This window comes from Rutilus rutilus, assembly GCF_951802725.1.
Source record: "Rutilus rutilus genome assembly, chromosome: 23".
NCBI classification, from domain to species: Eukaryota; Metazoa; Chordata; class Actinopteri; order Cypriniformes; family Leuciscidae; genus Rutilus; species Rutilus rutilus.
In genome coordinates, this window is record NC_140233.1 from 18,259,693 (window position 1) to 18,403,871 (window position 144,179).

Here is a 144,179-nt window from a genome sequence, read left to right on the forward strand (position 1 = left end):
TATCCTGTCGCCCTGTGGTGTTTCTTTAGTACTCTCATGTATGATTGTGTTTTAAACTGACCTGGCTGAGACCTGTGTTGCTCAGAAACACTCTTGAGGTCCGTTTCAGTGGTTTTGACACCCGTCTTGCAGTCCTACGGCCACCTTTTGAAAACGCGAGATGTTCTCTGCATCTCCTTTTGAAGGTGCAGAACAATTCGCCGCTGTTATGAGCTGGCGAGTCGAGCATGTTAGATTTGTCTGGAAACTGTTACAGTGAAACGAGAGATGTGACATTCTTAGTGTCTTTTTTAAACACATGTACATGAACAGTTGAAAATGTTAACAGTTGTTAACTCAAAACAGTGTTCTGCCCTAAATAATACAAAAAAGAAATCCCTTAACATTTAATATGTGTGAAAATACCAATTCCCATACCTCATAAATCACAGAGTTGCATTCTAAGTTGTATTCTGTTAGACATTTGACCCTTAAACTCCTTAATATGTTGACCAGCTGGATACAATGAGCACTTTCGAGGATGAATAATCAGTGGATTTGCCACATAATTGGCATCAAATATTTTTCATTTCTCATTTCATTTGAAAGACATGGTGCCATGTAAACTATATCTGTGTTTAGAATATTTTTATATCTGGAAAATACTCCACAATTATTTTTAAATGGTTACAGTTTCTACACAAGATTTTGAGCTTGTTTGTTTGCTGAGGTTTTTGAGGTATTTACATTTTGTTTGCGAAGGTTTGAGGTATTGAGTCATTTTTATGAGGTATTTGAGTTTTGTTTGCTGAGGTTTTTGAGGTATTTGAGTGGAGATGCACCGATCGACAGGCCAGGGACCGGAATGGCCCGATTTTCTGCATGATTGGCCCAGACCGGTGACCGGCTGGTCAGACTCTTTCCGATTGTTTCCGATAGAAACCGAGCCGGTCGGCCGGTTTCTTACCTGAGTATACTGTTAGATCCACCTGAAAAACTTAAAGCCATGTTTATTTCATATTTCTCTTTATTCTATTGCATTTATTTGTTTATTTGTTCTTATTTTATTACTGACTTTTTAATTTGTTTTTATTATGAAAATAAAATTTTGCCTTGAAGAAAAGTAGATTTTTGTTTGAATATGCTATGCTGTCAATTACAGTTCTTAAAAGGAAAATCGGAATCAGCAAAAATCGGTATCGGCAGGTCACAAAAAATGTGAGTTTCATTTGTTGCGGTTTTTGAGGTATTTGAGTTTTGTTTACTGAGGTTTTTGAGTTCTTTTTATGAGGTTTGTGAGATACTTGCGTTTTGTTTGAGGTTTTTGAGATACTTGGTTTGTTTGCTGATATGTTTTAGGTATTTGCTGAGGTTTTTGAGTTACTTGAGTTTTGTTTGGGGGTTTTGAGGTATTTGATTTCTCTTTTTTGATGAGGATTTGTTTGATCAGGTTTTGAGTTATCTTTTTGCTGAATTTTTAAAACATGCAACATTGTTGTAGCCATTCAAATCATTCATACAGTTGCCAACTCATTATGTGGCCACAGCTGGAAAAGAAACTTGAATTTTGATACTTTCGCATTGAGGTCAGACACAACTGTCATGTCTAAGTGGGCGGTTATTAGCTAGAATATGCTTGAGTAAGTGAACCAGAACTTATGGTGATAGTCACAAGTCTGGCTACGTACAGTAAGACTAGGTTATTCACTTCAGCACAAGTTGACCACTCTCAACAAGCTTTCCCTTTAATACTGTAGTCACTGTACGCTTGCTTTCCATTGACATTTGCAGTTACTTTACAGTCTCAGGCACGTTTACGTTTGTGATAGTGTATCTAAACGGTCGGGTCTAGAGGGAAAGGAGTGAGCAAGGGAGGGAAAGAGAGGGGCGGAGCTTTGGTAATTGAGTCTTTTGTTTTTTTTTTCTTCGTGAGTGAGAGTTTGAAAGAGGGAGGTCAGAAATAGCTTGGAACAACAGGCCAGTGTTTCTGCCTGATTTGATTACATTCCTGGCAGTGTGTTTTTATGTTTCGCTCTTGAGGGAGCCGCTGGAAGGTTACTGGAGATCAGCAAACCTGCTACCCCTCCTCTCTCCATCTTCCTGCTGACTGACATTCCCTCCGACAGCGGCCTGACGAGAAGTCTTCAGTTGTAGAAAAGCTTCCTGTGAGGTTAATTGATAATGCCAGCTGCCCATTCCACATCACAGAATGCAGTTCTCCACCACTGAGACTGGAGGTCTGGCTGTCTCCTTCACCACAAACCCTCAGTTTGGGTGGATTCAATCTAAATTCAAAAAAGTTGAATATAAGTTGAGTAATTTTGCCTCAAATCATTTAATGATGTTTCTAAAACCTCTGGATTCAAAATAATTATCAGAGTTGATGAAAAGTAAAAATTAACATTTCAACTTAAAATCTCAGGGGGTACTTCAAGTACATATTTTACATCTAAGTTGTTCAGCCTGACAAAAGTTTGGGAACCCCTGCCCTGCTTTAGATACATTGTCATCCAATGAGCAGAAGCGATCATATCCAATCCCTCAATTCTCTTTGTATTCACAGACAGGTCTGAGACAGGTCACCCACCACAGCGTCCGGTAGATAAGGCTCACCACTGTACAAAAACACCTTTATTTTTGCAAGTCACAAAAATAAGCATGTTCGCAACATACACTGTTTGTCAAGAATTAACAGCAGTTAAGTAGCGATTGTTACGAATTAAAGGGGTGGTTGAATATGATTTCACTTTTCTAACTTTAGTTAGTGTGTAATGTTGCTGTTTGAGCATAAACAACATCTGCAAAGTTACAACGCTCAAAGTTCAAAGCAAAGGGAGATATGTTCTTTTAAATGCTTTTTAAGGACTACAACAAACGGCTGGCAAGAATTACACGACATTCCTCCCGGGTTAGTGACATCACCAACCCCCGAATTTACATAAACCCCGCCCCCTGAACACGATTTATAGATTATCAAGACAGAATATGCTAATCAACGACTAGAAGATAACTACACATAAGCTACATAAATTCACCAACTAACCAATCAGAAATGTTGTACATGTTGTCACTTCTTCTTGAGTCTCTCCATCTCTCTGACTTCAGTTTGAACATAAAAGGCTAAAAGTTTTTGAAATTTCCAGTGCATGTCTGTGTGAGGTAAAAGGACACAAGCTCTTGAAGCCCCGCCCACTGTGCCGGGAGCAGTAGCTCATTTACATTTAAAGGAACAGACACAAAAACGTTGTGTTTTTGCTAGTGCTGCACGATTAATCATATCGCAATCGCAATTATATGACGCAAAATGCTGCGATTTTATATTAAATAAACAAATTAGCGCTGTTAACGCAATTAACGCAGCATCTGTTAATTTTTGGCATCCTTTGGCTAGTGTTACATGATCCCGCTCTTATTCATGCAAATGCTTTTAAACCATTCATGCGCGATAAGACAAAAAAGAACGCGCTGCCTGTGAATGTCCTGACTGACAAAAAGACTTGCGCTAATATCGTGCGTGCGCACAAAACAGAATACACTTCTCTTTCGAGCTTGAACGAACAATAACACACACAATTATGCCAACATGTCTTTTTGTCGAGTATCTTCATGACATAAGAGTAGTCTTATGATGAACGTGAAGAGTTGTGACTCGTGAGAGAATGAGGCGCGTGTGAGATCCGCGTCTCTGACAGCAGCGGCTGGTCTTAAAGGGACAGTACACAGTAGCCACTAATTATATCTGTCGCTAAAGTTAATCAAAGAACAAAGGGAACTGAGAAAAACACTCACTGCTCTTGACTTAAGAACTTTTTTCTTCAGGCAGACTATCACTAATCTGTGTGTGCATTTATTTTCCTTGAGAACCAAGCAAGTTGACTCATGAAACCATTTGTTTATTATATCGCATATCGCAATATTGACCTCAATTATCGCAATATGACATTTTCCCCAAATCGTGCAGCCCTAGTTTTTGCTCACCCTCAAAAAGTGACAACTTCAACATGCTATATAAAAATATCTGTGGGGTATTTTGAGCTAAAACTTCACATACACTCTCTGGGGACATCAAAGGCTTATTTTTACATCATGTGAAAAGGGCATTATGATTATACTGTAGGCTACCACCCCTTTAAGTAGGGATGCACCGATGTGAAAATTGTGGCCGATACCGATAACCGATATTAATATTGCTGTTATGGCCGATACCGATATTTACCGATGTCGATATCTCTGTATAGAAAACAAATTTTAATGATTATCAAATAAAGAGCTATTTTCCAAAACACATTTTTTTTACTTTAGAAATGACTGATATTGGGCACCTTTACCTGTGTGCAAAATATGTCACACATACACACATTGCATTGCATATAATGTGTGCTGGTCAACTTGTCTAAAATTAAGAAACCCTTAGAAAACAGTAAAAAAAAAAAAAAAAAAACAGGAACATGTGTACAATTAAGATAGGCTACTTCATTTATTATTCCAATATCCAAATATTATTCTAAAAAATACCACAGGGAAAAGGGCTTCTTGTGACTGTCTTTGCGTTTGAACATTGCACATTTTAAACAGGACACGCAGCTGAATAAATGTTAGCCAATACAAACATATTTATAGAAAACAGTTGACAATGAATAGACAGGAGTCCAATAATAGCATAACGAATCACTTATTCTAAAAATAATAACAAGTATAGGCTATAAGACGAATCCGACATATGGGCTGTGTTAACAGTAAAACGTCCGTCATTTAACGAATTTTAAAAACACGGATGGATAATACAAAATGCTTTCTGACATTTTGACAGAAAAAAACAAACAAGCAAGAACAAAATTTAAACTTAGCCCGTTTTCATTTTACAATTATCTTCTCTCTCTATGTGCGCGCGTCCGTGTTTGTGAGAGAGAGCTCGCGCAGCACCGGTAGCCTACTTTTTTAATCCATAAGTAACGAACGCGATAGTTTTCATACAAACTAAATATGTAACATAATTATGTAGGCTACTTTAGTTATTATTAACACAATAACACATGAAAAATAGTGCTTTCTGCTTAGCCCGTTTTCATTTTACAATTATCTTCTCTCTCTATGTGCGCGCGTCCGTGTTTGTGAGAGAGAGCTCGCGCAGCACCGGTAGCCTACTTTTTTAATCCATAAGTAACGAACGCGATAGTTTTCATACAAACTAAATATGTAACATAATTAGGTAGGCTACTTTAGTTATTATTAACACAATAACACATGAAGGCTACGTTTCTCAACACTGAGAATGAATAAATAAACGCCTGTTTCTCCACTCGCGCTTATCAGAATCCACAAATCACACGCGCTGTCACTTTTGAGAAAAATCAAATTCGAATGGGTATCATATATCAAGCAATATATTCAAATATCTACGAGTCAAAAAACGATCAGTCAAAAATGTGTCATGAGGAGGAAAAAACATAAGTCGCACTGGACTGCATTAACAATGTTACGGACGTGAGCGCTCTCGGCACTTAAAAACTGCTTTAAAACTTTCACAGAGACCTCAAGCAGAAAGCACAAAGCCTGTCTTTAAATTTAATTTCGTTTTATATTAATTGTATCTTAATTTTGATCAATGTTTCATCAACGAATTGCATTGGATTTAATAAATAAAAAGTATATATACTAGAAAATATTTAATCAGGACAGAGGCGACGGCGCGTGAACCTGGAGCGCGTCTCATAAATGAACCGAAACCTAATTGTATCTTAATTTTGATCAATGTTTCATCAACGAATTGAATTGGATTTAATAAATAAAAAGTAAATATACTAGAAAATATTTAATCAGGACAGAGGCGACGGCGCGTGAACCTGGAGCGCGTCTCATAAATGAACCGAAACCTACCTGCCTCACAGACCTGAGACATATATAGAAAGCTTGAAACTTCTATTTTTAAACAGAACAATTCAAAATGAAAGAAAACAGACTGTTCTCTGCTTATGTCATCTGTATGAAATGTGTATTTCTCTCACATCAACCTCTTCAGCTTCACACATTAAATATCGGCCTGTTCACATCGGCCATATTTTGACATCGGAACGATACCGATGTGTAAAAAAATGACCATATCGGCCGATATTATATCGGCGGCCGATATATCGTGCACCACTACCTTTAAGTAAACAACACATAGCCAGCCCAGTCTCACAATGGAAACATCAGAGAATTGTTGGTTAATGTTTTATTTTATTTTTGTAGCCACTGAATCAGAATTGCTTTTTGTGTACTTTTAAACCATAGAGAGCAGTTTGACTACTGAATCCTGACTGTCAGGGAGTACTATTGGGGAGCTGATGTTTTTTTTTTTGTTTTTTTTTTAAGTAGGACTCCTACCATGTGAGGTGTGGTTTAGCACTACAGACACTGTGGCCATGACAACCCAAGCGGGTGGGTGGGTGTATGAGTATATGCAGCTGTTAGGGTGGAGATGAGATATTCTCTTCCTCTCTCACACTCATTCTCTCTGAGTCTCGTTCCTGTCTCTGTAATAAGATAAGGAGGGATTCTGAATGTATTATGTATTATTATTCTAAATGAATCCTCTCATGGGCTCTCACTCAGTCTTCTCCCACAATATGTCCTGGGATCACAACCTAACGCTAATTAACTGGAAGTTTTACTTTGAAGGGCAGGAAGCTGCTTTTGGCATAAATGACATTTTAAAAAGTGCTGCGAAGTGGACAAGTTTATTTTTTATAAATTAAAACATTATTTTACTGTTTTGACAGATAGATATTCTATGTGATGTATTCATATTTTGAAAAATGTATCAATGTTGTAAATGATGACTCTTTATGCAAGAACAATGAGACCATGTGCTTGTAGTGCACTATAATTCATTGATTAAAAGTGTCTTCTAAATGATAAACGTGTGTGTGTGCGCTTCTGTTTGTGCTGCAGATGAGAAGAGCTCTTGAAAATGTTGAAGACACATGATATTAACACATTAGATTAGTATGTGAGATCCAATGAGTTTAAAAGAGGCCAAATTGCCATATGGTTGAGGGTGAATTTCGGTGGGAATTGGAAAAAAGAGAGAGAGAGAGAGCTGATGGTGGATGTTCTACATTGTGGGGTATTTTTAGTGTCTGAAGAGCCTCTTTTTTGCTTTTTCCCAGAGACAAGGATTCATCATTTCTGTCAGCTAGCATGGCAGTAGTTTAGCAGGTATATATCTGCTCAACTCAGAGTGGTTCTTTATAACAGCAATGCCATTAACACTCTCTAATAATCTTTTCCTGTTTTTTTTCTCTCTCACTCGTTTTCTTTGATATTCAGCTTTAATTAGCACTTTTAGCAACAGCACTGTAAACTATTATGCCTTACTCTGGAAATGGCAGCTTCCGATACAATAGTGACTTTTTTTTCTTTATGTATCTAGATTTTTAAAATATATTTTTATACAGTAGCAGTGGTGCTGCAATTAGACAACCTGATGCATTTAGAGAGACAAATTTTGTGGTTTGTAACCTCTTTATGAACTTAAGAATGCCTTTTATGCAAATTACTTGCACATTTGATTAGGATCAGGTAAACCTGAAACCAGCATAACTATATGGGGAGTCCAGTTAAGACCAGTAGTTCTGTAGTTTAAGCATGTTTGGCACATCTCTGGCTATTACAGCAACAACAGTACATTTTATAGATGGTTCAAGTTTCATGATTTATGATAATTGATTGGAAAAAGTTGGTCCAAGCTGGTTTGGATGATTGGCTTTAAACCGGTGGTGCATAGACCTGATAGACCATCTTCCCTGCATTTCCATTCTGGTCAATGTTGGTTTTGTGCTGATTTAGGTGTTAACAGCTTAGCAGTGATGCTATGTAGTTGAGCTGGAATGATGCTTTGATGTAATCGATTACGTCGACGATTATGCACTGTTTATGTTCATCCCTAATCCCCTGTCATGTTTTACACAAAGCAAAACTCTAGAACTGATGCTAAAGGCTAGTATGGCAGCATTTTTTTTTTGACAAGCGTGACAACCCCGTTGTATAACCAAACTGACACCTGCACATTTTCAGGACTCACAACCACATTCTCGACAAACCCGCGCTGAATGAACGGAACCGCACTGGACAACTTGTTGTCTGCTACGTCATATAATGTGAGAGCCACAGTGAACTGCATAATCATGATGGAGTTTGAGGAGATTTAGTTTACTCACGGAGATTGAGAAATTATTTGATCCACCGGATCCACCGGAGCTGCAGTGGGTGTGAGCTGCGCCCTTTATGGGGAAGCTTGTTCACCAAGGAAGTCTTGCTGTTTCAACTAGCTATAAGGAGCCTCATAGTGATACAAGCACACCAGCATTCAAAATACTCCTATTTTTCATCAAAGTAGGTCAACCTGTTAAGGGCACCTTGGCTAAAATGAGCTTCACTTTCAATCAGCTGCCATGTTTATTGATCACCTCAGTCTAGTCTGACCACGTATTTTTAGCCAGGTTGTAAAGTGATCTGAGACAATTTGCTGATAGGCAGCAGGACACCACAGAGAGTCGAATTAATGAGAATCTCATCTTGTGTCGACTTCACGTGCTTCGTCTGCGATATTCTTTGAACATCCGACAAGGCCGCCAACCTCTCCTAAAATACGGCTGACCCAATTACAGCACAACGGTGTCTGCCGTTTTATCAGACGACCGAAAAATCCGCTCAGGGTCCCAGTGCACTCTGATGTAACTAAGAAGCCAATGTCTTGAACAGATTTGACAATTATCTTCGTCTCCGGGTCAACGTGCCATTGTCATTTGCATTCAGAACTAGAGCAGGGATTTTCCACACTATCTACTCAGCCATATGTCCTTTCCATACAAATTAAAGGGTTAGTTCACCCCAAAATGAAAAGTAATTGTAAATGAAAAGTCAGTAATTGCTCACTCTCATGTTGTTCGAACCCCGTAAGACTTTCGTTCATCTTCGGAACACAAATTAAGATAATTTGCATGATCACAAATTAAGATAATTTGCATCATTTGCACTCATCGCATGATAAACTTAAGGTTGAGCCACTGTAGTCACTTGGACTATTTTAACGATGTCTTTACTAACTTTTCTGGGATGGCAGATATTGATTACCTAGCAGCCTATGAAGGAGTGAGCCAGCTCTCAGATTTCATCAAAAATATCTTAATTTGTGTTCCGAAGATGAACGAAAGTCTTGGGGAACATGAGGGTAATTACTGACAGAATTTTCATTTTTGGGTGAACTAACCCTTTAATGGCTTCAAAACTAAATAAATGTGTTTTTAAAATAAAAAAGCCTGACTGATTGATCAAACAATCAATCATGTTTGGGATCATCAGGCTTTGCCACTCTGTCCTGGTTTAGCTGGAGCGTGTATTAATTTGGTACATCTGTAGAAGTCCTTGAGGACTCCGTGCTGTAGGGAGAGGCCAGATGTGGCGAAATATCTTAAAATAACCTGACTAACCTTCCTCTTCTACTACTGAAAGACTACAGTTACCAGGCAAGAAGTCTGGCTGTTTATTGATGATGAAGTTGGTTATTTTTTGTGTCAAAAAGATTAAGGTTAGGGTTAATGTAGCCAAGTTGGACATGGACTCTATCAACCCTATCCCACATTAACCTTAACCTCAATATCAACCTACCATTGCCCTCTGATTTTAGGTGTAGGTTGGACGGAAATGGTAGGTTGATGAGAATGGAGATTGCTAGTCATTGTGAGGGGGAAAAAAGGGTGTGAAGATGCTTAAATCTTTATTGCAGTGTAGCAGTGAAGACCCAAGCTAGACTAAAGACCCACACTTAATTCAAAACAAATGCAGTTTGTAAATTTGTTTTTGGTGTAAATTAAGAAATACAAAAATTGCTGTTTCTTTGGAAATAAAGCTCAGGCCTTACACTGTACACTGATGGTTCTTGATGCCCTGCTCCCGTTTTTTTGACAGTTGTCCATCGCTGTGATACCTTTTGGGGTGATGCTGTTATTCTACATACGGTTGAGTGGGATTCATATCGAGTCAGCCTGTCATTTCTTACAGCATGTTGTTCCTGTACCAGCAATGTCCTAGGGTAAACTGCATTATGCATGATACACTTGTGAATATATTATATGATGGTACTCATTCACAAGTCATTCTACTCATTGTTGGATTTTGCACATTAGAATTTATTTTTATTTATTTTTTGCTTTATAGATTACGAACAGGAATCATATACAGATACCTTGATAATATCGATCCACAAAAGAAGCTCTTTGTTTTCCAGTCCCTGGAAGGCAGAGGATTGTGTGCATGTGGTACATCCTGTCTCATATTTCTGCTCTAATCACAATGCACTTAAATTCCATGCTTAATGCATACAAAACATGCACCCTTAAGATAGATTGGACTCCCTTCCGTCCCTGCAGCAACCCACAATACAGGAATCGCAATGAAGCAATGGCAATGATTCAGACAAGCCTCTTTATGGCTCCTGTATTTATGAAGGCTGATTAATGTGTGTATGGAGAGGCAAGCTGTTTTTAAAGCTATCTGATTTATGTTTTTTTCAATTACTCCCAGTCTTATGACTCTGAGATTGTTAATATGGATGTCATCATTTGCAGTTGTGGGTGGCTGTGGATCTAAATGCACCGTTAACATCAGGAATCGCTTACCATAAGAATGCTAAACAGCGGTAGTGTCCAATGAGTTCAATTTTGAGTGGTTGCCAGAGACATTGTTTTGCAGTTAGGTGGTTGCCAGGGTGTTCTGGATGGATGCTGACCTATTGCTGTGATGTTCTTTAAGACATTGCTATTCGTTTATTTTAGCATACTATATTATAACGTATTGTTTTAGCATGACAGTCCATTACTAGAGTGTTCTGGATATTGCTAAGGAGTCGCTACTGTACGTGGCTGCTAGGGGGTTACTTAAAGGAGCTGTATGTAAGAAATGTATTTCAATTAATCATAAAATGGCCCTGACATGTCACTAGACATTAAGAAATCATGTTCATTTCAAATACTTATATCACTGACAACAGTAGTCCGGCCAGGATATTGTCATTTAAAAAGTGAAGTTGCAGCCCTCAACTGATGTTGATGTTGTCATGTTGTGTTTTGGCCTGATGCCCCACCCTCCACCTATCTACCAATCACGAAGTCAGTAGTGTTTCGGCATCGGGGTTGCCAGCTCTGCTCTAGTTACCACAGCTACGTAGCAGCCTACGTTCCTGCTGGATCCTGCAGCCTATCTGGCAACCTCGAGTCAGGGGGGAGGAGGAGGGGATACACCGCTCTACAGTAATTTTAAAGTGATTGCAGTACCAGTTTTGGCCACAATCTTACATACGGCTCCTTTAAGTGTTATGGGTGGTTGCTAGAGTGTTTTTAGCCAGTTGCTAAGATGTGATTGGTGTTTACTAGGCAGTTTGCTAGGGTGTTTTCTAGGGCCTTTGCTAAGCAGTTGTGAGGGTATTATAGGTGGTGGTTACTGTGTTGCTTGGCATTTGCTTGAATGTTGTGGGTGGTATTTCAAGGCAATTACTAGGGGATTGATTGGTTGTTGCTAGGGTGTTATGGGTAGTTGCTTACTTGGCCCAGGTCTAAATAACCCAGCCCTTAGATTTCTATGAAATTACAGTATCTGACATGTTAAACTATGATTGCTGGTGTCTGGTGTAAGTTTGAGTATGGCTTCCACGATCCCACGGTACATATCTTCCGATCATTTTCCTGCTATTTCTTTCCAATCACTGTAAATAGAAATGGAGGGAAAAAAGGCTACAACATGAAGCAAATCACAAGCATGCACTGATATGTCTTGATCGAAAAAAGGTATGTAAGTGAACCAAGACAGCAGGTGAAAAAATAAGCGAAGAGAGATAGAGCAGGAAATTACAGGGATACAGTCCAATAATGAGCCGCTTTGGTTCGGTTTCTTCAGATGATCCCAGTGATCTGAATGCCGGGGAGTGAGAAGTTGAATTGGGTTTGTGGAGATTTAAAGTTAAGTTCTCCTGTGAGGGGAAAAATCTGTTTCTTCTCAAACGTCTCATTTATTTTGTGTGTTTAGGTTGGGCAGAAAGGGTACCTAAGGAATAGTTCACTAAAACATGAAAGTTCTGTCGTCATTTACTCACCTTCATTTCATTCCAAACCTGTATCTGTATGACTTTCTTTCTTCTGTTGCTCACACAAAAAATATATTTTGGAAAATGCCTCAATGTGCTCAACGGTCAAAAACAGTTCTTAAACATCTCTTATGTGTTGGAACAACATCAGGGTGAGTTAATGACATAATTTTGTTGGATTAACTTTCCCTTTAATCGTAGAGTATTTATTTACATGCTTAATGCCTCATCAGATTGTAAAACTGGACATGAGCTCATAATGAAACTTTCAGTCAGAAATTCACGTGTGATCTAGTGATGTCTAGTGCATACCAGAGCAGCTAGGTAAAGCAGATGATCGCCATGATACGGGGCTCTTTTGTTTGTGTCTGTTTGAGAGGGAGTGTGCTGTTGATCGCCCTCATGTCTCTCCATATCTCAATCTCCCTCAAAATATCCTGTTTGTCTTTCCAGACTAAAGTTCACTCAGACCAACCCTAAATGGATGGAGTGTTTTCATTTGACCAAAATATGATGTAAAGAAGAGCAAGACCCATGATCATCCCTCCATTTATTAAACCTTCGTCAATATTACCTTTGAGATCGCCCTTCCTTTGTTGTGGAGCCAATGTTTATAATAAAAGTAAGTCTCACAAAGATAGGCCTTGTTTAACGCAACCAATCCCGGTCTCTCATTGCTAGCAGCTGGCTGGTGATGTTTACAAATCACAGCTGGAGGTTCTTGGGTCCGTCTCCCAAAGCCGTTCGGGATTCTTGCTCCGGTTCCGAGTACAAACGCTTCCAGATTGTTTCTCTATGGGGCCTGACTCTCATACCAACTGGGGCATGAGAAAATGGTTTGGGAGTGCACATAGACGCACATTCGCACAGTGTGGTCATTAGCGTAAGAATTTGTGACTCACTGCTTTTAGATGTTCAGAGAGGGAGGGTTATTTGAACATCTGGCAATACTGCCATTAAACGTATTAGGGAAGTTCTTAACAATTAAAAAACGGTAATGTCTGTCAGTAATGTGCGTAAACAGAATGCTCATAGCAACACATATTGAATGGTTTAGACTTAGCAGAAGACAAATTTGTACGTGCTGACATCACCAAATGGTTCTAGATGAACCGTAGCTTTAGATGTCATATGCCCAGACCAGCCATGGACTAGTCAATCACTTTGATGCATATTGTACACAAAAATGGCGAGAGCTGATTGATTTTGCCAGACACAACCTGGCTTTTAGCAGTTAAAATCTGATTAGCTGCGTCCCTATTCAGAGGCTGCATCCATTAAAGGCTGCATTTGAAGGCCGACAAAGAATAGAACAAGTGGATTCTTTGCAGCATAGATTCATTGTTGCAGCACCTGTGTTGACTGGATTTTTTTTTTTTTTTTTTGAGAGTAAATGCCAAATCACACTTTTAAAGTATTGGGTTTCAACTTACTTGAATATCTAACAATACAAATGCAAAAAAAAAAAAAAAACAGTTCAAAAGTTGGCTTATATCTTGCTAAGATGTGTTTTTTATTTATGGTTTATACTCTTTATTATGTACGTAAATGGACCAAGGTGAACATATTTAGACAGGCTGTGAACAGCTGTCTCAATCATCCGTAGGCTAGACCATCCCATTTAACAACACTCAGTTTGACCTTTGTGGATTTAGAAGGCATGGCCTTTGAAGTCTGCATCCTTCGAAGGATGCAGTCTCTGAATTGGGACACAGCTATTTACTGTCTTTGTGTAATTTCCCGGTGTCGAGGTGAACAAGCAGTTTTTACAAGTTCTCAGGCTGCTACAACAAGGACTTCTGAACAACACTTAAGAAAACTGTATTAACTGTACAAAGTATTATGTATATATGATATTTTAATGCTTGTTTTGTCTTATTTTAAATAATTCATGTCATCTTGAGCTTGGAAGTTTTTTGAGACCCTCTAGTGGGTCCCAGTCCCCTGGTTGAGAACCACTGACATACATTTCTTAACATTTAAAATGTGTATGTTACTGTAAACTAACAATATAAACAACACTTTAAAAAAAAAAAACGTATTAATTGTAAAAAAATTATAAGTTATTCATAAACATTGTAATGTAAAGAAATGTATATGGCACAGTCATGGTGAAAATAAGCTGCTGTGTAAACCAAACTTTATTCTAATGGTCAAAAGTCTAGATGAGCAAAATATGATGCACCTCAATCTAAGACTTATAGTTTGTTTCCTGTTCTGTTATACCTATTCAGGTGTGAAGAACAAGATAAGTCAAAGTAGGGCTGTGCAATATAGACAATAAAAATTTCATACAATTTTTCTTTTTTGCGTTTACGTTTACATTGCGTTTTAAAATAAATTTAGATTTTAATCACGGTTTTGAAACAGTATTTCCCTACACACATACTTTTCCTACTGACGATATTTGCCGGCACCATATCTTTGCATAAATGATACGTGATTGGCGTCGGCTATTTCTTTATGCTTTTTTGAACCTTTTTATATGTTGGGCAATTCACATATTCCCTTTTTTATAAATTTTTGTTCACCTGGGGTCTCATTTATAAAACTGTGCGTAGGAACCTTACTAAAAGTGTACGTGTGCCCGAAAGCCAAAAAAGGCGTTTATAAAACCGTTCGTACGCCAGAACCTGCGCAGAATTCACTTTTAGATCCCAGTCAGTGGAAGATTGTGCGCACATGCATCTCCACCCTGAAATAACCATATATGGAGCTTACACCGCCTAGTTTTACTATGCAGATCCTCATCTGCATATCATTTGCGTATGATTATTCATCCACGTGATAACGTTTAACGGTACAAGACACATTACATTATTAAAAATCATGTAGTTGCCTATCCTTGCCTTGTTTTTGAATACATAAATCAAATAGTGTATAAAATACATTTCAGAGAAAGTTTTTCTCAATCTTTTCCACTGGCCGAATTGTATTTTTAATTGATTTATATTTTTAATGGAAACAGATAGGCCTTGGGCATTATTTGCACGAAACTATTATCTCAGACAATCTGGTATTATCATGATGATCAGCAATTATCTCTGTGGTTAAAACATTAAAACAGCACGCCACAGGAAAAGTGTTCAAAAACATCACATCCACAACAAATATTTCTATTGACTGAATTTGAATATAAAAAATGTTGTAACTTCTCAGTAATGATTTCATGTTTAAGTGTTTAACTCCATTAATTTGAATGGCATATTTAATCTAAATGTTTATATCAAAAGTAAAACATAGTTTAAATCATTTTATTTATTTAAACTGTTATTTGCGTCAGTTTCACTAAACGGCCCTACGCGCTCGCTGGCGCGGACATTTAAGAAGGGATGGATATTTGCTTCAAGTGACAGGCTTGGTGAGTGAAATTATATTTGTATTATCTTTCTGTATATGTTTAATTTTCTTTAGATTTTCTGTCTAAAAGTGACCAAAAAGACACTTAACTCGCCAAACTGCTCCATCTCCAAAACGTTCGTACGCATGGGTCAGAGTTTGCGTGCAGGTGCACAAATTTTCCCGTCAAGTTTGTTTTTATAAATCACAACTTATGCGTCAGAAGTGGCGTACGCCTCCTTCAGGGTTTTGTGCGTACGCAACGGTTATAAATGAGGCCCCTGGTTCGGCATGTGCCATTGTATTTCTAAACATGCCCTAGACGGATGTCTTTAACAATTGTGGTTCCGTCTTTTGCAGCAGCTCGTGCATGCCTCTGCGTTTATATGCAGCACTCAACGTAAAAACTTTTTCAAAATGCATCTATAAATCTGAGTCTTGTGTTTTCAACTGCAAAAACGCGCTCTGTGGGAATGTTTTGCCGCAACGATAGTTTGACATTCTTGAAAACTACCTGGCTCTATGATCCATCATCTCTCCTGTATCCAAAATATTCCCAAACCACAGATGTTTATTTATTTATCCTGTCCTGAATTCACCTTTCCTGTTTCTTTGCCTGCTTACATGTCTTCACGATAAAAATCTTGCATTGCGGAAAAATCGTGCTTTCTGCTTTCGCATGCTCACTTCGCGATTTTATTACGATTTTGATAACACGCACAGCCCTAACTCAGAGTACACTCCACTTCCAATCACACACTCTTTAATGAATTCAGGACTAGTGGCCTCTGGGGCTCTGCTCTTTGCTATTGTTATTACTGCAAATCACCACACCACAATCCCTTCCAGATGGCCCCATCTTCTCCCTCGGCCCAATTGAATTGCCAGTTTTTACGACTGCATCCCAAAGCATGCTTTCGTGCATCTTTTTGTCTACATCCGGAAACTTCTTGCTTTTTTTGTAAATTCAACAGCATAACTTAATATGACCACTGTTGTGGAGAGGCTCTGGCTTTGTTTAGGGAGTATGCCCTTGAGAGGCACTTTAAAGTCCAACGTTAAAAGCAGATGATGCACTGAAATGCATCATGTCAGATTTCATGTCTGTTGCAGAGGCGGGACTGGCTAATTGGCTGATCTTGTTGAACTTTCTGCTAGGGTCACAGACAAGATATGTTTTTGTATATTCACTGAGGCAATAAAACTAGAATAGAAAAGATAAAATCGAAATTAATATCAAGGGAAATTATCAGCAAATAGGATTTGTCATCTTGCAGTCCTTGTAGAAGTTACGTCAAAACTAGAGATTTCCAAATGAAAGATTTGGATGGAACGAGTGTAGTATTAAAGTTATATAAACAGCTGCTTACCTCATCCTTTTTAACAATTCCTCTGGCAAACCTCCACCACCCCAGCTCCACCTTTTAGTCTCTATGATTAAATCAATCCCAGGGGGTGGTGTTTAAGGAAAGAGTTTGGGTTTCTTTTAGATTTTAATTCTTAAAGTTCTGAACATCTACACTTTTTGTTAGACTAAGATATTTATAGAATCTGTGTCCACAGAATTGTACAATGAATTTCGTCTGATAGGGCACTCATGCCATATCTGCGGTCCAGAATATCATAGTGACACGGGGATAGTCCACTAAGTAATCACCTAGATCACACCCTAGAAACCAACTAGCAATAGCTTAGCAGCCAACCGCATAGCATTGCGGTGGTGAGCTTTGGAAAGCCGAACTCTACTGACATTTAGCTTAAAATTACATTTGGTGCGTTCAGGTCCTACTGGGAAGTTCGTATTCCACTTTTGTCAGAGTAAGATGGCGGTGTACCATCTCTTAGCAAACTACACAAAAATACAGCAAGGTTTTTAACTCTTTTACCTTTAAGTATTTTGGTATTCTGACACGTTTCTCACTGACACGCCCCCCAACTTCCAGATTTTCCCACTTGTATTTACGACTTTCTGGTGCCGTTCATGTGCGTTGAACTTGATATGCGATCTTTCACGACATGACTTGAATGCACCAATTTTACCTCATTTAAATCCATTCCCTAAATTTTCCATCACAATCATTCAAAAGTGTGAAAAAGTGCATAGAGTTTTGGTTAATTTTTATATTACTGTTGTGATTCCTGCTTTTCCGGTGTCCCCCAGGAGTCAATTATAAGTGCATGTAGAGAGTCACATGCTGTTGAGCAGTGTGAGAGGTGGAATGCTTTGAGCCTGGCTGGAGGTTCAGGAAGAAATGAGAGGTATTTTGCAGTGTCTGTCACGCAGGGCTAGAAAGAGAAATGGGAGTGCTCAGTGTGGATTTACTTAAAGGTTGTAGACGAGAGATTAAGGGGGCAGGTGGTACCTTGCTTTGTTTGCCCCCTCTCACAGTCTTTATTATTCTCCATCTCTCGGACTCAGTGTCATATATGAGCTATTGTTGCCGTCATTTGCCATGTGCACACCAATACATCAGGAAAGTTAGACGATTGTTCATACAGTTCAGCTCAAGGTTCAATAATGTATGAGACATGAAAGTGTCTGTGATTTAAAAAAAAGAGGAAAAATCAACTTGGCTCATATGTTTTTTTTTAGGTTTTTGGGGAGTTAAACCATATGACATTGTACAGCCTGAACTAACTATTTTCTATTTTCATAGAAAAGTCAAATGATATGATATTTTAAAAGACTTATTGACCTCACTAAAGCTAATTATTACTCACATGCAGCATTTGGCAAGTTTTAATTCTGTTCTCATGTGTATATGTGTGTGTGGTCTCAGTGGGACTTCTCATCTGGTACACAAAACCTCTGCATGTCCCCTGTGTGCCCTACTAGGAATGAAAGGACTATACAGAGCTATTTTCCCTACTCATTATTGAGTGTGTATGTGTGAGTGTACGCGCATGCAAGCTTGGTGACTGAGTGAGAAGACAATGTGGAGCTCGTTCACAAGTCCATTATCAAAAAAAAAGATTAGTCCTCTCTGTCTTCTGTTGAAGTATTCCTGGCCCTGGTGAGATACTATCAGACACATCTTACTTTATACTCTACTCTCAATCGCTTCAGCTGGACTGTCTGATTGAGATTCCGGGCTGTTCAGAATGGTTGCTTTGATGGTCTTTGTAGTATTTACTTAACATTTACAGTACAATCTAGTTTTATTTGATTCTACCATAATGTTTGATCTTGCTTGCGAGTCTGATCTTTATTATTATCCTAATCTCTTTTGCAAGTCACATCTCTGGAATTAATCTGATCTCAGTTACGTGTCTGATCACTGCTCTGAATCTGGCTTCTCATCTGAGACTGATCTGTTGCGATCTCTAGATTAATCTGATTTCTATTGCGAGTCTGACCACAGTTACAAGTCAAATCTCTGCTCTGTATCTGATCTCTTACAGAGTTGATATTTGCTTTGAGTGTGATCTGTTGCAAGTCAAATCTCTGGTATGAATCTGATCTTTATTGTGATTTCAAATCTCTTGTACAAAGCTGATCTCAGTTATGAGTCGAATCTCTAATCCGATTCTGATCTCAGTAACAGTTTTGATCTCTGTTAGGAAACATTTGTTCTGTGTTATAAATGTGATCTCAGTTAAAAGTCCGATCTTTGCTTTGAATCTGATATCTTGCAGATCTGATATCTGCGCTCAGTCAGATCTGTTACAAGTCAAATCTCTGTTATGAATCTGATCTCTATTGTGAGTCTGATCTCTTTTATGAGTCAAATCTCTTATACAAATCTGATCTCAGTTACAAGTCTGATCTCAGTTACGAATCAAATCTCTGATACAAATCTCCTGTCAGTTGCAAGTCAGACCTCTGTTCTGAATTTGATCTCTGTTGCAGATGTGATCTCTGCCCTAAGTCTGATTTCTTACGAGTCAGATCCCTGGTATGAATCTGATCTTATTTGCGAGTCCGGTTTCTGCTCTGAATCTGATCTCGGTTGCAAATCTGATTTCTGCTCTGAGCCTGATGTTGGTTATGAGTCTGATCTCTAGACTTGTTGCTGGTCTCTATTGACATCTTTGAACTGTTCTGTAGGAGCAAATCAACCATACTACCATAATTCACAAAAGTTATACTTGGTCTCAGTCTTTCTGTAACCACTTTTCCTGCTTTTTTTAAACTTGAAGGTTTCTCTCTTGTGCAAAGATTACATTTCATAGATGATATTTGGTAGAGTTTGAGTGAGCTTAGGCTAAACACACAGTTGGCAGTAGAATCTTTTCCTCTGCTCAGTATTTAAAGGGCAGTGCTGTTCTACTAATCTAATAACTACATTACAGACGCCTCTTGACAGTAAGGAGCTCATATTGTAAGCCTACACAAAGCTCTGATCTCTCTCTCTTATCTTCAGTGGCAGGCATATTTCATTAATCAGTGCTAGAGCTGAACTGAATTGCAAAAACTTGCATTCACATTTACTTATATTCCAGTTAATCCAGATAAAAGCATGTTTTGACGTAGTTGTGTGGACCTCAAAGAATGAATGGGTATAGGGGTGGGCGATCTGACGAATTTGGGAAGATCGCCCACCCCTAGATGGGTGCTGATAGTTTCAGAGAAATTGACAGATTTTTTTCTTTACAGGTGTGCTAGTGGGTGCTCCCATTCGAGCAGCAGTCACGATGGTGGCCCTGTCGCTGAAGATTTGCGTGCGACAGTGCAATGTGGTCAAGACAATGCAGTTTGAGCCCTCAACTCCGGTTTACGACGCCTGCCGGATTATCAGAGAGAGAGTTCCAGAGGCCCAAAGTGGACAAGGTAAGAGTTACAAAACATTCCTCCATGGTTTCCGCCATTTTATACTCTTCCACGTGAAATACAACCCCCTCCTTTGAAGTCAACGTTAAACAACATTTGCAACGCTGTGGCTCTGTGACACTATCAAAACATTTCTCTGTTTGTTTGAGCATCACAACCAGCCAGACACAACAACACAACTATCTAGACACAACAACACAACCATCCAGACAACAACACAACCAGTGGTGTGAGTTTAGAGATAGTACTATCCTTTATTTTTGAAGAAGTAGCTGTTCAAATTGCATGTAAGCTGAATTGTTAAAAATAACACCAGGAATGTTTATTTATCCATATTGACTAGAGACGCACCGGTCATCCGGCCATAAATCGGAACATATTTATTTTGGCCGATCTCTATTCCGGATTTGTGCACAAACTGCACTGCAATCATTTCCCAAAATGTCATTTGTGTGAAAATATTACAAAGTCTTTAAATAGCACGTTAACACAGGCCAGAGAAGGGACACGCTGAAGACGAGACGTTAAGACGAAAGCAGATACTGAACAAGGCACAACAAGCTCACTGTTCGCGATGCTCAAAATATTGGATGAAAAATATAAGGTAACACTTTAATTTAGAATCCAATTCTCACTATTAACCAGTTGCTTATTAGCATGCATATTACTATGATATTAGCTGTTTATTAGTACGTATGAAGCACATATTAATGCATTTTTCTACATGGCACATGTACATGTACACATGGCCCTTAATCCTACCCTACCCTATACCTAAACTTAACAACTACCTTACTAAGTATTAAAGCAAAAGTTGTAGAAAAAAGTTCGCTAATTGTGAGAATTGGACCCTAATCTAAAGTGTGACCAAATATGAATATTGAATTTATGGTGGGCGTTTATATTAATGTTACTCTGAAGGTAACTGACTGTCTTCATGTAATATAATGCCGTATAATGCCTATTAAAGTAGTGTTTATAAGGGCAATGCTGCTTTGCGTACAGTGGTAATTAAGGAAACGAAATTACTGCTGTTCCATAAGCTCCACCTACTGTCAGAGAGTGAATTTGCATTCGGTCCGTCTGCTGTTTTTGTTTTGTGCAGGTGTGTCTTATGTAGCATAATTTCACAAAGCAAAAGTCAGACCATTCTGTTTTTGCTTTAAAACTTGAAATAAAAAAAACAACTGTTCATGCTACATGTGTGTAGCATCTTTGTTTGAATTGTGATTAAAATGCAGTGGTTGCCTCTAATTTCAAATGGCTAGAGATCATTTTGTTTAAGGCCGGTTTTGGCCTGGTGTAGAGCAAATAAACAACAAGTAAGCTTAAACAAACGAAAAAGAAACCGGCAACTGGTATTGGCCATGAAAAATTATGATCGGTGCATCCCTAATACATCACTTTTTACACATATTCTAAGGAAAAATCTTTGGAATTACTGGGAATGGGTTTAAATACTGAGAATAAAATGTTTTGTAAATTATTTTTTTATGTTGCTTAAACACACTAGGGGCAGGGGGTACAGGCTAAATTTCACAAAAATCTGCAGAGCTTGACAGAAGTTTGGATTTCAGGCTAAATGTTTATACCAGCTGCTTCACATCAGCAGATTGTTTCTTTATCCATCATGTCAAAACTTGGGCGGTAAAGTGTTACACTATGTGCAACCTCAGCTGATCACCAGCTCTGCTTCAGACTGAGTCGGATAGATAAGTGCACTCTCTCTCTCTTTCCATCGACACTCAAGTCATCAAACCGCCACAAACTCAAACATTTATGCTCTCTGCTCGTGGGAGCTTGCAAAATGGACTTGTGTGCGCTATCAGCTCAATAGGAGTCATCACTTCAGGATGAGTCTACAGCTCTGCCACTCATTGTACATTCATTATACGCACAGCTACAGTTATATGACTGTCGTGGCCGCAATGAATTGGATTCATCTTATAAATGTCAATTGTTTCCTTTTGGAAATTGACGAATTGGTTTGTGGTTTAATGAAGAGTTTGATATTTATCATGACCATATTTGTAGACCTAACAGGATCTCTTTGATTAGGTATCTAGTTTCATGGGGCAAAGAATTGTTTTAATTATGTAAAAAAAATGATTGCAGCATCAGATTACGGGCTCTTCCTGTCCGATGATGACCCCAGGAAAGGAATCTGGTTGGAATCAGGGCGCACCCTTGATTACTACATGCTGCGGAATGGGGTAAATCGCGTTATTAGACGTATCTGCGTTCTCTTCAGACTTTTGTAAAAGTTTTTATTTCCACTCTGATTTTAAGCTTCATTTCAGTGGTTATTCTTGTCGTGTACAGGACGTCCTGGAGTACAAGAAAAAACAAAGACCTCAGAAGATCAAAATGCTGGATGGAACCATCAAAACCATAATGGTGGATGACTCCAAAACAGTGGGGGAGCTGTTGGTCACCATCTGCAGCAGGATAGGTGGGTCCTTCCTTTATCTAAATTTGACAGTAAAGATTGGCTTAGAAGGTACCAGGCTGCAACAATGAGAGTTTTCAAGGAATAACATACCAGAATCTATCTATCTATCTATCTATCTATCTATCTATCTATCTATCTATCTATCTATCTATCTATCTATCGATCTATCTATCTAAGTGTGTCCATCCATCCATCTATCATCTATCTATAATATAAGTTTGTCTGTTCATCCCTCCATCTATCTATCCATCCATCCATCCATCCATTCCATCCCATCCCATCCATCCATCCATCTTCCATCTATCATATATGTTTGTCCGTTCATCCATCCATCCATCCATCCATCCATCCATCCCCTGTCTTTCTGCCTGTATTTGGTATATCTTTCTTTTTTACATTTAGATTAACGTTTTTATCTAATGCTCTAAACTTAATCTTTAAAAACACTAATAATTTAATAACAGTTTAATGTAGCCTAATATTTAGCTAATCTCAAAGTAAATATTAATTTTTAATACTGTACTGTACATTATAATATTGTGAAGCCTAAATTCAATGATTTTAGTTTTTAATGTTTTATTTGTAATTTATTTAAACTAAATAGTATACATTTCTAATATCTGCCATTTATCGGTATCTGTCAGAAATGTAATATCTTTGCATCACTGGTAACAAGTAAACAAAATATATTTTATTTGTTCTCATCATTTCTCATTATGTGTATTAGATTTATTTCCCTTAAAAATCACATTAAAAAAAGGAATTTCTTTTCAGATTTCAGATTTTTACAACCAGGAACAAAGAATAACTGTGTTTTCAGATTTTCCTTTAGGCTTAATGATGTTTGTTTTACCCAAGTTTCCCACAAAAACTACTCAAAATAGACTGGAAGATTGACAGATAGAGAGTGCTGATGATCTCGTGCTCCACAGGAATCACTAATTATGAGGAGTACTCACTGATCCAAGAGCAGGTGGAGGAGAAGCGAGAGGATGGAATGGGAACGCTGAAGAAAGACAGAACCCTCCTGCGAGACGAGAGGAAGATGGAGAAGCTGAAAGCCAAACTTCACACAGATGATGATTGTGAGGCTCCTGGCAACTGTGAAAAAAAACATTAGCAAACAGAAACAAACCTTCCTGCCAGATTTACACACACAGTCCAAATATTTTACTGATATAATAATTGGTATCATAGCCCCGTATTATATGCTTATTGGATTGGAACTGTGTTGGTAATACACATAATTGAAAAAAGAATTATGTTGCTAAGGGTAACAAGGCCAAATGTTTCATTTGCAGTGAACTGGCTAGACCACAGTCGGACGTTTCGGGAGCAGGGTGTAGAGGAGAGCGAGATACTACTTCTACGAAGGAAGTTCTTCTATTCTGATCAGAACGTAGACTCTCGTGATCCAGTCCAGCTCAACCTCCTCTATGTACAGGTAAAAGATCATTTCCGTCTATCGGTTTTTGTGCTCTTTTTCTATTTTGTCTATCATATCCTGTCAGGTTCTCACCAAAAAAAAAAAAAAAATCAGCCAATCAGATCATATTTGATGTGAAATTTAGGCAAGGCAAGGGTTTTTTTTTTTTTTTTACACAAATGTTTTTAACCAATGAGATTTTACTGTGGGCGGAGCTAGAATTTTTTTCATTTGATTTTATTGTCCTTCATGGCAGGTTATGTATAATATATTATACAATAATATAATATAATATAATATAATTGACCAGTGAGTTTTAGCTACAGTTCTGACACCCTTTATAATTATTGATAATTATAATAATATATTTTTTTTTTATTGACTTGTTGTTATTTTCTTTTACTGACAATCTGTCTGTCCTCTATCTGTCTTTTTTTTGGCTGGTTTAACTGTATTGCACCAGTTTGCCAAAACCTCTTCATCGCCACCTGCTCTAACAATTAATTAATTTCTCAGAGCCAGTATTGCACAGACATTTAAGTGTTTAAATGTTGTCATTTTAGTTTTATGAAAGCAGTGAAATAGTCTTTTGCACTTGTGAATGAATTATTGGTCAGCCTAGAAGGCAATGCGCTTATCTTCATAGCTGCTGATTTGTCGATTTGTCTTTTCCTCCCCATAGGCAGTATGGATAACATTTCTCTCACATCTCTTCCTAATTAGGCACTTTTTTTTTTTTTCAGATTGCAATGCAATGCAGAATCCACAAATAATCAAAACATACTTTTTTTTTTTTTTTTTTTTCTGTATGGGAATTTGAACCAGTGAGATTTCATTGTGGGCGGCACTTTGTTTTGATGGTCTACTTTACTGACTATAAGTAACTTTGCAACCATATGTCAATTTGTTCTACTTACCCAAACTCTAACACCTAAGCCTAACCTAACAGTCTACTAGTACTCTAATAAGAGTTATTTGGCATGCTGCAAAGTTACTTATAGTAAGTAGAGTGTCCAAAGTGGACCATCGAAATAAAATATAACCTTATTTTATTGCATCACGCTTAGTTTACACATGCTTTGACGCCTAGGTTTTTTTTTTTTTTCTATAGCAATGCGTGTGAAATTCCAAAAGTCATGGAACATATTTTAGGTTTATTATGTATCTATGTGGGAATGCAGCAAAAATAATTATCACAAAACAGATAAAATATTCTTTACCAGGAAACTGAAATTTATTGTGTGATGTTTTATTGCGTCATGCTTCGTTCACACATGGTCTTACATGTGATGTTGTCACACATTCCAAACCAAACATATTTCGTTTTCTCTCTGGTTTGAGTCATAAGGACTAGTGTCACAAATTGGCCAGCGGGTTTTCATGCATACATGTTTATGTATGTAAATGTGTGTGGGAGTGCGTCCACTCAAGGAGCTCTGCACTAGTGCGTGTTTTCCCTCAAGGCCGTGAGGCTGTTGTAGAAGGCGGGCCTCTGGAGCACATGGTTCGCTGCAGATGCATTAGTGTGTCTGCCTGAGGAGTCCAGAGCAACTGCCCGCTGACAAACACGCACATACTCAGTCACCTGCACTTGTTAGCTTATATAAAATAATGTATAAGCACTTATTTCCTTGTATATGGTCAGTGTATCTGGGTTTGAATGGAAAACATGGAAAAGAAATGTCTGTATCCTTGTAATTAAATGTTTGTTTACAATATGTCCAATTTTCACATACATACATCACTTTGAAAATACTGTGGCAGTATCATGTACACTGGTATTATGATTACATGTGCTTAAAAAAATCCCCCAAAACATGGTATTAGTATGGTAACCTACCTGCTACATTGTATTACCATGTATGTTTGTTTAACCTTGGTACTTATACATAAAATATGATATTATTACAACAGTACCATGTTCAGAAACATGATAATACTGTGGTTATCATATTCATTTTAGCATATTATAGTATGTATATAGTGCTACAAGATATTTTTTATGATAACCATGGTATTAGTATGGTACATTTGTTCAAAAAACATAGTATCACAGTTTTTGTTTAAATAACATAGTTATACCATGGTACTTTGATATATACTGAGGTGCTATCCTCACAACTATGTTCTATGTAAATGAAGAGGTGTCATATCGCTCACAAGTTCAGTATGGAGTACCACAAGGCTCAGTACTAGGACCGTTACTTTTCACCCTGTACATGCTACCCTTGGGAGATATCATAAGGAAGCATGGCGTTAGCTTTCACTGTTACGCTGATGATACTTAACTCTATATTTCTTTGCGCCCTGACGAAACTTACCAATGCAAAAAAATTAACAAAATGCATAGTTGGTTTTAATTATTGGACCAAAAACCTTTACACGTAATAACCCAAAATACTGTCTAACATTTGATGGCCGCTATAATTAAAAGTCACATTTCTAGCATTCTAGCGTCTTAAAAATATATCTAAATATGCTCTCATGATAAAACCATGGTATTAGCTTGTTACCATTCCCAAATACACAGCATCACTACAGCACCTTGTCAGAAAAACATTGTATTAACATGGTATTTTTCTTAAATCATGTAATGTCATGACACTTTGATATTTGTTTACCATGTACCTAAAACATGGTATTTGCATGGTTCTTTAAAGAGTTCCATGGTACCTTATACATAGTAAAAAAAAAACATGGTATTACCATGGTACTTTGATTATCATATTCATGCAACATGGTTCTACTTCTACCATGTCCAGAAACATGGTATTAACATGGTTCACTCTCCAAAAAGTAAGAATTTCATGGTATTACCATGATACATGTCCAAAAATTGGTATTGGTACCTTGGTATTTACATTGTATTCTACATTGCTTCGGCAAATAATACCGTGGTACCTTTTGTAAGTGATGGATACAGTTCTTTTTTTGAATGTTCGTGCTGTTGAATTGGTGCACATGAGTCAGGACACACACATATAGAGTAACACTTCTCCTCCCTTTCCTCATTCTCCCTCTGTCTCTCTCTTCCTCTGTAGTAAACACACACGCCCCCGTGAAATTCTCTGACATGGTGCCACACACACCCACATACTTTGAGAAACAGAAGAGCAGCGCTCACACACGTACACACAGAGACCGTTACACATGTATGCGCTCAGGAGTGTTTGGCAAGCTGAAGGGGATTTCTCTGCTCCGTACTGGGGGTGTAACCACGTCGTATCTGAGTTTGTCACGATGCGTTCCCATAAACCCTCTCTGACTGTATCTGCTACTGTTACCATGTTGATGTCATCTGGGAGCGATGCGAGATGATTGGTGGGTGTCCTGAGGGCGTCATCATAAACATGAACTTGTTTATGATGATGTAAAACTTCCATGACCTCATTCCTCATTCACACTCAAATGTCTGCCTCTATCCTTTTAATTAGTTTATCCAGATTGTTTGAGAAACTAGACTAATAGACGCCACTTATTTTGTAGATACTCACTTGGTGGGTGTGTAGGTATTGTACTAAAATTTGGTAACACTTTAGTTTAGGGTCCAATTTTGTTAAAAAAACATAGTATCACAGTTTTTGTTTAAATAACATAGTTATACCATGGTACTTTGATATATACTGAGGTGCTATCCTCACAACTATGTTCTATGTAAATGAAGAGGTGTCATATCGCTCACAAGTTCAGTATGGAGTACCACAAGGCTCAGTACTAGGACCGCTACTTTTCACCCTGTACATGCTACCCTTGGGAGATATCATAAGGAAGCATGGCGTTAGCTTTCACTGTTACGCTGATGATACTTAATCCAGATTGTTTGAGAAACTAGACTAATAGACGCCACTTATTTTGTAGATACTCACTTGGTGGGTGTGTAGGTATTGTACTAAAATTTGGTAACACTTTAGTTTAGGGTCCAATTTTCACTATTAACTAGTTGCTTAGTAGCATGCTTATTACTAGGATATTGGCTGTTTATTAGTACAGTAATTAGTACAGTAAATAGTTTATTGAGGCAAAATTCATAGTTAATAGTTAGTTAATAGAAAGTATTGGACCCAAAACTAATGTGTGACCTAAAAAAATTTCTCTAAACTATACTCCGGTGTATATCAGGAGACACTCGAACAGATGGGCTGCCGCAGGCCATCTGTAATATTAGACTGCACTCAGTGTCACCACACTGTTTTATTGAAACATTACATTGTTCCAAACTCGTATGCTGTAATTTTATTGTCGAGCTCAAAAGGAGAATTCTTTAATGAATCTTCACCAAATAACAGGGTTTCCTTGTCAAAATTCTCAGTCAAACCCCTTAAACTAAAAATGTTCATGAAACGGAAGTTGTGATCATCTTTTCTACCCTATCGCGAGGTATGTCTGAGTGAAACGCCCTTCTGTAGCAAGAACAAATGTTGGGCGGGACCACACACCTTCTGTAACATCTTTGTTAGCACTCTTATTACATTCTGTAACATCTGCTCTTGTTTCCTGTCTCTGATTCAGGCCAGGGATGACATTCTGAACGGATCCCACCCCGTGTCCTTTGAAAAGGCCTGCGAGTTTTCTGGAATTCAGGCACAGATCCAATTCGGTCCCCACGTGGAGCACAAACACAAGCCAGGATTTTTAGAGTAAGACCAAATGCCCTGTAGCTGCGGTATCATATGCAGCCCATTCAACACTGTCACTGTAACACGCACACAAAACACACTCTCTCGGTTGTTATCTGATTACATTTTAGACAATTATTTGTACGAATTCTGTGAAGTCTGGAAGCCTTAAGAATCGGTGTGGGCGTACGTTATGAAGATGTAATTCCCGCCAGGATGACCTCATGTGTTTTGTTTTGCTCTGAGGGAAAATGTTGGTGTAGTATGAGCGTAAACATGCGAAATGTATTTGCAGCCTAAAGGAGTTCCTACCAAAAGAATACATCAAGCAGAGGGGGGCGGAGAAGAGAATTTTTCAGGTACGTGACCCTCTGTCGACTTTACTCCAGGAAAACATAATATTAGGCCCCCTCTATGATAAGATACTGAATACAGCCTGCAACCATTACATTTTCAAAACATGGTCAATAAAAGGAGCTTCTTAACCTTCAAGAACATGCGGATTCCAGGAGGTCAAGCTAAATATTAGATGAATGGTTTAATTTTACGTGCATGATATGCGACCCTGTTACTAATATTTATAACAAATCTAAATACTGTTGTTGTAGTTGTTGTTTTTACACTGATTTGTGTTTCCCCCTAATTTCTACTATCGAGTTAATATCAACATTTGATTTTCTACAAAATGTAAAACAATTCTACAACCAAATGCGTAACAGGGTTGAAAATAAAGCTTAAATTTAGGTCTGGGATCAAAGCTTGGTTTGTAGTTATTGATCAATTTTCTATCAATAAAAAGACAACAGATTTTGTTTCATTGATTTTATTTGTTTAAAAAACTTGGGTAACAGGGTTGAATGTTTGAGTTGACAATAGCTGTAAACATTACAATAGTTGTAAAGAGATCCAAATTATGTAATTTCTTGAGTGTCACAATTTTAAGGAATGTTCCATTTTTTTAATAGGGGGAGAAATCATGTGTTATGAGGCAACATATTAGATACATCTAAATATTATGCTTTTGGTAATTAAAAAGAGATAATGTTAACACTTTAAAAATAAGGTCTCATTTGTTAACAAAACTAACAATGAGCATATTATATGTGTATATATATATATATATATATATATATATATATATATAGTAACATTAATTAAGATAAATGATGTTCAAGTATTGTTAGTATTGTCATAGTTCATGTAAACTAATATAGGTAACCAATGTTAACAACTGAAACTTTATTGTAAAGTTACCAAGATAATTAATTACTTTGTTTAATTAAAATGGTTTTACTTAAATGTACAGAATACCAATTCTGTATAGATTAAGATAATAACTTTAAATTATTTGAATGTTAGATTGTAGCTTGTGTATATATATACAATATATGTTTATTCTCTTTATTCAGCTTGAGAAAAGCCTTCTGCTTTCTGACATTAAATTTGTTTTACCTTGAAAGCCCAACTTGAAAACAGAAATGGGAATTATTTAGAGCACACATATGTAAATTAAAACCTGATTAACTTGATAATGCAAAAGACTAAGTTGGATTGCAACCAAAAGGTGCGTGGTTCAAACCCCATAATGGCCTGGAAATGTTCTTGATCTAATCTCCTCACCAGGATCACAAAATCTGCGGTGAGATGACGGAGATCGAGGCGAAAGTCAAGTATGTGAAGCTTGCCAGGTCCCTACGCACATACGGAGTGTCGTTTTTCCTGGTGAAGGTGAGTATTAAAAAGTACGAACTCTAAATTATGACTGGACGAGTCATGTTTGAAGCCTTAAAATGCAGATAGACTGTGTGTGCATGTAGCCAGTTAATATTACACAACAGAAAGATGTTAAGATTTATTATCCTTGTATTATTTTGTGCCACACAGTTTTTTTCTCTCTCATCACATTCAATTCAGACTGCAAGCACACAAGTCGAGTAAAATGTAATTTCTTTTGTTGTGGCGCAGCACTGAATAGCGATGCAGGAAACACTGGAATGTACAATAAACCAGCAAACAGAGTGATCGGAAAGATGATTAAATAAATCATATTATCAGTGCTCTCAGAGAATACAATCGAAGACACAAAAAATGTGCAAAACACATGGGTGTTTTCTTCAACTACACATCAACTAAGGGTTTATATCTTTTTAAAACTAACTAACCCCTTCTCCCACACCCCCTATTTTGGCTAATGGGGCATAAATGACATACCCAAAATAAAAAGGTTGATGCTCATAAGTAATTTTGAATCGACGCATAACCAACATATATTTAGAAAGCCAACACTGAACCCTATTTTAACATTCTAAGCGCATGGTCTAAATCTCAGGGCGCAAGCACACTTAGGGCGTGTCCGAATCCACTTTTGCTAGTTTAACGAGGAAAAATGGTTGGCGGTCTAAAAGGGTTGTCCCTATTCTCTTAATGAGTAATGGGTGTGTTTTGGGCGTAACGTGCAATAAATCAGAGTCTCATCTCCCATTCCCTTTAAAAGCCAGTTGCGCTCATGCCGTGGCGGATTCGCTATTTACATGGCGGAATTTGCAAGCGGGAAAAACTGAACGCTTCTCTAGCGAGGAAACGGATCTGCTCGTGTGTGACGTTAAAGCACGCGAGCAGACCATCTACGGGACAAAGTGTACGCGCGTTGTGGACCCGCCTATAGGCGCATTTTACTAACACGCTCTTTAAATAACCCAAAATATATATACTGCGCCATTGACTTTAGACCAGGTTTCAGTTGGTCAATGGCGCAGTCTATTTCAGTTGCCTCAAAATAGCAACGCGCCAACAATGCGCCAGAACATACCTCGTTCTCAGACCAGCACGCCCATGGGCGCACAGATGGGCGCACAGATGGGCGCAAATGCATTTGCTATTTAAGCAACGTGCAAATGCATTTGAATGCAAATGCAATTTAAGCAGGACATGAAAATGATAACTGCGTCGGGCTGAAAAAAGCAAAAAACACTTGCGTCGCGCCTGGCACCGCATTGCGCCGGGTGTAAGATAGGGCCCCAAGACTCAGAATTACTCAGACTGTTATTAATATGGAGATATATAAGCTCAAACAACCTATGCCCCACCTATAGGCACATTTTACTAACGCACTCTTTAAATAACCCAAAAAAATAATACTGCGCCATTGACTTTAGACCAGGTTTCAGTTGGCGCCGCATTGCGCCGGGTGTAAGATAGGGCCCCAAGACTCAGAATTACTCAGACTGTTATTAATATGGAGCTCAAACATAAAAACAAAAATATAAATATTAACAAAATATATTTTAAATGTATAGAAATATGATGTGGCTGTAGTGTAGCTACTTAGAAACACAATGATGCTGAAGCCACAAGTGTGCTCATGCTTGAGGATGATGTGAGGATGTTATCTCTAAATCCATGATTTTTATGAAACATTTTCTAAGATCATGTCATGTGCGTTTTTAGAGAAGGCTAATAAGATGCTATTAAAATATTTAATTGCCCTGTAAACACCCACTTGTAGTATATTGTCTAGGTCTGGTGTGGCGAAATGGGGGCATTCATGTTTCTATTGTTCTCACTCGAAAAACCTTTCACACCTCTGACCTAATCTTCATTATTCTTTTGTTTGTATTCAGCCATATTAGCCCTTATTCTGTCATCATATGGCTTGCCCATCTACACCACTTTGATCCCACTATACATTAATAATACTAATATATTATATAAATGAATAATATTTATAAGTGCTGTCAAATCGATTAATCGTGATTAGTCTCATCTAACATAAACGTTCTGGTTTATATAATATATGTGTGTGTGTGTGTGTGTGTACAGTGAGGAAAATAAGTATTTGGTCATCCTCTCCTTAATACAGTGCAGTCGCCCTGTCCCATGTGCAGAAAAACCTCCCAAAGCATGATGCTACCACCCCCATGCTTCACAGTAGGGATGGTGTCCTTGGGATGGTACTCATCATTCTTCTTCCTCCAAACACGTTTAGTGGAATTATGACCAAAAAGTTCTATTTTGGTCTCATCTGACCACATGACTTTCTCCCATGACTCCTCTGGATCATCCAAATGGTCATTGGCAAACTTAAGACGGGCCTTGACATGTGCTGGTTTAAGCAGGGGAACCTTCCGTGCCATGCATGATTTCAAACCATGACGTCTTAGTGTATTACCAACAGTAACCTTGGAAACGGTGGTCCCAGCTCTTTTCAGGTCATTGACCAGCTCCTCCCGTGTAGTTCTGGGCTGATTTCTCACCTTTCTTAGGATCATTGAGACCCCACGAGGTGAGATCTTGCATGGAGCCCCAGTCCGAGGGAGATTGACAGGCATGTTTAGCTTCTTCCATTTTCTAATGATTGCTCCAACAGTGGACCTTTTTTCACCAAGCTGCTTGGCAATTTCCCCGTAGCCCTTTCCAGCCTTGTGGAGGTGTACAATTTTGTCTCTAGTGTCTTTGGACAGCTCTTTGGTCTTGGCCATGTTAGTAGTTGGATTCTTACTGATTGTATGGGGTGGACAGGTGTCTTTATGCAGCTAACGACCTCAAACAGGTGCATCTAATTTAGGATAATAAATGGAGTGGAGGTGGACATTTTAAAGGCAGACTAACAGGTCTTTGAGGGTCAGAATTCTAGCTGATAGACAGGTGTTCAAATACTTATTTGCAGCTGTATCATCCAAATAAATAGTTAAAAAATCATACATTGTGATTTCTGGATTTTTTTTTTTAGATTATGTCTCTCACAGTGGACATGCACCTACGATGACAATTTCAGACCCCTCCATGATTTCTAAGTGGGAGAACTTGCAAAATAGCAGGGTGTTCAAATACTTATTTTCATCACTGTATGTATGTATGTAAAGTGACTACAGAATGCTGCAATTGACCAATCATAATCAAGTATTCAAGAGAGCCTTGTAATTAATTGTTGGAAAGTAAGCCTGTGTATGTTTATCCATATACAGGGTTCTTAGAAAGTGTTTTCATTTATTCCAGTTCTGTTTGTGTTTTTTAAGACTATTAAGCAGTTTTAATCTGTACGGCACACAGAGGAAGATTTACAAGCCGCTCACTCAAGGATCAGTTTCAGGTCATTAGTGGAGTGTTGCTAAGTGCCCGGTTTCAAATTAATAGGGCCTAACAATAGATTGCACTGCTTTGAATTAGCAAAAGCACTGCACCGTTCCTGACTGACGCAGACGATTAGACAATGAACATTTCCCAAAAAAAAAATCTATATTTACTCACGTTGCATATACCTCACCCTTGAAAAGCGATGTCAATTGTGCATGAGGGCCCTAAACAATATCAGCGGGTCTTGCTGTTATTTATAATTCCCTCTTATCAGAGGTTGTTATTTTCGACCCTCAGGTGAAAACAATAGTCCTGAGATGTTCGGCACAAGAGGTCATTTAAACGTTTAGTGTTGTTATTATGTATTTGTGTGGCGGTCCGAGCCATCTGGCAGGATGCCATTTGCAGGCAATTGTTTTGGGAGAGAGAGAGAGAGAGAGAGAGAGAGAGAGAGAGAGAGAGAGAGAGAGAGAGAGAGAGAGAGAGAGAGAGAGAGAGAGAGAGAGAGAGAGAGAGAGAGAGAGAGATAGTCAAAGGGAAATGGCAGAAAGCACCATGGTCAAGTGGCACATTAGCTTTCAAATGAGATGTCAGTATGCAAGATTAGAATTGCCATGCTCTAGATCATAGAATGTTGAATTAGTATGCCAAAAGTGCCTGGATAATGTTGTGAAAATATATTTATGCACGTTTTTTTGGGGCTACTATTAACTACTATTCTATGTGAGCCTCTTTCTGATCCTCTAATTCGGTATCAAGGTGCAACTGTATGATTTCGTATATCAGATTTCACACATAAGTCGCCATGACAGGTATTAAGGAACAAAGAATCTGGAAAATATCTAATTTGAAGTGTCTTTTTTTTAAAGACTCTTGAATGCAAATGAGCCAATTCACATGCATCCCGAATCATAAATGTCTCTTAAACGTCAGTTAAATGCTGTTCTAACGTATAATCAACATCAAATAGACATTTGGGTGAAGTATTGTATGTAAGCTAACAGAGTATTCCAATAATTGCATGCTGGATTACTTCAAAACTACTTAAAAACCCAGTGAGATTACATGACAAGCTCAGTTTTCTTTACCGTATTGATGTATTTCCTGTTGAAACAGGAAGTTTAGACAGAGCATATCAAAGAGCTCCATTTCTTTAAACAACCACTGTGTTTTAGAGTGGTCACAACTGTTGAGATTTTTGCCACATGCAAATTAGTGACAGTTGGTATTAGTGGGCGGGGCATTCTCATTGTAAAGAGCATTTGATTGGGCTTGCGCTGTAGTGCAGGATGAGTCATCAGTAATTTTTGCCTGTTTACCTTGAGCAGAAAGACTAAATGACTAGACTTTTAAAAGAACATTTGCTAAAAGTACTAATATTCCAGAGGGCCAGTGCAGTATTTATTTTTCAAACATAGAAGCGAATAAACAATCCGTTATTCTGCTGAGGGAGGGAGTTGCAATAAGGACATTAAACCACATACAGGGTGACACTTCTTTCAAAATGATTAATGAGCAAAAAATTTTTAGTAATTATATAAATAGAGAAATAAAAGTCCGCAATCAGCATCCCATTGTATATTTCAGTCCTCGCCACACAATACACAAACGCCATGTGTTATTTTTCAACAGGAGAAGATGAAAAGCAAGAACAAGTTGGTGCCGCGTCTGCTGGGCATTACCAAAGAGTCAGTGATGAGGGTGGATGAGAAGACCAAAGAGGTGGTGCAGGAGTGGCCCCTCACCACAGTGAAGAGGTGGGCGGCTTCACCCAAGAGCTTCACACTGGTACGTTATTCACTCCATTTAACATGAGTCACAGTGTGATTGGATTGTTCCTTTGACTCTTCAGTCACTTTATCTGCCTATATGTGCACTATGTTTATTTAGTTGCATATACAGTGGCTCCTATAATGTATTTGGTTCGCTTAGGGCCAGATTTACTAAACATGTCAAATTAGCTTGAGAGCGCAATCCCATAAAAGCTCCGATGTGAGTGGAAAGTTCCACGCGTGATTGACTGACGCACATTAAATAACACAGATCAGAACATTTCTATAATGACCAACGCAATCTACCAGCGCAAACTGTCTGCTTTAAGACATGCTTTTTTGGAGCGGTAAATAATGGCGCAAATACCAGTAAACTGACTAGCGCAAACCTTAGTAAATCACCTTGTATGAATCATTTAAGTACTCTCCTCCCATAAATGTTGTGTCTGAAAGGGAAACTCCTACAAATGCATATGCAATAAGGTCAGCCGCAAAAATAACGGTCCACGCCTTTTCAGTGCAAATTTTTCATTGCGTGTCTTTAGTAAATCCTGACTATAGTTTTTTAACGCCAAAAGAGGGTTTGCGCTGGCGCAAGCTTTTAGTAAATCTGGCCCTTAATATTGTCTGAATGCCATTGTCATTATCTGCAAACTAAGTTTGTTAGTGTGACTAAAGTGTCCAAATACTTTTTGGGCCCATTGTATGTTATTTTGTACTTTGTATTTAAATCATATTAAACACAAAATTAAAATAAAATGTAATATAATATAACTTTATTATACATGTATATATTAATATATATATTGTTTATATATATATATATATATATATATATATATATATATATATTTTTTTTTTTTTTATCTATATAATGTTTTACCTTATACTTAAATATTAATAAAAAAAATTATATAATATAATACATATATCAATTTATATATACTGTTTGTTATAATATAATAATGAAATATAATACATACTATATTTTATAATAATTAGATATACAGATATTGTATATGTGTGTGTGTGTGTGTGTGTGTGTGTATATATATAAATATATATTATATATATATATATATATATATATATATATATATATATATATATATTAGTGCTGTCAACGTTAACCGTTAACGCATGCGATTAATTTTTGTCTGGTTTAACGTGTTAAAATATTTAACGCAATTAACGCAGCATCCGTCTTTTCTGCCATCCGTTGGCTAGCTTTACATTATATGATCACGCTCTTATTCATTTAAATGCTTTTAAACATTTCAAGCGCGGCAAGACAAAAGAGAATGCGCTGTCTGTGAATGTCCTTATGTGACACACACACACACACACACACATAGACAGGGCGCCAGAATCCAGTTCTCTTTCGCGCTTGAACTAACAATAACAATAACAATAATTTTGTCGATTATCCTCATAAGAGCAGTCTTAAATGATTTATATAAAGTCTAAAATGAACAAAGAGTTGCGAGAGAATGAGGCGCGTGTGAGATCCATAGACAGTATATAAACGGTGAGCTCCGCGTGTGTGTGTGTGTGTGTGTGTCTGCTCTTAAAGGGACAGCAGCCAATAAAGCTTCCTGTCAGTAAAGTTAAAGAACAAAGGGAACAGAGAAAATGACTCACTGCTGTTGACTAAATAACTTTTGTAGCTTTAATAAGGATTAACTATTTAATTTATAGTTTATGCAGTGCAGACTGCATATAACTTTGATAACTTTATTACATTTCTGTATATTTCCTAACTGTTAAGACAGGAAGGGCACGAATAAATATGACATTTATTATGGGTTTATGTTAGCATTGTTTTAAGTTCACTTAAATTAAAAACTGTTATATTTTTGAAGCCTAATAAATGTGAAAAAAAAAAATCAGTAGCTGTATTAATATCAGTAATACTGGCCTTCATTCATAAAAAGATGCCATTAAACAATTATTTAAAATATACTGTCTTTATGTTGTTTCTACATTAATTTGATTAACTGTGAAATTATTACATTATAAAATATATTAAAAACGTACAAAAACATTTCTTTTTTTATTGCGATTAATTGCGATTAATCACAGAAAAAATGTGTGATTAATCTAGTTAAAATTTTTAATCGATTGACAGCACTAATATATATATATATACTCCATGTATATGTTATTAATGTAATTACGAAGCATTGATGCATTAATAGCATTGATAAGAAATGTTTAATTCAAATCTACATTTTTTTATTTTGTTTTATGAAATATAAGTGTGAAGTAATTTCTAATTATATAAACCAGCATGAATCCAACTTAATCACTTTAAAGACTTAATATAGAACAAAAAATAGAACAAAAAATAGAACAATGGGGGGCAAAGATGAAAGAAATTAAAGTTCGCTGCCTTGGAGTGTGTTGTTCATTTATCATTCTGATATTGAATGGAATTTTGACATGGCAATGCTTAAAGGGTTAGTTCACCCAAAAAATGAGAATTCTGTCATTAATTACTCTCCCTCGTGTCGTTCCAAACCCGTAAGACCTTCGTTTATCTTCGGAACGCAAATTAAGATATTTTTGATGAAATCGAGCTCTTTTTTTCCCCTCCATAGACTGCAATGTTATTACCACTTTCAAGGCTCAGAAAGGTGGTAAAGACATCATGAAAATAGTCCATGTGACTACAGTGGTTCAAACTTAAATTTATGAAGTAACGAGAATACTTTTTGTGCACAAAAAAAACCCCCAGAAATAATGACTTCATTCAACTATTGTCTCAAACAATGTTGGAGACTGACACGGAAGATGCTGTATCGGTAAACATTTTCCACAAAGAAACCCTTGGATGGAAACCTGGCTATATTGAGCTGTATTGCCAGTAACAGCTAATGTCATTGTAAAAATATTGTTGTTGCTTTAACGTAATAATAGTTTTTTTTTCTTGATAAAATGCCCTAGTCCTCTTTTACATGAGTGTTTTAACCTTGCTTTGAGATGTGCAGTTCTGCTTCACCATTAAGAGCCACTTATAGCATCTCATGTACGGCACTTGTGCTCCAAGGACAGTTGGCTGACTTCCTGTCAGCTAAAATAGAAAGCACACATCTACACCTTACAAGAAGACAGCCTTGATGTGTGCTTCTCATATCTGATATGTATGTGTGTGTGTGTGTGGCCTTGTGCAGGATTTCGGCGAGTACCAGGAGAGCTATTATTCCGTCCAGACCACAGAAGGGGAGCAGATCTCACAACTCATCGCTGGATACATTGACATCATCCTTAAGAAAGCAAGTCACTAGCTCTGCAACACAGTTCTAGGGACAGTTCCCCATTATTAAAGGGATAATCCCCAGAATTAAAGGGACAGTTCACACAAAAATGTTGTGATTTTTTTTTTGAATGAACGATTCTAAATCGTCACGAAGATATTCCATAGTTTTTCCATTAATTCACTCAGATGTTTTCCTTGATGTTCTTATTTTACAGAAACAGAGTAAAGATCGGTTTGGTTTGGACGGTGATGAGGAATCCACCATGCTGGAAGAATCCGTATCCCCCAAAAAGTCAGTGGAGATCTCTTGTTCTTGTCCCATGATGCTCTGTTTTCGGTTTTTCTCATTCAGAATTCATTCAAGTCACGCTTGTGATTGCGTTGTGATTACACATCTATAAATGTTGTTTTGAATCAGTGCGTTTCATTTGTATTCGACTGATAGTGTGTAACTGAGGTTTCTAATGACGTTGGAGGAGATGCTCGGGTTGCACGCTGCCGTTTTTAATCACAAGATGGAGACGTATTTTTCTCTTCACTGAGAACACGAGAGAGATTATTATTTCCACAAAAAGTGCTGCATCATCAGCAAGGCGTCATTTAAGATATCAGGTTCATGGAAGAGAGAGACAGTGAATGTGTGAATATTTCCCTTTCTACATTTCACTATTTCTCAGCCGCTCACTAAATTTATCTTGGTTTATGTATTTAATAAAACGGCTGCCTTCTTGACATTTAAGATTTCAAACATTCTACCAAACAAGTAATGTGTTTAAGTGTTAATAAATTACATTCAATATCAAGCTACAGTAATTAAATTTGGGATTTAATTATGGCTTCAGAAAGGTACGGTAACAGGGTTGACCATTTTACAGTTTAATTGACTTTTTACTCTTTTAGTCAGTCAAGATAATTTAAATGCTGATATTTCTACAAATATCCAGTTGTGAGTGATCACTTGGTTACCATAGAAAATCATTGCAACAGGGTTGATTGTTTAATTTGACTTTACAAGCCTTGTGCTCAAAGTCGAAGTCAAACCACAAAGTTAGAAAGAGCAATTCATTCTGATATTTCTTAATATCCACATTTCAGTTTTCTGAAGTTTACTACACAAATCATGATAACAGGGTTGATCGTTTTATTTTTAATTCCAAGCCTTTTGCTCAAGGTCATGATACTTAAAAGAGAATATTTCTACAAATGATTTCTATATGCAGTTTTCAATACTCAGTTGCTTACCATACTAAATCTTGGTAACAGGGTTGACAGTTTGCCATGTAATTTAACATTACAAGCCTTGCACTCAAGGTCGTGAAACTACAACACGCTTCTTTAAAGAATAATTGCATTTCAACAGATATTCTCTTATCGAGTTGGTAGATTATTTCTACGCGAAATCAATAAGGTTGATATTTTACAATTGTCCCATATTGACAAATGTAACACAAGAATGAAGGCATATTTTCCTCTGTTTTTCACTAAATGAAGACCAAAAATCAGTTAATCAGTATATTAATACACTATAATCAATAGCAGTAATAGATTTAAGGTAAAAAGTAAACCAAAAAATGCTATGATAACCAATGAATATTCACTTTTTCTTGGTGATCTATCAAATGTAATTAGGAAGAAAATTAATTAATTGTAATAAATAAGTACATTGTAATTAAATCAATTTAAATGTAAATTGAAATTTTCGTATACGTTTTTTCGTCATTCGGTGGCTCTGTATTGTCGAAACAATACGAAATACGCCGATGGACGAAAGTTTCAGAGGCAGTGTGTAAACACGATTGACACAACGCGAGGTCATATTTATTTTTTAACCTGCGAAAATTTGGGATGAGAATTTCGGACTCAGTGTGCAAGGACCTTTATAGTTAAATCTGAAAGAATTTTTTTTTTCAATTTAGAGACCTTTTTCATCAAATCTGAGCTACTGGTTTGACCAGGCTAGCAGAAAAAAATATCATATTCAAAGTTACTTCGCCTGGCACTTCTTCCCAGCAGCTCTTTTATCCAGCCTGGGCTCTGGTTCTATCAGAATCGGATATACAGATGGGTCACGTCCTCTCGAGCACTGCCTGGAAAGTGGTTGTTATGGGCGACGGCATCCCACTTCTCTCTGTAGGAGGAGGGGAGACGTCGGGCATCGGTGCCTGCGTCTGTCCTCATGTTACTCATGTTACTTTTAGCACTATAATCCAAAAATTGAGGCCTCTCACAATAAGCTCTAATTAAGCAACAGTGCCTGAAGCGTCTGTTTTCCTGGTGCGAATAGGGAAGAGCCACTCAGCTGATTTTAAAGGCTGTCAGTAATTACCGTAGCAACAACAACCATCATTCACAGATATGAGTGAAAGCAGCCTGACAGCGTCTAATAATGAGCCGTTTCTTGTTTCGTAGGTCCACTATCCTCCAGCAGCAGTTTAATCGGGTCGGTCGAGTCGAGCACGGGTCGGTGGCACTGCCTGGTATCATGCGGTCGGGGTCAATAGGAGGCCCCGACACATTCAACATGGGCACAATGCCCTCGGCTCAACAGCAGATCACCATGGGACAGATGCACAGAGGACACATGCCCCCTCTGGTGAGAACACGCAACTGCGCTGATGTTTATATCTCGATCGCGTTTGTGACCGCGCTGGACCTGATTTAAACCAGGTTGTGGTTTCTATGGTTTTGTCAACTCTAAACCTACTCTGAAACTCAGAGCTTTTTCAATTAGCTTCATGGAGCAGGCCACAGGGCTCCATCTGTTACTTAAATCTTCTTTGTGATTTATTTGTGGGTAATTAGACTGTCACATTTGATAATTGGGATAATTGGGAGCTCGAAGATTTATGACGGTTATAGTGACAAGGTGAATTATCAAAATTGATTGTTAAAAGACATTTATCAAATCTTCTTATAGTGTATATTGTGGTTTTTTTTTTTTTTTTTTCATGTTTTAAGTTTTAGTCATTTTAATTTTTATAAGTTTTTATGTAGTTATATAGTTTTTATTAATTTGTTGTTTAACATAAAGTTAAACTAAATGAAAATGAGAAATGTTGCCCTGGCAACTTTCTAAAATAAAATTTGTAAAGTTTATAACGTTACCGTTTATTTTATTTTGAGTAACAAAAATGTTTTTATGGTTTTAGGTTCATTTACCTATAATAATCCTGTTCCTCCGTGGTGTTGGTTAAACCTATGCAATGTGATCAGGGCTTGACATTAACTTTTTTGCTAACCAGCCGCTGTGGCTAGTGGTTTTCCAAAGCCACTCATTTTCACTGGCCACAATTTTGACATTGATACCATGGCAAAAAACTGCAGTATAGATATTTTTAATATGATCTCATAATTTGGCAGCAGGTATATTAGGCTGCTGTCACTTTAAGACCTGACACACGGATCCATTATACTGTTAAACCATTTCCTAACCAGACACGATGCGATAAGATTCCAGCGACAAATTATTTGTCTGTCCACACTAGACGCGACGCGACTGCGAGATGCGTAAAAATCAATCAAAACCCACAGCCAATCAGAACAGCGTGTGGGCAGGCTCTCGCACCAGAGTAATCGGCAATCGCAAAAAATGGATAAGTAGGCTACATAATCAAATTCACAAATATTACACCATTTAAACATTATTAAAAATACATAGGCTACTGGGTTACTAAAACAATCTTGTCAAAAAACAATGAACAAAAAACAATACACTTGTTTGTTCACAGTTTGAACGTTCTTGTTTCCATTTAAGATCTGAGGTGAATTATCCATTGTTGCTTTTACAGCTACAAAGCTGGGAGCGCTAAATGATATTCAAAATCACATTACACGCTTTTAACATTAAATAAAGCACGTAAACAGTACCTGAGATTATCATTGCCACACTTTGTGTTTGTTGTTCCAGAAATTGTTTCTAAAATAGGATTGTCACGTGTCGCCGTCGCGGCTGGTTAGGACAAAAACTCTGATTAACCTGGAAAAGATACCTTTTATCGCGTATTGCGTGTAGTTAGGACACGGTGTCACACATGCGTTTTCTTCCTTAACTGTTTATGTTCACTTAAAACACACTGACTGTGTTTTAATACTCGAATACTTTGAATACTCACCAAAACCGGCAGTTTGACATTATTTTGGCATATTTGACTGTTTAAGCGCAATAAGCAAAGAAAAATAACTCAATTTGGTACTGAGAGGCGGCTTTATGTGCGCGCACTTTGGGTGTAAATACAAAATCTGCGCGAATGAGTAAAATGATGCGCAACAAGTGCAATCCCACACCGAAATTCAAACCCTGTAACACCAACAATATTCATCTGAAGCATCTGAAGAGTGAGTGGTGGGAGGTGGGTTTGTGTGTCACTCACTGTCGGAGAGATCATGAGAGAGAGAGATAACGCAGCTGGTATCGTGCATCTATTCTGCAGAAAATGAGTATTGGAAGCATTTCAGATATTTCAGTATCGATATGTATTGGATAACCTATATTTTTGACAACACTACATTGCACTTAGTTTATTATTTCAGATGCCTTTTTTTAGAAGACTACAATTGAAAAATGTATACAAAATTTAACAGGTTGGTGGGTGTTAATGTCAAGCCCTGTGACTTATTGGTTAATGACTGGTAACCGTGAGGTTGTGGGTTCAAATCCCACCAGGGTTGCTTCTGGGTCACAGCAAAGGGCAAAGCAGGCACAAATCACTTACCAATACATTGCAAACACAGTCCCTAAGTACATACTGAATGCGCCTTACTTTTGGAAACAACCCTCCAAACCCTAGGAGGCTTGAAATGTATTACTGTTTACTCAAAATGTATGAATGATATTAAACTGGATGTGTTAAGGTGGCCTCACGTTTACGTTTGTTTGATGAATTTTCACAGGCAAAATCTAGTCATTTCAATAGGAATCCATAGGTGAAAGATTTTCCCCCGCAGATTTCGAAACAATTTAAAGTTGGTCACATGGATTCGTCACATTGACCAACGGAAAGCTGATTGGTTGGCAAGTGACTTCTGACAACTTTATTCAGGTAGCTAGCTGTACATTTTAGCTAACCTGAACTAACTTGTTCAACAAGTCTCTCATTTAGGGTGACCTGGTTATTGCTCTGTTGCAGGACAGTAGATGTGATTTTGCGGGACAAATGCAGTACAGGTGGTCACCCTACTCTCTTTAAACTGTTGCTCATTAGCGTCCCGTATGGTGATGCCATGAGTTGCATTCTGGCGCACTTCATAACACAACAATGCACTAAAATGATGCATATCTGGTTCTTCTATAGAGTTTTTTTCTACATATCGTCTTCTAAATGACTACTTCCTGTGCCTTCAGAATCTGGCCCAGCAAGCATTGATGGGAACCATCAACACCAGTATGCAAGCTGTCCAGCAGGCGCAAGCTGACCTGGGAGAGGTTGATAATCTTCCGCCACTGGGACACGACATGGTGAGAAATTATACAGAGACAAAAAAAACCCTGTTTTTTTTGTGGCACTGGTGCAAAAATAATGATTGTTTGTACTGCTGTAAACCACATATTGTCTGATTTTATGTGAGTAATGGTGTTAGGAGGAAAGATCCTCGTACAGTATGTCCCTGTGTGTGATTTGTTATGCAGTAGAAGGTTGCTAGTTCAAATCCCATGAGGGACATTGAGCCAGAATATGCGCCACAAACTAGAGTAAAAGCTTCATAATGTGTTGTTTCATATTAAGGTTTTTGTTATTGTGACATTACAGTGATGTATTGTGGCATTGCCTTACAATTATTGTTCATTTATTGACTATAATTGCAGAGATGGTCATTGATCATTTACCTGTGCTTACATAACCTTGATTTTTCGTAGTGGGAAAAAATCCCTAAAAAACACATGAATGCACTAGTATTCACTTTCCTCTCTTTTCTCCCAAAAAGGCGTCCAGAATGTGGGTTCAGAACAAGGTGGATGAATCCAAACATGAGATTCACTCCCAAGTGGATGCCATCACGGCTGGTACCGCATCAGTGGTCAACCTCACTGCCGGTATGTGACCGAATAAGGAATTACCCATAAACCATCACATCAAAAATGCCTTACTTAGCCTCTTTTCAAATGCTTATATGACCTTAAATTCAATTCCAATCATAGACTCTTAACCATTTGCCTATTTAAATCCAAACAGCGACTTTATTTTTTGGCCAGGCAGTGTAGTTGCAAACGTACTTAGTAGAGTGTCTAAAGTGGACCATCGAAATAAATTAGAGTGTATTTAGAAAGTATAACATGCTATGAAATTAGCCTTAGTAAGACAAACGATGTGGTGAAAATCAAATTTATGTTGGAAATGATCATGACTTTTACCCAAAAATGACATTCTGTAATTTTCCTGTGATGTGTATATGCACTGTTAAACATAACTGAAGACACATCCTTTGTCCAACACCACAAGTGTATGAAAACGACATACAGTCTTGCAATTGCTAGTTTTATTACTTCATACCAGCGAAAGTAAGTTTCATCTCACTGTTAAATAATAAGTCACTCTCCAATTGCACTAATAAATATTTCCATTAATGATTGTGAAGTTTGTTGTCCTGAAGCTGAACTGCTTGGCAGGATTTGTGTATTCCTTCCCGCGTTCTGGAGAGATTCCATGCGGACCAGACCAGGTTTTTGCTGGATTTAATCTCCTCGTGCCATCTGTTTGATAGTGCGGAGATTTGCCTGTTAGCCAGGAGCCCAGCTCAAACTTTACTGGGTTTTTTTTTTTTTTTTTTTTTCAGCCTGTGCTTTACATCTGTTCTCATGCCCTGAAGAGCTTGTTAGGATATAATGTGATGTGTGGATGTCCGCACTATAGATGGAATGCATATGGGTAATATGGATCTCATTTTGAATGAGCTCACTAATAATGATTACGTTATTGCACGTGTTGCACATTTGAGTGGAGCGTTAAAGACATGAAAGTAAAACTGGCCATGTATGTTCCTGCTTTTATAGTGAACAATTCATCCGTTTATTTTAGTTTATTTTGCCTACTTTTCAAATTCAGAATTTAAGTATTAAAATCAGTAAAAAAAATATAAATTATTACATGCTTACAACTATAATAGTCTGAACAAAGTTTAATATTTATTATGTAAAAATCGATTATTACGCAAATTAAGTCATTTCCATCACACTAAACCGTTTTACCATTAATAAAGTTTATTTTTAATTAATTAGGTTGCCAAAGAATGTGACCTTGTCAGCGAAGAGCTGAAGATGAAATATGAGTCATGTGATGTTTAAGAAAAATCCATTTTTACTGTGCATCATTTCCAAGCTGTAATTTTGTCAAGTTCAGTGTTATTTTAGAATTATTTATATACTATTATAGTATTTTTAGCTCAGTTTTCATTTTCATTTTAGTTTGTTTTATCCGTTTTTGTCATTTTTATTAGTTTTTGTTATTTAACTTTTATATATTACAATTTTTATTTAAGTATTAGTTTTAGTCATTTTAGTACTTATTTCACTTAGTTGGTTAGTTGCCAAGATATTATTTTCTCATTTGTTTGTTTTAAATTTTTCGTCTAATATTAATATTCTATTTTAGCTTTATTTTAATCATCGACCCCAGTTAGTTTTAGTTAACAATAACCGCTCCTGTCAAATTATGCAGAAAGCGAGAAAATAGGATTTAATTACGTATTTAGGATACATAAAAGAGAAAAATTCCCCCCAAATTTGTCATTTCCATAATGCATGGATAATAAATGACAGAATTAGCATTTTTAGATGAACTATCCCTTTAAATCGCTCACTCTTTCACACTTTTAATCAGCCACTTTTCCGATTCGCTCCAGGTGACCCTTCGGACACGGATTATACCGCCGTGGGCTGCGCCATCACCACCATCTCCTCAAACCTGACGGAGATGTCCAAGGGAGTGAAGCTGCTGGCGGCTCTGATGGAGGACGAAGTGGGCAGCGGGCAGAATCTAATGGGGGCCGCCCGGACCCTCACAGGGGCCGTGTCTGACCTGCTCAGAGCCGTGGAGCCGGCTTCTGGAGAGGTGACGAATGCAAACACGCGAACCCCTCGGCCCCTTCACATCTAATCCGCCAGTAACGCACTGCTGTTTACAGGCGGATTTGATAATGAACTCGTTAAGCTCTGTTTTTTCCTTCCTGGTTTACAGAGCACAGTCACAATCTGTTTATTTGTTTGGCTTGTGCTAGACAGGGTAATTGTAGTGGGGTGCAGAGCTGATAGGCAGGATGTGATTAGCCGCGCATTGTGTTCTGAGACGTCGCGGTTGGCGGTACGTGGGTCATTTCTTAAGTGTCGATATCACCCCACAGCCCAGACAGACTGTTCTGACGGCGGCGGGCAGCATCGGACAGGCCAGCGGAGATCTTCTGAAGCAAATGGGAGAAGGAGAAACCGACGAGAGATTCCAGGTGTGTCTTTCTTTCTGGAACAGAACGTAATAGTGAATGCTCACTCCGGTTCTGGGATTTTTTCCCATTCACAGCATTGCAAACTCTGATTCAAAGCAAAAATGTATCTAGAAATTAGGAAAAAAGGTCAATCAAGTGATTTGGAACGATATAAGGGTGAACTATGTCTTCACAAAAGGGGATGTTTTGAGGAATGTTCACACTGCTCTTTTCCATACAGTGAAAGTGGTGGTGAACGGTTGTCAAAATGGCATTATAAAGTTGTTAATGTGTCGAATGCACTATATTTCAAGTCTTTTGAAGTCATTCGATATATCTATAGCTTTAAGTGACGAACAGACTGAATTTTAAGTCATTATTCACTTAAAATCTCATAGCTGTGGTCACTTTCAATGTATGGATAATTGTGCTATATGTTTTTCCTTATATAAATTTGCGTTGCATACTAAGTCAGGGCAAAGGTGAGAAAATGATGAGAGAATTTTCATTTTTATGTTCCTCAAAAAAACTACTCGATACTAAATTTCTCCTCCGATACCGGTAACGATACCGATACTTTGATTTTCTTAAGGAAAAAAAAAATCTCTCCCAAATAATACTGCGAACTATACAGGGAACCCTCTCATTTGGAACATTACTATAATATTAGAGGTTAAAATTAACTGCTATTTATTTTCATATGTAATAATTAAACTCCATTAAATACTGAAATGTATTCAGTACTCAGTTGCACATACGGTAGTTTTCATAAACAAATTTATTCAAACATACATAAATAATTCACAGTAAATAAGCTCCTCTCTAGTGTTTTTATAACTAACTAACGAATTGTGAACATTGGAAAACTTTCCTGAGATAAATGCAACATTAAGCTGTTTTATCGACGTCTTTCTGCGGTTGACACACTGATTATGCGATTACATGAGACATGATTCATTTCGATAAGTTGTACTGTATTTTTCAGCATACCTTTTGATGTTCATGCACGTTTTCTTATGTGTTATTGTCGCGCTAACTTGCCCTAAATTTAACACGAGAGATTTTCTTCACATACAGTATGAGTTGCAATCTGAACACGTTTTTCCACCCCCTTTTGATTGAATTTATAAAATATACAGGTATATGCAAATGTATAAGATGTTGACGGGTGTAGGAAAAACAGCGTTATCCCTTAATCTCAAAGTTTATGGTAGGTCTGTCTTGAAGGTTTATATGTTATAGTTAAAAAATGTCTTTATGAATGAGATGGGAATGGGATTTTCTACCTCTTGAACTCAACTGTTGCGCTCTGCCTGAATCTACTGATTGGTTAATGCCAAATCCCTCAGCCAATCACATGCTCCATGTCTCATTATTTCTTGGCAAGGCAGTTTTCGCTTGTGGTAAACACTTTAGTGCCCATTTTCAACACGTTAAATTTGATTTAGTGTGGTTTATGTGATGTTGTCACAGTCAGTTAGCCTCAGAGAGCGTTTTATTGCCCTCTATTTTATTCTGTTACACTCTATCCTTGCGTTCATTTCATTCATTAGTCTGGGCCAGGTTGTTTCACAGTGTGTTGCTTGAATGACGAATATGTTTCAGGACATCATGATGAACCTGGCTAAAGCCGTCGCTAATGCCGCCGCCATGCTGGTGCTGAAAGCTAAGAACGTGGCACAGGTGGCGGAGGACACGGTGCTCCAGAACCGAGTCATTACCGCCGCCACGCAGTGCGCGCTCTCCACCTCACAGCTGGTGGCCTGCACTAAGGTACGTTTCATATTCGTTACGCGTAATGAAAGTTAACTAGAAGACATCTGTCTAGATATATAGATACAGATCAAAGTATATAATTGAAAATTAAATGGTTAACAGAAAGCAGAGTGGCTGATGCATATGTAAGGAAATATAATGTTTTAATGATTGTAATTATCTCTACTTTGCTTAAAGTAATAAAATGACAATTTATTTTAAAGGGTTCATGACTTGGATTTTTTTTATTATATATATATGTATATATATATATGTATATGTTTTTTGAGGTTATTTGTCATGTTGACCTTTCTTTTATTTTTTTATTTGTGTTCATCGGAGTGGTACAAGACTTTGTGACTTTTGTCACAATTGAACTTGGAGTACACAAAAATATTTAGTGGATTCCACAAAAGTTTGTCCAAAAAAATAAATAATTAATCTGGCACAATCCAGAACAAACACACACACAAATGAGGGCATTAGACTATAGAACATCCCCAATGCATAAACATAATTAATTCAAATAAGTATCATACCTTATTGGTTTAATATTATTTTTAATTCTAAATCAGGAATCATTACATCTTTATGTTGGGATGCCAGCAGCATAACCTAAAAAAAAGCTATAGGTAATTTGCTCCATAACTTTAAAAAGAGGCTGAGTGAGTAAAAACACAGACACATTTGATTTGGACAGGATTTAAAAAGTAAGAAGTACATTTGTGAAGCATGAATTTCAGTGAGGTTTTTTTTTTTTTTTAAGATAACCATACTTAAGAAGCAAAATGTTGTTGTTTGATCATCTAGTGTAAAGAACTTTATACCATCAAAAATCTTCAAATCAAATAAAATATTAACTGATTTATCAGCGATACATAAGTTGACCACTACCATACCATGATAATAAAGATGTATATCATTATTTTAACTATTTCAGCTCTAAGAATGTATTTTCATCATTAAAGGGATACTTCACCGATTAGCATTAAGCTAATTTGTATCAGTAGAAACCCGGTAGTATTTTCGAATGACCGTGCTTCCTTCCCTCATGACGCCCTGAAACGAGAAATTTCTGTATTGTGTGTCTGGAAAAAAAGGTCAGATGACGCAAAAATCATCATTTTGGGTCTTCCGAGGCTTTTTTGGCCAGAGGCTAGAGACTACATCCAGTAGTAGGAGCTAGTTCATGTTTTCAACCCGCCCATAGGGGGTGTGATCTCACGATAAAACGGCGTCTTTTCAGTTTCGAGTCAAGCCTAGTTGTATCATTTCTTACGATACTGCCCTCTGTAACCGGTAGGCGTGGCTTGGGAGTGGCCCCGTAGGGCAGCGAAGCAAGTGCATTCTGGGAGTTGTTGTCTTTCATCCACATGAGCCAAAAATACATTTTCAGTCTCAGTCTAGAAGGCACCAACTTCTAAAATAATTTCACATTTCTACTACATAAATGACCCAATTTAAATACACATTCATTTTTCCAGCAGTGAGATATCCCTTTAAGAAAAGCACACATTCCCTTACACTTTCTGTATGGTATCCTGAATCTGAACGCAGTCTCTATTTTGGGTGCACGTGTGTTGTAGGTGGTGAGCCCCACCATCTCCTCGCCGGTGTGTCAGGAGCAGCTGGTGGAGGCGGGACGTCTGGTGGAGCGGTCCGTGGAGGGGTGTGTGAAGGCGTGCCACGGCGCCTCAGAGGAGGGCGAGCTGCTCCGACAGGTGAACATGGCGGCCGGGGCGGTCAGCCAGGCCCTCAGTGATCTGCTGCAGCACGTGCGCCACTACGCCAGCTGCGGAGAGCCAATCGGACGCTACGACCAGGCCACTGACACCATTATGACTGTAACGGAGAGTATTTTCACCTCAATGGGGGACGCAGGTGAGACAGTCCTATATAATTATAACATTATGTATATAAATAAATGACATTATGTATATAATTAAAAACAAGTCTAAGAAATGGCCTTAAATGCATTAATAGTTATAATATGTAAGTGATATTCCACGGCTAGCTGTGCAATAAACGATTTTAATGCATGAAGTGGAGGTAAAGAACCTGTTAAACTCATTTAATGCACAGCTAGCCATGGATTATACCGCTTATACCATGGTCATTTGCCAGCATTGACAACGTAAAGCTGTTATTGATGTTTCCAGCACAATATTTTGACGGTTATTTTCATCAGTTAGATCTAGCATTCTGCCTGCTTTTAATCAGACAAAGAGATAAAGTAGTGCGTAAGATTCATTTAAGACATTTATATGATTGAATGAATTATAGCATTTATTTGAATTATCGAGAGAGAGAGAGAGAGAGAGAGAGAGAGATTCGTACCTGTGTCTGTTCAGCGTCTCTCTCTATAAGCTGTGAGTTTAATTACTTAAACATTGTGATGTAACTCCCTCCTTGCTAAAAAAAAAAAATGTATGTGTGTGCGCGTGTGAGGGCTCTTCAATGAAAACAGCGAGTTAAAATAGAGCGGTGCTTGGAACTACCTGTGCATTAAATGGTTTTATTGCCCACCTTCCAGCCAATCAGAATCGAGCATTCAGACAGACCATGGTATAATGTCATTTAATAGTGTCTTTGCCCTCTTTCTCCACCAAAAAACATAAGGATGAACTCTAATATATAAGTAATAGCACACTTCTCCTCAACAAGCTGCACAATGTAAGGCATCATGCACGGTGCAGAATGAGTTTATAACTTGCGGTTAAAGGATTGTTTGAATTCCCTAACCACAAATATGAGCATTAGAAATGCAGATTTTTGCCTTAGAAAGTGCCTCTAAATGCGATAGATGGGCCTGTGCCACAGGATGTAGAACAGTTCCAGGATACAGAGAATTTATTTAATAAATGGAAATCAAAGTCAAATAAGCATACAGTAATACACAAGAGAGCTTTAATATCTTTTAGGCTCATCGTCCAAACAAAGCATATCTGTGCTCTGACACAATAGGATTAGCTTTTCCATATTCAGAATTGCACAGTTTTGATGGTGTTCCTGGCCTCATTTTGGAGCTGTCTTTGTGCGCTAACCGGCTGGCAGCCCTACTTCTAGTGACCCACAAGCAACTTTAATTCTCTGTTATAATGCACTGACAAATATTTAGCTTGCTAGCTTTGCTCAGCTTTTGTATCTTGTCTCCAGTGCTGTTGTTTTTCTGGAAAAATTTGACCCCCAGTTTATTTTGTCTCAGTGAGGTCCCTAAAAGTTGTTTTGTCTGCGGTCTGTGCTGTGTTTTTAAGCCGTTTTCAAAACTGAAGATGTTTGTTATGCTATGGCCGTAAGTCTAAAGAATCCTCAAAAGATTCTAGGCCCGCGAGGTTGTTGAAAACATGTCATATAAAACCGCTACACGGCATCAAATCTGGTCTCAATCACACACACACACTCACACACACTGTCTTTGAACTTTTTAAAGAAAAACACATGCCGAAAGGTGCCAGTGGGGTTGTCTGCAAATGTTCAAGTAAAACATGGAACGTGATAAACGACCTGGACCCACAAATCATCGTCATCATCATCAAAGATTTCTCTAGCTTTAAAGTGAACAGGAACTCAAAATTGAATTTCTTAATACAGGTTACGGTTCGTACTGTGCATGATTCATCAGTGCATGTTATTCAAAAGAAAAGAAATGTTACTTTTTGCATTCTTTCATGTAATAATTTGCTCAACGTCTGTAACAGCTTTACTTTTTCGCTGACATCACTCAAGCCACACGACCTTAACATTAGTTAATACTTAATACTAGTGAATATTACTTTGTTTTTTTGTTTAACTAACCAAATTAAATTGTTTTATGTTTTTTGAAACAGTAACTAAATGACCAGTAGACTACAATAAAAACAAAATATTATTTTAATAATTAATTATTACTGATGTTGTTTGTCATTTTATGTAAGTAAAGTTCAATGCAAATTGGAGTCACAAATTTATTTTCATCCTTTAAAAAAATAATAATAATCCAGCCTTCATTCTCAAATTAGAAATGTTTAGCTTAACCATATAAAATAAAATAGTAATTATTAAAACATATAATAAATACGTTGCTTTTTCTATGAATACCATTTGTTGGGTGCTTTTTTGAGACCAACCAAATTATGCCAATTATCATTAGACGCAATATTAAAGAACTAATAACCGTTTAAGATCAAATGTGTAAATATCAGCAGACAACAGCCAAACAGCTATTTAAGTATTGTTTTAGGCTAGTTTTGTTGGTGCACTAATTTAATGCAAATAACTGCAATAACGATGTTTATAAAAGATACGTTACCATTTAAATACATCAAGATATTCTCAAAAGAGAACTTGACCTCCAGTCTGCACATCCAAGTCTACGAACATCCTTAAGCATGGCGGTACTTCAAAAGTCGCCCACATTCAGCTGCAAACTTGCATTCAGGTCTGTTATGAAAAGCCCACTTTTCATTTCCTGGTGAATCGAATCCAATCCTTTTTTTTTTTTTTGCTAAAGTTAAAGGGGTGAATCCTGTTGATTTTAACAAGCTTACTATTTTCACTCTGAATCCATCCTACGTTTGGAGAGGTGAAACACCCCTTGCGCACACCTCTCTCCCTTGATAATCTTGTCAACGCTTGTATTTCTGGATCTGTGTAGGTGTTCGGGAAATACAGAGTCCGTTTATGGAAAACGAGTAGGCACACTTTTTGAAAGGGCCCTTGATCAATGATGTACTTCGGGTCACACGGGTGCACAACCATTTGAGCGCTTCAGTTCCTGAAGTGATATGCAGAGAGAATGCAGAAAGATTGATTTTCAAAGAGAACAGCTTCAGCTGTGCCAGATTCACACACATCAAAGAAACGTGGAATGGCTGTCAAGGGTTTTTTTTTTTCCAGAGTGAAGTCAAGGACGGTGAACATACCGTCAAGCCAAGAATATGCCGGTAGATTTTTCTGAAGAAATATAAGAATCTGCCCACACAACATGCTTGTATTGTGGTGTTTAAATAACACTTATTTTCACATTTACAGGTGAAATGGTACGACAGGCGCGGGTTTTGGCCCAGGCCACCTCAGACTTGGTGAATGCTATGCGTTCTGACGCTGAGGCTGAAATCGATGTGGATAATTCCAAGAAACTTCTCGCGGCTGCCAAGCTGTTGGCCGATGCCACTGCCAGAATGGTGGAAGCTGCGAAGGTATGAAAACTATAGCAAGATACACCCTCGACATTTACAGTATAAAAAATACAATGATGTTTAGACATGTACCATGGTTTGTTACCGGTTTTTAATTTTTTATAGGTAAAATGAAATTTCCACCAAATGATAATTTTGTATTTTGTAAATGTGTTGGTTTTGTTGTTGTTGTTTTTTTTTTTGTGGGGGGGGGGGGGGGGGGGTTGATTTGTTTTGTTTTGTTTTGTTTTGTTTTTTGTTTGTTTTTTGTTGTTTTGTGTTTTGTTTTGTGATTTTGTGTTTTGTTTTGCTTTCGATTATGTTTGGTTTGTTTGTTTTGTGTTGGGATTTTCTGTTTGGTATGGTTTGGTTTTGTTGTTTTGGGATTTTGTGTTTTGTTTGGTTTTGTTTTACAGTTGGTTTGGCTTGGTTTGTTTGTTTGTTTTGGGGGGGCGGGGGGGTTGTTTGGTTTGTGTTGCATTTGTTTTGTTTTGTTTTGTTTTGTTTTGGTTAGATTTGATCCAGTAATACTAACACTTTCTCTTCTCTTCTATTTTATTATTTAAAGGGGTCATATAATGCCATTTTTGTACAAGCTAATATGATTCTTTAGGGTCTAAATTAAAAGTTTGTAATATACTTTAATTAAAAATTCTCATTAGTATTGTAAGAAAACACTCATTTTACCTGGTCAAAAACAGCTCTGTTTTCAGCACGCCGTTTAAGTGCATGTGTCTTTAAATGATAATGAGCTTTGCTCACCCCGCCCCTCTGTTCTGTGTGTACACTGTTTGTAATAACAACACAATAACCACATTGTTCATTATAAACGTGGGATTATGAATTATATTGAGAACGTCGTACATAGAAAACATGCCGTAATGTACCCTGAGTGTAAACCTTAGATGCATTCATCATGAAGCGTGCAAGCGATTTGCAAAGATTAATATAAATATTAATATAAAGGTTAATAAAACGTTACAGTCACTTCTTCTTCTGGAGGTGCAGCAGGAACACGAATAGTTGGTACCGATCCTTTTTTCAGGAGCAGCTTCTTAGCAAAACCAGCTTTATACTGACCGTTTGTTAAGCAGTCTGGTGTGTGAAATGATTCGCGCAAACATGAAAGCATTGATGCTGATCGTGGGGAATATTCCCTTCGAAAACAAACTCAGCCTTTGCCTCCGAATGTCTTCAGCGGTTCGGATTTAGGAACATCAAAATGACTGATGTGTTCCTTATTACACCCAAGAACAGAACACCACAATCGCTTAGACGCCATTCTGCTCATAGACAGTGCTCCAGCGTATCAACAATGACCACAACGGTCCGCGCGGACTATGATTGACAGCTCGCTCACGAGCGAGGGCGGGTCTGTGTTGAAACGCTGCTGTCAATCAACAATCGTGGGAGGGGCGTCGATTTTGTGACATCACAAAATCGAACGGCTTGATTTGAGACAGGGGAAAACATATAAAATGATTTTTTTTTAAACCACTGGATGGATTTTTATCATTTTATGATGGTTGTGTACAGGCACTGCCAACACACATTTCAGTACAATCAACTTGTAAAAGTGCATGTACCATTATATGACCCCTTAAAAAAAAAAAAAAAAAAAAAAATCACATGTACTGCGTTGGATTAAACTGAGAAGGGTCATAGCACTTGCATATTGTTGTCCTACCTATAGTTTAACTGCTTCTATTGTTCTCATTTGTAAGTCACTTTGGATAAAAGCATCTGCTAAATGAATTAATGTAATGTAAATGTAAATGTAGATTTGTTTTTGTTTTTTTGTTTTTTTTTGTTTTGAGCCATGGTTATAACCTGTTTTTTGAACGTGTGTTGTGCAAAAGCGTGTTGTTTCAGCCATGGTTTTGTATGTGTGGCGTACTAAGAACATGGGGATTTTTTTTTTTGAACATCTATCATGGCTACACCATGCTTATACCTATACCATGGCAATACCATGTTATTTTTACCATGTTATTTTTTGGACTACCTTGGCATATCACAGTAATACCTTGATACATTCATTAATTCAGTACTATATCAAATTTTAACATGATCTTTAAGGAAGAAAAAGAACGCTCTGGCTAGATGTAGGCAGTTTTATCCCCATTTACTTTTTTTTTTTTAATCCAGTACCCAGAATCAGCAGCCACACTGTAAAATGTGCTTCCTCTCCTCATCAGTGTTTCATCTCTGATACCTGAAAGAGCCCTGAGCCACGATTTAGATTTGACTCATGATGAGATGGACCACTGAATTGATTGTCGATCTTCATCAGCAACGTAGAGATGTATAAATAGCCAGGATGTGATTAATATGCAGACACATGAAATGCTGGTTTATGGCTTGTTAGGCACATTTGATCCGTGATACATTAATCACAACATCAATGCCATTATCAAATGTAAAGATGAGGAATGCGCCACAGACGGTTTCCTTGGTAACAGGGATGGAGCAGACGGCCCCCAATTCCTCTTTGCATTGAATGTTTAGTAATGCGCTGTAAGTGTGCGGATGGCGTAGCCGAGAGTTCTGCTGTCGCTGACAAATTTCCCTTCACAGGGCTGACCGAGTCTGGGATTTATCTGTGACAACTTTGTCCTCTGAGAATTGCCTTTCACTTTCTGTTTAACCATTAAGCAAGGAGATAAAATGAAATGATGCGAAACACCAAGGCTTCAAAATGGCATATTAGCTACTAGTTTTGAAAGGAGGTAATATGCAGTATATATATGTGACTACGGTATATACTGTATGACTAAATTATAAAAAATAATAATATAATGCTAAAACATCTTGATTATTAGGTGATTGGACAGTCAGGGATAATATATGTTTACACAAAATTGGATTAATTAACAGCTGGGAAGGGATTTGATTAATTAACTGGATAACACTTGCTGAATAAGCATGCAGTTTAGGTCATGCAACAACAATATGGCATATTACTTTATGAAAAATGTATTCCACATCACAGTAAAAAAGCAGTTGTGACATTCTGTCATAACTGTTATATTATATTTCACATTTGAGACTATTTTTCATAGTAACTTGCGGCATTATCATCTCAAATGTCACTTTATTTCACATAATTGTGATTTTACATCTCGCAATAGTAACTACTACTTGTAATAAAGAGTTTATATCTCATACTTTTAAATTTTTCTCATAATTACGATTACTCATAACTGCGACTTTACTGTGGATATATATTAAAAAATGCGATGTTATTTAGCGTTATTCTGACATTTATATCTGACAAAAAATATTTGTTTTTAAGTTTTTAAACCTTATTTTAATTTAAACATAAATACCTCACGTTACATTAAAATATTAGTCAGTATGCAGCATATAATGAAAAGTTTGCAGTGAGAAAAATGACCCAACACAAGCTAATGTTGCATGTTAACTGTGTACAGTAATGTAGCCTGCTATTAAAACCAATTGTCCGAAGTGGGTAAAGTACATGAAAGCAATGCAGTAATTGTACCTGAATTGTATCTGTGCAGGGGGCAGCCGCATACCCAGAAAATGAAGACCAGCAGCAGAGGCTGCGAGAGGCTGCTGAAGGGTTACGGGTCGCCACCAACGCAGCCGCTCAGAACGCTATCAAAAAGAAACTCATTCACCGACTGGAGGTGAGGACATGCATTTACATCCCACCTCCCGTTTAGCGGTCCTCTCTGTGTTTGCTCCTGCCTACTAACACGTGATTTGATCGTAGTAAATTATAGTGGAAGACACTAATGAAATGTAAAAATGGACCATTCTCCAAAATGAAAATGTCATAATTTACTTATCCTCGTGTAGATTTTCAGTTGGTATCATTTGGCCTACTTATATATGTATATATATAAATATTTATTAGTTATTTCTGGGCCATCTGACCAATCAGAGCAGAGTAGGCTCTCGCAAAGGAGGAGTTTAGAGAGACTGAATCATTTTTCTAAACGTTTCAGACACTGTGAGAAAAGAGGTGATGCTGAAATGTATATTATGAGACAATTAAAGTGTTTTTTTTGTGTGTTTTTTTTTTACCTTGGATGCATGTAAACCTGTTGTAGGAGACCTTTAAAACTAATTTAGGAAACTTTAAAATAGCATAATAGGGGCACATTAAATAGTTTTTCTTTCATCCATCATGGATCTCAGTATGGTTACACAATGTTCTTTTGCTCTTGCGTCAGTTTAGACCAAGACTCATATTAGCATGGAAGCAGTAGCTTTTTTATCAGCTTGTATGTGTTGTAAGAGCAGTCCAGTTTCCATAGAGGGTATTTTTCCAGTTTCCAACAGTTTCGGCCAATGGAATTCAGCGTTCTGGTTCTGTTTGGTCTCTTCACATCAACAAAGATGGCTTTGTTCTTCAGGATCTTGCTTGCATCTATCATCCGTCCTTACACATGGAATATTATTTCTTTATACAAAGAATCCTTTTCCTCGCCGCCTTTTACTAATACTTGAAAAGTGTAGCATGTTGCCAATTTTTGCTAAATCTTTTTACGATGGACATATATTGCGAGTGCGACTAAGTACGTTTCAGTCCCAGAAACATCCCGATATGCTCTACAATCCTTGCTGGACCTGTAATGAAGTACGACCACTCAGTACAGTCATGTCTTTGTACGATTAATGCAACATCTAACACAGGGTTAGCATTGTAATACCAGATAATAGGGCTGCATGAATCGTGATATGGCTTAGTGTGATTGTCAAGTCTAAAGGCTTGCCATTTAACTAAATAAATATATACCTAGTTCTGGCATTAAACTCTAGATGGCGCAGGCTGATAAGTCCCTAACTCATTTGGTAGCGATCGTCATCTACATTGCGCAGCTGATCGGTTGCTGTTGCATCAGCGGCCAATGAGCTGCGGCTCAACATTCAAAAACTGGTAGTGTTGCTGTTAGCAGTCTGCAGCGCGCTTTCAGAAACCCTCCTCCTTCCCCAGATCCACCTGTATGGATCTTCTATGGATGTACAAGCAGCAGCAGCATGTCTTACATGCTCACAGCAATGTCTGTGAATGTATTGGCAGTAGCAAGTCTCTGTACTTGCTCTTGCACCAAGACCAAATACACTAAAGCCGCGTTTCCACCGCAGGAACTTTCCCCAGAAACTAGGAACTTTGGGGTGGTACTCGGCGTGTTTACACCGCAGGAACCAGGGTCTAAATGAAGTTCCGGGTAAATATTTCCCCCTCCGAAAGTCCCTGCTCGCGAGGTAGTACTTTTTCAAAGTTCAGGAACTTTCAGGGTTGGGAGTTGGGCGCTGAACATGCTGATTGGTTGAGTTCATACCACATTTTGATTGGTTGACTCCACGCAGCATTTTTATTCAAACACCATCTGTTGCGTCTGCTATTCGAATCAACAATGGAGTTTAAAAAATACGACCGATGAACAGACGACAAGGTTCAGGCTCTATTAAGCTTAAATTCATAGGATGAAATCCAGTGGGAACTATAAAGTCGCGCGCAGTCCTTCATCACAGGACTATTTGCCTAATCTTCACGGTACTTTAGACCGCAGTGGAAACGCGGCTAGCAACAGGTCTAGGGAGAAAAAAGTTCCTGGGACAAATTGTTCCGGGTAATTTCGGTGGAAACACAGCTTAACATTGCCATATCAGTTACCATGCCAGTCTCTATTACCATACCAATCTCTACTTTTTTCGCTATTTCCTGTGTTAGTAATTATTGATGCTATAATTCATCATGTTATTTGTCTGGAACAGAATGCAGCTAAGCAAGCCGCGGCGGCAGCGACGCAGACCATTGCCGCCGCCCAGAATGCAGCTGCATCCAATAAGAACACCATGTCACATCAGCAGCTCGTGTTCAGCTGCAAGGTATTGTGGGTACAATTATTTACAAGAGAATGCAAATTTGAAATAAACAATCCTGACTTTGGTTTTGTGGATGCTCTCCAGGCCGTGGCAGACCATATCCCACAGCTAGTGCAGGGAATGAGAGGCAGTCAGGCCCACCCGGAAGATCTCGGTGCCCAGCTAGCCCTTATCATCGCCAGCCAGAGTTTCCTGCAGGTAAAACACACACTTCTGTGCTTGCTTAGCACTCCCGATTTGGCATTAAATGATCCTTTTTTTATCGTCGGTTGTGTTTTGTTTTCCTCCAAACAGCCAGGAAGTAAAATGGTGTCGTCTGCTAAAGCTGCCGTTCCGACGGTAACCGACCAGGCAGCTGCGATGCAACTTGGTCAATGTGCCAAGAACCTGGCCACCTGCCTGGCAGAGCTGCGCACCGCTGCACAGAAGGTACCCACAGTTCACTGCCTTATTGTAGACCATAAAACACCTTTAAACACTTGGGGTGTGTTCACACGTGGCAGGTTTGGTTAGATTAAAACAAACGCTGATGCGGTTTGACCGAAATATGAACGCAACATGAGACGGGACGTGATGTCCCAAGATACGACCCTAAAAAGGACAGAATGCTCAAGCATGCCTGTTTTTTGGCATCATAGGAGCTACGTTGCACATTACGGTTCTGTACGGAAAATCGTCTCCTTGCAGCAGATCTTCGTTTTTGTGTGTGACACAGAAACTCCTGCTACTGTCTTGGCTCTTTAAAACATTTTCTAAGCTCTTTATGAGTTCTCATCATAATACTTTCATATGTATTCATACAACGAGGTCATTTAGCCCAGCACACAGCATTGTTTTGGATGTTCGGTAAGTTCTGGCACAAATTAGATGTCATAAAAGCAGATTTTTTTGTTTTGTTCAGTGGTAAAAATCGAACCAGGACTAAATGGGTAATTTTCTTTTTTGGTCTGGACCAAAAGAACCAAGAGAACCGAATTACAAGTGTGAACACAGCCTTAGGCATATTGTAATAACCTTACTGCAGTATACTGCGTCATGTTTAAAAATGAATATTTCCATTACTCACATTTTAAAGGGATAGTAAACAGAATTAAAGGTTTTCCCATCATTTAAGGTCCAGCCACATTTAGGGCCCTATTTTAACGATCTGAAACGCAAGTATCAAACGCGAAACGCAAGTAACTTTGTGGGCGGATCTCGGCGCTGTTGGTATTATTCCGGTGGGATAAATTACTCTTGCGCCCAACGCAAATCTAAAATGGGATGGTCTGAAGTAGCTTCATTATTCATAGGTGTGGTTTGGGCATAACGTGAAATAAACCAATCAGAGCATCATCTCACATTCCCTTTAAAAGCAGGCATGCTTGTTCCATGGCGGATTGCTATTATAACGGCGGATTTGCCAGGCACGTGCCAGGAGCGGTTCACAGCCGAGGAGACCGAAGTTCTCGTCAGGGCCGTAAAACACAGAGAAGTGACATTGTATGGGGATGGGAGAAACCCACCCAAATTAGCTTCGGTTAAACAGGCGTATAATAATTTGGGTAAATGTGTAAGCTAGATTTATGCCTATTTTTTTCACATCTTCATGGACATCACAATGATTTCCCTTGTGTGGTAATATTTTTCCTTGTAATTATGTATGGTTTGCAAAAATGGGAACTGCTGCCTGCGTCTATGTAGATGATAGAAGCAAAGTGTACGCGTGTTGTGCACACGCTACATTATGACCAAGAATGCGCCCTTAAAATAGCATCTGAATAACTTTAGACTGGGGCTTTCCTAGTTCCGGAATTGTTTTCTGAAACTGCAAAATAGCATCAGGGAACGTTTGCGCCGGAACACGCCTCCTCTTTTCGCTGAACCGCCCCCCCGGGAACGCAAGTTAATTCCCTAATTTACCGACGTGCGTCTGTGGAGGGAATAGTCCGCTGTGCGTCGGGTGCAAAATAGGAATGATACATGCGTCAGTGTACAAAGTCAATTGCGCTGGGTGCAAGATAGGGCCCTTACAGTTGTTCGTCAAATCTTTGCAGTCAAAATTCAATAGGAACCTGCTCGATCTGAAACTATGCGAGAGGAAGAGCGATTTCTTAACGCAGATTTTGCAAATTGGTCATGCGAGGGTATAAGGGTATACATTTTTCATCTTTCTGTGTTGTGTTGTAGGCTCATGAGGCGTGTGGTCCTCTGGAGATTGACTCTGCACTCAACGCTGTCCAGACTCTGAAGAGTGAATTACAGGATGCCAAAATGGCCACACTGGAAGGACAACTCAAACCACTACCAGGACAATCGGTAGGTGAAGTGTACCACATTAAAAATAGATAATCACACTTATTTACAATTCCATTTTTACCATAACTTCTTTACAATGCTTGTGTCTGTAGTTGGAGAAATGTGCTCAGGATTTGGGGAGTACGTCTAAAGCTGTGGGCTCCTCCATGGCTCAGCTACTGACTTGTGCCGCCCAAGGCAATGAACATTACACTGGTGAGATGACTTATGTGGCTTTACAACATATAAAACAAAATACTTCAGGAGAATCTATTGGTGCTGAATACAAAATGCACAGTATTACGAACAGAATAACAACAGGATTTACTCATGTAGAACATGTTCCTGGATTAACATCCTATTAACCAATAATTATTTTGAGGTTAAGGCCTTTGGTGCTTAGTAGTAGAACACAGACAGCAAATGTTGATCCATGAATATGTCTTGCTTTGTAAATCAATGATGTACTGTTTGAATAAAAATTTGAATAAAAACTTGCTTCATCTTAAGCAATTTACAATTGGTTCAATTTGGAATCGAATTGGGAATTGGGAATCAAATCCTAGATCTTGGAGCGCCTAGTGCAATTCTCTACCAGTTGAGCTTAACGATTTAGTTATTTGTCCAGGCTTTTTGCTATCAAGTTATTTTTTTAATAAAGAGACATTTGCACAAGTGTCTAAATTCTTTTTCTAAAAATGCATCCACAAGATGCCAGTATCTCAAAAACTGGCTGCTCGTTCCGGATTGAAAGGCATGAAAACAGAGAAGAGAGAGCAATGCTGTAACTTACCTGCACCTCCCATCAATTTTTTACTCTGTCTGGCTGGATTGCTGCTCCCAGGAGAGCTTCTGAAGACAGATTTTAATGGCACGCTCAAACAAATCCCCCCTCTTCCACTTCGGCTCCTGCAGCTTCTCAAGCCAAGGGTATAACTAACCCCGTCCCTCATTAATCTTATTTTCACTAGATTTAACATACCATCAGCAATTGGGCTCTACTTGGCTGGATAATGCAATTTGATGTAATTTGCCTGCATTGGCCCTTCCCTATTTTCGTTTTCAGTTCTATAAGTAAAGGCCAGATCCCATATGGCACCTCATTTTCTTTCCACGCTCATTTGTTGGAACAGCAGGGGCATTCTGGGTCAACCATGCACCAAAATGAGGCTTAAAGCTTTATTTGGAACAAGGCAGTTGGGCTGAGTGCTTCAAAAATGTCCTTCATTTTGCAATTACAGTTTAGTGCACTAATGTAGTCAGTAAATGTAAAAACAAGGTTAAAGTGAATGCGCTGTATGGATATGAGTATGATGACAAGTTGATAAGTGGATGACTGGTAGTATTCATTTTTATGGCAGATACTAGTGTTGATATATGAGAGAAAAGCGTGGTTGAATGGCAATAATATTCTGCTAGCCTGGGATTCAAATATCCAAATGAGACAAAAAAGCACACATAAATTGGCAAAACTAAATGAATTTTACACAATTTTTTATTTTTAAATGTACACTTAAGATTAATTAAGCCAAGCAGGAATGGTTATTGAATGATGCAGATGATCTCAGTCTTTCACTGTGATAGATATAATCTCATAATGACAAATATCGACCAATTAATCAGATTGTAAATATATCTGTCAATCACTCTAATAGATATAATCTCATAATGACAAATATCGACCAATTAATCAGATTGTAAATATATCTGTCGATCACTCTAATAGATATAATCTCATAATGACAAATATCGACCAATTAATCAGATTGTAAATATATCTGTCAATCACTCTAATAGATATAATCTCATAATGACAAATATCGACCAATTAATCAGATTGTAAATATATCTGTCGATCACTCTAATAGATATAATCTCATAATGACAAATATCGACCAATTAATCAGATTGTAAATATATCTGTCAATCACTCTAATAGATATAATCTCATAATGACAAATATCGACCAATTAATCAGATTGTAAATATATCTGTCGATCACTCTAATAGATATAATCTCATGTCAGCCGATTAATTGGTCCGAGTGATGCATCCCGTGATCGCTATGATAAATATAATATCAGAATACTAAATATCAACTTATTAATTGATCTGCCGATACAGTGGTTGATCACTGAAAGATATAATCTCAGAATGGCAAATATCAGGCATTTAATTTGTGTTATATAAATATACAGTATATATTGCTCAATTGCTATGATAAATATAATCTCAGAATATTGCTTTATTAATCATTCTGGCCAATATATCATATGATCACTGATAGATACAATCTGCCAAATATTGCTAGATTAATCAGTATGGCCCGTATATTATTTCATAATTATAATCAATATAATCTCATAATGTCAAATAGAAATAAATATCAGAATGCTAAATATTGTCCAATTAATTGGTCTGGCTGTTATATCAGTAGATCACATTCACAGTGATAGATATAATCTCAGAATGCCTAATATTGGCTGATTAAACGGTCTGTTATAACAGTCTATTATATCGATAGGCCATTGTGATAGATGTAATCTCAGAATGCCAAATATCATCCGATTAATCGGTCTGACTGTTATAAAATGTCTGGCATATACAGTCACGTGAAAAAGAAAGTACACCCTCTTTGAATTCTATGGTTTTACGGATCAGGACATAAACAATAATCTGGTCCATAGCAGGTATTAAAATGAAGTAAATACAATACTGAGATGAACAACAACACATGACATATTACACCATGTCATTATTTATATTACAAAACGGAGAAGCCACGTGTGGAAAAAGTTTCTCTAAGAATTGCACGGTCTGACCTTGGGGTGAAATTGCTGGGACGTCCACTCCTGGGAAGATTGGCAACTATCTTGAATGTTTTCCACTTGTAGAATGATGAACTTTAATTTGTTTGGAAATGGCCGTATAACCCTTCCCATATTGATGGGTAGCAGCAATTGCTTCTCTAAGATTATTGCTGATGTCTTTCCTCCTTGGCATTGTGTGAACACACACCTGAATGCTCCAGACCATCAAACTGCCAAAACTACTGCTTTTATAGAGTTGGTCTACGCTGATGATCAATTAATCAAAGACATTTGATTAGCAGCGCCTGACTGTTACTTACCCTCTTAATTCCTGTGGAAGCAGTAAGGGTGTACTTAGTTTTTATACACATGGCTTCTTTATTTTGGCCTAGTTTTTGTTAAATAAATATTGACATATGTCATGTGTTGTTATATTTACCTAATTTCTTGATCTGCTAAGGACCAGATCCTGATATGTAAAGACATAGTATTCAAAGAAGGTTTACTGTACTTTCTTTTTCACATGACTATATTATTCAATCGCTATAATCTCAGGATTGTGTGTTTGCGACAGGTGTGGCAGCAAGGGAAACCGCTCAAGCTCTGAGGATATTGGCTCAGTCCGCGAGGGGAGTAGCGGCGAGCACCTTGGAGCCTCAGGCTGCGGCCGCCATGCTGGACTCCGCTTGTCACGTGATGGAGGGCTCGTCCATGCTCATCCACGAAGCCCACCAAGCCCTGGTGTGCCCCGGTGATGCCGAGAGCCAGCAGAGACTAGCGCAGGTAGGACGACGTAGATTCAACGTGTAAACAACACGCAAATAAAGAGAAGATTTATACATTGAAAGTAGAAGTTACACAACGTTATATAGTTATCCAAAAAACGGTATGTATGGTATGTGTCTGCTTATCTTTATTAGAGGCCAGAATACTTTTTTTGTTTTCTTCAGCTACTTTGTTAAAACCAGATCAATTTCCCATCAGCTCCCTCTTGGCAATTATCTCCAATAAACCGAGCTATTTTCTTGTTTCTCGGCGGCCCTTTTTCTGGAAGGTTTCAGTGCGCCTCCTGATTCGAACAGGTTCCTTTGGGACACAAACATATTGCTTGGCATATGTCTGTGACAGTGGCATAAATTAAGGACATGGATTTCTCTGTTGTGCTGAGGGGCTGATTTAAATTTTAGATTCAAGCTGCAACTCTCTGGGCCTTTGTGGAGTTATTGATGGGAGAGTGTGTGTTGGTTTTTTTCAGGTGGCAAAGGCCGTCTCTCACTCCCTGAATAACTGTGTGAACTGCTTACCTGGACAGAAGGATGTGGACATGGCTCTCAGGAGCATTGGCGAGGCCAGTAAGAAATTGCTTGTGGAAAATGTGAGTTCTTTGTCAGTTCTTTGTAGCTACTAGTGAAATCTGTGTAAATGATTAGAAAAATCGTTATTACATACATTTTTGCAGTTGGTTTACATAGAAATTCCTTCTGATCATGTTTCATGAATGAGGCCCATTGAGTTTATCAGTGATAAACTCAACCTAAACTCTGACATTTCACCTGTTTTTCCAGCTTCCTCCATGCTCCAAATCCTTCCAAGAGGCCCAGACGGACCTGAACCACACGGCAGCCGAGCTGAACCATTCGGCCGGGGATGTGGTGCAGTCTTCACGTGGGAGCAGCGGCCAGCTGGCTATGGCTTCTGGGAAGTTCAGCCAAGACTTTGATGAGTTCTTAGATGCCGGCATTGAGATGGCCGGACACACTCAGGTACAGTTTCAATGCCTTTCTCAGAGCTGGGAGACGGTTCATGATGTGCTCCGGCCAAAGAGAAATCTCAATGGTCCAAAATTCCACTTGCATAACTGTATATTAAACAAATATGTTCTTTGTCAATGTGAATTTATCACTTCAGACTTTTTGCTTTCAGTGAAAAGAGAAAAAAAACATATACACTACCATTGAAACGTTTTTACTGTTGCTCAGCAAAATTTCGCAAATGAAATCCAGTCATTCAGAATAGGGATCCATAAAATTGGGAATATTGCGTGAAGATGGAAAAAGTTCCCCATATGGATTTCTCTCTTGTTCAAGTTGGTCATGTGAATTCACCGTGTTGACCAACGGAAAGCTGCTGGGTTTCAAAGTAATATTGACAATGGATGTTTCCCATTTCCTCCATTCCTCCTTCCGCACCTTTATGTTCACCAAGGCTGCGTTTATTTGATTAAAAATACAGTAAAAGCTAGCCTGGGAAAACCCAGACAACTTCCGGCAAATTTAGATTTGCTCTGCAAGTAGTCTGGCAAAGAGCTCATTCAAGCCCATTTCTAATCCGTCGAAATCGCGGCACCAATCAGAAACGTTGAGGTGGGCTTTACACAATGACGATCGCTCTGATTGGTTTTAGGTCTGTCCAATTGCGCCCAGAGGCATTTGAGCGACGTCCGTTGGTGAAGCGCACCAACTTTTAAATGCATTATTATATTCAAATTGCAAACACATGAGGACAGTCTCCATGAAAGACCCACTGGCATATGAACGTGCTACTACATTTCTCTCCGAAACGGTAAGAAATTAAATTAGATTTAATAGAGGATTTTAACTGTGACAAGATGATTGACAGGGCAGTTTACGTGACAGGATGCACGCGACAGATCCGTCCGATAAAGATGACGAAGTAGTATGTCCCAGAACAAAGCTTGCCTACTTTTTTGCTATACATTGAAAAGTAAATACCTTTTCTTCACAAAAAGACTACATACTTTTAAGGCGTAGTGTAACTTAGGCGAATTGGGACGCAGCATATGGCTTTACATGATGACGATCGCTCTGATTGGTTTTAGGTCTATCCAATTGCGCCCAGAGGCATTTGAGCGACGTCCGTTGGTGACGCCCCTTTGGAAATGAGTTATTAATGAAGCTTTGCCAGACCATAACTCAGTTACTACTGAGAATGGTCTGGTTTTAACCAGGCTAAGTAAAAGCAGTAGTATTGTGAAATATTATTACAATTCTAAGTAAGTGTTTACTAATTTAATATATTTTAAAATGTCATTTATTGCTATAATGACAAAGCTCATTACTCCAGTCTTCATTGTCACATGATCCTTCAGAAATCATACTGATTTGCTGCTCAAGAAACATTTATTGTTAATATCAATGTGGAAAACTGTTGTGCTGCTTAATATTTTTGTGGATTAACATTTTTTGACCAGATTTTTTGATGAATAGAAAGAACCGCATTTATTTGAAATATAAATATTTTGTAACATTATAAATGTGTTTACTGTCACTTTTGATCAATTTAATGTACTATTACCTTTTGAATGGTAGTGTACATTAAATACACTATATGGACAAACGTATTGAGACAAACCTCTTAATTATTGAACTCAGGTTTTTCATTCAGACCCATTGACACGTGTATAAAATCAAGCACCTACCCATGAAGTCTGCATTTACAAACATTTGTGGAAAAAATGGGTCGTTCTAAAAAAAACTCAAGGGTGGCACTGTGATAGGATGCCACCTTTGCAGTTAGTCAGTTCGTGAAATTTCATCCCCGCTAGATATTCCACCATCAACTGGTGTTATTGGAAAGTGGAAGCGTTTAGAAACGGCACCAACTCATCCACGAAGCGAAAGGTCAAGGTCGCCGAGTGCTGAGGCGCATGGTGTGTAAAAGTCAGCAATGCTCTTCTGATTCCACAGCTGAAGAGTACCAATCTTCCACTGGCATTAATATCAGCACAATAACTGTGCGGCGGGAGCTTTATGGATTAGGTTTCCATGGACGAGCAGCTGCATGCAAGCCTCACATCACCAAGTACAATGCCAAGTGGATGGAGAGGTATAAAGCACATCACCATTGGACTCTGGAGCAGTGGAAACATGTTCTGTGGAGTGAAGAATCACACTCCTCTGTTTGGCAGTCTGATGGGCGAACGTTTCCTGCCTGACTGCATTGTGCCAACTGTAAAGATTGATAGAGGAGGAGTTATAGTATGGGGCTTTTTTCAGGGGTTGGACTAGGCTCCTTACTTTAAGTGAAGGGAATTATGAATGCTTCAGCAAATCATTTTGGACAATGCTATGTTTCCAACTTTTTTTTTTGAAGGACCTTTTCTATTCCAGCATGACTGTGCCCCAGTGGACAAAGCAAGGTCCATAAAGACCCATTTGGATGAGTTTGGTGTGGAAGAACTTGACTGGCTTGCACAGAGTTCAACCCCTTCGAAAACCTTTGGGATGCGAGATTGCGAGCCAGGCCTTCTTGTTCAACATCAATGCCTGACCTCATAAATGCTCTATGTGATGAATGGGCAAAAAATTCCCACAGAAAGCCTTCCCAGAAGAGTGGAAGCCAAAGTGGGAATCAACTCCATATTAGAATTTGATGTTATGACAGTCCCTGTTGGTGTAATGGTCAGGTGTCCCAACACTTTTGTCCATGTAGTGTATGTTAAAAACTAACTTTTTATATGCATTTTGATTCATTTGTTAATTAGCGCCTCTAATCCGAATCACTCAGGCACATAATTGTCCCAGAGAGCATGAAGACGCTCCACCCTAATGAAATCTTTGATGATGTTCTGGTTCTGCATGTTTTGTTGATTAATTTGAAGAGACGCACCAGCACAAGGGCTTGATGGAGCGTGACATGCACATTAAAGGAAGACTGAGGGATAGTGAGGGACACAGAGGTCTGGAAGGACAGGCCAGAAGCCATCAGGATATCTGTGAGACTAGTGCCCATCTAAATAACAAGTAAACAGCCACAGTTTGCTATTTTAGGGCAAAATTACTAAAGCATACCAATTCTGCTCGTGAATATTAATTATGTGCCGGTATCATGTAATTAATGTTCAGTAGGTTCACATGCTTTGTTGAAAGGCAAATGATGACAAATAGGCGCTAGCCATAGTATATTTCCCATTAACTGTCTTTTTCGGTCTGTTCCTCACACATAAACGCGTGAAATATGGCACATAAATACAGTAAGTCATTTGGACCACATTTATGATACTTTTATGGTGCTTTTACATCCTTTTTAAGGCTTGAAAGCTTCGATTCCCAATTATAACTGCATAGAAAAGTTACAGGTACTTTTTAAAAGTATCTCCTTTTTTGTTTCTAAGAAGAAAGAAAGTCATGTGGGTTTCAAAACGAAGTGATAGTAGTATTATTTTTGGGTGAACTATCCCTTAAATTTTTTTTAAGCCATAAAATATAACCTCTTTTCAAAGAACTGCACATTTTTCTGCTGAATAAAGTTGAAAATCATGATGGTTTGACTGTAGGCTGAGCTGCCATCTTCTGTCTCCACAGTCCACAGATGACCAGATCCAGGTGATTGGCAACCTGAAGAACATCTCCATGGCATCCAGCAAGCTGCTGTTGGCCGCCAAGTCCCTCTCCGTTGATCCAGGGGCGGCAAATGCCAAGAATCTCCTCGCAGCTGCAGCACGGTAGGAATGAGCTTCATTCGGTGGCCTGGAGAGAGTTTACTGATCATTAGCCAGTCAACCTGAGGGCCGGCCAGCGGCAAGTAATGAGCTATTCAGCTGAATGCTTTCACAAAATTAGAAACTTTGTGTATGAGTGAATAAGAACGTACCTACTTAACCATATTTTTGGATCAAATTTGTACCCACACGTCAGCTAAATCTGACAAAACTTCTTTTGGGGGGCATTTTCGTTAGTGAAAACTGTTTAAATATAAAGTAAAGTTTTGTTTTATTGTGAAAATGCAGAAAGATTTCTGTTAGGGTTAGGGTGTGGATTAGGGTTAGGTGTGTGCGTGTGTGTTTGTTAGTGTGTGTGTTTGTTTTTTTCGGTAAGTGAAAGTTTTCCTTTTTAGTGTGCTTGTTAATTTTTGTGTGTGAATGCTTGTCTTTGTGTGTTTGTTATTGTATGTTTGTGTTTGTTAGTGTTTACGTTTTGTTTGTTATTGTGTATGTTTGTTAGTGTGTGTTTTGTTTGTTATTGTGTGCGAGTATGTTTGTGTTTGTTACTGTTTAAGTTTTGTTTGTTATTGTATGTATGTTTGTGTTTGTTACTGTTTGAGTTATGCGTTTCTTAATGTTTGAGTTTTTTATTGTGTGAGTTTGTGTTTGTTACTGTTTGAGTTTTGTTTGTTATTGTGTGATTATGTTTGCGTTTGTTACTGTTTGAGTTTTGTTTGTTGTGTGTGTTTGTGCTTGTTAGTGTGAGTTTTGTTCGTTATTGGTAGTGCTTGAGTTTTGTTTTGTGTGTATGTTTGTGTTTGTTAGTGTGTATGTGTGAGTTGTATTTGTTACTGTATGTTTTGTGTTTAATGTTTGTTTTTATTGTGTGATTTATGTTTGTGTTTGTTACTGTTTAAGTTTTGTTGTTTGTGTTTGTTAATGTGAGTTTTGTTTGATATTGTGCGAGTATTTTTGTGTGGGAGTTTGGTTTGTTATTGTGTATGTTTAGTGTGTGTTTTGTTTGTTAGTGCTCGAGTTTTGTTATTGTGTATGTTTGTTAGTGTGTGAGTTTTGTTTATTGTAGGCTATGTTTTGTGTTTCTTAATGTTTGTTTTTTAATGTGTGATTATGTTTGTTTGTTACGGTTTAAGTGTGTGTGTTTGTTAGTGTGTGTGAGTTTTATTTGTTATTGTATGTTTTGTGTTTCTTAATGTGTTTTTTTAATGTGTGATTTTGTGTGTGTGTGTTTGTTAGTGTGTGTGAGTTTTATTTGTTATTGTATGTTTTGTGTTTCTTAATTTTTGTTTTTTAATGTGTGATTATGTTTGTGTTTGTGTTTGTTACGGTTTAAGTTTGTTTGTGTGTGTGTGTGTGTGTGTGTGTGTGTGTGTGTGTGTGTGTGTGTGTGTGTGTGTGTGTGTGTGTGTGTTCCAACCAACAGCCCCCACACAGAATTTTAAAAGATGTAATAAATAATGTCATAATAAAAATCCAATAATGGAGAATGGTTTTGGGTTTGAGTTTAGGAGCATGATTAAGTGATAGAAATTTTATATATAGCTCAATATGAAAACAATAGAAGTCAGTGGAAATACCTATCATGATGAAAAACAATTTGTGTGTGTGTGTGTGTGTGTGTGTGTGTTTGTGTGTGTGTGAGCTGCAGAATCCTCTCAGGTGCCTAGGGAAGGCAGCAGCTCCTGAGGGTTTTGGGCTAGATTGATTTCTCTTTCCTTAATGAGGGACAGAAGAGACTGACTTGACACACAGACACAACAGCATACACCCACTCACATCTAGACTCATATGAGTGTAACAAAACTTGTCATGATTGTCATGTTTTGTCGTGATTCTAATTTGTAAGACATCAATGTTAGTGCCTCCTTTCTTTATTTAGAAGGGGCTGAAAGCTCAATGAGTCTCGAAATAGAGATTCGAGACCCTTTTTTTGTGTTTTGTGTCAATCTGACTGTGATTTTCTTCTGTGTTTTGTGTTTCAGAGCGGTTACAGAAAGCATTAATCAGCTCATCACAATTTGTACCCAGCAGGCACCAGGACAAAAAGAGTGTGATAATGCTCTACGAGAACTTGAGGTACTTGAACAAACACTCACTTAGTCTCTCAAAATAGTTTATATTTGAGATGTTTATTTGTGAAATGATAATGATAATGTACTTCTATAAAAGCAGAGAATATATATATATATATATAGTTATATATATATATATATATAGTTATAGTTATAGTTATAGTTATAGTTATTTATTGAAAAAAAAATTGCATATACTTTCAAAAGCAGCCAGTATGAGCTGTGTGTGATGAGATGGGGTTAGATCTTCTATGGTGGTCTTATTTATATACAAGCAACATTAGATCACATTTGGCCTTATTTATCACAGATTAAAAACAGCCGTTTGTGTGATGCCTCTGTGAAACGTTCAGATCTGCCGGCCACAGGTCAATTGTGTATTAAATAAGAGCCAATAATTATGATTGGGGTCTGTGAACAATTTTACTTCAAATCTTATATGTGTCTCCAATAATCATTTTGAAATGGGGTGTTTTCGAAAAAACAAAATCTCACAGAATATTAACCTCTCCCTCTCCCTCTCTCTCTCTCTCTCTCTCTCTCCCACGAACATACAGGCCGTGCGAGGAATGCTGGACAATCCCAATGAGCCAGTCAGTGATCTCTCTTATTTTGACTGCATTGAGAGCGTTATGGAGAATTCCAAGGTAAAGAATCCGTCACAACATTCCAAAATTCTCCAAAGATCTTTTTCATTCCAAATGTTAACACATCTCTCCGTCTATTGAACAGGTTCTCGGGGAGTCCATGGCTGGAATCTCACAGCACTGTAAGACGGGAAACGTGCCAGCGTTTGGGGATTGCGTAGGTGTGGCGTCCAAAGCGTTGTGTGGGTTGACCGAGGCGGCGGGCCAGGTGAGCTTTTGATTTGGTAGTGTCTGATCATTCTCCCAGTATGCACTTCCAACATTGTGCTATTATTGCGCTATTACAAATTCAATAGTTAAGCATTACCAGCATCATTTGATGTTATCAACAACATGAAAAGGCATTTGCTGCACATTTAGCTTCTGTAAATGGAAATTTCTGAGTGAAACTGAAAATTCAGTGGGAAATAATCTAGGGTGGGCTTAATTTAATCCATCAAGACTTGATTGGATCTTGAAAACTAAGATTTGCTGCTATCGGTTAACTTTTTTGCTGTCCACACTGCATTGGTTTTGTCAGCAGAGTTGTTTCAAAGGTGGAAAATAAAGTTGAATTTTGATGTAAGGTTATAAAAACTCAATACACTCTTTGTGCCTTACTTTATTTTTCTTCAGGCCTCCTATTTGGTAGGAGTCTCAGACCCCAACAGCCAGTCAGGTCACCAGGGATTGGTCGATCCCATCCAGTTTGCCAGAGCCAATCAGGCGATTCAGATGGCCTGCCAGAATCTGGTGGACCCGGCCAGCAGCCCCTCCCAGGTCACTGTTTGGCTCTTTAGTATTAAGTTTTGTTTTTTTTGGCTTGCATTCTCATCCGTTTTTTGTTTGTGTAGGTTCTGTCAGCGGCTACCATTGTTGCAAAGCACACCTCTGCCCTTTGCAACGCCTGTCGTCTGGCGTCTTCCAAAACAGCCAATCCTGTAGCCCGGAGACATTTCGTACAGTCAGCCAAAGAGGTCGCCAATACAACTGCTAACCTTGTCAAAACTATAAAGGTACGGCCTGTGATTAATTACCCAAAGATCATTTGGTAACAAAGTAATATAGATTTGTTTGAATTTTCTGCATTAGCATGAAGACATACGCTTGCCTGACCGTTTGCAAACTTATAACCATCAATAAGGCTGTGTTTATTTGTATGGGTTGAAGTGTTTTAGCAGATGTGATCTGCTTCTGCATTGTTTCTCAGGCCTTAGACGGGGATTTCTCAGATGAGAACCGCGAGAGGTGCCGAGTGGCCACGAACCCGCTGATAGAAGCTGTGGATAATCTCTCCACCTTTGCCTCCAACCCTGAGTTTGCCAGCATTCCTGCACAGATAAGCCATGAGGTGATGAAATACTGAATACCACAATATTTCATGTATTATTTTGTGTGTGTGCGTGCCTGGGTACTCATTTCACAGAATGGTTTGTGCCAAATTTCGACTCTTGAACCAAATCAGGAGGACAGACAAATCTAAAAACACCAAGATGCTCTGTTACGGTTTGTCTGGTTTTGTTCATTCATTCCAGACCGACTGTCAGTCTCTGCATTAGTGGTGGACACTTTTCACTGACTCTTTCTGCAGGTTACAACCAAATTGTTCACAAACACTGATTCATTAATGAACAAAACAAGTGTCTGTCGTTATGAGTGAGTCATTATTCTTCCAATTAGTTCTACTAACAAGTGACTGGCCATTTCTCAATATGCGATCTTGCGTCCTTGTGTTCTCGCACCAAGTCATCATCAACCGTCAAAGTCCGGTTCCAGTAATCAAGAATGCAAGTACAGAGGACGCATGAAAGTACCCAGATGTGTTTTTGATATCAAGGATTCATCAAATGCAGACGTAAGAGAATCGAACCATTAGAAATACCAGAAGACGAAAAATATTTTAGTATTATGAATAAATGAAAAGAATATTATATATTATATTTTTGTGGAATTTTACAAATGGATTATATTACATTGTAAACTGAATTGTATTTCTTTCCTATCCCTATTGGTTTTGTACATTCAGGAACAAAACAAGTGCCTGTTTTTATGAGGGAGTCATTGAATCATTTACTCAACCAATTTGTTTAAAAACACTGATTCATTTAAGTCAAGTCAAGTCATCCTCATTTATATAGCGCTTTTAACAATGGAGATTGTTTCAAAGCAGCTTTACAGAGATAAACGTATAATTTATGGTAACAGAGATTGTTTTGGCTTTATAGCGGTTCTTTAATGAAGTAATTTTTCAGCTAAAGTTATTTTTGATTGATTCGCTTCCGTCGCAACGATCATTTGTTATTAAATTAGGGGCCGCTAAGACGACACCATTCTCTCTACACAGACTTTAAACGCGAACCTGTGAGAAACGCTGATGGCGTTCACATGCGCATTTAGGAACAAAACAAGTGACTCTTTATGAGTGAGTCATTGAATAGTGTACTCAACCAATTAGTTCATAACACTGATTCATTCAGGAATGAAGCAAGTGACTGTCTTTATGAATGAGTTACAGAATCATTCACTTTTTTAAATTTTGTTCAAAAATGTTTATTCATTCAGTGAATATTATATTCACATTTTTTTGTTGTTGACATTTTCCCTTTATATATGTTGCACACATTTTTATGGGATTTTAAAAACGAATGGATTGTAAACTGAATTGTATTTCTTTCTAATTTTAGGGTTCAGCTTCCCAGGAGCCGATCCATCGCTCGGCTCGTTCAATGCTGGACAGCTCCACCCACTTATTAGAGACGGCCCGCTCACTTATCATTAATCCCAAAGATCCTCCCACCTGGTCCATCTTGGCAGGCCATTCCCGGACCGTGTCGGACTCCATCAAGAGCCTCATCACGTCCATCAGGTCTGTATCACGCAAATAAAGACCTGATTCAGCAGTTGAGAAAGATATGTGTAAAGCGTGCGGCGGCCTCAGTCTCCATCAGCTGTTAAATAATAATAATGTGGGTAAAAGATGAGGTATAATTTCAACTTCTTTATTAAATACCTCAAGCACAAGTTATTAACAGTAGCAGCTGTTCACACACGCTCAAATCTGTCTGTTCCTCTCATTACAGCTCCAGGGGGAAGTAATATTACCAACAACCAATGAAATAAAAAAAAAACAGAGAGTGTGTTATAAACAAAACAATATAGAATAATTAGTTGATATATTAAACTGAAAGATAAAAATAATAAAATAGCAATTAAGCAAATCAAATAATGTATAAATACACAAAATGGTCACATCAATTAACACATCAATTTCACCTCTGTGTTATATTTACATTTATATTTATTTATTCATTGGTGAGTGTTTCCTATTATGGATCATATTTTGTTTATGCCTACTTAAAAACCTAGTTCTTATTAGACATACTCTACTGTTCAAAAGTTTAGGGTCAGTAAGATGTAAAATATATATTATTGATTTATTTATTATTATTTATTTCTTTTTAATTGATCAAAAGTGACCATAATGTTGCTAAATATTTCTATTTAAAAAATAATACTGTTTTTTTTTTTTTTTCTATTCATCAAAGAAACCTTTAAAAGTCTTGGTTTCTACAAAAAAATAAGCAGCTGTTTCCAACATTGTTAAAAATAAGAAGTAAAATAATGCAAAAAAATACGTTTTAATTCAGTTAACAGTGACCATAAGAAAAGAGCTTAAATATAATAACAGTCTAACCGAAAAAGGTTAGAAATCGATGATTGAATCAGCTGTAAAAATCTTTTATCACTAAAAAAACGACTTTTCTTTTTCTAAAAGCCAACATTAAGTGTTTTGAAGGATTTTCTATCAAATAAAAGCTGAATATCAGAGTGTGTCTGATGTCGCTGAGTTGTATTTTGTGGTAAGTGACTCTTACTGGGTTTCTCTCTCCACTGAGAGTGTCCCGGGTGATTGATGTAGCTCTTCTGCTCCGAGTGCGTACATACGATCTGATCTGAGATCAGCGACAGTGAAGGACCTCGACTGTAACACTCTCTGCAGGAGCGGGAACAGTGGCTGGGCTCGCTGCCCACCTGGCTGCCCTCCACACACTGTCCTCCCAGATCAACCAATCACAGCTGGAGCTCAGCCAGCTCTGTGTGTGTATGAGCAAAATCGCCCACGTCTGCGCTGACTCTCCTGTTTTATGATGCTGTAATGTACAATATCCGCATTTAGTTGAGAAACCTAATTCAATTAAGCTGAAAAATACCCCATAGCAACCTGGTCTCCTCTGTTGTCATAGGGACAAGGCCCCTGGGCAGCGGGAGTGTGACCAGTCCATCGACAGCATTAACAAGAGCATCAGGGACATTGAGCAGGTGTCCCTCGTCGCCGTGGGTCAGAGTCTGCCCCGCAGAGACGACATCTCCCTCGAGGTAAACCAATAAAACGCCTGCCGTCACTGTATAGTAGCGTTATGTTTCAATGTTGCTCTGGTACAGTGTTCATTTCTGAGGAGGATTAGGAATGATGCTTAAAGGGATAGTTCACTTCAAAATGAAATGACTCACCCTCAAGTTGTTTCAAACCTGTATGAACCAGACAGTTGATGGACCCCATTGACTACAATAGTAGGGAAAAAAAACTATGGAAGTCAATGGGGTTCATCAACTGTCTGGTTACCGACATTCTTCAAAATATCTTCTTTTGTGTTCAACAGAAGAAAGAAACTCATATAGGTTTGGAACAATAAGAGGGTGAGTAAATGATGACAACATCTTCATTTTTAAGTGAACTATTCCTTTAAAAATATTAATAAAAATAAAATGAATTATCAGTGTATTTATTTACAAATAAAAATGTAAGTAAATACATTTATTTTCAATTTAACTAACAAATAGACATTTAAATCAATTTATTTCATGTTGTTTAAAAGTATAGTAACTTCGTATAGTAACAATGTTATTTGGTGAAGTAACATTATTAATATTAATAATGTTTACTTTTTATAAATAATTTAAATACCATTTTTATAAATGCTATAAATGCCTTTTTTTATCCAATTAAAAAATAATTAAGACCCCCCCCCCCCCCATTATTTTATTTCATTTAAGTATTATTTTATTGTTATACCGAATTACATTTTTAAACATGAATTAAATAAACTATTTTTATTTGTGAATTTAAGAAGTTATTTCTTTACTTACATTTTTGATTAATGAATAAATCAATAGTTGATTCATTTTAGTTTTACACACCCGCTAGTCTAATGATTCTCTCTCTCTCTCTCTCTCTCTCTCTCTCTCTATATATATATATATATATATATATATATATATCAGCTTCAGTGTTATTTAATGTTATATATATACTATTATAGTATTAATATTTTGAATTAGCTTTTATTTTTACATTATCAGTTTTCATTTTAATTTAAGTTTTAGTAGTTGTGTAATATGCTTTTGTCATTTGTATTAGTTAAAAAAAAAAATTTGTATATATATATTTCGATTTAGTTTGTATCATTATTATATTTATATAATAATGCAGTAGTAGAGCCACGGCATCAAGGTCCCGCCCACACTCCCGCAATCTATCATGACATTACACCCCATTTTTATAGCTTCAAATAACTAACTAAAACAAACGTATTGGAAAAATGAACACTTTAACATATGTCTATGTGATAAGAACTACCAAAAATGACAGAAACGATCTTTGAATACAAAATTATTTGTAGTGTAATTGGATATTTTAGTTTGGCTCGCGTCCCATTCGATTACATGGAGAGGGCGGGGTTTAAGATCAATACTGCAGCAAGCCACCAGGGGGCGATCGAAACGTTTTGGCTTGACATTTCAGGACTTGGTTTGTGCTAATGCTAATGTGAGACTGCTTCCATTAGGCTTTACAGGAGCAGCTGACCTCTGCCGTGCAGGAGATCGGACACCTCATTGACCCCATCTCCACTGCAGCGCGAGGGGAAGCAGCTCAGCTCGGACACAAGGTAACAGGGACATGGATCTCAATAGTGGAACCACAAATAATGTCACCACTGCAGCGAATCCATGGCTGCGTCCGAAAGCTTAGGCAGCTGACTTGTTTCCTCAGGCATTGACTCTTCAGGCAATGAGCTTTGGTGAAAACTTAGCAAATATTTAATTACTACACTAGTAATTTCTCACTATAAATGACATCAGAAGTGGAAAACGTTGGTCAAAAATGTATGTTAACGCACAAACTGACCACCAACCGCAACTTTCAGACGCCATCTTTGTTTTATCCCAACTGTCACGGAATGGAACGCACAGGATTGTGGGATATCGAAAGCAGCGAAGGATACATCTATGCTGCCTTCAAAAGTCGATCAGATCTCAGGAGACAGGAAGTGAAGCTAACATCGGATCCGAACATGCCTTGATGCCTTCCTACCATGGAATGCAGCATTTTTTAAGCTTTCGGACGCAGCCCGTGATTTTCCCCGAAGGCTTAATGTGATTTACACAAGTACGAAATGTTCCTGGATCAACAACCTCGTCTTTCTTCATGCTTCCATATAACATGTCTTTTTTGTGTGTGTAAATCACATACTTGAATCTCAAGAATAAACATCATGAATTGATTACAGTATGACAGCATATCTAAATCTAAAAAAAGCCTGGTTGAATTAAATCCGGCTCTGTTTGTTTGGACCAATATTGATGCCGCCTGTCTAAAGTGTTTATCAGCTTGTCAATCACTTAAATAACTGAAAAATAAAGAAATTGTATCAGTTCCCTCTAAATATCACTCTTGCCTGAAATATACACAAGAAACTGTATGTTTGCATGCCAGATATTCTTAACCCGTCTGTTTTTCCCCTCAGGTGACTCAGTTAGCGAGCTACTTTGAGCCAGTGATTGTGGCGTCAGTGGGACTGGCGTCGAAACATGCCGACCACCAGCAGCAGATGAACATACTAGATCAAACCAAAACCCTGTTTGAGTCGGCTCTGCAGATGCTCTACGCTGCCAAAGAGGGCGGAGGAAACCGTAAGGTACGACGCTTGGAAATAACAACACACGGGGATTAACATCTGCAAATTTGCAACTTGTTGCATCCAATGGCACATTAACAGAGCTTCTGGTTTGTGTATAGTTGTGAAGTGGTGCTAATGGGTCTATACTGGCCATTGCAGGCGACCCACACCCATGATGCCATAGCCGAAGCGGCCCAGCTGATGAAGGAGGCAGTCGATGACATCATGGTGACCTTAAACGAGGCCGCCAGTGAGGGGGGGATGGTGGGCGGCATGGTGGAGTCCATCGCTGAGTCCATCGGGCGGGTTAGTGACTAATGATAACTAGCGGAAAATCTTTTTTTTTCCAAAGCCTTTGCTAATATCAACAAATCAAAGGGAGCGAATGAGCTGTGTGAAAGTTGAATTTTTTATATTTCAGTGGTTATGTGCAAATGCGGGTGAGATTTGAGAGTAAATAACATTTTCTGTATGTCACAAAAGTATGTAAATACTGTGTATTTATATATACACTCACCTAAAGGATTATTAGGAACACCATACTAATACTGTGTTTGACCCCCTTTCGCCTTCAGAACTGCCTTAATTCTACGTGGCATTGATTCAACAAGGTGCTGAAAGCATTCTTTAGAAATGTTGGCCCATATTGATAGGATAGCATCTTGCAGTTGATGGAGATTTGTGGGATGCACATCCAGGGCACAAAGCTCCCGTTCCACCACATCCCAAAGATGCTCTATTGGGTTGAGATCTGGTGACTGTGGGGGCCATTTTAGTACAGTGAACTCATTGTCATATTCAAGAAACCAATTTGAAATGATTCGAGCTTTGTGACATGGTGCATTATCCTGCTGGAAGTAGCCATCAGAGGATGGGTACATGGTGGTCATAAAGGGATGGACATGGTCAGAAACAATGCTCAGGTAGGCCGTGGCATTTAAACGATGCCCAATTGGCACTAAGGGGCCAAAAGTGTGCCAAGAAAACATCCCCCACACCATTACACCACCACCACCAGCCTGCACAGTGGTAACAAGGCATGATGGATCCATGTTCTCATTCTGTTTACGCCAAATTCTGACTCTACCATCTGAATGTCTCAACAGAAATCGAGACTCATCAGACCAGGCAACATTTTTCCAGTCTTCAACTGTCCAATTTTGGTGAGCTTGTGCAAATTGTAGCCTCTTTTTCCTATTTGTAGTGGAAATGAGTGGTACCCGGTGGGGTCTTCTGCTGTTGTAGCCCATCCGCCTCAAGGTTGTGCGTGTTGTGGCTTCACAAATACTTTGCTGCATACCTCGGTTGTAACGAGTGGTTATTTCAGGGCCCGTCCACACGGAGACGCGTTTCGCTGTATACGTATACATTTTTTATCGTATTGGCGTTTCGTCCATACGGATCCGGCGTTTTGGGAGACTGAAACCGCTATTTTTTTAAACCGGGTCCCAAAGTGGATAAATCTGAAAACGACACCCTTGCGGTTTCGTGTGTACAGCCAATCCGTATATTTTGTGAAACGATGATGTCATCACATCACGTGTCGTCTGTGTCACGAGTAACAGCAACAACAATAAAGGCGGACTTATATGATCGTATTCGTGCTGCAGCAGCTACTAAGCCTACTAGCTTTATTACAGCAAAATCTATTGCTTCTCTGCAACTGTGGTGAGCAAAAAGCGATAATCTTTGTCTTCTTCTTCTTGGTTCGTATACAGCGCGCAAGGTTATGCGCATGCTCAAAGTCTTCTTCTCCGTGTATAGTGTATCTCTGTGGCAGAATTACAGCGCCCCATACTGGTCTGGCATATATGCTACACCGTTTTCAGTCGGTTTCAGTGGTTTCGTGTGTACGCAGATATTTCTTGAGACGCCGCCGTGTTTACGGAATTTTTTTTTTAGAACGAGAAAAAAAAAATATCGGATCGGGAACGCACAGTCTTCGTGTGGACGTGGCCTCAGTCAAAGTTGCTCTTCTATCAGCTTGAATCAGTCGGCCCATTCTCCTCTGACCTCTAGCATCAACAAGGCATTTTCGCCCACAGGACTGCCGCATACTGGATGTTTTTCCCTTTTCACACCATTCTTTGTAAACCCTAGAAATGGTTGTGCGTGAAAATCCCAGTAACTGAGCAGATTGTGAAATACTCAGACCGGCCCGTCTGGCACCAACAACCATGCCACGCTCAAAATTGCTTAAATCTACTTTCTTTCCCATTCTGACATTCAGTTTGGAGTTCAGGAGATTGTCTTAACCAGGACCACACCCCTAAATGCATTGAAGCAACTGCCATGTGATTGGTTGATTAGATAATTGCATTAATGAGAAATTGAACAGGTGTTCCTAATAATCCTTTAGGTGAGTGTATATACTTTTGTGACGTACAACATTTTGACAGAAAATGAATGACCAATCAGATTCAAAAACTGCAAAAATATATATATATATCTATCTGTGTTGGTCAAAAACTTATTTTATTATTCATATATAGTTATATATTTTCATATATATATACAGTATACTCTTTTCTCTTTTTTTCTCTTGAGTGCTTTCTCATCAAAGCCATCTCTGTCTGGCTCTCTCATATGTAAATGTGTCACAGATACAACAGCTGTCTCTGTATGTCATCATTAGACTGAATTGGCAGAACATCTCCATTTATCATCTCTGCACGTATGCAGTCTTTCATTATACTGTCGTGATTCACAATGGCAGTCAATTGAATATCTGCACCCTGATCATTTTCTGTGGGAACGATCACAACATCATGCACATGAACCACGTGAAGACTGTAATTTGTATTAGGACTGGATCCAGCATTACGTCACTGTTATCTGGGTCTCTTTATTTCACAGATGGATGAAGGAACTCCGCCGGAGCCTGACGGCACTTTTGTGGATTACCAGACCACCATGGTGAAGTTTTCAAAAGCCATCGCCATTACTGCGCAGGAAATGGTGAGGACGCTCGCTCGCTCAAAATGCTTCCACGTCCTCTCACACACCACTGTGCTAATATCACCTGTGTTCTGTTATGTGACCCTAGATGACGAAGTCAGTGACCTGTCCGGAGGAGCTGGGTGGACTGGCGTCTCAGGTGACGGTGGATTACAGCCAGCTGGCACTACAAGGCCGTCTGGCAGCTGCCACTGCCGAGCCAGAGGAGGTGAGGATCTCTCCAGCATGTGCGTCTAACCAGTGATCTGAGAAATGCTCATTTACACACTCGATAATAGACACACAGATGGCCTAAACCTCACGCAAACTCCAGATTTAAAGGAACACATCACCTCAAACTGAAACAGAATTAGCTCAGCTGAGCTTGTACAGTTTTCTTGTTTGTGTAGAACACAGAAATAGATGTTTAGAAATCTAGAATGTTCTTTTCCATACAATGAAAGTCCCACTGAACTTGAAAAATGACACAAAAAACACCCTAAAATGTCACAAATGTCCATATGACATGTCCATATGATATGTATTGATATATGATAATGTATTATATATTTTTATTTATGTATTTTATGATATACAGAAAATCCAGGGGAAAAAATATTTATATATATTAATAATATATATTAGTGTTGTCAATCAATAAAAATAAAAAAATGTCTGTAATTAATCGTGATTAATCACACCTGAAATGAAAGGTTGTAATATATTTGTATATTGTAAAAATGTCACAGTTAATCTCCAAATTAATGTGGAAACAACTTAAAGACAGATATTTTAAATATTTCATCTACCTGGTTGGAAATATACAGAAATTGAATAAAGATATTCATATAAGAAATAAACACTTCACCGTCTTCACTGCATAAATGATCAATTTGATAGAGATTAGTCCTTATTAAAGCCACTAAAGTTACTAAGTCAAGAGCAGTGCGTAAAAAAAAAGGATGATATGTTAAAAAAATTGCATGCATTAACGCATTAATTATGACAGGCCTAATATATATATATATATATATATATATATATATAATCAGAACAGTCATTATTTACTGAAAACCAAATCTGTATTTGCATATCTTAACCATTTAAACACACAAAACTTTTTCAAACCATCTTATTGACACTATATTCTAAGTTTTCTAAAGCCATTTGATCAATTTGTGTGAGGAATAGATTGAAAATTGTGTCTTTATTGACTGAAAATCTTTATTTATGAAAATGATTTTCTCTTAAATCTGGTTATTAAATCATAACCACTTAAGTATAATAAAAATAAACTCATTCACACCATGCAATTTAGTGCAAACACATTAGCCTTGGTCATGCATGTATAGCAAACCTTATACTTCCACTTTGCGTGTTGTTAAGCCTGTGAACAATGGTGTAATTTCACACCTTACAGCCAACTTATTTCACACCTTTGCTCTATCCACATTTGAAAAAAGGAACCCGACACGAGTACACGGTAGTCACCGGCTCTCTCTTCGCTAGCACTTTTACATAAGTGGCCGCTGCCGTTACCATAGAAACCGCGCACCCCCTCAAGCCTTAAAAGCCCATTGTGATATTCATAATGAAGAGCCGCCCACCCGTGTATCTGTGTGTCAGGTAATGAACATACAGTGCTGTCGGGCCCCCTCAAAGGCCGTCACAATCACTTCTTAATTATTGGATAGAGCTTTGTTGAACAGAAGCCGTGGCTTTTAAAGCAGTCGCCGAGGATGAATATATTCAGATTTAGACCCAGAACTCTTTCTTAAACTCGTGATCTTTGCTGTATTTGCAGGTGGGATCTCAGATCAAGACTCGGGTGCAGGAGTTGGGTCACGGCTGCATCTACCTGGTGCAGAAGGCCGGAGCCCTGCAGATGAGCCCGACGGACAGTTTCTCCAAGAGAGAGCTGATCGAATACGCACGTGACGTCACTGAAAAGGTAGGCTTGCTTGCTAGAGTGGGAGGCCGTTACTTCTGTGCGGTTTTCTGCGTTACTTTGTTCCGTTTTAATTACATTTTTACATATTTACAAACTTTTATGTCATATGCGATTAATCGCAATTAATCAATTGGACAGCACATTTTTATCAAGGTATTAAAAAGAATCACAAACGAATTTCTGAAATCAAAGGTTCATGGTGCTTGTATTTAAAGTCTCTTTCTGCTCTATAATGCTGATTTATTTCATATGCTATGTTTGCTAAGGCTAAAACCCCCATAAACTTACATTAAAGGAGACACTAGTCATATCTAGAGACCAGAATAGTATGCTTAGCAATGCCCTAGCAACCACCCACAACACCCTAGCTATGACATAGCTACAGTATGTCCTTGCTTCCCTCCAATACACCCTGGCAACCCCATAGCTACACACTGACAACCACCCACAACATGTTAGCAATAGCACTGCAACGCCTTTGCTACCCCCATAACACACTAGTAATAGCATAAGCACGACACCCTAGCAACCACATAGCAACATCCTGTTGACTACCCACTGCATCCTAGTAATACCCACAACACACTAGTAATAGCATAACCACGACACCCTAGCAACCACATAGCAACATCCTGTTGACTACCCACTGCATCCTAGTAATACCCACAACACACTAGTAATAGCATAACCACGACACCCTAGCAACCACATAGCAACATCCTGTTGACTACCCACTGCATCCTAGTAATACCCACAACACACTAGTAATAGCATAAACAAGACACCCTAGCAACCACATAGCAACACAATGGCAACCACCCACAACACCCTAGCAATAGCACTGCAATGCCTTTGCTACCCCACAACACACTAGTAATAGCATAACCAAGACACCCTAGCAACCACATAGCAACACAATGGCAACCACCCACAACACCCTAGCAATCACATAGCAACACCCTGTTGACTACCCACTGCACCCTAGCAAACCACATAGAAACACACTAGCAACCACCTACAACACCCTTGTAATCGCTAACTCACGACACCCTAGCAACCACATAGCACCATAATGGCAACCACCCATAACACCCTAGCGATATCATAGCAACATCCGTGCAACCACTCACAACATACCAGCAACAGCATGGCACTGTCCTTGCTACTATCCACAGCACACTAGCAATCACATAGCAACTCCCTGTCAACCACCTACAACACCCTAGCAACCACATAGCAACTCCCTGTCAACCACCTACGACACCCTAGCAACCACATAGCAACACACTGGCAACCACCCACAACGCCCTAGCAAATGGCATAGCCACACTGGCAACCACATTAGAATCATGGTTGCAACATTTGCAATGAAATGAAACGAATGGATTTTCAGTATTTCATCATATTATATGGATTATAAATTCTTTCACAAAACTGATGTGAACCTGACGACATAGCAAACATTTTCCTGGGTATTCTAGCATGCAGTGACATCAAACAGTTCTGTTAATATTTACGAGTTTAATGTCAGTGGTAGACCTAACATTGTCTAGATGGGCTTGAGCATATACAAATAAAATAGTACGCAACATTGTGGTCAGAATGATTTTCCAGTCGTAATAATAGGCACAATGAGAGTCGACTGCCGGTTTTCTGTGACTACACTTTTCATTCTTTGTGTTCCAACTGTTTTTATGCCATTTTTTGGAATTAATGCAGGAAGCCCCCACTGCTTTTCTTGTGAGGTTGTGTATAGTAGAGTACATCCAATCACTGTGTCATATTTGTCTTTGCTTACACCTCAGTAGCTGGAGTTTGTTCGGCCCCTACTGTGATGGTGCTGTGAGTGACCCCTCGCTGCTTTAAATGAGCTCTGTTTAAATGTGTCCGAGACCCCCACTAGCCCGATTCAATTCAAACCCCAGCTCTGCCTGGAATCATTTCTGTATTAAACGTGAATAGGGATGGTTGCATTTGAATGCCTCCCTTATGGCTTTTCATCTACTCGTGAAGACAACTCCATCTCTCTCTGTCGGCCTCTTCTCTCTTTCTCAGTGTTAGTATAATGGTCTCGCTTTAATGGACTTGTCCATCTATCTTTCAGCTGCTTGTCAGAGCCCATCTCTCAGCATTTGTCTTTTTCTGATGTTAGCGATGGTAGAAGCAGTTATGTTTATACAGATCCAGGATCAGTTTTGCATTGCTTTCATCGTAGCTTGTAAGAACATTATTATTAGGGGTTCAAGCATGAAATGCTGAAACCCTATTGTAATTGTAAGGATTTGTAAAACGCATCGTGCAGGCCAAACCGTAAGGCCTAGAGACTTGAAACCTGGCCAGATGGTAGGCCTCAATTTGGGGACAACCTATCAGAGTATGACCCCGATTGGCCCATAGGTGGCGCTACAGCGACCAAAAGTACAAAAGCGCTCATAACTCTTAGACCGTATGGCTCAAGGCGGACAAAATGGCTATCTCCAATTTGGATTTAGGCAGGAAAAATGTTCTGCTATGTCGAATTTTGTCCAAAACCTACTTTTGCGAACTAGTCCCTGTTTTTCGCCCGATCGGAACCAGACCAGTCTAGAACAATTCTCTGGACTCTCTAGATCAATAGTTATCGAAAAAAAGTTGAACTTTTGCATTTGGGTGGCTGTAACAGGGTCATTTAGAAAAGGGCCGTGCCAAAATACACTCAAAATCCTATAAATCCTAAAGGAAAACTCAGAACTTCACAAAAATTGGTGAGCATATGTGACATAACATCATTAACAAGCATGCAAACATTTTTGGAGATCGGACCATAGCTGGCGCTATAACTGTTAAAAAGCTTTAAAACCACATATTTCCGTTGGTAAATTGCCTGTATTGGCTGTAAATGGACTTTTCCATCTATTATTTCAGTGGTTAAAAGCTTGCTAAATAAAACTTAATGTCTTAAATGCTTATGTGCTTAAAGGCCTTAACCCCGATAAATGCTGCTTGCAGCTTTAATATTATATTTAGAGCTGTCAAAATTAACACGTTAACGCATGCAATATATATTTTTTTTTTTTCAGTTTAACGCATTTAATATATTTAATGCAATTAACGCAGCAAATCCTTTTTTTCCAATCGTCCTTTGGCCAAGGTTACGTTATATGATCACGCTCTTATTCATGCAAATGCTTTTAAACCATTCAAGCGCGATAAGAGAACGCGCACACACACACACACACACACTCACACTCGTGCGAACAGAAAGCTCCTTCAGACAGCACTTGAAAGGACAAAATCACACAAAAATATACGAAAATGCCCGTTTTGTCGAGTATCCTTGTAAGCACAGTGTTAAATGAGTTAAATGAAGTGTTAAATGAATGTAGAGAGTTGTGAGAAAATGGGATGCTTGTCAGATACTCGTCATGTGCGGCAGGTCTTAAAGTGACAGCAGCCTAATAAACCTGCTACTGTCTGTCATTAATGTTAATCAAAGACCAAAAGAAAGCAAGAAAATCACTCACTGCTCTTAACTGAATAACTTTTGTAGCTTTAATTAATGATTAATCTATATTTAATTTATCATTTATGTAATGAAGACTGTGAAGTGTTTGATAACGTTATTATATCCTACCTTAGACCTAGCAGGTTTTACACGAGTCAAAAACAACGCACACAATAACTTATTGAGTATTTTGACAGGGCAAGTAAAAATCTGAACTGGTCTGACTGGGCTAATAGAAAAAACTGAGCCCTGTTATATTGAAGGGCAGGTAAATGGGACATTTATTATAATTGTAAGATTGTTTGAAGTTCACTTAAATTAAAGTTTAAAGCCTAATAATATAAATGTTAAAATGTATAGCTTTTAATTATACTGTAATGCTGAATGGCTATAATTAATGGCTAAATTTGAGGGGGAAAAATTATTTAATTGAGACATCAGTAGCTGTGGTATTCTGTGATACTGGCCTTCTTTTATAAAAATATGCCATTTAAACAGATATTTAAAATATAGGCTACTGCCTTTGTTGTTTCTACATTCATTTGAAGTTTAAATGTGAAATTATTACAATATAAAAATATATTAAAAACGTTAATGTTAGGTGTTATTAATTACAGAAAAATGTGTGATTTTTTAGTATTATTAGTATTAGTATTTTATTAGTTTATTAATTAGTATTTTTTTAATTGATTGACAGCACTAATTATATTATATTATTTATTATACTATAATTTATTTGTAATTAAACTTTTTGAAATGTATGTAATCATAATATATTAAAACCTTCTAAACCAATTATTATTATTTGTTTATAAATATAATTATCATATTATATGTATGTAAGATTTTGTAATCATAATAAACAAAGCCTTCTAATGCTATTATTATTATTTGTTTGTAAATATTATATTAAACTATTTATTTAAATGATGTAATTGTAATATATTAAACAACCTTCTAAATCTATTATTATTTAGAATATAATATGTATTTATAATTAACCTATACAATTATGTATTTATAATTTATTAATAAAAACCTTCTAAACTATTATTTTATTATTATTATTATTATTATTATTATTGTTATTGTTATTATTATTATTTGTCAATAAAAATATAAATTTAATTTAATTTAAATGTTAAAATATTTCATTTTAATCAATAAAATAAAATAAATTAAAAATTCATTGAATTGTTATCGCCCAAGAGAAGTCCGACCGCATTGGAAAGCTGTCCCAAACTCTGCCAATGGAGTTTATAATGAAGTGTGATTCCCTCTCTCCCGCAGGTATCCATGGTGTTGTCCGCCCTGCAGGCTGGGAATAAAGGAACTCAGGCCTGCATAACGGCAGCCAGTTCTGTCTCCGGCATCATGGCTGACCTGGACACCACCATCATGTTCGCCTCCGCCGGCACACTCAACGCAGAGAACGAAGAGTCTTTCGCAGACCACAGGTGAGACCTAGTAGAACGTGGCCCAGTTCCAGCATCATATACATAAAATGTGAACGGTTTATTCTATTAACGTTTTGTATAATCTTGGGACCATAGAATCGAGCTCGAAAAAGAGTGTCTGTCGTGTAATCTGAAGCGTATTTGTTTGTGCACTCTTCAGAGAGAACATATTGAAAACAGCTAAAGCTTTGGTTGAGGACACCAAGCTGCTTGTGTCTGGTGCTGCGTCGAGCCAGGACAAACTAGCCCAGGCTGCCCATTCCTCTGCCAAGACCATCACACAGCTCACTGACGTGGTCAAACTGGGCGCTGCGAGCATGGGCTCAGAGGACCCAGAGACACAGGTGTGTGTGTGTCGCTGTTTGTGCATCTTCCTAATCTGTCATAGGATTCAGGAGACGATACCATCACCAATGTGTTCTAAGTCTGCTCCTGTATTCTTATCTCAGTGTAATGAGAATATCATTAGTTCTCCTCTCAAGTGTAGAAGATGTCGTGACATTTGGATGCAGATACCCTCTGACTCATCTCAGTTTGACATCTACATCCCTGGAGGGAGTGCAGTGTATTATGGGACCGGATAAAGCCGGTAGCATGTCACGACTAAAGGTGGTTGTGATAAAGTCTTCTCTCTGTCTCTTTCAGGTGGTCCTGATAAATGCAGTCAGAGATGTCGCTAAAGCTTTGGCTGAGCTGATTAGTGCCACTAAATGTGCCGCGGGCAAAGCAGCGGACGATCCATCCATGTATCAGCTGAAGAGTGCCGCCAAGGTGTGTTTGGTTGAAGAATGTTGTATGTGTGTCTGTAAGGAAGGCATTATGCAGTCTAGTGAGGGTCATATCTTATTCTGATGGCTATCACACCCTCGGTGTGTGTGTGTGTGCACCTGTCTAACAGCTGGCCCTGTCTCTCATTTTCTTGGCTGGCTGCTGTCTTCGCTCGCTGTCATCTTGGTGTGTGGCCACAAATCAAACCCTATCTTTCAGTGATCATAGTGTGTATCACAGTGTGTATGTGAGTGACTCAATGGCCACACTGCAGGGGACAAAACCATTCTGTGTGTGTGAACGGCTTAAGGACTGCTTCTTTCCCTTCCTCTCTTCCTTTTTCTTTCTCCTCTCCAAATGCCATTATTGCATTATTATGTAGCAAAGCGTAAATGATTAATTTTGTAAACATAATTAAAAGAAAATTAAAATGGTGCTTGCTTCTGCAGTTATACTGTGGATCAGTGCACATAGTTTGTCATATGAAATGAATCTCCAGGCTTGTATAAACAGAAATTGATGTGTACCCCACATATTTTCAAAAATACTCTAATCCTTTGATCATTCACCTGGTGCTGTTAAACCTCTGGGATTAACTTCCACATACATGCAACATGATATGTTTTGTTAAGCATATTTAAGTAATGCTGTTGTTATCTTCACAGGAAGATTTTTTTACATTCCTCCAACAAATGGTGACTTCAGATCCTCTGGGATTTTGCTTCAGACATTCATTGCGCTTGTTTCTTCGGTGTGTTTTTAAAGTTGTGGTGGCGTCCCTCAGGGCTTTGTCTTAGGCTCCTTTTTGTTTTCGTTGGTTTCCTCTTTTGTTCCTTTTGAATTTAAAACTTTGCCTAAAGCAAGATTTAGAATAATTACAAGCTTCAGCTGTGGTCCATTTAAAAGGTCCAGTTTGATCACCAGACCATTTTCGGATGTTTTGATGATTTAGATTTCAGCTTTTTACATTACAAAGAACCGAACTAGGTCGACCTTGCCTAGTACTTTACTGAGTTCTTTGATACAGCTGTTCCTGTCATAACATTGCATCTGACCTTTTGTCAGTGTGTCAGGTGAAAAAACTGGTTGCAAAGCTGTTGACATTCTCTAATTGAGCTCACTTGAGATATACAGTACATAAAGCACAAAAAGGGGTTATTCAGAGACTTTGACCTCCCTATGTTTTCTGACGTTACAGGTGATGGTGACGAACGTGACCTCTCTGCTGAAAACTGTGAAAGCGGTGGAAGATGAGGCCACTCGCGGGACGAGGGCTCTGGAAGCCACTATTGAGTGCATTAAACAGGAACTCACTGTACGGAACATTCTTTGTGTGTATATTGAACTCTTACTAGAGTCTTTCCAAGAGATATTGTGCATTCCACTTTTAAAGTATAGTTCCTCAAAAAAGGAAAATTCTGTCATTATTTTATCACCCTCATGCCTTTCAAAACCTGCATGACTGACTTTCTTCTGTGGACACAAAATAAGTTGTTTTGAACAAACAACAATGGACCCCATTGACTTTATATGGACAAAACACTGAGACATTTTTTCGAAATATCTTGTTTTGTGTTCCACAAAAGAAAAAGAGTCATTCAGGGTTGGAATGACACAAGGATGAGGAAATTCATTTTTGGGTGAACATCTTTTAAGCACTTGAGACTAGTTAATGTCGGTTTTATCATGTTCATTTTGATCCTAATTAAGATATGCTAATACAATCCACTTGTTTTACAACCTGACCGTGAATTAGTACCAATTAGGTCCAGCTTAATTAGTTTTAGCCCAGACAGCGGTAAAAACCCATCCTTCTGTGATATGAACTGGTAATACAGAGTAATACACCATGTGAGCATTTGCCTGTTCTCCACCTGCTCCTCGTTCTCCTTCTCTCATGGGTGTCGACTGAGATAGTGATACAGGAAAGCAAGCGATTTCTATTTTATCTTCTAGCTTAAGTGCTCCTTTTATCAAATGACCATTGGAAATCCTGACTGCATTACTGTATTTAGTCCACAAAAAATCGGCACCGATCATGTGACCGATTCTAAAAATATAAGATTCAATATAGAGAAATAGATATCGGTTATGTATGAACAATTTTTTCTCTTGCCGGACTATTGCATCATCTGTTTTCCAGGTTTTCCAGTCCAAGGACGTTCCTGAGAAATCCACCACCCCAGAAGAGTTCATCCGCATGACCAAGGGCATCACCGTAGCGACGGCCAAAGCCGTGGCAGCAGGGAACTCGGCTCAGCAGGAAGATGTGATATCCACTGCCAACCTGAGCCGCAAAGCCATCTCCGACATGTTGACCACCTGCAAGGTGTTTATCCACCATCACACACACATATGCCCACTCATACAAACACACCTCACCTCATGCTGATCAACAGTACAGTGGTAATCCACAAACGCTTGAAACCCAACAAAATGTGTTTATATACACAAATGATTGTGCTTGCACAAATTCTCCATGTTCGATCAATGCTGTTTGATCGATTTCTCAATGTCACTTAGCACTAACCCACCTTTGACTCCTAAATTACGCCCTCTAGTGTTGTCATGATGCAATGCGGGGTTTTTTCACTCTACAAATTCCTATTAAACCACAGATTTAAAAATTCTGCAGATTCCTCATCATGTGCCATAAATTTGCATTGGTGTCTTGCAGCAAGCCGCGTACCACCCAGAAGTAGTCCAGGATGTTAGGAATAAAGCTTTACTCTACGGCATCGAGTGTACCACCGGATACATCGACCTGCTCGAACACGTCCTTCTCGTGAGTGGGCGCGCCGACAGTTTTTACAGGATGTGTTTGTGCATGTGTTCTGTGATTAAACCACGTCTGTTTACACCACACAGGTCCTGCAGAAACCCACGGCCGAACAGAAACAGCACTTGGCCACACTATCCAAGAAAGTGGCAGGCTCAGTCACGGAGCTCATCCAGACTGCTGAAGCCATGAAAGGTGAGCGCACACTTACGGATTGGTCCCAAAGTGTATCTATTTCCCAAGTATATGAATATTGATGGAGCAACACTATTAGTTTTAAATAAAAATGCAAAGCCTTGCGAAATGCTATTATAATGCTATTATAATGGAGAAAATCATATATATATTATCTAATTTTGTGAATGATGGGTTTCCAAATTCTGCTGAGCTTTCCGTCATGCAGGCCTGGTTATGACAAATGCTCTTGAGAGGTAATAGGGAACATTGCTGGTCAATTGAGCTGAATTTGTGGAGGTTTAATAGAGACGTTGGGCTGATGGCAGCATATAACACTGCTTTGTTGTTTTTTCCATTTCTGCCACAGATGGAGGTGAGTATGATATACACAGTGTTGTTTTTCTCCAATATCAGGCCACACACATACAGACTTGAGTTACTGACCGGCATGGACACACACACACGCATACAATGAGTTATAGTGTGAGAGAAAAGAGAAGAAGGGATAGAATTGAATTCCCTCAGGTTTAACATAATCCTCAAACACATTCTTGCCATCTGTTTTCACAAGCTGTTTGAAAAAAACAGACGTCTTTTAGTGCCTCTTAAACGCCGGTAAAGGAAAATGTATTGCAAAGCACATTTGCTCCATAAATGGCTATTAACATAAAGATGTACACATTCATCTAGACAATTAATGAATGATTGTGATTGTAATAACCTGCCAGTCAGCATTAAGAACAGTGTTTAACTTGAATTATTAGTTGTGGCATCTGTTCATTATCATACATTCATACAAACTGCTGCCCTTACCAAAATTTTCCATGGTAACTGTGTTTATTAGCATAATAAATATATATTTGTCAAGAAAATAATTATTTTCATGACAATTAAGTATACTCTCCTCCATTATTCTCCTTACCGTAATGTGTACTCACTTTTTTTAGTATAATTTTTTCATTCACATTTTTTGTGATGATTCTCATTAGATTATAGGGTTATTTAAACTTTATTTATTTTTTAGAAATAATTTAAGATTTCATTTCATTTGTATTATTTGTTATTTTTTGTTAGGGATGCACCGATATGAAAATTTTGGCCGATATCGGTAACCGATATTTCGTTATATTTGAAAGCCGATAACCGATATATTATCCGATTAATCTAAATCCCAATTTTTATATAATTTTTGAGAGCCTGGTTACAAAAACAAGTCTCATCCTTAAAAGCCATTATCCCAAGCACACAATTATAATGTTCTTATTATCATTTTATGTAGCCTATATGCCAAACTTAACTGTTGCACTTAACGGTATTTTCCTTTTAGTGATTCCAATCATATTTAAAGGAAATAATCCATTATTTATCAGCTTTAATATATCTGCCAAATTTCTTATCGGCCGATAACGATAACATTAAAAATGAACATATATCGGCCGATACTGATATGGTGGCTGATATTTCGTGCATCCCTATTTTTAGTTTTGTTTTACACTGTACACGTGGCGGCTTCATTTCTAGTAGGATTCATTTTTAATGGAAAGTTCCCATGGTCATTTTTGTGAGGTTCTTGTGTTGGCATGTGGTTTTTCTATACAGGAGGTTATTGGTTCAAATCCCCATCGCATGATTTTATTTCTTTTTTAAATCGTGTGTTCACTTTTTCCATGTGTGTATTATGCATATGGTAAGTGAATTGAAAATGAGGGTCCCGCTGACTTTGTTTATACCTCCTCTCAGGTTCAGAGTGGGTGGACCCAGAAGACCCCACGGTGATCGCGGAGACTGAGCTCTTGGGTGCTGCTGCGTCCATCGAGGCCGCGGCCAAGAAACTGGAGCAGCTGAAGCCCAGAGCCAAACCAAAGGTATCATTCCATCCGTCTTCTGAATCCAAACACACACACACACACACACACACACTGCCGTGATCACGAACTATATCAGATCACTTCCACCAAAGGCTGCGGGAATGTTTCATTCTTATTTTGTATTCAGGGGAAGTGTTGTTTTGGGGTTTTTTTTATTTTAGGACCTCAGAACTTCAGGATGTGGAGTTTTTGTACTTTCATGTTGTTGGGGAAGTGTGCACACATCTGTGTAGCTTTTTGTATGGGTTTTTTTTTGTGGTTATATTTGTCTTGTACATTAACAATTTGATATTTTGAAGTCTAGTGAGCGCGGAACTTTGTCTGTATGGCTTTTGGTTTGTTTGGGTTTTTTTCTGTGATCCATCTTGGATCTCAACTATTCAGTGTTTTGAAGTTTGGTTTTAGAGCGTGCTGAACTTTTAGTCAGTCAGTCTGAAACTCATCTCCATGAAGTTCAGCACTTTTTAGAAATGATTTTCCCTGAAGCTCTTTTATTGTTCCATCCATCTGTATTATAGCTCAGCTGTCAGTGATGCTTTTCACCTAAAAAAAAAACATTCATCCACATTTTGCCTTTCAGAGCTGAAACTGTATAAAAATCTCAAAGCTGCCACAAACCCCACAAACCTAAAACTGTTTGTCTATCATTCTGTCATCCTGTATATTGTTCTATTTATCATTCTATCTGTCTGTTGCTCTATCTACCATTCTGCCTGTCTGTCTGTCTCTCTGCCTCTATCTATCTATCTATCTATCTATCTATCTATCTGTCTGTATGTCTGTCTGTCTGTCTAACTGTGGTTATTTCTGTCTATTTGTCTGTAATTCTGTCTTTCTATCATTCTGTCTGTCTGTCTGTCTGTCTGTCTGCCTCTATCTATCTATCTATCTATCTATCTATCTATCTGTCTGTCTGTCTGTCTGTCTATCATTCTGTCTGTCTGTCTGTGGTATCATTCTGTCTATCATTATATCTGTCTGCCAATCTATTCATTTATCTTTCTGTCTATTTATCTTTCTGTCTGTCTTTATCTATCTATCTACATGTTTCTATCTATCTATCTATCTATACCTGTCTGTCTGTTGGTTGGTCTGTCTGTCTATTTGTCTGTTATTCTATCTGTCTTTCTACAGTATCTGTATGCTTATCTTTCTCCACTGATTTGCCTGTCTTTTATTATCATTTATTTGTTCATTCTGTCTATCTTTGTCTGTCTGTGGTATCGTTCTGTCTGTCTGTCGGTCAATCTATCCATTCATTCTATCTTTCTGCCTCTCTGTATCGATTTGTCTGTCTGTCTTTCTATCTGTCTGTCTGTGGTATCATTATTTCTGTCTGTCTACTGTATCTTTGTCTGTCTATCTATCTATCTATCTATCTATCTATCTATCTATCTATCCTTCTATCATCTGTTTTTGTTCTATCTGTCATTCTGTCTGTCTTTCTAGCTATCATTCTATCTGTCTGTCTGTCTTTCTCTATCCATTTTTTTGTCTGTTTGTCCCTCCCTCTGCTCTTTAACTCTCTGTCTCACTGTGTCGTGTTAGTCAGACCAGCTTCATGTGTTCTGGAAAGAAGGATGACGGAGTCACCTTCAGTCCATTCAGACATTCATCGTGGATTTGTCATTCCTGTACCCTTTGCAAACTTTGAGAAACCATATTTCACAGTTTGTTTCACATTTCTACCTCACGTTTAAAGCTCTGCATCCCACCCCGAGACTCATTCTGCTCTGGTTTAGGGCACATGAACATGCTTGCTCACTGTTACATGTTTTTTGAAAGTCAGGTTGAAATTCAATACGTCAGGATACAGTGTCATTGGTGTTTATTATCGCCCCTGGAGCGTTCTTCACCGTTTCCCCTGATCTTTCTTCATTCCTCTTTTATCCATCCTTGTCTTTTCCCTGCTATCCCAGCATGCCCTGCTCTCTTGTTCTCTTCTATCCTCTCCTCTCTTTCCCCATGTTCTGGAGGTGAGGTAGACCTGGAAGTCTTTCTGCAGGGCTCTGTTTGATATGTTTGATATATTAGGTTGTTATTCTGTCCAACTATATATCAAACATATTCCTACAGTGTCCTGCTCTGTCTCCAGACTTGTGTGTGTTCTGTTTATGACTCGTTCATGAACGTGAGTGTGTGTTTTTGTGGTTTCAGACAGATACATTTCCGATGGTGGCACGCAAGGGTGTGTCTTAGGTCTGTTAGAATTGTGCCGTTTCCTTTGACGCTGTTGATTCTGAACATAGTGAACCTAAGAAGTGTCACCTCCGTGCCACAAGGTGTCACCCTCAGATCACTTTGTCCAATGTACATCTCACCTCCTCCCTTTCATCGCCTTGGCTGTGTTTGGAATAGCATACTGCCATAGTATCCATACTATTAATGCAGTATGTAGTAAACTGTGTGCAGTATGTAAAGAATGACCAAATTTTCATTAAAGGTTTAGTATATAACAAGAGCACACATTGCATTTAATGTAAACTTTCATTTCTGGTTTAAATGTACCAGAAGTCATTTCTGCAACGTTTTAAACATCTTTCTTTAAAATTAAATGGGTTCAAAGTGCAAAGTAACTGTTTTTTAAGGTCATTTGAGGTTATGTGACAACTGTGGCACACTACTGTTTGAAACATTTATCATTGCGTAATGCCAACTGTTTCACCAAAAATAGTTGCCTGTATACCATTTACACTGTACACTAGTATTCTATTAAGAACTAAAGAAATAAAGGGTATGTTCAAAATAGCATATTACCTTAATACTTGTGCTATTTTTGCAGTATGCATTATGTGCATAGTATGCACAATCTAAATGTGCAATATAGAACCAAAGCACACTGCATGGATTACTGTATCCCACAATGCAATGCTCTCAACTTAACCTTATATTTCCAGTGTCACATTTCATACATCTAGAAAATTATAGCAATCTGATCATACTGCCTCCTGGAAATGTATTACAACTACACTGTAAAAAAAATAGGCTGGTGCCTTAAACATCCAAGTTGATTGTACTTAAAAAATGTAAGTCATTTCAACTTAAATTACATTAAACTGACTTAAATTAGTTGAATCTTGTAAAGCTTGTAAAAAAAAAAGTTGAAAATTGCTTTATTTTGATGAGTTAAAGCAAAATAAAAACATATGTTCTCATAACTTATTGATCATAGAATTTTTTACAGTGTTATGCTTTTCTGAACAAACCCATGCTCCTTGGTAGTGTAGTGGAACGTATGTCAACCTGTTACTCAAAGGAGTTTGATTAACCAGAAATCTGTCTCTTTTTTTGGAATCAAAGCGTAATAGTATGAAATAGATAATATAATAATGCATAATAAAATTTCACTTATGCTGAAGTAAGGGCTTGGTGAGGCTTCTTGCCCATCTATTAGTATAGCTAAAGCATTTCTTCTTTATAAAAATTAACCATAATGTGTGATATAATAAACTATAAATAATGGTTTCATGACTAGCCGTGTCAACCAGCAGTGAGCTAAGAGTATTCATTACAATTAATAAAACTGACAATTCACATTGTGTTATATCGCTTCCTTTTTTTATTCTTGCAGCAAGCCGACGAGTCTCTGGACTTTGAGGAGCAGATCCTGGAAGCAGCGAAATCCATTGCTGCAGCAACCAGTGCTCTGGTCAAATCTGCTTCGGCCGCTCAGAGAGAGCTCGTAGCACAGGGCAAGGTATTATCAAGAGTTATTACGTTTTTGCTCTTTTGATTGTTGTTATTGTTAATAAAAACGAAAATTAGTTATTCTCTATGTCAGTTTCTTCTGGGAATGAACACGTCACAATATTCCTCATTTAAATAATTCCCGCCCAAGGCATATGCAAAAAAAAAAGGGCGTGGCCTGGTTGAAATGCATTAGTAGTCTGTTGACATTTGCTGTTATGTTAAGGGGCGTGACATTTCCCAGACACGCTCAAAGCAGTTGCCCAATCACAACACACTGATCCAGCCGACCAATCAAAGCACATTGCGCTTTTTCAGAAGGAGGGGCTTCATACAGACAGGAACTAAACGGAGCGTTACTGACAGACAGGGAAGAGAAGTGCTGCAAAAATGTGAAAAATAATGTTTTTTGACCATTCAAGCATGAAAACCTTTTACACAATCAAGACTTTGTAAAAGGACATAATGTGGCCTCTTAAAAAAAAATTTTAAATGACAATAACAAAAGCATGAAGCAAAATTACTAAAACTTCAATTGAAAATTGAAAAAATAACAGTAAATTCTACATACTGTAGTATATAAATGATACTGAAATAACACTGCTTCTTTTTAATCTTTATGATATTTCATGTAGGTGGGCTCCATCCCTGCCAATGCAGTAGATGACGGCCAGTGGTCCCAGGGTCTAATATCAGCAGTAAGTTGAAATGATCACCATTTTAGATGTACTGTTAAAAAGCATCAGCTAAATTGCGAATGATTCATTTGAATCCTCTTCTCTTGTAGGCCCGGATGGTTGCGGCCGCCACCAGTAGCCTGTGTGAAGCCGCCAACGCCTCAGTCCAGGGTCACGCCAGCGAGGAGAAGCTCATTTCTTCTGCCAAACAGGTGGCGGCTTCCACGGCCCAGCTGCTGGTGGCCTGTAAAGTCAAAGCTGACCAGGACTCAGAGGCCATGAGGAGATTACAGGTTACAATCACATATATATACTAAGCTATAAAAACAACGGTATTTTTGGCGGACATCTTGTGTGAGGAGAACTACGTCTACTAAAAATCATCTTGAAACCATTTGGTTAAAAGTGAGTGGTTTTGGAAAACCTACTAAGTTGTAGCCTATTCAGTAAAAACTTTGTGTTTGCACAGGCTGCTGGGAATGCAGTCAAGAGAGCGTCTGACAACCTGGTGAAGGCAGCGCAGAAAGCAGCCTTCGATAAAGCCGAAGACGACAGTGTCGTGGTTAAAACCAAATTCGTAGGAGGAATCGCTCAGGTGAGGCTTCTTCCCGTGTTCCCACAGTATGTGTACCCAAGTTTTTGAATATCCCTTGACTTCCAAAGGACGCTCAGTTAAAAAGAGATTTGACATTTAGAACTGCATTATGGATCTGCAAAGACATCAGTGGAATTTGAAAGCTGTGGGTTTGCACCAGGCATCCACAGCTGGCATCTTACGCTTGGCCGCTGTATCCGCAAAACAGCTTATTTTCCCGTTTCATCCCAGTCCAGATGCACATTAATTAAAGACTGCGTGTCTGCCTATTCAGAGCTTCCTTCCTCCCAGTATGCCTTCATGTCTTCATCTTGAGTGAGGGCACTGGAATATTCTGAACATCTGAGAAATCCCGTTGAGTGGATGGCGTGAGTGGATGCATGAACCCTGGAATGGTTGCCAGCACAACAAAAAGTAGCTTTTTTTCACTGAGTCAGCCCCTCTTCAGAAGGTCAGGCCTTGATCCATACATGCCATTCCCTCAAGCCACAAAAATGCTGCTCTTTTTCGAAAGTAACTGGATGCCTATTGCAGATCCAGTCCCACAGTTATGCTACAATTACACGTTCCACTAAAGAATATTAAGCGTTTTCTCTCCATCACTGAGACAAAAGCTGAAGGAAAAACATTCCCTGGCATTTTCAGCTTTAATATATAAGCGTTATTTATGTATCATTGTGCCACAAACTATTTGGCTTGCTTCACATTAGAAAACTGGTTTAAAGCAAGTTTTTAGATTTGAAACTTTAACATTGCATACAAACATTGACCATCATTCATGAACATGAAAATTATTTCTTTAAAACTGTTCTCACGTAAATTGTGTAATTTCTGACAAATTACACAATACATTTTTGTAAATCTTTCTTTTATAAATTGCATTCATCCTCATTTGTTGCATTCATGCAACACAAGGAAAACAGATTTGTATAAACCATTCTTGCATAAATTGGCACAATGATTTGCAGTGAAATGAGGGCAGAATTAAGAATTTGTGGTAATCGTTGGTAAAACCAATTTTATGTCAGTCGTTGCATTTGTCACATTTATGCGTTAAATGAACAGAATACATTTGTGTAAATCATTCTTGCTTAAAATGCATTCATCCGCATTTGCTGCATTCATCCAACACAAGCAAAAACAAATTTGTATAAAATATCCTTGCATAAATTGCCGCAATGATCTGCAGTCCTGTCGCATTGATTTGCGCTTGAAACGCAACCAGAAAAAACGCATATGGTAATCATTCGTAAAACCATTCTTGGAGTAATTTGTTGCATTAATAAATGAAAAGAGCAAAATACATTTTTGCAAATGATTCTCGTGTAAATTGCATTCATCTGCCTTTCATGTAAAGCAAGCCTAACAAATTTGTGTAAAACATTTTTGCATTCATTTTGCAGTCATGTCACATTCATTCATGAAACATGACAAGAGGGAATTTGTGGGAACAAAAGCCTAACTAATATGTGTAAACCATTCTTGTAAATTGTAAATCGTCAGTTGCATTCATGCTCATCCATATGACGTTCATTCATGAAACATGACCAGAAAGAATTTTTGCGGTAATCCTTCGTAAAACATTCTTACATAAATTTTCACATTCATGTCGCGTTCTTACATGAAACTAGCCTGGAAATCCAGACCTAAATCTAAAAGATTAATGATCTGGCGTTGACTAATGGGCGGCACCAAGCATGCATTTGAAAATCTCACTGCACGCAATTGGATAACACTACGACCAATCACAACAATAATCCCCATACACTTAGCTACCAGCTGAGCTAACTGGTAGATTATACTCTTACCGTATCCGATTGGCAAAACAGCAAAAACGTCCTTCTTGCAAAGGAACGATTCGAGCGGCGTCTTCTGTTCCTGTTTTAGATAAAAAGCCAAGTCTAACTCGTTCATTGTAGCGGCCAAAGCCGTTTCAAACAACTGGTGTTCATCCATAGCCATCTTGCAATGTTTACTAATGACTTCGACGTCACAGCGCTGTCGTCATCTGTTTAGCTCGCCTCTGGCCCGCCTATATCAGATAACCCGATGTGATTGGTGCAGCTCAGATCGAGGGGCATATTTAATGAGCATCATTACTCGACACCAGAGTAACTCGCTGAGCAAATTCAACTTGTGCTCTCGCGAGAACTCTGGATTACCAGGGTAGCATGAAACGTAAACAGAATGAAATTATGTAAATCGTTTGTAAAACCGTTTTTACAAAAATTGTTGCATTCTTGTTGAATTCATTCCTTCGTAAAACTTTTCATTCTAGTCTCATTTAGTTGCATTCATATCAGATTCATTCTTGAAGCATGAGCAGAATCTGAATAAATTCTTTGTAATTACATTGTAACCAGGGCTTTAACATTAACACCCTCCAAATGCGTGTGTATTTCAGCAGTGGTGTGTAACGCAGTCACTTCTACTAGCCCCTTTGTGGCGGCTTGAATTTCATATATAATATATACATTTTTCAATTGTTTTTTTTTTTTTAAAGCATCTGAAATAATAAACTAAGTGCGATGTAGTGTTGTCAAAAATATAGATTTTTTGATAGATCCTGAAATATCTGAAACGCTTCCAACAGTAATTTTCCGCAAAATATACAGGATACCAGCTGCTCTTTCTCTCTCTCTCTCTCTCTCCGACAGCGAGTTACACACAAACCCGCCTCCCCTCACTCACTCGTTTCATTTGCTCTGGATGAATATTGTTGGTGTTACAAGGCTTGAATTTCAGCATGGGATTGCGTTTATTGCGCATCATTTTACAGATTTTGTATTTTGTACACCCAAAGTGCGGCACATAAAGCCGCCTCTCAGTACTAAATTGAGTTTGTTTTCGCTGCTTATTGCGCTTAAACAGTCAAATACACACAAAATAATGTCAAAATGCCGGTCTTGGCGAGTATTCACGTAAACACAGTCAGTTATGTTTTAAGTGATCGTAAACAGTTGAGAAAAAACGCATGTGTAACAGTATATTGGATCCGTGCGTCAGGTCTTAAAGTGACAGCAGCCTAATATACCTTCTGCCAAATTACGAGATATTAAAAATATCAATATGGCAGTTTCCCCATGGTATCAATGTCAAAATTGTGGCTAGTGAAAATGCTGAGTGGTGACTTTTGGAAAACCACTAGCCACAGTGTCAAGCCCTGATTGTAACATACATTTTATGTACATTGTTTGTAAATATGTTGCAGTGCAACTGTATGATGCCCATTCACTGAGTGATTGTTTTGCATTATGTCCAGATCATTGCAGCACAGGAGGAGATGCTAAGAAAGGAGAGAGAGTTAGAGGATGCCCGGAAGAAACTCGCCCACATCCGACAGCAGCAATACAAGTTCCTGCCCAGCGAACTGCGAGAGGACCAGAGCTGAACACTTCTTGTCTGACTGGACGCCATATTCATCGGATCCTGATTGTTACGGATGATTGGCTGCTCCTTACGTGGAGGGGTAGAGATGTTACACGTCATTGGTTGTGTAACTGTCAGGTGATTTGTCGAAGTTAAATGTGATTGGTTCACATGGGACTAGCGCCACTGATTGGCTATATGTTGGGGTATGAATGCGTTTCCTCTTACATAGGGCTAATATTTTTTGTTCTTGTTTTTTAGTCATGTATTAAGGTTTAAAGCACTAGTTAGAGGTTTGTTTGAGTGTGTGTGTGACTGTTTTATGTATCAATTGTATCCCACTGCTTGGAGATAATTTACCATAAGTATCTCAATAACTAATCCTACATAATGTCAGTACAATGCGAACAATGTGAAACTATTAAAATCCGAATCTGGCAGCCGAAAACCAGACAAAATTTACTTTGCACCTATGAAGTATGATGTCAGACCATAAGCTTTCATTATTTGCTTGAGTTCTGACTCACGTGTGACAATAAGCTTCTAGAATGCACTGCTCGAATTATTCATATACCACTCTAGAAATGTATTATGGTAGTAAGGTTATGAATTATAGGTAGCTATTATAAGGAAAGAATGTACCGGTGCGCTTTGCGGTGTTATTTATTGATAGCAGAACTTTATAGTGTAGTTGAGGGCTCAAATGATTTGATAAAAATAAGGAAGTATCATGTCTTTCAACTCTTTCATTTATTCAATCCTCTCTTCATGTAGTACCTCAGCTGTAGGCCAGATCTTATGACTACGTTTCCCATGATTCCTCTGTATGACTAAACTTATTCTGCGTTCACGCCATGTCGTAATTACCGTAATTACGAGATGAAACCGGATACAGGTCCGAGTTCTCCGAAAATTCTGAATTTACAAGGTGTTGGAGTTCTACGTGGACTTTTACAAGTCGGAATCTCGTAATTACGGTAATTCCGACATGGCACGAACGCACCTTTAGTCAGGTGGACAGGAACGAGGTTTGGCAAAACACAACAGCTATGTTCGGAATGGCATACTACCATACTACTATTTCTGCAGTATGCATACTTTATGCATTGGAACAACCGGATGACCTACTATTTTTACCGAAATGTGCATTATAGAAACAGTACTCTGTGTGGAACACTATATCCCATAATGCAATGTGCTTTTTTTATTTCCAGTGTAATGAATGAACAAAAAATAATACCAGTCTTAATTTTGTCCGAACTTGAAATGGCATACTGCATATCTATTATATGCGCCAAAATGTCATCTTTTTTTTCACGAAATTAGGTAAAAGTGTGAAAAATGTGTAGTTGTGAAGTCATGTATCAACAATATAACTCACCACTGTTTGCATACTGCACAATATTTAACATACTATTTTTTTTTTTTATAGTAGGCAGTATATATTGCATACTATGAAGTATGTAGTATGCAGAATGCTAGCAATTCATTCCGAACATAACTTGCCTCTAGAGCAGGGGTGGGAAACTCTGTAAACGTGATTTCACCAACACTGTAAAAAATGATATGATCAATAAGTTATGACAACGTATGTTTTTACATTGCTTTAACTCATCAAAATAAGTTAAGCAATTGTCAACTTTTTTTTATAAGTTATAGTCAGTTTAATGTAATTTAAGTTAGTTTGACTTAAACATCCAAGTTGATTGTACTTAAAAATTGAAGGCAGCAACATGCCAACGTCTTTGTTGATCCTGGATCAACAATCCAATCAAATTTGAGGGACAAGTTTACAGTTCATGTCAAGTTTAGTCTTACAACCAGGGTTATGTGCCTCTACATCATTTCCCTCTGATTTTAGAGATAAGTTATGGGTAGGGTTAGGTTTACAAGTAGGGATTGGATTAGGACTGTTTTTGGAAAGGAATGTTGTTCCATGATCAACAAAAGATGTCGATTCAGGAACATGTCTTGGCAAAATCACGGTGATCAGGCGATTTTCCTGCAGCGTTTAGTTCCAACCCTAATAAAACACACCTGAACAAGCTAATCAAGGTCTTTGAGATTACTAGAAAGCCACAGGAAAGTTAGTTTGATCAAGGTTAGAGCTAAACTCTGCAGGAAAGTGGAACTCCAGCAGGATTGCCAGGTCTGCACAACAAAAGTAGTCCAAAAATGTGATTTTCACCATCGGGTGGCCGAATTCTCCATTGAATTTGTATGTCTGGGGGTTGTTTTGAGGGTGTTGGAGTACCAAAATCATTTGTACAGGGGTGGAAATTAAAAGTAGCTTAAAAGTAGCCCGTGGACTTGGCAACACTTATCTTGACGGCCGGCCCTGCTCTAGAGCCATGTAAGAAGTAAAGCTTACACAAAATGTCTTTAATAAATATGCCAAACAGGCTACGTGGTGAGGTCATGTGACAACGATGTAGCATACAACCGTTTGAAATATCATTCAACATTAACAATCCAGGCTGTTTCACGTGCTATAGTAGGCAGCGCACAGTATATACTATTCAGTATGCGGAGCGCTAGCTTTCCAGAATCGCAATTTTGTACTTGCTAATATCACAGTTCTTCTAAAACATGGATACGCTCACACTTGCGATAGATCCATCGCTGCAAATCAACTTCCTGTTTGAGATCGTGCTCGCATGGCCGTCAGGAACACGGCAGGAAAAACGGCACATCGGTCGCTTAATAGGATTCAACGGCGTCGTCAAGTGTATAGTCTTACCTGCTACTAACACGTCTCTCCGCTTAACGTGTACTCGGTGTATGTTTTTGGTAAGAAAAATCACAGTGGAATCTTTTAAGAGGGTGTAATTTCCGTTTTATTCCTCGTTTCGTTGCGTAGAATAATGTGTGGCACTTAAAAGATGAGAACTGACTGTATGACTGCATTGTGTCATAGTGCCTTATTCTGACTTCTTCAGTAGCTCAGTGTGCAAGCCGCTCTTTTATGCTGCTTGTGGACCAGATTTCACTCGGCTGATCTGGATTTAAAGCGTCTCAGATAGCAATACTGAGAGATAAAGCAGATGAGTGATAGCTTTGGGTGTGCACAGCGTTGTTTCAGTCGAAGCCGCGGCTGTTTGGGTCTGTTCTGCAATATTGTACCTACTGAGGCCTAAAGATGCACTTGCCTTGGCAGGCCGCTATACTGCCGTACGTACAATGAACTCTTCGGACGTTTTAGATGTAGCTTCACGACAAATTGACAAACCACGAGTAGGAAAAGGATGGACGTGATTCTTTCTCTCAGCACTGACTGCTTTCAGCTTGTCCACGTGAAAAAAAGACTATTAAAATGTCCCAAAAAAGTACATGGTTATCTTGCTTTCCATTTCAGTAAATCACTATGTATGAAGTTTTTTGTTTGTTTGTTTACTTCAAGTTCTAGCTATAATGAAGATATTGCAATATGTGGTTGAACATGTGGTGTCTTTCAGTGGAGCCGAAGAAAACAGCAAGAACTGTCGCCTTCTATTGATATAGAGTTAGGGCTTTCTTTAATCAACTGACATAGTGACATTAATAATAATATTAATGATAATAATGAACATTAAAATGCTGTATGTATAATATTTATCTGGTCACGAAAGTATTTTTTGTATTGCCCTGAAAATAAAGAGTTTCAACAAACTATCATTTGTGAAAGCATTTTTTTTTATGCATGTTTTTGCTTTAAATACATTTTTAGTTTTTTAATACAGTACCAGTCAAAAGTTTGAAAACATTGCTATTTTTAATGTTTTTGAAAGACATTATCTTATGCTCATCAAGGCTGCATTTATTTGATCAAAAATACAGGAAAAAAAACTGTAATATTGTGAAATATTATTACAATCTTATCATTTTCTTTCTGTGATGCAAAGCTGAATTTTCATCAGCCTGTTCTTTTTTAACTTTTTATTCATCAAAGAATCCTGAAAAAAGTATCACAGGTTATTAAAAAAAAAAATTATTAAGCAGCCCAACTGTTTCCAATATTGATAATAAATCATCATATTAGTATGATTTCTGAAGGATCATGTGACGCTGGAGTAATGATGCTGAAAATTCTGATTTGCATCACAGAAATAAATTATATTTTAAAGTATATTCAAATAGAAAACCATTATTTTAAAGTGTAATAATATCTTAAAATATTTCTGTTTTTGTATGTTTGATCAAATAAGAAAATGCAGGCTTGATGAGCATAAGAGACTCAAAAAAAGAGTCGTCAGAGACTTCAAAAACATTAAAATATTCCAATACTGGTAAAGTCTTAGCTTGAAAAATAAATGCAAATATTAATAATAATTATTAGTATTTGTATTTATTACTATTATTTGTGTTTTTTTATTATTATTATTTGTAAAAAAAAAAAAAAAAAAACCCTTTTTTTCAAGTGTAAATTGATCTTTAAACATGAAAATGCTATTTTAGAAGTGCATCGTTATTTAGGCAATAAAAAATATATATTTTTGTAATTTTGTTTTTTCGTGACAAAAAAAAAACTAAATTTGACTGCTGGCAACCATCCACGGCGACGGGCCTTTAAATACCCTTTCCATTTCCGTTAAGACTTTACAGTGGAGACCAGCTGTGGTAAGTTTTAAATGCGTTTAAAAATGTACGGTTCTTCACTGAAACAGACTAAATCTGTCGCTTTTCTCTGTTCAGGAATAATTATAAATGTACTTCACTGAAACAGACTAATCTGTCGCTTTTCTCTGTTCAGGAATAATTATAAGTAGGCCTACACACTAAACCAAGCAAATGCTCAAAGTGGTTTTACGACGATAAACATTAGTCACTGAAATGTATTCACATCCTTTCTCTACATAGTTTTATTTATAATGTATGTCTGACGCTGTTTGTGTAGCTCTACATGTGAGACATTCTGTCCAGTAGGTGTCGCTGTTACTCCTTCATGTGTTTGTGGTCGCGGTCATTCTGGGAATTATATTGTAGATGGCCAAATTACAGTCTGTGTGACCAAAAAAGGACATGTGGCAGTTTGTGCTTCGACTCCAAACAGCAGTCTATAAGAGAACATTATGTTCGAGCAAAATGGCAAATAAAAAGTTGAAAGTTCACTCAAATGAACACATTGATGCTGCACTGCTGTTATCATGTGAGACGAAAACACATAGGCTAGGCTACGCATTATTTAGTCTTGTTCTATATCATTAGTTCCCATTCTAGATATAAAGGCCAGTCAGAGGAAGTCCAGTCGAATATAGCTTATCTAATGCAGGGGTTTTCAATGTTACCAAGGAGGACCAGTCACCATGATTTTGCCAAGTAAGACATTGTTGATCCTGGAACGACATTCCTGGTTAGTCCTAACCATATCCTTACCCCTAAACCTAACCCAAGTACCTTCAGACCAAGTTCAAACTAAATCAAAAGTTGCTGTCAAAATTAACACTGGCACAGTAACGTTACAAGTAGCCTACAGTTTTATTTCATGGTGACTGATGCATGATGAGAAACCTTATTAAAAATGCGAACTCTGTGTGAACTCTGTGTGAAACCCACATTCTCGCATTATGCAAGACAAACTGGTGTTAGCGCTATTTAAGTAGGCTAATTGAAAACCCCATATTTGAAGGTCCTCCAATAAATGGCCTGGTATTTTGGGCCTGAGGTGGGAAAATATGATTTCTTTCGTTCAGCATTAATCTTTTCATGTGAAACAATTTCAGGCACACATTCCAGTGGATGGTTAACAAGTCAGCATCGTGTTGCTAATGCTAATGCTTTGTCTAAAGACACAAATATATTTAGACCTACTCTTTATAAAAAGCCTTGGACAGACTGTAAAAAAATCTTTGCTGTCAATTATTGTGTATGTCTGTTGTTTGGTGTTGTTAGCATGAGCAGCTCAAGCACTCGTTTTTGTGAAATCTGAGGCTTTGTTTGTCGTACCACAGGAATGGCGCTGGAATTGAGGGGGCAGCGGTCGCATTTCTGTCGGATATCCTTCAGTGATTTACAGCTCATGAAGCTGCTGATCATGAAGCGTTGTATTATTCATTGAGTAAAAAAGGCTTTTCTCAGAGAATCTTACACACAGGAATGTTGTCATCCCAAGTTTTTACACATTTGGTTCTTGGATTGTTTTAATAATTAGGCTATGTGTGAAGTTTAGACAATGGAATGGCAGTTAAAGTGTGTCAGACTTAGAATTTGGTTATGGGAATCTCAGGCTTTTTTCAATTAAAAGTTTGTGTGTTTCAGGTAAACCCTAGACAAAAGATGGCAATTTCCAAAATCCTTGTCGGGAAATGTTTTGTTCCCTGTGAGGAAAACAGCTTATAAATCATACTAAGTGATGTTTTTTGAAAATGTAAAAATGAAGAAAGTTTTCTGTGATGGGTAGGTTTAGAGGATAGAATATACAATTTGTACAGTATAGCCATTATGTCTAAGCCCTCATAAAACATGAAAACGTGTGTGTGTGTGTGTGTGTGTGTGTGTGTGTGTGTGTGTGTGTGTGTGTGTGTGTGTGTGTGTGTGAATTCCACAGAGATGGACACAGCCGTCTTCCATGTGTTGTTCAGGTATTCATGATAACTCAAGTGCATGGTGGTTTTATTTTCCTGTAATCTTAACATCACATCAGTTCTGGAAGTAGAATTCTTCCCAAAGAAGAAAAAAGGTTGGAGAACAGGGAAAACATTGTTGTCACAGCTGTTTGACTAATTTTAAGCAACGCTCTCGCCTAGGAATGGAACATAGTTCAGATTTGTTTGCTTTGTGCCGTGTTTCCATTGTTAATGAACTTAGTGTTCTGTGTGCTAGTGCACATCTAAAACTCACACTACTTAGAGAACAAATTTAGAAATTGTGAATTTGAATTAAACTGGCCACACATTCAGAATGACAGGAAGAATAATTTACTTTATTGCAAAGATAAAAAAAAATTATTTTGAAGAACGTTGGTAACCAGACAGTTGACGGCACCCATTGACTTCTATAGTATTTATTCCCTATATGGAAGTCAATGGGATCTATCAACTGTCTGGTTACTGACATTCTTCAAAATATCTTCCTTTGTGTTCAACAGAAGAAAGAAATTCATGCAGATTTGGGACAACTTGAGGGCGAGTAAATGATGACACAATTTCCATTTTTGGGAGAACTGTCCCTTTAAATTAAATGGATTATTAATTTCATTCCATTTCTTATTCCTGGAATTTGAGTTACATCCTGCATTCTAACATAACTCAAATTAAAGCACTGAATTGGCATCTTCAGTTCAATCCTGAATGGTGTACGATCGTCATATTATACAACGTCATGAATAAGATCATGTGAATAATGTCAGTCAGTCTTCTTTGTGTAGAGAGAAGGGATCTTCTCGGAGACGTGCGTGTTTTGAGAGTAAACTCAGCAGTCGCGCTGGAATGATCCGGACTGTACACATGACTATTTTAGGCTTGTTCGTGAAAGGGGTTGCCCGATTCCCTTATGTTGTCATCCCTGAGGAGCGTGACTCCTGGGATGCTGTTTATTGTCTTGAGATCTCCTGTGAGAGGACATTAGAGAGCATTTCCAAATACAGGGTGCTGTCGTCTGTTATAGCATCACTATTACTGTTGCTTACTTCGGGTTATGGATCTGACCAAACCATTACCCTAAATATCACATTTTTATGTATTCACTTTAACGTAAATAAAATGGGTTTAAAATCCCATAAACTTACAAGGAAGAAAGGACACAATCCATTTCTAGAGTCCGAACACCTTCCAATGAAATGGTAACATTTTACAATCAGATTTCATTAGTTAACTACATTAGTTAACATGAACTAAGAATGAACAATACTTCTACAGCATTTATTAATCTTAAGTTCATTTCCACATTTCTTTAAACCAAGTTGTATTTGTTAACATTAGTTAATGCACTGTGAACTAACTTGAACAATGAACAACTGTGTTTTTGCATCAGTCATGTTAGTGACTTAACTAATGTTAACAAATGAGACCTTATTGTAAAGTACCACTAAACCCTACCTATCCTTACCCGTATCCTATACCTCAATAGCAGCAAAAATGTTTTGCAATATAACATGAACACAATAAGTGCATTGAAACAAACAACTTTTTTATGTAAGTACAACAACAACAACAAAATCTTAAACTAACTTTAATTCAACTTAGCAATCAAGGCAACATTTCTCATTTTCATGAAGTTTAACATGATGTATTAAAATAACTGAAACTAAACCTGAAATAAAAATGAATGAACCTATATAAAAATAAACAATAAAAATTACAACAACAAAAAACGCAATTACTAAAACTTTAATAAAAAATTATAATGAAACTGAAAATATTAAAACAAAAAAACGAATTGAAAATATTAACAAAAACAACAGTAATTTTTTTAATAACTGTAAAATATTGTAAAAACGCTATGGGAAAAAAACAGTAAATAGGTTAACAGTAACTGTACATTTTATATGAGTTTACAGTAAAATACTGTTACAGTTTTTAGATGTAAAAAAGAACAGATCCACATACTGTATAATATACAGTAAAAACCTGTAAACTGACATTCCCAGAATGTGTTACTTCACATTTGAAGGTATTTTGTTTAAATAATCATGTTTCTTAATAGTTTTTGTTATAAGTTACTGTATGTACATTTGGGTTTTATGTTACGTCTTCTGTTGTTTAATGAATGAAAATATTTCATTATTTTAGTGTCGTGTGTGTTACCATGATGGTGTTTTGAGATTGCGTGAGTGACCCTGTGCACCTTCTGTATACTAGTATATATTTCTGCCTGTAGAAAAACTGATGAACTTATTCATGATTCTTCATGTGTCTTCCTCTTTTACCTGCATTATAATGGTGGTTGTCAGTGTATGTTAATTTGTTGATTTTATAAAATTTTCTTGTTTGTAAATCACAGTTTTATACTGTAAAATGTACAGGTTCTGTAAATATTTTCACGTTTTTACTGTCAGAATTATTCTGGCAACCACAGCAGCCAAAAAATACAAAATAATTTTTTAAGATCTCAGTGATACTAAAATTACACAGTTATGGTTAACGAAAATTTCTGAGTTCATTTCGCTTTTAGTTCTTAGATCACAGAATACATATAAATACCTGTCTTTTCACAATCTTCATGTCTGCTTCTACTTTTTCATGCCCCTTGAGGAACCGCAGGGAACATATGTATTATTTGTTTTTGCAGCCCGGTGTCTGGACCTTTGGGGGATATTTGGTCTGAGGATCCCATTAATAACCTCTGGTCCATAGATCAGCTGAGACGACCGACCCACTGACCCGCTGGGACACCGTCCTGCTGAAAACATGTGAGACCGGTGCAGACACTGGAACGAGGGAACAAATTAGTACAATGTGGTTACGAATGAATACGTTTTGGGAATGAATTCTTAATTCATCACAATTTAAGTAAATTGCCCATGATTTATCTATTAAAGCATGCATTTTAGTCTTAAGCCTTGTCTGTAAAACTGGGCAAAAGTGTAAAAAACGGTACGTAATTGAGGTAGTTTAGGTGTATAGTGGTTCAAAATTGTATTATTCTTGAAGTGGTCCACCACCTTAAAAGAGTGTATAACCAGTCTGCTTGTTGGCTATCGGATCAGGAACCTTCCAAGCTGTTCCACCAACCGTGGTGTAACTAGGTGTCAGCATTTCTGAGTCAGCAGTGACGCCGCTGATATATCTGGATTCGAGCTCATGCTGGACACCAAATACTAATACTAGGTGAGGAGCTAGCGTCTTTTAAGCACCCTTAAGCTGGCAGTGGTTTGAAGAACACTTTCAATCATCCAGACACACCCTCCCATCTTCATGACACCTCTCCTCAGAATGGCACATTAAACTGTCCCCACAAACGTTTTATAGTCCAGCATATTCGCCTTTCAACACCTCGCAAATAGATCGGCATCGGTCGTTTTAAATGCTAAAGTGAATTTAGCCATCACATCATTATAATGTTTGGCTGAAGGCTTGTTGGTAAATGGAAATCGCTTTACGCTGGTCATTCAGGAATATCTAGCCTGGACCAGAAGTTCAGTTAAGATGGTCTGAGTTGGGTAGATCAGTACCAGGGACAAAAGCTTAGAGATGTTGGCAAGTGCTGGTCTGAAACCTTTGGTGTAATGCCACACCTTACTGTCTCGCTCTAAGAAAGGAAACCTCCCAATCCAGGAGGGTTTTGCCAAGAATAGAAGCCACATCTTTCAGCAGAAGAAAAGTCCTGCCGTAAGCGTTTTCTTTCTCTCTCAGTCTCGCTGCTGTGGCTTTCCCTGCCCAAAAGCTACAAAAGCTGAATAAACAGCAGTGAACAAGGGCTTGCTGAGTTTTCTGGAAATATGCGGAGGAAATGGGTCTCTCGTTTCGACAAATGGCCCACTTTTGAGAGGAGTCAAATAAGCCTGCAAGGACCGAACAGCAGGTTGGAGAACATGTTGCATTCAGTCAAAAGGAGAATCCGGAAGTCTGGATTATTCTGTATGAGCCTTAAAAATATTTGCTGACACCCCCAGAGCTTCAGTAGTTTGTTTAAATAGCAGTGTCAATAACACCCAGTTTGGGGTCGTGGTTAAAGCTCTGGGCTGGAAACTGAAAGGCTGTAGGTTCAAATATCTCAAGTAATTCATAATGAAAGGTTGTAGGGTCAAATCCTAAATAAATACAGTTACATGTATGGAAGCCCATTTCTGCCTCAAAGTAAAAATATAAAAAGCTTATTGTGACTATTTCTTGAAACAATAGGGTATATGTCGAACGTCGCATTACGAAACAGGAAAACAGAACGCATCGCTTCCGGTTCAGGTCTTTTGTATGTGCTGCTTGCATTTTTTTACTGTTTTACTCAAGATAACTTAAAAGGAGCGAGCAAAGATGATCATAACCAATGTCCCTCGCATGTGAAGATCGATATTTAAAAGTAAAAAAAAAAAAAAAAAAATCTTCACACTAACGTTTAGATATTTAAATAGAATAAAACGCCAATAACAAAGTGAGATAGGTAGGTTAGCTGATTACCTTAAAATTCCATAGATATCGGCGTCAGTTCATACGGCTGTTAACACTTTCTATGACAAGCGGATGCGATGAGACCAGGTTTCCGGTTTCGTCATGCGACGTTCGACATATACCCTATTGACTTCATATCTCAAATTGTGATTTTTATATCTCGCAAAGTGACTTTATCTTTTGCCTTTGCTCTTTGTTAGAGATACCTTTGGATATTATTAAAGACTGTTTGAACCTGAGTGCTTTCCTACAACGTGTCATGACAATATCTCACAATTGCGGCTTTGTTTCTCCATTGGTGTGAATTATTTTTTTTATTTTTTTATTTTTTTATTGCCACTGTATATTAGCCTGGGTTTCCCCATGCTGCCTTGTGCGCAGCCCGATTTTATTCACGCTGCTAGGCAGCCTGGACACCATGGACCAGATTTTCCCCTCAAAAAGGGAACCAATCACAGAACAGGGAGGGAGCAGCAAGACGATGACGACGTCTATGCGACACACCGAAGCAGTTTGTTTATATCTATGGATCCAACATGGCAGCAGACACGAAGTTACCTTTCGATGCAGCCTTAGTAGTTTAGAACGCAAGTTTATTTCGTCTTCTTCCTCGTTGAGTTTCTGTCGCTCTACATACGTCATCTGGTATAATTGAAACGATTGACTATGAGCACAGTTCAGGCGCATTTGATAGACATTCGTAGCGCCCAATAAACGGCTCTGGGCATTCGTAAACCACGCCTCAAATACGAGAAAATTAACATGTGGTTCCCAGACCACGTCTCAATGAGACGAGGTCTGACGTTAGCCAGGCTAACTGTATATCTTATGATTGCAGCTTTGTTTCTCATAAATCTGACTTATATATATATAGTTACTTTTGCCAGTCCAACCAAGTAATGAGTCAAGGAGGAGTAAAAACATTGGCTCTGGTTCACTTATCACACTGGAAATAGAGGTGAAGTTTAGTGCATTGGTTGAGGGTGAACCAATCATATAGTTCATATTTTACCCCAATAAATCGCATCAGATCATTCATTTTACTTTTTATTGTCATCCATTCAATCAAAGATAAAGGAGCCCTAATGTTACCCATGTTTCCCCCATCTGATTGGAGATCTTTCAAAGAATCTGACGCTTGATTTTCAGACTTTCATCAGACAATCTCTTTCATCTCTTTCACGATGAGGTTTTCCTCCTCAAAGCTTTGAGGAGAAATTAGAAACCACACTGCTGATTTTTCATAAAACATCACAAGCTCAGCATCAGATTTTATGACTGAGTTCAGTACAGTCAGCAGAGAAGTTGATCTTAGATGAATTCCTCTGGCTGATCTTGGCGTCTCTCCCATTTCTTCAAGCTCCCTGATGGGAAGTGTGAACCCCACACCGAGGCTGACACGAGAACAGTCGAAATACTGACAGGGTCACGGGGGCCTGATCTGGGGTGAGAGGACAGCTTGTCAAGAGGTGTGGGTTCCTTTGGTGTGTCTCACTCAAAACAACTAGCAGTTGTGACGCAGAGCCACCGCTAACACATTTTGCCTGTGTGTGTCCAAGTGTCTCGCTCACTCAAAAATTCTATCTTATGTTCATGTTTTCATCTGGAAGATGTATTTTTGGGGATTTTGCTCATCTGCAGAATGTCTAGAGACACACAAATGGCACTCTTCATAAGTTCACAAGAGATTTGTCCATATATTTGAATAGAGTTTGGCATTAGCATGCCGCTTAGATATGTTATCACTAAAGATAAGTCATACACAAATGATACTCTCCATGATAAGTGCATGGGAGAATCAACAATATATCCCTAAAGAGTTTAATGTTAGCAATATTGTTAAAGTTAATGAGTTCACACTAATTTGTTAATGTGTTCAATAGCGTTTGCATCCAGAGTTTGCTGTTAGCATTGTATAAAGCTAATGTGATATTGCTAATATGCTAATGTGCAATGCATACAAATCACAGTCTTCACATTAAAGTGTAATGAGGACTGAATTCCAACATTTATCTTGACTAATTTGTCAACTAAAAAATTCCTCACAATGCATTCTGGGATAGCATCCCCTGTGAAGTATACATGTGATCTAATGATATAATGTTGCAACCTATAGGCCTACCCTTTGGAGCATCCTTCATGCCGGATGGTGCCTTCGAATACTGTCTAGGTAGGCAGCACACTTGGTTTTGGAACAGACAAGTCAATGAAGAGCTACTTCAAAAATGCATGTATCCTCAGGTAAACCATCCCGTCTCCTCATTTAGCCCTTTTTGATTTGAACTAACTGGGTGAAATAAATAAGACGCATGGTCAATAATGAAGACGAGCACATACCCAGAGGTTTTTATGGCTCAGTGAAATGGAAACCAAGCTATTTAGGAAGCCGTAAACTCAACATAAGAACTCATCATGTCAGCTCTCAGCACCCAGCTCCATATATGGGAAGATTTGCTTCAACTGCTCACATGGAAAGTTTTCACCTAGTGACGTCCAGGAATGGGAAAAATGGGCTAATATTGATCGAGTTCTGTCATTGTCACGCTACATACACTAACACGCATGCTAAATTGCCTCAATGTCAAGATCACAAGAGGAACCAAGCCGTCCAAGCATCTATATTGTTCAGCTGACTAGATCGATAGATGGATGGATAGATGGGAAGAGTTTAGTGCAGTTTATCAATAGATAGATTCATACATATACACATAGATGGATGAATGGGAAGAGTTTAGTGCAGTCTATCACCAGAACAGCTTGAAAACATTGTCTTGCTTCAGTGAACCTCACAAATGAGTCACATCAGTGCAGGAGAATTCCTGGTCTCCATCCGGCCTTATGCTGTTATGGAATCTCTTATCTTGAGGATGCAAAGTAAAGCAAACTGTCGGTAAGTGCTTCGCTGACTCCTTCCCAGCAGCGTCCAAGTGTTTAACACTGGGGTACTTGAGCTTCAGGGATTTCTTTGCTGATTTCATACCTAGAAGTTTTGTTGATTGACGAGCAACATTTGTTTTTTGTCTTTTTATCTTGTTTTCTGTTCCTTTTCAAGTGATCAAGGATCTTCTGATGTTCTGGAGGAGAATAATCGCTGTTATCTCGTCACATCTGAAGTCGCCATTCTGGCCAGATTATGGCGGTCTGTCTTGCGTGAGATACGGCTCTGAGTTTGCTCCAGCTGTGTTAGTGGAACACAGACAAACACTTCATAGGGAGGAACCCTCACTAGCCCACAACTATTCAACCATTATGGCTGCCACCCGCATCAAACAGGCTTTAAAAAAAAAAAAACAAGGGGAAAAAACAAGAAAGCTCTCAAATGAATCACATTCCACTGCCAAAGCTGCTTGTTTTTCACATTATCATGAGTGACGTGAAAAGCAGAGGAGTTTGTCTGCTTGTTTTCCTCTCCAATTTTATGACCAGGGTGGGAGTTGCTTTGCTGACAGATAACAATTTGGACAACAGCTTGAAATGAGTGTAAGAGACATGTAGTTCCTAAGGTGACTGTCTGCTTGGTAAATCGAAGGCTGCTCATGTGAAACACTATCTTGCCACATCACAATGAAGGGTAAAATTAAAGCTATGATTGACACAATGTAATCGAAGAGACAGGCATTTTTGGTGTCATGTCTTTTCACGGAGACTTCTCTTGGCAGAGCGTGCAGCTATTTCTCCCATAATGGTTGAGGTTTATCTACGCGCATGACACAAAAGCAATTTGTCTGGTGACTGTGATTGAGTTGACCAATGAAACTGGCTGTGGGAAATTGGCCTTTTCTGCTTATTACGAGTATTAAGTTGTTAGATGAGCAACATCAAACGAATCAACTTTTCTTGCATTTGCAAGATTTTGAGAACAATTTTCACTCATTTACTTTTTTATAATATTGACATCCAACAAAAAACACTCCAGAAGTGTCTAAATGAACCGCACAAACCACAAAACCTACTACTTTACATTGCTATGGGGAAATGACTAGGAGCTTGGTTTAAGAATTTTACATTTTCTTTAAAAGAAAGGAAGCCGTCGCCTGTATGTGGACTGCACACATTGAGACTGCTGGCAGGGTTTAGGAGCAGTTTCAGATCAGTGCCAAAAAATGAAAGAATCCTCCCCCATCATACTCATCTCAGACCTTACAGTAGAAATGCTCTGGGGCTCAGGGTGAAAATCTGCCCAGGCCCGCCAAGCATTTCTCCCAGAGACCACCTCAGCTCTGATCTCTCTCAAACAGCTTGCGGCAGCGGAACGCTACACATCTCCTTCATGGGTACCAACAGTCCAGGCTTTAGTGAGTAGTCAGCACATAAAGAGATCTTGATCGCCTCTCTCCACAAGTCCATCTGTGTGAGTCTTAAATCCTTAATGTGGTTTGATCGGCCTGTTGGTTTTTGTATCGCAGGAACAGAGTGATACAAGAAAAAAGTCCTGTTATGTAGGATTTTGGCTACCTTGGACCATTATACATACAGCATTATACTACAGGCTGTTGAAAGCTTGAATCTGATTGGTTGACGAACGTTCTAAGGTGTGCAGTTATTTTCAGGGAAACACACGGCTAAAGTAGTTCCCGGTAGGTTTTGAGTCTGCATTAGTCTGTTATCAGTGGCTGAAGCTTCTGCTTCGCGTTGTGGCCGCATTACCACCTCAGGTGTGCATTATTTTTTCTAATAATTCAACAGTTAATTTACTAATTAACCGCATGAAAGCCGGAACTGACCATTTAGAATCAAGTATTTCAGACAGCTGTGAAATTAAAAGTATGGAGGCCTGCACATGACACGTGGACAAAAAAATAGATGATATGCTCATGAATTTAGAATTTTTACTTTTTAATTTTGTGGCCACATTGTACTAATTTGTTGAAAAACTGTGGCAAAATGTAACCTAAATGAGGGAACAGTTTGGTACAACGTGGACACAATTTACCTAAAACAAGGGAATGAATTTGGGAACAACTTTCAAACATGTGGCAGAAATAAACCAATATTTCCACTTGGCATTGTGTAGCGTTTACTACAGTAAAGTTGACTGAGTGGATCAAGCAGTCTGAGCTGGTGTGATTGAGTGGAGGAAGGGGACTGATTTGCATATTCAATCTATTTTAAGGCATGAAGAAATAATTTTCACAGGAGAAAAAATAAATAAATAAATTTAATTGAAGATGAGTTTTAATGGTTAAAATGATTGACTGAAAGCGGACTTTAACTTGTGGCCGTGATATTTTTTTTTATTTTTTTATTTTTTTTCATTAAAGGGATAGATCACACAAAAAATTTTTTTTAGAAAAAGATCTCTAATCTTATCAAAAAGTACTCTTGTATTAGATTCCAAGTCATCTAAAGCCATACAAAAAGACATGGAAAAAATTCTGCTAAATAACTTAATGGGTTTCCAGTAAAAGGAGAGTGAGTTAATACTGACAGAATTATTATTTTTGGCTAAACTAGCTGTTTATGTCATGTACAACCTGGGTTGGTGAAACCTTATTGTAAGCGACACGTGAGCTGGTTATTAAATGCACATGTGTGTGGTCATTCCTCCAGTGATAACTATCGCAGGGCTTGATTTCCCTGGCATGACAGAGTGGAAGCAAAGTGTATGCTTGTATGTCATCACCCCCTTGATATGTGTGTGTTGGAGTCTCAAGTTGCGTTGGGGTCAGGTTGCACCTCTGCCTCTCACCAACATTTGCTGTCCAGAATTAATTTACCCCAGCATGGTACTAGTTAATCCCATCTATCTATATATACACTGCAATTTCCCTGAGCTGCTCAGATGGACCTCTGAGAGACTTAGAAAGTCCTGTTTGTCATTGAGAATGAATTCTCTGGGGTGCTTCGCCTGGTCCCTGCCGCAGGGGGGGAAAACAGATAAAGTGATAAAACATGAGGATTAGTTTAGTGAGACTTTTGGAAGTTTTGGGGACCATTTTCATATTATTTTATTCATTTTTTCATACGACTTTGTCAACAACAACAAAAAGTTAATTTACTGAGGAAAAAGTGAGTGGTACTTGCCCATGCAAATGTCACCACTATAATGTCAAGAGTGATGTAAGTTGCTAAGCAGTTGCTAGGATGTTGTGTGTGGTTGTTAAGGTGTTGCTAGGGTGTTCTGGGGGGTTGCTAGGGTTTTCTGAGTGGTTGCTTGGGCACTGGTAGTTTGTTTATGGGGTGTTCTGGGTGGTTGCTGTTTGCCAATCAGTTGCTAGGATGTTCTGTATGGTTGCTAAGGTGTTGTTAGGGTGTTCTGGGTGGTTGCTATGGCACTGGTAGTTGGTTTGTGGGGAGTTGTTGGTGGTTGCTGGTTGTTAAGCAGTTGCTAGAATGTTCTAGGTGCTTGCTAAGGTGTTGTTAGGATATTCTGGGTGGTTGCTAGGTTTTTCTGCTTGGGCACTGGTCATTGGTTTCTGGGGTGTTCTGGGTGGTTGATAAGATGTTCTGTGTGGTTGCTAAGGGGTTGCTAGGGTGTTCTTGGTGTTTACTAGGGTTTTTCCTGTGTGATTGCTAGGGCACTTGTAGTTGGTTTCTGTGGTGTTCTGGGTGTTTGCTGGTTGCTAGTTGGTCTCTGTGGTTGCTAGGGTGTTCTGGGTGGTTGCTGAGGTGTTTCTAAGGTGTTCTGGGTGGTTGTTGGGATGTTATTCAGCAGTTGCTGAGTGGTTGTTATGGAATTGCTAGACTTGGTTAATAGGCAGATGCTAGGTCTTTCTGGGTAGTTGCTAGGCAGTTGCCAATGAGTTTTTGGTGGATGCTAAGGCATTGATTAGCAGTTGCTTAGCATTTGCAAGTTTGTTCTGGGTTGTTGTGAGGGCATTGCTTGGCGGATACTAGGTTTTTCTGAGTAGCTGACAGGGCCTGACGAGGTGGTTGTTAGGGTGTTCTGTGTGGTCGCTAGGGTATGCTACTTGGATACTATGGAGACAGGTCCTGGTGGTTGCTAAAGCATTGATTAGCAGTTACTTAAAGGCTGCATGGGTGTTCTGGGTTGTTGTTAGGGCATTGCTTGGTGGTTGCTAGGTTTTTCTGGATCATTGCTAGGGTATTGCTATGCAGTTGCTAGGGTGTTGGGGGAAATTGCTTACAGGTCAAAAGTCTCAGAATGATATGTATTCTTTGGGATTACGCCACCAATACGTTTCTTAGAAAAGCAATACAACTCTAGCCACATGATTTGAGGTATCATTCATATCCATAACACAAATGGTGTGGGACGAGTGATGCACTGCAGTTTAATACTCGGACTCATTTGTAAGAAATAATAATAGTCGTCTTCTCTAGCAAATACCACTAATGTTATAAATAAATGTGTTGTTGGCCCATATCAAAAGATCCCAAAATGTCTTTCTTAATTTGGCCAACAGCTTAACATTTGATGTTAGGTTCTATATATGAAGATCATCTATGCAGAAGGACTCTTGTTCATGTCAGCTTCTCTGGTTTCCTCTGCCTTTCATTCCTTAATCCTCAGTAGACATGGGAAGTGTAACTCCCCTTCCGGACAGTCATTATAGAGCCTGAAGGAGATACTGAAGTTGTTAATTTTAGATGTTGTGAAAGATAAATGTTCATGCATGTTAGTTAATTTTTTTTCTATAACAGAAATGTTATCATGATTGCTTTGTTTGCTCACTTTGTTTAGTTGCTTTCACAGTAATTCTATGTAGCCTACAAATCACATTTTTCTTCAGAAAACTCTCGTATTTTTATGCATTATTGAAACAAAGCCAAATAACACAATTATGCAATTTTCTCTGAACTGTGTATTTTTTAGCTCTTGCTCTCTGTTTGGGAAAGGACAGTGTTCCACAGCTAAAGTCACATCCCAAGGGTCGACCGCTTTAGATAAACATGCATCTGATGCCAGCGCTATTACTCCAGCATGGATGGATGTGTCATGAAACCAATGGGTCTGTTATGGTAAAAGATCACCAGAGATGATAAACCATCAGAGACCCAGAGGGGAAAACAGAACAAGAAGACATAAACAAGGAACTCCAGCTTTCCTCATCATCCGCAGTACTTGTCTGTGTCTTTATATGCTAGAACAGATGGGAGAAACAATAAGATAATGATGTCCATGCATGCATATTTCTACAGATATAAACTGTTTGATTTGTATTAGTTGGATTGGAGAAAGATGAATATTAAAGGGTCTCAGATAACACCCAGCCTGTCACTATAAATTTGTACTATGAGGGATTGTGGACTAATCCAAAATGATCCTCATATAAACAGTGTTTAATAAGAGCTGAACAAAGCCAAGTTTCAGTTCACACTGTCAGAAACTTTTTTTTCCAGTGGGAAAAGTATGAGAAAACCATTTCAGTCTGTCTCAACGAGTTACTTTACAAACAACCAGATGCTGGGCAATATTTTCAAATGATATCTTCTAAGATATTTGTTTTCCAAAATACAAACTATTGTCTAATTATATCCAACATTTCCATAGCTGTGTTTGTGGCTATGAATGTTTACAGGCCTCCAGGGTATTTATGCTATTATTCATTTAATAAAAGGATTTACCCATAGTTCTTTGGGGCTTATTTATATTGTAAGATGCATTTAATCCATCATGTCACCACAAACCTCATTAAATGTAAAAAAGTTTTTTGTGATGTGAACGATAACAGGAAGTGACATAATAGGGGTCTGTCATAAACATAAATTTAAGATGAAATGGAAAAAAAAGGAATGCCTATTTTGCATTAAAGTCTATACTATTTTTTTGCATTATTTTAACTTTTTCCCGCCATTGATGGAATTTTTCGCCAAACCATGTTTTCACTGTTATACGGTAGGGGGCGCTATTACACATCATCTGAAATATTACAGGATCTCCAGATCAAAACACAGGAGAAAAAATAGTAGAACCAAGCAATAGAAGCTTTGCTTATGCACACATTAAGCTAATGTGATCATCAAACATTAAACAGCATATAAATCAAATGAAATGTCGACCCAGAAGGAATTAGCAACACTATCTCACGACCAATTCGTACGAATGATAAAAAGGAGGCTAATTCGTACGACCTCACTCACTCCAATTTGTCTAAACCCACGTGATGGGTAGGTTTAGGGGCGGGGTCAGGGGTAGGTCATTCGTATGAATTCATACGAATTGGTCAATTTATAAAATATGTACGATTTAGCAAAAATCGTACTAATTCGTACGAGTGAGGTCGTATGAATTCGTACGAATTAGCCACCTCGTAGAATTTGTACGTTTTGCCGTGAGATCAGGTTGCAATTATATATGACTGTGAATTTTTGGGGGTGTTGATGGACTCGATCTACTCCATCTATGAACTGATCATCGTTCTGAATCCCATCCGGACGAAGTCGTTGTTGTTTTTTTTATTATTAAACTAACGAGTGTTGATTAAAAAAAAAAAGAATGCATGAAGCTTGAATAAACTTTTTTTGGGGGTCTTTTCTATCTTTTAATATATTATATATGTTCAGATATTGACAATGAAAGTTTTGTGAAAATTATCAAAAATATTGGCGCTGGCAGGCAAAAAAAAAAAAAAAAAAAAAAAACACTGGTGGGGAAAGAGTTAATGACATAAACTGCAATAGTTTTATTAGCATTGCATTGTGATTATTCTTTTTTTGTTGTTGCATTACAATAATGACATTTGAGGGTTGAAAAGATGGTATCGATATGCAAGAAACCTTTATCGAAAACTCCAAGAACAGCTTTGTGCTATTCAATACAATTACAAGAGAGCAGAAATAGTGCAAGACAACTGCGTATTATAAGACTGGGGTTATTTTAGGGAATCATCACATTATGTTTGACCACTTGTCTAAGTGTTTTGTCATTTGAAATATACAGACTGGACCAGGTGCACGGGCATTAAGAGTGCCCTAAAAATACTCTGAGAAGCTTGTAAGGAGGAGAAGGACAGACCGAAGGATAACAGAGAGAGGAGTCAGTCCGCTCAATATCCCAAAGAAACAAACTGAAGCTCCTCTTGCATCTATCATGGGATCCATAAAGGCACAGCCGAGTCTGTTGATGACATTTTAAGCCCATGCAGAGTTTTTGTTAATTCTTATAGTGAAGAAGTGTTGAAACAAATGGCATGTATGAGTTCTGATTGAGTTATCTTAGTAATTATGAGATAATGTTATCAGTCAGAAATACGAGAATCTGACTTATTCTGTCATCAGTGACTCTTGGTCCAACACTTTTCCGTGAGGTTGATGGACCTTTTCATCCCAATTAAATAGCATACAGTATTAAAGGGCCAATACCCCTGCCACAGAAATTAAAAATAGCATTAAATGCCTCAATAAATTATTTCTAATTACCAAAAAATACCCATAACAAATTCTTTATTTTCATTTGGTTTATATTTAAGTCAAGTCTAGTCACTTTTATTATTATATAGCGCTTTCTACAATACTGATTGTTTCAAAGCAGCTTTACAGAGATAACAGGAAAATAATGCAACAAAATGTGTTTCTAGAAGAAAATAGCGTCATAGTTCAGCTTATGTAAGTTCAGTGATGGTTCATTTTTGTTGTAAAAAAAGTTCTTAATTTAGCTAATTTATATATATAGCCGCTGGAGAAAACAGTGATGTCATCGTCCAGCTCAGTTCAGTTCTCATATAATGGTGTCAATGCAGGCATATCAATAATAGGCTATTGTTGAATATTAAATGTCCCCAACTCAGTATGTAAATGTATTTCTTAAAACTCTCTTCCAGGCCTATTTTAATGAAATGGTTAAAGTGTATATATACAGTATATACTAAATAAAAAACCGGAGATGGATTTATTTTTTTGTTGCATATACATTAGTCATAAGTGATCCGACTGAGCGATGCGTTTTGATAACAGAGCGTCACGTCAACAAACGCGTGCGTTCTGTTCCATTCCGTCGCGCTCAGTGTGTATGAAGACATCTCAAGGAGTTCGCCTTGCCCATCACACCCCTTATATAGGCATATAAACGGTCAAATGTCGAGCAGTAGCGAATCGCCACACAGATCCATAAAAAAAGACAGGGGCCTGGAGAAGCAGCCCAATGCGGGTGTTTCCAAAAAAGTATTGAATGTCCAGAGGAATTCAGTAACCCCTCCCGTGAAAGTACGTATTTGAGAGCGCGCACAGGAGCGGGCGCTCGCACTCCAGCACTGCGTTCAGTCCCAAGCGCTTCTGACCGGCACTCCTCTGTGGACCTTTATCTGTCTCAGCTCAACAGCCCATAATAAGCAGCCATGGATGCCATCAAGAAGAAGATGCAAATGCTCAAGCTCGACAAGGAGAATGCCTTGGACAGAGCTGAGCAGGCTGAGGGAGACAAAAAGGCAGCGGAGGACAGGAGCAAACAGGTCTGCGGTTTTAATGAGGACTTTAAAAAGTTATCCATTACGCGCACGCGTCGGTCTCGCGCGCGCTACTTGATAAATGGATTATTAGGCTACTGCGCCTGAGTGGATTAGTTACGGGAAAAGTGTAAACTTTTCATTGTCAGTTAAAACAATATCTATTTATATCTATCTATTTAGTGTTGCTGTAATAATAATGTAATAATTGATATGCTGTCATTCATCTAATGCAGGAAAATGTAGGCTATATGCAGCCATTCATTCATTAACCCTCATGTTATAACCTATTGAGATAGACTTTTCTCTTTTGGTCCCCGAGTAGGATAAATAATTAGCAAATGTCTGTGATTTCTTCACGAAATTATTTGGTTTTCAATGTTTCAACAAAGATTTTCATTATTAGTATGCTATTAAATTCAAAGTGGTTGAAAATGTGTAACTACAAGGTTGTAACCTAACCTTGAAATCACTTACACTTTCGCTATTTTTCAACAGTGTCGTAATGTCTCCCCTTAAAATGTTCCTCTGATCAAACCAAAACTCTTCTGGCATATATTCCAGACACTTTAACTCTCCGTGGTCTCACAAAAAGTAGGCCTAGTCTATATTTTGCTATAAGAGACCACAAACAGATCATCACGAAGGGTTAAATAGCATGCTTAGTATCCGAAGTAGACATATTTAGTGTTTTAATAGCATTTGTAATAAACGTTTACCTTATTTGTTGTGAAAACTGTCATTTATGCATGTGTAGTTAGAAGACGAGCTAATTCAGTTGGAAAAGAGGTTGCGCGTAAGCGAGGACGAGCGTGATAAAGTGCTTGAGGAGTACCAGGGTGTCGAGGAGAAGCTCCTGACCGCCGACGAAGTCGCCACCAAGGTATTTTCCCGTGTGTCCCTGTCTGAATCTCCCTAACTTTTCTTTCTTTCCGTCTCTTTCTCTGCCTCCACACTCCGCGCGCACTCTGCTTCCCGCTCTTCACTGCTGTCAATCACTCACTCGAACACGCGCAGCTTGAGGATGACCTCATAGCACTGCAGAAGAAACTCAAGGGCACTGAAGATGAGCTCGACAAGTATTCCGAGGCTCTTAAAGATGCCCAGGAGAAACTGGAGCTGGCTGAGAAGAAAGCCGCAGATGTGAGTACATGCAGCTTCTTCACCGCCTTCCTCACGCATCTTTTCCTGACACTTTTGGCATGCCACTTTTTTTTTTTTTTTTTTAGGCCTGTAGCCAATGTCTGTCATATATCATATTTGAAGATGGTTGTGGGTGTTGTTTTCGGACCCGGGTTGCACTTAGGAAACTTCTCAATTATGTTTCATTTAAGTAACACTTTCCTCACACGTCATTTCTTGAGATAAATAAACAATAAAGTGACGTCACGCCACATGTTTTAGGCTCATGAACTGTATGTGTGACATCATTTCGTTATCAGTTATCTATAAGGGCAAAGAGTCGCTTATGGCATGGTGATATTAAACACACTTTGCATTCCTCTGACCAAACATGGAGTGTTAGGGTAAGCAAACATTAACATAAGATTCGCGATTTAAATTACAAGACGTGCATTCCAAGGCGAGAGAGAGAGAGAGAGAGAGAGAGAGAGCAGACAGGCTGTTATATTTAGCCCAGTGCTTTATATGGTCAAGACTCAGCTCGAGCTCAACTCCTTGGGCTCTGCCCTCCTCGGCAAAGACTGAACGACTGGAATACTTTCTTTTTAAATGGCCATTCATTAAGTGTCCAAACTAAACTGTATTGCATGAGTGGATAATCCAAAGTCTTGTGAAGTATTTGCATAGCTTTGCATGAGACAAGGTCGTGCTCTGAACATCTAGCTACAAAGAACAGTTTACCTGAGTCGTTTTGTTCCGGTGATTCGACATCCGTTGTTAAACAGTTAAGAGAGTTATCTCGAATTAAATTAAACGCATTCAAATAAGTTATCTGTGAGAAGCAAAATCGTTACAAATATATACACTTTCACTCAGTTTTGTTGTGTGAAAATAATAGATATTTGCACTGTGGTCTTGGATAGTGCTCACTAGGACTCCCCCTCGTGTTCAATGACAGAACTACAGTAAGGGCGCGAAATTTGGCTGTACTTAAGTTTCAAATTAAAATATTACAATATTTTTAAACACACACACACACATATATATATATATACATACAAATAGTATATATATATATATATATATATATATATATACAAACAGTATATAATTTGTTTTTTTGGCAGACGCTTTTATCCAAAGCGACTTACATTGCATTTCAAGGTACACATTTACATTCTTATCAATTATTGCTTTCCCTGGGAATCAAACGCATGATCTTAGCATTGCAAGCACAAACGCTCTGCTGTTTGAGCTACAGGAAAGTTATATATATATATATATATATATATATATATATATATATCGATTAATTTAATCTAACATGAAAGTTTGTGTTTATATAATGTGTGTAGCCTATATATTATGTGTGTGTGTGTGTGTGTGTGTGTGTGTGTGTGTGTGTGTGTGTGTGTGTGTGTGTGTGTGTGTGTGTACTTTACTTTACACTTACACATAATTTATATATATATACTTACACACGTAAACTAACTTTAATGTTAAATGCAATTAATCGTGATTAATCGATTTGACAGCACTAATTTAATATATATATATATATATATATATATATATATATATATATATATATATATGAAGAGTTCAGATGCAAAAGCCTCTAAGTGTCATCTGAAATTTTCTTCTAGAATGACCATTTTTATCAAGCTTGTATAATTAAGTTAACTAATTTCACTTAAATGGCAATGAAAATGACCTATTACCTATTGTCATTTAAGTGAAATTACTGAACTTAAATATACAAGCTTGATAAAAATGGTCATTCTAGAAGAAAATTTCAGATGGCACTTAGAGGCTTTTGCATCTGAACTCTTCATATATATATATATATATAATACATGCATACATAACAATGATCATTTATTATAACAAATCCATGTAATATTAGTAAATAATATAACCATAATAATAAAAAGTATATAGCTAAGTAAAATAGTATTTTGTCACTTAACAATCTATTACAATATCAAATTGTTTGGAAAAGAGTAAAACAGCAAAGTCAGATCTGGTCGATGCTGTATTTATCCCTATAGAGGGCGCAACAGGACAAAACGAATAGACTGGAGGCCCAGAACGGCGCACCCCTCCCAGTGAAGCCATTCCATATTTAGCAGCTCAGTTTCAGCAGCAGCAGCAGCAGCATCCCAGTCAGGGAACCACCAGCCCACTGATTAACGCATTCATTCAGGTGTGCAGCGGGTAGTGCATATCCCCCAAATGGCTTTACAATGACCTACGAGTTTAACGAATTCATAAAAAATAAAAGTTTTAACACATTAAACATGCATTACATATCACCTCTCGTATGTCTCGCATGGAAATGACTGTTTGATGTAAAGCGGCAGATAAGCCCTAGTTTGTGGTAATGACGTCGTTTGGGGCTCGCCTATGAAAACATGGTTACTTCCGGTGTGATCTGTAAACGTTGCTCCGCGCGCGCACACACACACATACACAGATCAGGGGCAGCAGCGTCTCTGAGCTGTGCTCTTAAGTAAACGCGGTACAATACGAGGCTTTTAGGGGTTATTTAAAATTATAATGGCGGCTACATCGCTGGAAGCAGTCAAAAGGAAAATTAAACTGTTGCAAGAGCAAGCAGACGGAGCTGAAGAGAAAGCGGAGAAACTGCAGAGGGACTTGGCGCTCGAGAGGAAAGCCAGAGAAACAGTAAGAACGCCACATTATATAAAGTGTGAAGTGCATGTGTTGAAATGCGACTCGCTACAGTGTAGCGTCACGCGCATTCCACGCGTTCAGACGGGAATCATTTAAACGGTCGCGCATAGAATATGCGGATATGATGATGTGCGCGGTAACGTAGCGGAATTTCTCAGACGCCCTCTACGCGCTGTTTGTCTGCCCGTTAAACGGCGATATGTAGACTGTATCACGCCCGATTTTTATATATGTAATTTAAGAGCTCCGACTTATGACAAGCAGGAGACGCGAATGAAATGCTTGCCTATGTGATTATAGACTGACGCATCTAAATGGAGTTTAAAGGTGCTGAATAACGATGTCCGACTCGTATTCTAACGAGTCGCAATTTTGAGTCGGATCTTGTTTATGAATCAGTTGAACCGGTCCACAAATTTTGTCTGTATTGATTCACGAAACTGACTGAAAATCTACGAACGTTTTTCTGATCAACAATTCTTTGACTCATTGCGAGATCTGTCTCTTTTGGACCGATCCGACTCATTATAAAGCGAAATAATGAACGGGAAACATTTCGTTTAAACATGATCGATTCCCAGCAGTGAGCCAGCAACTGATGAGTGAACTGATAACATCTGATGTGAATTAACGTTGCCAAAAAAAAACACTCACAAAAAAACTTATAAGTAGCTGTTTTTTTAAATAGCAAAAACTTTAAGACTAAAGAGTAAATTCATTTTTAGAATTAATTTGTAGGTTTGTTTAATATGATTGCAAATTATATATTGATGCTATAAATTGACTTATTAAATTATTAATGACTGCAAAAAAACTGAACGGAGACTTGTTAATAAAAGTTAAAGTTAGTCTGAAAAAAATTTGAACCACATGATGATAATTACGTCTGAGTGTCTAAAATAATTAGTAAGACGTTTTTGAGTCGGTTCTTTGAATCGAGTCGCTCGAAGGAATCGATTCGCGGGAGTGAGTCGGACTTCTTGAAACAAGACGTTTAAACAACAGAGACTATATTGTTTTCACCCAAAACTTTACCGGCGACATCCCTGTACAAGACTGTTATCTGTCTCTTGTTGACTGTTGTAATTGGAGAGTGGGGTTATAATCCAGTTAGTTGTACAGTACTTCTCTGAATAGGTCCTTGTTTGATGACCATTTACATGGACCAGATGCTCTGAGTGCAATCGTTCAGGCTAATGCCAACAGCAGTTTAGTAGTGATCCTGGAACTGTTTATGTAGTGGTTTTATCGTAATGAACTGGCAGTGTTGCTGCCTCAGGCTCTGTGTGGACATCTGATAAAGCATTTCAGCAGTTTCCCTTATATGGCCAGTCTGCATTGTCACATACAGTGGGACTCACCTTAACTGTGCAGAAACAAACAGCGGTGGCTGTCAAGGTTATCCGAGTCGCTTTCCAGTTTTTCATATCTCAGCTGACAATATAACATGTACTTTGCCCTATGTAGCTCCCTATAGTATGCATTTGCATATCACTGGGCTGGGACTTAAAGGGACAGTTCACCCAAAAATGAAAAATTTGTCATTTACTCACCCTTAAGTTGTTCCAAATCCAAACCTGTATGAGTTTCTTTCTTCTGTTGAACACAAAGGAAGATATTTAGAAAAAATGGGTAACCAAACAGTTGGGCCCCATTGACTTCCATAGTTTGGAAAATATACTATGGAAGTCAATGGGGTTCATCAACTGATTGCTTAGACATTTTTCAAAATATCATCTTTTGCATACTTTACCACTATATAGTAGGTGAAAAACAAGAAAGTCATACAAGTTTGGAACAACTTGAGGGTGAGTGAATGATGACAGCACTATCCCATTAAGCAGATGTTATTTGTTACTCATGCTATAAAACATAAATGCAACTTTGTGTTTTGATGGTGTAACAACAAGACTGTCGATTAATTTGCCATAACTCTTATAGCCCAAATTATACATCTGATGTAAAGTAGAGACTCAACATATAGGATAGTTTGTCTAAAATGTCAACAACAACAAAATCATAATTATTAATGTGGCAGATGAGTTTGATTAGGGCTGGGTTTTCATTCAGAGTGAGGTTGATTCGGATTCACAAGCTTTTGATTTCAATTCAATTTGATTCAGTTCAGATTCAATTTGATTCAATTCTGATTCATTTAGGAATATTTCAATTACTGTATTTACCAAAATGTAACTTTTTTTTTTGTTTTTGTTTTTTCTGAAACGTGCTGCTACTTAATGGTAAATATCAGACTAATTCAAACCGGTAGTTTGTCTTTTTGAACTCTTCATTAAAACAACTGACACATAAGAGTCATTCCTTTTAGGAATTGGTTTCTTTGCATAATATATGTGGAGCATAAAATTAAAATGCCTATATCTTCAACTATCTTTTCTATGCATGAATTGGACAGCCAGTTGTACTTTATTCTTCACATTTAGCATCGTCACAACAGAACGGCAATCCAAATTTTTGGTTTACAGCCACCGGGAACCCACAAGCTTCATAAAGCAGCATTGAGTTTCACTGCAGTCAACAAAATAATGTTTATAACAGGTAGCAGGAGCAGCCTGCAGTTCTCCACTGGTCGTGTGTGTTTGGCCTTTGACAGTGTAATCCGTGTAGGTCCGTTGGGACTCCCTCCCACAGCCTGTTAACTTTGTCCCAGAGGCTCGGTAATGATCTGATGGCCTAGTCCTGTCTCATCCATTAGCATTGCTGCAATTACGTGTTATATGGTGTGTGTGTGACCACAGCAGAAGGAATCGCTCTCTCTCAGTAGGTCTTAATGGAAGCTAGTTAGCGTACACCAAAATGCACCATCACCAAAACCTACTGGATAGTTACAAATACAAGCTTGAGCATTCTTTACGCTGAATGGGAGCTGTCAGCATTTTTGGGTTTTGGGTGTCACAGTCTGTGACGTGTGTGTGTGGACATCTGTGGGTTTTATCTGATCTTGAGCATTTATACCAGTTCCTCTGTGCTCTTCAAGGCTGAGAGTGATGTGGCGTCCCTGAACAGACGTATCCAGCTGGTTGAGGAGGAGTTGGACCGCGCACAGGAGCGTTTGGCCACTGCCCTGCAGAAGCTGGAGGAGGCCGAGAAGGCTGCCGATGAGAGCGAGAGGTTAGTACAGCACTCGCACTCCCTTTACAGAAACCATCAAACAGTGCAGTGAAATGCGGTTGATGTCAAATATTTGCGAGGTTATTTCTGTGCAGAACTAGTAGAGTCTCATTTGAATCTGTTTTAAGTGAGTGAGTGAATCATTCTAATTTGCTTTTCATTGAAGTGTCTCCTTTCTGAAACACTTGATGACTTTCTTGCCTTCGAAGGCTGAATATAGCACAAAACATTCTAAGTGTGAGCTGAGGACCGTTTAATTGGTTGCACCAACTGGACGAATTGGCCGTTTACTGAATAAATCAGCATCTTTGAGTCTGAACATCTTGATGAACGCGGAATCTCATTTGTGAGGAAACCATATGAACGCCGTATCTTGTTTGAGAACTGAACCGAATGAACATTTTCGAGCGAACCAAATGAACGCGGTATCATTCGTGAATGAACCAAACTTAATAAATGGATCATTCATTCGGGATCGATGAATAAATCATCGAACACATCCGGCAGAATCTCGTTTGTGAACGAACCGAATGAACGCTATATCTCATTTGTGAGGGAACGAATCAACACTATGAATCGCATACTAGGTACTTATTTTTGAATAAGTAATTACTTGATACAAAAAGTATGTATGTGTGTAGTATGAATGTAATCTGGACATACTACAATCACCATGTTGTCATTATCATGTGTGACATACCGATATCAGTTGTCACTTCACTGCCATTCCTGTGGCCTCATAGGATAGTAAATTGTCCATCAAATGCACACTTCAGAATCTCACTGGAAGTAGTAGGTCATCCTACACATAGGCCGCCTACTTTTTTCAACAGTCACATACTGTTTTTCACCTTTTATACAGTAGGGAAGTATGCAATTTCGGATGCAGCCCATATCGTGTTTGTGAGTGCACTGAATGAACGCCGTATCTCGTTTGTGAACAAACGTAACTGAATGGACACCATATTGTTTTTGGGAGCGAACCGAATGAATGGAACCGAATGAACATGGAATCTTGTTTTTTAAAGAACCAAACCAAATGAACGAGGAATCTCATTTGCAAGCCAACCAAATGAACACAGTATCTAATTTGTGAATAAAGCAAACCTAATGAATGGATCACTCGTTCTGTATCTATGGGCAAATTCCATCTATGTAGGCGAAAAACGAAAGTGAACCACTGGATCTCTTCCACAAGGCCGTTAGCGAAAGGAACATGTGATGATCACTTCAAGGAAGTAACTGTTATCATTTGTGGTTAGGGCTGCACGATATATCGCATGAGATTGTTATGCGCATCTCGTCAGTAAAGCCGGTTCCTTGATTAGTAGTAAATCGCCATCACCTGCTTTCAGATGGAGCGGCATTTACTACAAAGAGCCGTAGTTAACTGACAAGCTGAGCCACATCGCATTAATTATCGCTGGCGATACGTCCGCGATATTAATGCGATATGGCTCAGCTTGTCAGTTAACTACGGCTCTTTGTAGTAAATGCCGCTCCATCTGAAAGCAGGTGATGGCGATTTACAACTAATCAAGGAACCGGCTTTACTGACGAGATGCGCATAACAATCTCATGTCAAGTCATTTTTCATTTATATAGCGCTTTTAACAATGTAGATTGTCTCAAAGCAGCTTTACAGAGATAAATGTATAATTTAACGTAAGATTGTTTTGGCTTTATAGCGGTTCTTTAATAAAGTTATTTTCCAGCTAAAGTTAGTTTTGATTGATTCGCTTCCGTCGCAACGATCATTTGTTTTTAAATTAGGGCCGCCAAGACGACACCATTCCCTCTACACAGACTTTAAACGCGATCCTGTGAGAAACGCTGATGGCGTTCAGATGCGCATTAAGAACGGGTTCTATAGTTATGTGCGTTTGAATATATGTGTGCAGGTTTGGAATTCCCTGCAAACCAAGCCTAAACAAATTACTGGTGTTTCCTTATAGTTTTGATTCAGAATTTTATTTTATTTTATCAATTCGGGGTAGATGCGCAAATTGAGTTTTCCCGACGACGCGTTATCTGTAGAGTGGGAAAGGGATCCTCCATAGGGAGAGACTAGTTGGCACTTCAGCACTGCGTTGACATCGGGTCCAGGCGAAGGTCCTTCATCAGATCTGGAAACGGCCTGGATCCGGCAGGCTGCGGGAAAACCTTGGGATAAACAAAGACACTAAAATTAACATAGATGCCATTCTTCTCATGATGTAACAAGTACATCAGGATTTATGGGAAGTGTTCCCGGTTCCAGCTGACCTAATCTATGCAGCCTAATATTGAATTGTAGAAGTCTATAATGTATTATGTGAACGCTATGTCAAAGAGATGTGTCTTTAATCTAGATTTGAACTGACAGAGTGTGTCTGCTTCCCGGACAATGGTAGGAAGGCTGTTCCAAAGTTTTAGTGCTAAATAGGAAAAGGATCTACCGCCAGCAGTCGATTTAGATATTCTAGGTATTATCAACTGGCCGGAATTTTGAGATCGCAATAGACGTGAAGGAGTATAATGCGTTAAGAGCTCGCTCAAGTACTGCGGAGCTAAACCATTTAGTGCTTTGTAAGTAATCAGCAATATTTTAAAATTGATGCGATGTTTAATAGGGAGCCAGTGCAGTTTTGACAGAACCGGGCTAATATGGTCATACTTCCTGGTTCTGGTAAGAACTCGAGCTGCTGCGTTTTGAACTAGCTGTAGTTTGTTTATTAAGCGTGCAGGGCAATCACCCAGTAGAGCATTACAATAATCTAGCCTTGATGTCATGAACGCATGGACTAATTGTTCCGCATTTGTCAATGAGAGCATATGACGTAATTTAGATATATTTTTAAGATGGAAAAATGCGGTTTTACAGATACTAGACACGTGACTTTCAAATGAAAGATTGGTATCAAAGAGCACACCCAGGTTCCTAACCGACGACGAAGACTTAACAGAGCAGCCATCAAGTGTTAGACAGTATTCTAGGTTATTACGTGAGGACGTTTTTTGTCCAATAATTAGAATCTCTGTTTTTTCAGAATTTAGAAGTAGGAAATTACGAGTCATCCAATTTTTTATATCAGCTATGCATTCTGTTAATTTAGTGAATTGGTAAGTTTCTTTAGGTTTTGAAGAAATATAGAGCTGAGTATCGTCGGCATAACAGTGGAAGCTAATTCCATGTTTCCTAATGATATCTCCTAATGGTAGCATGTACAGAGTGAACAGCAGCGGTCCTAGTACTGAGCCCTGTGGTACGCCATACTGAACTTGTGATCGATAAGACATCTCTTCATTTACTGCTACAAACTGATAACGGTCAGATAAGTATGATTTAAACCATGCTAGTGCAATTCCACTAATGCCAACATAGTTTTCTAGTCTATTTAAAAGAATGTTGTGGTCAATGGTGTCAAATGCAGCACTAAGATCGAGTAACACTCATGTATATACTCATGAATAACACTATCTCATGCGATATATCGTGCAGCCCTATTTGTGGTCATGTGACCCAGCGAATACTCATGATTAATTTGAAAGCTAGATGGCGGAAGAGTTCGAGTTAACTTACAAACAGAGCAATTCAAGTTGTTTTGTTTTGCAAAACACACATTTTTGTCATGTTATGTTTAAAAAGTTTAATAGGTAAGAAATGTTTAGTGAACGCAGGGTCCAAAGATGACACGGCAAGTTTTAAAGTCGGATGCATATCATTTAGCGGATTTTCGCTAACAGTATATCGCTCGCGTATTTCAAACTTCTTTTTACCCCTAAGCAAAGAACGAAAAAGAGCTTGCCGTGAGTATATTGGGGCCTTAAAATGACTTGTCTAAAGATTCATTCAATGTATCCCTCGAGCTTGCTCTGCTCTGATTGGTCAGATGGCCCAGTCTGTTGTGATTGGTCAATCGCTTACAGCACGTCTAGGAAACCAAACACCCCTTACTATAACTGAACTTCAGCTCTGGAGGCTTCCTCAGTCCTCAGCGATTGCACACACTGTAAAGACCGTAATTATGCCGTTGATTTAACCATATCAATCCAAGTGCGAGTCCGATGATGAAACATTGGAAGAACTAGTTATTCAACCCGAACCTTCATCGCAAGGACGACTCAAGCAGGACGTTTCTCAGTGATATGCTATTCAGTTTGTCATACATTGAGATGTTGCAACTGTAAATGTCCATCAACAAGCCAATGTGTATATTTCTAATTTGAGGTGCACATGTGGGAACTGTATCAATAACAGCGCATGCATTAGCCAAGCACTAATGTGAATGACTGATGTAACATTATAGTTTGTATAACAAATCTTGCTTCATTGCATTTCCTGCAAAAACACTATTTTGTGATATATTGCATAGTACCATTACCATTATTGCATATGGCCATGGCATAAGAGTTTGTCCATACTGGCCAGCCCTAGTATATACAGTACAGAGCTATAGCATGCCGTACAGTGGTGTTGTGGAGTACAAGACTATCAAGTGTGGCGTTCTGCAGGACTGTCAACCTGATTCACTTAAGCAGAACAAGTCAGTTGACTGGTCCGCACCCCGTCCCTCCCCCTCTCGCAGGAACTGTGGTTGCTGTGTGCAGAGGCTCCACCACTGTGTTGCTATTGAAATGACAACATGCTGCCACTTCCTAGCCTGCACCACACATCTGGTGCCCTGCATAAAGACTGTTTGTGTGCGCGCTGAGGGACGTCCGTGTAATTCGCTAATCACCAGGACCACAAGCCTACATGTGTAGTTCGGAAACGTCCTAGTTGTTTTTAGGCAAGTGTTATTATTGCTTTTCTGTTGTTGTACACAGTGTGTATATATACAGTGGTGGGTGACTTATCATGTGACACTGAAGACTGGAGTAATGATGCTGAAAATTCAGCTTTACCAACACAGAAATTAATTGCATTTTAAAATATATTCAAATAGAAAACAGTTATTTGAAATTGTAAAAATATTGTACAATATTACTGTTTTTGCTGTATTTTAGATCAAATAAATGAAGCCTTGGGGAGCAAAAGAGACTTTTAAAAATGAATAATCTTATCGTTCTAATAATTTTGCCCACCACTATATATATATATATATATATATATATATATATATATATATATATATATATATATATATATATACTATATATATATATTAACATAATGAATAAAACTTACTTAATAGTTTCTATATCAACAAACTATCGAATAGAATACGTTCAAATAATGTATAGTTGTTGGTACACGTAAATTTTGCCGCCCGTCATGTGTACAGATACAGATATATGAGAAGCGCGTTTCTGTTGAAATTAGTCATGTACATATGCATGTATATGTGTGTAGATAAACAAACTTCTATGGTTTATTTTTGTATATGCTAAATTAAATGTATACATTTAATATATATTTAAAAAGTGTATATATATATATCTTTATTTATTTTTATAATTTTTTTGTTATTTTATTTATATTAATAAAATAAAACATTAATATAAAATATTTTAAAATATATAAATTATTTGAAATATTTAGTATTATTTGTCTGTTTAACCTTGTAAAGCACAGACAAGTCTTTTTTTAAGCCCTTGAAATGCCTCTGCATATAGCATAAAAATCAAGGGCAATGCAGACGGTTGTCATTGTGTGATGCTGTTTTTGGCCTAAACAACTGACGTGAGCTGTGTGCGTAGAGCCAGTGGGTTTCTGAATAAACAGCAATTTGTAGAGGCACTAGGCTGCGTTTCCCTTCCTTTGTTTGCCCACACAGAGGCCCTCTCTGTCTCCGGCCCAGTGCGCCTGCATAGAACCACTCTGTACCGAGACCTGGTCCAGCTCTTAAGTGCTTCTTCCCTCCCATTCATCTCTGACAGTCACTGTTCTGACATTATGAGCAAACGTGGGTTTAGAAACCAAAAGCTCAAGAAAACTAAAACGGTGTCTTCGATTCCACAGCTTGGCTGCAGACAAGTTGGCGTCTTTGAATGTAATTTGTGCCGAGTTATCGATCCAGATTGAGTCAGAGGGAGATTTCGTTCTTCCTTTCACTTTATTTTTTGCCTTCTCCTTCCAGAGGCATGAAGGTCATTGAGAACAGAGCTCTGAAGGATGAGGAGAAGATGGAGATCCAGGAGATCCAGCTCAAGGAGGCCAAGCACATCGCTGAGGAGGCCGACCGCAAATACGAGGAGGCAGGTTTCCTCAGCCACCGAACCACACATGCACACACACACACACAGGAAAAAAGAAACAAATGACTTCCTGCCTTATCACATGACCGCTCACACTTAGTGTGAGCAAGCAGATGCTTTCAGTTCAGCATGAAAGATTTGCTGGATTTTGTAATCTGATTAAAATATCGCTTTGAGGTTTTTTTGTTTTGTTTTTTGTCATTTTCTTTTTTGTCTAGGTTTTAATTTTGTCTTGGGTTTTTGTTTTGTCTTGTTTTTATTGTCTTTTGTGTTTTTGTCTTGTGTTTTTGTTTTGTCTTGATTTTTGTCTTGTGGTTTTGTTTTGTTTCAATCCCCTTTGTATTGTTGTTTTGTTTTCGTTTTGTCTTGTGGTGTTGTTTTTTATCTTGTTTTCATTTTCTTTTTTGTTAAATCTTTTTTGTTTAATGTGTACTTTTGAAAGTGTCCTTTCCTTTCTTTAATTGGCCACAAGTACAGGCTTGTAATTCTCCCTTGTTCTGACCTGTGTGTGCAGGTGGCCCGTAAGCTGGTGATCGTTGAGGCTGAGCTGGAGCGCACAGAGGAGCGTGCCGAGCTGAATGAGGGGTACGAGGCGTTCCCGCAGCCCTCTTGCATGTCCGCTCAAACATATACACATTCATATTGATATGCATGTGTCTAACTCACACAACCTAACAGATTTTATGTCAGTATGCCTACACACAGGACACATTCAAAAGACGCTAACTAGCTAGCTAATTTGTTCACTTTTGAGGTAAAAACGTAAAGTGTAGTAATCACTAGAGATAAAAAAAAGGGTTTTCTGTCATACAGACCATTGTAACTATAAGAGTCGCAGATAAATGTTACTTTTGTAAACTGTCAACATTTAGTGCACGCTGCTTGTCCCGCCCCCTTCTTTTTCTGATTGGTCCATTGTTTAAACTGACTTAACTTAACTAACTTGACGCTATTTTTAACTTGACATGAAACTTTGCATTCATGAATGCATCCTCGGGCTTTCAGTCTATCCCTCCATCCGAATAGACCTACTTCCCTTTTGTCTCGAATGTGAAAAATCAGTACATCAAATAAGTAGTGTGTACAAAGTATTTATAGTATTTGTAACTTCCGCCGAAACTGAAGTGTGCACCTGACGCACATACCGACAATTGCTCAGATGTAACAAGAATGTGTCCTGTGTGTCCGTCCCCTCAGAAATTTACTCCCATTTTGCTGTTGGCTAATACCTGCCTCACATTCCTGTTTTGGTTGTCTTTTATAACGTTTTATTTTTGCATGCACTGTTAACTTGCATGTGGCCCGCGTGTGGAATGGCCTTCCCCCTGCACACACTTACAGAACCAATCGAAGATTACAGGATGAGCTTCGAGTGTTGGACCAAGCCTTTAAGTCATTAAAGGCATCAGAAGAACAGGTACTACTGCACATGACTCTAACTGTCCCACCTGAACGTGTGTGTCCTGCTTGCTACCAGTGCAGCCTTGTTTGGTCCGTCTTTTTGTTTTTGTTTTTGGTTTCACGCCCTTCTAACTTAGCAGGAATGCTGCTAATCGAACGCTTCTTGTAAGGTGTAACAGTTTGCATGCAGCAGATCGTCACATTCCTGCTGCGTTAAGGGGATTTCGGACTCCCCTTGTCCTCCAACCCTGTTTTGATTTATTTTTATTTTATTTTTTTATTTTGTTTCTTTTGTTCCTCTGTTCTGGTTCCCTGATGTCAATCCATCCAACCTGCTTCTGGTTCTCCTCCTCTCAATGTACCTTTCCTCCTCTTGTTCCTCCTCCTCCCCTCCTCTGCGTTCTGTGTAAAACACCAGCAAATGCTCTGAGCTTGAGGAAGAGTTGAAAACTGTGACCAACAACCTGAAGTCCCTGGAGGCCCAGGCTGAGAAGGTAGGTGTGCTTCTGCTGCCCCAGGCACACCGTCCACCCCTCCTCCTGAACCAACCGGGATAACCAGTGTGTTAAAATGTTTCACAACCCATCTTTGTCTGCAAAATGTCAATGAGCCTGTCAACAGAGGGGTTATGTCCTTTGCTGAAAATACAAGCTTAATTTTCTGATTTCCCCTGCTTTGCTGCTGGTTTAGCTGGTGCATCAGCGTAGCCTCTTTTTAAGCTCGATGGTCTTTCTGATTGACCAATAAAATCTTGTTAACAGTGAAATCTGGTTGAGCTGGTTAAGCAGCCCTAGTGGAGGCACCAGCATACAGAACGCTACATATGCTTGTGACCAGCTAAAGGTCAGGGTCGTCTTCAGTAGGAAGTGCGAAGGCCTGTTCACTCCAAGAACTATGACGATAACTATATTAACATCCACACCAGCGGACGATAAGGTTCTGTTTATTATGTACACGCACTGCAGTTTTGTCGTCTGCCGCTTTAAATGCTCGAGCAGCAGGATGGATTCTAATTGGCTGTCAGTGTTTTTATCGTTCATCAGATGGAAAGAAAATTGCTCTGAAAGTGATTCCAACGATATTGTTTCTTTGTGTTGTGGACTCTGCTATTCTTTTATATTAGGACGATTTTTAGTTCGTTATCATTATAGTTATCGTCCTTTGTGTGTAAACGGGCCTTAAAGGTTGTATCAGCAATTTCAGGCCCAAAAAAGGCCCAAACATAAATGATCACATTCATCTAATCTTTCCTAACGATCCGCTAGCTGCCCATCTTATAGGCAGGTCGTCAAAAAAACCTAGTCTCTGTAGGCAGCCTTGGCTCTGAGATCTGCACACAAAAACAATTGGTTTCACCAACCACTCAAAACCCAAATAAATAGTGTTCCAACCAATCACCGACAGGGGGAGGGTGTTGTGAGGTTTTGCGCTTGTGTTCTCCGACTTCACGTGCAGCCATGCATGAGCGCAAAACCTCACAACACCCACCCCCTGTTGGTGACTGGTTGGCTATTTATTTTGGTTTTGAGTGGTTGGTGAAACCAATTGTTTTTGTGTGCAGATCTCAGAGCCTAGGCTGCCTACAGAGACTAGGTTTTTTTGACGACCTGCTTATGGGACGGGCAGCTAGCGGATCGTTAGGAAAGATTAGATGAATGTGATAATTTATGTTTGGGCCTGAAATCGCTGATACAACCTTTTAAAGATTAATTTTACCATGGTCTGTCTGAATACTCGATTCTGATTGGCTGGAAGGCGTGCAGTAAAACAGTTTAATGCACAGGTAGTTCCAAGTCAGTTTAATCACTGTTCTACATTAGAGGAATAGTTCACTTAAAAATGAAAATTCTGTCATCATTTACTCGCCCTCAAGTTGTTTCAAACCGGTGTGAATTTCTTTCTTCTGCCGAACACAAAAGAAGATATTTTAAAGAATGTCGGTAACCAAACAGCTGATGGGCCCCATTGACTTCCATTGTGTTTTTTCCTACTATGGAAATCAATGGGGTTATAATTGAAAAACATTTGTTATTGAGCAAAGCACTAATATTGTGTTAAGTGGTCGTGTATGCTGGTTTGTCCTAATGTTTGTCGTTCTTGTGATGTCTGCAGTACTCACAGAAAGAAGACAAATATGAGGAGGAGATCAAGGTCCTTACTGACAAACTGAAGGAGGTATGAACTTCTCTATCATAGGCTTTTTTAGTCATCCTTCTGTCCAGCGGAGGATAATGTAACTATTTTTTTTTTGTCTCCCTATTCTGTTCAGTGCATTTGAATATTTAATTTGCTAGACATGACTCTTTGTTCAGGGCAATGTTTTTGTGTTCTGCAGGCCGAGACCCGTGCCGAGTTCTCTGAGAGGTCAGTCGCCAAGCTTGAGAAGACCATCGATGATCTCGAAGGTACGACTTTCATTCATTCCCTCATTCTCTCATATCAGAGTCATTTCAGCCCCTGGCGAATTTTCATTCATACGTGTGATTGTGAAGTAATCGCTTCAGGTCGTAAAGCTTTCAGCCTTTTATTTCTCTGTCGTCATGCTGTTCCTCAAACCTTCTGCCCCACCGGCTTCCTTATCGGTTCAGTCACACAATTAAGCATTACTTCTTTTGAAGAGACCAGTCATTGAGCAGATCCACACACAGACTTCACATTGTTTTGTAAGATGACACCGGTGTGACAGGTCCAATTACACGCAGCGTTTAAGCTTGATTTGGCTTTTATGAGCCTGCTGTTAAAGAGTCTTCTACTGTTCTACTCATTTAGATTTACACAAGCGCAAGTTCATTTTCATAGTTATACTGCTGTGTTTGCACTGCGATAATGCAACGTCCAGGTCTGAGAGACATCAGTACGAACCTTAACAGGAATAGTTCATCCAGAAATGGAAAAAATGTCATTTTCTCACCTTCATGTCGTTCCAAACCTGTTTGATTTCATTTTCTTCTGTGGAGCATGAATGATGTTTCACAAATTCCCACAGTGCACCTTTTCCATAATGGTAACTGATGTTGTTGAACTCCCATAAGTGACGACAAAAGCACCGTAAAAGAACATTTACACTACTGTTCAAAAGTCTGGGGTCTCTTAAGAAAGAAAATAAACACTTTTATTCAGCAAGGATTCATAATCAAAAGTGACAGTAATTTCTGTTTCATTAACGTCTTTTGAACTTTCTATTCATCAGAGAATCCTGAAAACAAATGCATCACCATTTCCACAAAATATTCAGCACAACTGTTTTTAAAATTAATAATCAGAAATGTTTCCTGAGCAGCAAATCATCATATTAGAATGATTTTTGATGGATCATGAGACTGAAGACTGGAGTAAT

General features: G+C 38.3%; 2 protein-coding genes across 18 annotated transcripts in view; both read left to right on the forward strand.

Moving 5' to 3' along the window:
- The first annotated feature begins 20,040 nt into the window (after nt 1-20,040).
- On the forward strand, nt 20,041-104,408 carry tln2b (talin 2b). The gene is made up of 56 exons (XM_084397570.1): nt 20,041-20,210; nt 22,326-22,423; nt 22,533-22,662; nt 23,595-23,747; nt 23,964-24,106; nt 28,598-28,725; nt 29,000-29,063; nt 30,328-30,432; nt 35,410-35,565; nt 38,723-38,824; nt 39,024-39,100; nt 41,218-41,401; nt 44,150-44,263; nt 44,731-44,839; nt 46,645-46,853; nt 47,143-47,241; nt 48,826-48,993; nt 50,562-50,856; nt 53,986-54,152; nt 57,656-57,784; nt 59,883-59,996; nt 60,078-60,191; nt 60,288-60,422; nt 62,163-62,291; nt 62,384-62,486; nt 65,655-65,863; nt 66,336-66,455; nt 66,646-66,843; nt 70,405-70,544; nt 72,524-72,617; nt 73,171-73,260; nt 73,346-73,468; nt 73,876-74,019; nt 74,094-74,255; nt 74,450-74,590; nt 75,924-76,105; nt 77,484-77,616; nt 79,086-79,187; nt 80,046-80,216; nt 80,358-80,504; nt 83,055-83,156; nt 83,245-83,364; nt 84,940-85,086; nt 89,861-90,027; nt 90,188-90,371; nt 90,673-90,798; nt 91,994-92,110; nt 92,939-93,124; nt 93,473-93,580; nt 93,664-93,769; nt 95,492-95,616; nt 99,191-99,316; nt 99,942-100,004; nt 100,094-100,276; nt 100,453-100,578; nt 103,841-104,408. Exons 1-56 carry the CDS (start codon nt 20,075-20,077, stop codon nt 103,967-103,969), a joined length of 7,632 nt encoding a protein of 2,543 aa, XP_084253696.1. The 5' UTR covers nt 20,041-20,074; the 3' UTR covers nt 103,970-104,408.
- Nucleotides 104,409-125,950: 21,542 nt separating this feature from the next.
- tpm1 (tropomyosin 1 (alpha)) overlaps nt 125,951-144,179 on the forward strand; it is a 24,468-nt gene continuing 6,239 nt past the window's right edge. For 2 of the 17 annotated variants that reach the window (XM_084397586.1, XM_084397584.1), the window contains exons 1-7: nt 129,877-130,123; nt 133,128-133,261; nt 139,324-139,441; nt 139,956-140,026; nt 141,261-141,336; nt 142,955-143,017; nt 143,178-143,247. In XM_084397586.1, the coding sequence (XP_084253712.1) occupies nt 129,995-130,123; nt 133,128-133,261; nt 139,324-139,441; nt 139,956-140,026; nt 141,261-141,336; nt 142,955-143,017; nt 143,178-143,247 (661 nt within the window). In that variant the 5' untranslated portion in view covers nt 129,877-129,994. Of the gene's footprint in view, nt 126,320-127,070; nt 127,197-127,330; nt 127,457-129,837; nt 130,124-133,127; nt 133,262-139,323; nt 139,442-139,955; nt 140,027-140,782; nt 140,859-141,260; nt 141,337-142,954; nt 143,018-143,177; nt 143,248-144,179 lie in introns of those variants that run through there. The other 15 variants (XM_084397589.1, XM_084397588.1, XM_084397587.1 and 12 more) reach the window with 15 other exon arrangements.

Excerpts from the sequence above, each read along its gene's own strand:
- tln2b (XM_084397570.1), top strand. The coding sequence starts at position 20,075 with ATGGTGGCCCTGTCGCTGAAGATTTGCGTGCGACAGTGCAATGTGGTC. Across the intron at positions 66,844-70,404 it reads AGATGGCCGGACACACTCAG|TCCACAGATGACCAGATCCA; the intron begins GTACAGTTTCAA and ends CTGTCTCCACAG. Across the intron at positions 90,372-90,672 it reads CAGAGGACCCAGAGACACAG|GTGGTCCTGATAAATGCAGT; the intron begins GTGTGTGTGTGT and ends TGTCTCTTTCAG.